The 121,912-nt window shown below is 33.4% G+C and overlaps 5 protein-coding genes across 14 annotated transcripts; 2 read left to right on the forward strand and 3 right to left on the reverse strand.

Annotated features, from left to right (window-relative positions):
• The first annotated feature begins 34,459 nt into the window (after positions 1 to 34,459).
• LOC101211892 (low affinity sulfate transporter 3) lies at positions 34,460 to 41,501 on the forward strand. The gene is made up of 12 exons (XM_004140324.3): positions 34,460 to 34,939; positions 35,030 to 35,078; positions 35,177 to 35,384; positions 35,463 to 35,637; positions 35,720 to 35,785; positions 35,919 to 36,149; positions 36,404 to 36,530; positions 36,630 to 36,916; positions 39,212 to 39,405; positions 39,533 to 39,618; positions 40,918 to 40,994; positions 41,167 to 41,501. Exons 1-12 carry the CDS (start codon positions 34,577 to 34,579, stop codon positions 41,311 to 41,313), a joined length of 2,010 nt encoding a protein of 669 aa, XP_004140372.1. The 5' UTR covers positions 34,460 to 34,576; the 3' UTR covers positions 41,314 to 41,501.
• A 9,518-nt stretch (positions 41,502 to 51,019) lies between these two features.
• LOC101217114 (zinc finger CCCH domain-containing protein 15 homolog) lies at positions 51,020 to 54,462 on the forward strand. Of its 3 annotated transcripts, none has more exons than XM_011656908.2 (3): positions 51,020 to 51,259; positions 53,682 to 53,817; positions 54,073 to 54,462. In XM_011656908.2, exons 1-2 carry the CDS (start codon positions 51,152 to 51,154, stop codon positions 53,814 to 53,816), a joined length of 243 nt encoding a protein of 80 aa, XP_011655210.1. In that variant the 5' UTR covers positions 51,020 to 51,151; the 3' UTR covers position 53,817; positions 54,073 to 54,462. The 3 variants fall into 3 exon arrangements, with proteins under 3 accessions (XP_011655210.1, XP_011655211.1, XP_011655212.1); XM_011656909.2 differs by having other exon boundaries at positions 54,138 to 54,445; XM_011656910.2 differs by having other exon boundaries at positions 54,141 to 54,445.
• Positions 54,463 to 56,697: 2,235 nt separating this feature from the next.
• Positions 56,698 to 57,989, reverse strand: LOC101216875 (heavy metal-associated isoprenylated plant protein 24). The gene is made up of 2 exons (XM_004140267.3): positions 57,434 to 57,989; positions 56,698 to 57,097 (listed from the first exon to the last, which is right to left on the reverse strand). The coding sequence occupies exons 1-2, from the start codon at positions 57,582 to 57,584 to the stop codon at positions 56,802 to 56,804; spliced, it is 447 nt and encodes a 148-aa protein (XP_004140315.1). The 5' UTR covers positions 57,585 to 57,989; the 3' UTR covers positions 56,698 to 56,801.
• Positions 57,990 to 61,832: 3,843 nt separating this feature from the next.
• Positions 61,833 to 65,821, reverse strand: LOC101216646 (aspartic proteinase-like protein 1). Its single transcript, XM_004140266.3, has 10 exons — positions 65,346 to 65,821; positions 65,022 to 65,160; positions 64,289 to 64,530; positions 63,946 to 64,173; positions 63,691 to 63,829; positions 63,542 to 63,618; positions 63,358 to 63,454; positions 62,949 to 63,009; positions 62,671 to 62,742; positions 61,833 to 62,286 (listed from the first exon to the last, which is right to left on the reverse strand). The coding sequence occupies exons 1-10, from the start codon at positions 65,645 to 65,647 to the stop codon at positions 62,072 to 62,074; spliced, it is 1,572 nt and encodes a 523-aa protein (XP_004140314.1). The 5' UTR covers positions 65,648 to 65,821; the 3' UTR covers positions 61,833 to 62,071.
• Positions 65,822 to 71,599: 5,778 nt separating this feature from the next.
• Positions 71,600 to 97,658, reverse strand: LOC101216402 (THO complex subunit 1). Of its 8 annotated transcripts, none has more exons than XR_004216698.1 (25): positions 97,470 to 97,658; positions 96,821 to 96,939; positions 95,835 to 95,930; positions 93,117 to 93,200; positions 92,227 to 92,301; positions 91,349 to 91,442; positions 90,578 to 90,723; positions 90,387 to 90,458; positions 89,412 to 89,484; positions 89,062 to 89,127; positions 88,883 to 88,929; positions 87,607 to 87,678; positions 87,325 to 87,450; positions 87,155 to 87,220; positions 87,014 to 87,055; positions 86,435 to 86,551; positions 86,261 to 86,343; positions 81,475 to 81,541; positions 80,798 to 80,869; positions 80,599 to 80,649; positions 73,226 to 73,285; positions 72,993 to 73,142; positions 72,496 to 72,751; positions 72,018 to 72,333; positions 71,600 to 71,931 (listed from the first exon to the last, which is right to left on the reverse strand). XR_004216698.1 is itself a non-coding variant. In XM_011656912.2 (24 exons), exons 3-24 carry the CDS (start codon positions 95,853 to 95,855, stop codon positions 72,197 to 72,199), a joined length of 1,977 nt encoding a protein of 658 aa, XP_011655214.1. In that variant the 5' UTR covers positions 95,856 to 95,930; positions 96,821 to 96,945; positions 97,470 to 97,658; the 3' UTR covers positions 71,600 to 72,196. The 8 variants fall into 8 exon arrangements, 1 of the variants encoding a protein (XP_011655214.1); XR_004216699.1 differs by having other exon boundaries at positions 96,821 to 96,942; XR_004216701.1 differs by having other exon boundaries at positions 91,370 to 91,442; positions 96,821 to 96,945.
• Between the last annotated feature and the right edge of the window lie 24,254 nt (positions 97,659 to 121,912).

Genomic DNA, 121,912 nt, shown 5'->3' on the forward strand with positions numbered 1-121,912 from the left:
ATGTACCTTTAAAAAATTTGTTTTTGTTTTTGAAATTTAGCTAAAAATTCAACCACGGTACTTAAAAAGATTCAAATCTTTATAAGAAATTAATAAAAAAATATGCTTAATTTTTAAAAACTAAAGTCTAAAAAATGAAATGGTTACTAAACGAGGTTTTGAATTTTAGTTCTTAATTTTATAAAGGTATTAAACCTATAAATTTGATTTCTACCTCTAAATTTATTGTTTTGTTATCTACCTTTTGATCAATATTTTAAAAAACTAAGATAAGTTTTGAAAACCATAAAAAAGAGGGGGTCTTTTAACAAAGCGGCAAAATAGTTGCACATTATATAACAATTTGGAAAACGAAAAAAAGCCCACAGGCCACAATGAGAAATACCAAAATTGCTTCATGATTAATTGTCATCCAACGCGTGTAATATATTTGAAAAATGATCTTTTAGATTTAACTATTCTTTCCTATACGATCATTTAGATTTGATCGTTCAGATTTGGACATTTTTTCAAGATTATTTGTTACATTGATCATTTAGATTGACCTATTATTTGGTACACAATTGTTTAAATTTGGTTAGCCAAATCTAAATGATTTTTTGAAAGATTTTTTGGTACACGATCGTTTAGATTTGACAGACGATCTTTTAGATTTGGCACATGATCATTTAGATTTGATCGTTAAATTTGGATAGCCAAATCTAAACAATTTTCTTTTAATTGGTACACGATCGTTTATATTTGGTACACGATCGTTTATATTTGGTACACTATCGTTTAGATTTGATATACGATCATTTATATTTGAACACAATCGTTTAGATTTTATCGTTTAATTTTGGCTACCGAAATCTAGACGATTTTTTAAAGATTTTTGGTACCCGATCGTTTATATTTGGTACACTATCGTTTAGATTTGATATACGATCATTTATATTTGAACACAATCGTTTAGATTTTATCGTTTAATTTTGGCTACCCAAATCTAGACGATTTTTTAAAGATTTTTGGTACACGATCGTTTAGATTTGGTTATTTTTTGTACTCGTTTAAATTTGGCAATCCATATCCCAACGATTTCTTTTTTTAGGATCTTTTATATTTGGCACAACCAAATAACAATTTCAAAAAAAAAAGTGGAAAAGAAGAGAAAAAGACGATGAAAAGGAAAATGAAAATTGCAGAAGAAGAAGAAGATGGAAAGGAAGGACAAACGAAAATATTTTTAAAAAAATTGCAGAAAAAAGATGATAAAAAGAAAAAAAAAATTGCAAAAGAAGAGAAAGAAAGATGATGAAAATGAGAGGCAAACGTGTAATATTTTAAAAAATTGATAAGTTTCATAGGCTTTTCCATTTTGTTACATATGTACTAAAATAAATGGTTTGTTATATTTTTTAAATTTAACAAAAAGAAAAAACTTGACTTTGTTTCTTTTAAGTTGGCCAACATTAATTTGAACTCTTTTACTTGGAAACATTAATTTGAACTCTTTTACTTGGAAAGATATATTTGTATTAGTTGGTGTCACAACAAGTCTTATAAGACTTTTTATATGAAATAGGCTTTACTTTAAAAAGCGAGAGGATTGTTGAGCAAAATAAAATAAGTTATATTAATTAACCACAATTTAAGTTATTGATTTTTTTAGTAAAAAAATATCCACTCACTATGAACTTGATGAAGTCTTATTTTTAAAAATTGTTCACACAACGAATGTCGTTTAATTGTGTTATGTCAAATCAAGATACACTAAAAAAACTTGGAAAGGGAGGACTCTGGGATTCTCTTCGGCACTTTTGATCCGACATTGAGTATTGAGAGAGAGATATTTGAGAATGATGAGAGAGTGAAGCACTATGACAGTAGCAAAAAGCTGAACTTCCAATTGGCATATAAGCTAATGCCAACCTCATGCTCACTACTTGCGTCTTGTTGCTTTCAATTAATAGAGACTCACCCAAAATTAAAAGCTTCTTTCAACTATACCTTTTACAATTTATTGATCTATACATATTTCATAACAATCCCATCTCTATCTAATTTGGGGACCAATATTCCACTGCCTCTTCCACACACATTTGTTCTTTAACTTCTCAATATGCCTCATTATTCCTTCATATCTTCTTATCCAATTACTGTTACTTTTTATTCTTTTGTTCTTCTTTACGTTGAATATACAAACCCACACATTTTGATATTTTGTTAAACCATACGTTAGTTGTATCATTATTGCAAATCATAATCGTCAACCTAGGAAGAGTTCTTTTTAACTAAGTGATTGAATTTTAAAATAATTTATTTTAAAAATATTCATGTGTTTGACAACTATCTAAAATGGATTTCGATAAAAAAAAAAAAAAAAGTCGGAACTCTAGCCACCATCGTTGGTAATCGCTGCCAACTAACTTCTAACCCACCGTCTCGACAATCATTTCAACCGACCTCCAACCACTATTTTTTTAAGCGGTCATCGTTGGCCAACCTCTGAGCATTGTTTTACGATGAGCTCTGTTGACTATTTTCCAACAACTGCCATGTCGACGAATCTTTGACCTCTATTTTTTCATGACCTCCACCGGCCAATCTCATACTACCATCATCAACCATTTGACCACCATTTTTCTTATGACCTCCACTAGCTAGTCTCATGCTACCATCGATAGCCACTGCCATCTACTTTCGACCCCATCTCCAACGGTAGGTTCTTTTATAATAATTTGAAATTAAAAACACTTTTAGAATATGAAAAACCAAACACTAGACTTTTAACTAAAAGTACTTTTGAAAAGAATTACTAAAACACACATGTTTTTTTTTTTATTATTATTATTTAAATGAGTTTCTTTTTCTTTTATAAAAATATTTATGTGAAAATGCAATTTTTAAAAAAGAAATTTCCTTAAGCAATTCTAAAAGACCTTAAAATTTATTAAGTTTGAAATATAAATATAAAAACATGAGCTAGGTTCGGTATTCCTAGTTAAAGATAAATGAAATAAACTATTGTAATTATACACTTAACTAAGTTGACTTTCTTAACTGTGTTCTACAAACTTAACGTAGAGTTAAATTAAAATTAGTTTAAGGCTTCAAACTTAGGTTGATAAATTAGTTAGGAACGTTTGCAAAAATAGCAATTTTTTTTTATGATAACAGAGTCTATGTCACTACATTTTCTAAATTATAAAAGTAGCAAATATAAAAGTGGATAATCTTTTGATAGCCATTTGGGATAGCCTTCTTATAGCTCTTTGATAGCCATATGATATGTCTACTTACTTGTCATATTTGTCATTTTTGCAATATGTAAAAAAGTGGGTTATGAGCTGTTTTTTTATTTAATTTGTTTTATCATCTAATGCAATTTCCTAATTAATTAAGTAAAGAAATATTGTGAGAGTGACAGTGTGAGTGTATTGGTAACAGTAAAATTTGTGATTAAATATCTTCTACTCTTAGTTATTTAGGAAAATAAAAGTGTGATTTTTGTTTTAATGATTGTTTTCTTTTTCTCTTGTCCCCTATTAAATAATTAGTTAGAGAAATTCATGACACATTGTAACAAATTATTTTCTTTTCTCTTCTCTCCTAGTATAAATATCTCTTATTGGTATTTGAATAAAGTGAGAAAGTCTTTTATTACTTTTCCTTTTTTTGATATGGTATCAAAGTGTTTCGCTTTCCTCTAACTCTTCCCCATCCTTGTTTTTCACAAAATATTAGCATTGATGAGTCTCAAATTCAGCAAACTATTGATCATGAAAACATGGCTGAAAACAGTAGCACCCTAAAATATTAGCATTGATGAGCATCAAAATCATCAAACTTTTGATAATAGAAATATTGCTGAAAATAGTAGCATCAGCAAAGCAAATGCACGCCAACCAAGCACCCATGTCCGAAGATCAACCCGAGCTACCTAACCACCTTCATACCTACAAGCCTACCACTAGTCTTCTCAATATGCGAACCCCTCTAGTCCAAAATTCCACCAAATATCCTATTAATCAATACATCTCCTACCAAGCCTTATCACCAAATCAAAAAACTTCTATCCTCCAAGTATCTACCCTAAAAGAACCCAACTTCTACCATGATGTAGTATTATATGAAGAATGGTGCAATGCTATGAAAATTGAGCCTAAAGCTATGAACACAAACCAAACATGGAGTATTGTCCCTCTACCCAAAGATAAAAACTTCATTGGTTCTCGATGGGCTTACAAGATTAAACATAAAGCAGACGAATCCATTAAAAGATATAAAAGCATGCCATGTTGCAAAATGCTACACCCAACAATAAGGACTTGATTATTTTGAAACCTTCTCCCCTGTTGCAAAAATGGTGACTGTCAAAACTTTACTAATAATGGTTATTTCAAAAGAATGACATCAAAGCTTCGAGATAATGGTTTGCCAAGTTTTTTACCTTCATAATTTCTTTGGGATTTCAACAGTTAGAAGTCGACTACTCCTTGTTTATTAAATGCAATGATGACTCCTTCAAAGCGCTCCTTGTATGTGTCGATTTTTTAGATTTATGTTTATCCCTTCATCGATGACATCATTATTACTGGTGTACATGCTACTTAGATACAGGAACTAAAGAAAACTTTAAATGAAAGGTTTCTCTTAAAAGACCTAAGGCATCTCAAATTCTTCCTTGGCCTTGAATTGATAAGGAACTCCACCAGTCTCTTCTTATCAAAAAGACAATATACTCTTCACCTCATTGAAGATGCGGGCCTTCTTGGTGCAAAACCTATTAGTGTCCCTATTGACCTTACACCGAAACCGACTGCTTCTTATCATGATACTCTCAATAATGCTACACCTTATCGATGCCTTTTTCATCATTTACTCTACCTAATCATATCACGATCTGACGTAACCTTTGTTGTACACAAATTAAGCCAATACATGACTCAACCTACTTTAACTCACATGAATGCAACAAACAATCTACTGAAGTATCTTAAAGGCTCTCCAGGTCAAGGCATCATGCTTCCTAAAGTTAAACATTTCTCCATTAAAGCCTTTGCTTATTCAGATTGGGGATCTTGCCCAGATACTCGTCGCTCCACCATTGGTTTATGTATCTTTCTTAGTAACTTCTTGAAATCTTGGAAGTAAAAGTAACAACAAATAGTATCAAGATCCTCGACAGAAGCCGAGTACGAGCCTTGGCTGTTACCACATGTGAAATCATATGGCTTTGAATCTTACTTAATGAACTCAAAGTTGTAGTATCATCTCCAACCATCCTTTAATGTGACAATCAAGCTGTCATTTGTATTACTAAAAAGTCTATGTTTCATGAAAGAACCAAACACATCGAACTAGACTGTCATTTTGTTCGAAGACAGAGTAATGATGGGACCATCAAGCTACTACCACAGTTCGATCATATAATCAACTAGCAGATGCTTTCACCAAACCCCTTCCAGCAGGTTGTCTATTTCGATTGATGAGCAGGATGGGTATTCAAGACATCATATCCCCATCTTGAGGGGAGTATTAAATTATTAGTTAGAGAAATTCACTCATTTTCAATTCAGCTTCTTTGTTATTTTGTTGAACTAATTGTAACAAATTATTTTCTTCTCTCCACTCTCCTTTGTATAAATTTCTCTCTATTTGAATAAAGTGAAAAAGTCTTTTATTATTTTTCCTTTTTTGATATCCCTATTTTTAGTTTTATTACTATTCTTTGTGATAAAGAAAGTTCTGGTTATTGTAGTATTTATTCTGTAATAACATGTGATTCGACATTTGATCAGATATATGCAAACATAGGAGAAATGCACAAAACATATTTCATATAAAAAAAATATGAGAACTTCAAACATGGCTCAAATTTATTTTATTTATTTGTTTTACTATGTATGTCAAATAATTGAACCACCTTTTTTAGTTTTAAATGAATGATGCTATATAAATATAGAGATAGAAACATAAATAAAATATCTTACATTAAAAGAAATTAAACAATAAAAAAATTTGTCATCCTTGAGGTTTATTAAAACAATTAATCAATATAATGCTTAATAAATCCAAACCTAATTAACTTCCTTCCCAACTTTCTGACTTTTAAATAACCAACCACCGAGCAAAATTGCGTAATACAGACATTATAATAATATTGCTACTTTGACGCTCAACCTCCTCCACACACTCTTTTTATAGATCCATGTGTATATGTGACATAATTAAAAACTTAATTTTCTCTTAAAGAAATTATAAACTGAATTAAATTATATAATGTTGACTTATGGTTATCGAGGTGTCAAAATTCAAATGAAAAATAGCACAATCATTTTCTAACTCCATCGAACATCAACAATGAAATTATTTCAAAAAATAAAAGCATTATCTATAAAAGAAAAAGAATCGTTACATCAATTGTTTGACATTGATCGCACACACTTCGATGTTACATCAATTGTTAACATTGATCGCACACACTTCGATGTTACATCAATTGTTAACATTGATCGCACACACTTCGATGTGTATGTTAGAAAATAAAATAGCGTGAAACTTAAAGTTTGGAGAGTCGAAACTCAAAGTTATGACAATATATTTATTGAAGGTTTAATATGAGTCTCTTCCTATTTCCTAATGAATCAAGTTAACAAGTCAATTGAACCAAACTTTGAAATTTGGGAGCATGTATATGACATGTTCCATTAGACAATGTTGGTGCAAATACTGGAAATGCAATGAAGTAGCTACTAAAAGCAACAATTAAGCGTTTGAAAATTTGGACACTTAGATTAGATGACGCTTGGAACTTGGTCGTCTGGTATGGATGTTTAGACTGAAGGCCTAGACAAGTGAACAACTAGTTGGTGGATGCTTAGACTAGTTGCCTAGATAGAATGTTTGGTGCTAAACGCCTAGACTGAACACGACTAAACTACAAAACAAAAAGTTGTTAAATGAAGATTCACTCGTGGATCACGCTCTCTTTCAGATGTCTTACGGCTTTGCTCGAAGTGCAACAGTTAGATATTGCCACATCTTTTACAGGATAAAACAGCCAGAAAATTTAATCAGAGCTCTAGTGAACTAATCGAAAAACAACCACACACTTTAAATGACTTTGCTCGAAAATAAAAATAGAGAAAAAAGTTTTGAGAGAGATTTGTAAGAAAAGAGTTTTTGGATGATACAAATGAGAAGAGTTGGGAGGACTATTTAAAGGGGTGAGTTTTGTAGGTCATAAGAGTGTTCATGCCCCAAATCTTTAATGTCTCAACGGTTATGTAAAAACAAAATGCCTTAACACTCAAGTCGAAGCGTAACGTGTAAAGCCCAAGTCGCAAAGTTACCTTATTCAATAAGACTACAAGCAACGAAGATGGCTTAAGCGATAAGAAGCACTGTGCGATAAAAAGATTACGGATCGAACCCTCACCGCCTTATGAACTAATTACTTAACCAGAAAGTAATGACATCATTGCCCACGTAAGAAAGTCCTGAGTGATTTGACTTTCTCATCCAATTTAAATCTAAGATAAGGAAATGGCAAAGACACGTGGAGTTCTTGAATTGGACCTCTTCTCGTTGCTGACAATAATAATCATTACAACATGGGGAACCTCCACCAGAAAAAGACTAAAAAGAAAAAATCGCAGTCATTTTTTTGGTTGATCTTACCATAAACTTTTGAAAGAGAAATATTAGAGAAGTTCAAGAGCCTTTGAAGATTCAAATTCAACTAAAATCCAAACAAGGGCCTACAAGCTAGTACGAAGGAAAACTTGAGTAAAGGACCAGACATACAAGCTAATCGTTGAGTTTGTGAGTGGTTATTTTTAGTAAAAATATTTCTAAACTTGGTTGAATGAATCCTCAAATGTTTTTCTCCTTAAATTTTTTAATTCCTAAATATAATGGTTTATGCATGAGTTAGAAGGAGATGATCATCCACACATTAGAGTTGACAGTAGCATGATTTAAAAGATGCATGTGGTGAGTTGCCTCATAAGTAAAAGAGCGTTTATAAATGATTTTGTTGAGAAATTTGTACTTGAAAATATTTCTTCTAAACTTTGTGGTTCTGCATGATATGTGTGTAAATCTAAGTATGTTATAGTGTCTTATTATTATTCGGAAAGAGTACATAAAACCTATTAAGAATTAAATTAAGATTACTCTTGTACCCTATGCGATATGACACTTCATTCCTACTAGATGATCTAGAATGGAATGCCCTATCCATGCTGTGTGATCTTAGATAGGATGCCTTATACTTGTTGTGTGAACTAGTATGAGATACTCTTTACTTGTTGTGTGATATGACATTGGAAGACTCGTTACAGGTAGTAAAATTGACGAAACTTGCTAATGGCGTTGAGTTTACTCTGTATGGTTGCAACTTGGCAAAAGAGTGTGGTAAACGTTTGAGCCAAGGTAAGGGTACAAATACTTAATTAATTTCACAAAAATATTTTACAAACTGATCTTGTGATATGTGGAAAGACACACGACGCGAGATGACTTGTAATAACATAGACAAAGTTGATTATGATTTAAATCACATGATTTTTACGCTGCCTCAATTTGAATATTGCCTATCTTGAATGATTTGTGTTTATTGCATAAAAGATCACACTCACTAGGAATTTTCATCTAACTCTTTTCTTTCACGACAATTTTATTCCCCCTAGGTAGCAAAGGACATCTAACGTTGAACTTGTTATCTTAATCACCTACCGTGCCTCCTTGAACGAATCATTTTAGTAGTGGCCACTATCATCTTGCATATAGTATAGAAGGTAGGCACAAAATGTTTAAATGTCATTAAGTTGTATTTTGTTCTCTTATGAGAAAGTTTGTACTAAATGCCAAATGTAGTCACTTGTTCTGAAAAACGACTGAAGTTGTCTTATTCCACTCATGTTCACATTTCGCGTTTAAAATTATTGGTTGTACTTATCTATGCTTACTAAACATTCAGCATGTATCTCATTGGAGCAACGCTAGAGGTTTAGATCGCATGCCAACTCTCCTTAGTTGCAAAGAGTGACTTTAGGGGTGGGATCATGACAAGTGGTATCAGATCATAAGCTCTTGGGAAAGATCTCAAGTAGAGTCATGCGCATGTTGTCATGTATTAACAAGAGTCTAACACATTAATTCGATATAGGAACTATGGCATCACAAGGAAGACAAGTTAGACAAGTAGCAACAGATGTTCCAGCTACTAGGAGCGCTAATAGAGTGCAAGCGTCAATGAGGTGTCTAGTAACCCACATTTTTTTGCAGGAAGGAGGACTGAGTAAAACATGTCCAATCAGTCCCCTTAGAAACTAGACAAAAAGTTAAGTATTGAAAGGCTGAAAGCACCGGGAGCAATGACCTCTACAAGCACCACTAATTTGGTTGACGTGAAGAAGTGAGTGAGTGTAATAGAAAAATGTTTTTGGGTAATGGATTGCCCCATAGAGAGAAAAGTGAATTAGCAACTTTCTTATTACGAGGTGACACAGAAGACTGGTAGATTTTCAACATGATTAGGACAGACGGAAAAGGCCTCATTGCATGAGAAGAATTCAAAAAAGTCTTCAAGAATAAGTTCTACCCTCGTTCTTTCTGTGACACAAGAGAAATAATTTTATGAGCCTGGTTCAGGGCGACATGACCGTTGTGGAATATGAAAAACTATTCACTAAATTCGCTAAGTATGCTTTAGCCTTTGTAATTAATGGTTCAGACAAATGCAAGCGATTTGAAGAAGGTTTGCAGAATGAAATCAGAGCACCAGTGATGGTCAGTATGTATTGGTCTGATTTTTTCGAACTGGGTGAAGCGACCATGCTTAGAGGATGACATGAAAAGAAAAACCCTGAAAAAGGACCCCTACGGTCAAAGTTTTGGCAGTACTAGAAGTGATGAGCGACATGGTGAGAATAGGCATTAAACAACATGGAAATTTTAAAACTAGTTTTCATAATCCCTTCGGTCCCAAGACTCACTATGGAGGGAGATACTAAAGGCTAAATCGAGACCAACATCTCATCCAAGAACACACAACATGGATGGGGCATTCCATTCCATATCACACAGCAAGAATGAAGTATCATAACATATAAGGTACAAAGTTATCTTCTTTAGTTTGTATATCCCTTAATGTTCAATCATTTCTCCCATTCAAGCAACCGTACAAGTATAAGGATTTATGCATGTACATATATTCATATACATAACTATGCAAGCAATGCTTTAGACATACATACATATTCAAAAGATATCGCTAGATAAGTTACATTTAGGAAGATTGTTGTAGGGTATCCCATTATATGCATCTTTAGATGTCTTAGTTATCATATCTCATGCATGATATAAGTATTTGATTCTTTTAACCAGTCAAGTTTAATTTGAGCATACGGTGGCATTATGACATTAGGAAAATTATAGGGAGAAGGCGTATATGATTCAAATCTCTTAAGAAATGCATTCACAAATTCATTCAAGAACTTTGAAATTCTTTTATGAAAGGTAACCACTTACAGTTACAACCAACTAGTTTCTGCTTCTGGCCTTCCACTTCAAGTTTCATCTTTTTAGCCCGCTTGCAGGTTCTTGCTGGATTCCGATTAATCTTGGTTCTAGAAGGTCTTAGGATTCTTTAAATCTTTCTCCTAAAGGGGCTTATACTTGGAAAAAACACCCTCAGAACGACTGAAATTCCACTATTTATAGCCTTTTACAAGTGAACTCTACCTATGTCGAAATGATTACTATGTCAATAGCGAAAAGAGGTCCAATACTAAAATGCCACGTGTCTTTGCCAAATTGGGCAGCGAAGTCAAATCATTTGTTGACTTTCATACACAGGCAATGATGTCATTATTTTATGGAGATCAAGTGAGCCTATCTCCCTGTAGGGGTTCTTTGCTTGGTTTTTTTATCGCTTAGTTTTTCTTCTCGTCTGGACCATCTTCGTCGCATGTAGCCTTATTACACAAGATACTCCACGATCTGGATCTCACAATTATTAGATGCATGTGGTATTTTTAAAAAATTGATATGTGGTTTTATTAAAGAAGGTTTTTAAAAAATATAACAAACTAGCAAAATATTTATACTATATAGACCAATTTTAAAAATGAAAAAAACTCACAATGTAAATTACCAAAATTACAACAATCAATACGCAATAAATTGACAACATGCGTGCAATACACGATCGTGTAGATTTTGATACTTGACCTCGGACATCCCATGCTCTAAAATTTTCTGGGATAAAAGAATTATGCCTTTAATTTATTCGATCTTGGACATAAAATGCACCGAGATGAACTCAACACATGGTGATCTGATCACTTCAATGTCTTTTCGTCAAAGCCTTTTTTTAAAAAAAATAATAAAGGATAACAACAAATATTTAACAAAAGTAATATTATTATTTTATTCCTCACCTCACCTCACGACTGCAACTGCGTGCATGTGGAGATATCAACAAATCTACATTTGTCTATCTCGTCACTTTCTGTAAAACATGGACACCCTAATCCCTTATCTTATATTCGATCAATTATCTTTGGTATTTCGAGTTTGTTTGTTTGTTTGTTTGTTTGTTTTTTTGAATTATAAGGGATTTATCAAGTGACATTTTTAAACATAGCAAAATAAATTAAAATATTTACAAGCTATATCAAAATTTTGGATTCGATCAATGATAGTCTTCTATCACTATAGTATATCAATGACTATTAGTGATAGAATTTGCTATATGTTGTAAATATTTTGTAAAATCTACTATTTTTAAAAATTCTTCATTTATCAACGTAGCGTTTTTCGGGGTCATTTTGTGTAAAGCCCCCAAAAATTAAGATAATCTTTGGAGAAAATTATCTAAATTTTATTTAATTATAATTAAATTATTGAGCATTATTTTGATTTCACATAAAGAGAATAATTAAATTTGGGGGACATTGGAATCAATTAGATATTTGTTGGATGAATATTTAATTAATTAGAAGATTTGAATTTGTGGTGTTTGTTATGTTCATTGAATGTTAAAATCAATTAGATCAGACTTTCTTTTTCTTTTTTTTCCTTTTGTTTCTAGTCTTGTTTTGATGCTTATTGTTTATTACTATGTTGCTATTTGGCTTGCGTTTTTTAATTTTTTTAGAATGTTGTAGATTTATTATGTGTTTAGTTTTCTTATTGAATGTTGGCTATAGCGCGATGTTTGTGGATTTGGAGTTGCGTTTTGTTGATGCCTGATAATTTCCCTTTCGATTGTTTGTTTTGAGGTTACATAAATTATTATTAGGTGTCGTTGGATCTCTATGGTTTAATGGTGCATCTAAGAGTTTAGATGTGGAAATGAATTGGTATGTTAGATAATTTTTTGTTAACCCAGTCTTTATAGTTCTTCACATTTAAGTCCTCATTGCTATAGGCCAGTTGGAGTTAGAAGTTAAAGTTCTTATTTTTAATGCTATTCTTATTTCATTTGTAGATTTCAAGGAGTTGAGGATAACAATCGGTGAGACTTTGATAAGTTTGTAGTTATCTAAGAGTGTTATGGTGTTTGGAGGAGGGTGATGTCTTTGTTTCTTATTATTCCATATATTTTGTGTTTTATGATTAAGAAACGATGTTCATAACTCGTTTTGTAATATGAATAGGAACGATATGTTTCTATGTTGTATATATATTGTAATGATCAACTATATGTATATGTTCAATGATATATATACAATTTGTTAGTTATTTGATTGAAGGTTTGAGTTGATTCAAGAAATGTAAATAGTTCAATTGATCATGTTGTATACCATTGTTGGACTTCAAAACATTTGCAATATAATTATATGGGTATTTCAAATTGTACACTTTTTCATTTGAAAAAAAGAAATCTTGACATGTAAAATGTGTCAAGAATAAACAAATTTTTAACATTTATAAACTGTCATGTATATATTAACTTGACGCGTAAAAACTGTCAAACAAAAAACTCCCTTATTCTTGATACTGGATTACTTGACGCGTAAAAAACGTTAAGTAATCTTATATACTTGACGTTTTTTACCTGTCAAGTACAATTAAAATCTGTCAAGTAAACCTCCCTTATTCTTGACATTGGATTACTTTATACATTGAAAAACGTCAAGTAAACAGATACTTGACAGTTTTTAAGCGTCAAGTATTGTCAGTTTTGTAGTAGTGCAAGTCCTTATGAAATTTGTTTTTCTTATGAATTTTATTATGTTGATTACATATGTACTTGAAATTTTATTTACTTATATATTTGCAGTAATAGTTACACCGTAACAATAAATCATAATGCTTCTGTGTGTTTACCATTATGTAATTTTAAGTAATAGCGGTTGTTTAAATGTAAACTATTTTATCAATCTTCTTTCTTCGTCCTTTTTGTTTTAGTGAGAACACACTAATTAATTTTTTCTCAATATTTTTTATTAAATTCAAATTAACTTATTCTGAAAATATAGGATTGTATAATTAGTTGAGTAACATTAATTCATACAATGGGTGGAAAGGAATTAAAATTATAAAAAAAATGTTGCATTAATTGTGTTTAGAAAGACTTTTAAACAAAAACATGAATAACATGAATTAAATTATGATTTCTATCAATATTGGGGTTTGTCGTCTATAATTGTATGTTCATCTAATAAAAGAGATAAAGTACCAACTAACATGATTTTCGGAGTGCTACATGTGCATGATATTTTATACAAAACCAAAGTACGTACCCACATTTGCGAACTATAATTATTTCAATATTTGCGTTCTTATCAAAAGTTTCTCCAATTTAATTAATTTTTGATATGCACTTATAAGTCTGTAATTAAATTCGATGTCTTAATAACATATCAAACCCTAACGTAACCCCATCCTAATATCTAGGGATTTAATAATTTTGTTGAAGATTTTAACAACTTTATTCATTTTTTTATTTCATACATTATTAAATTTGATGATCTCAAAGTTTGTTTTTATTTCAAAATAATTTTAGTTTCCTAAATCTCAATCCTTAATAATTTGGCAACTAAAATTAGTTTGGTATTAGATTTTAATTTTTTTTTTAATTTTGAATTTTTAACTCATAGTCAATCTCTAGGTTGATTTGTTTTTCCTCATTCTCTTCTGGATCATCTTCAGTTTCTTGTTCATCATTACAATATTTGAAATAATTGCTATTTTTAAGAAAAAGGAAATACATCTTCTTCTCTCTACTTAAAGTTTCGTTTGTTTCAGATTTTTTAATACATTTTCATGTCAACACCCATGTATCTCTCAATCGATTATTGTGTCTTGCATTTGTCATGGTCTTCTTCTCTTTCATCCATTTTAATTATAGAAAAAAATAGTTTTAAAAGGAGTTACTATTATGTTTTTTTCAACAAAATAGGTTAAGATATTGTGTTTTTTTAGATAAAATCTTCTAAAATCACGTATACATTTTATAGATTAAATAATATAAATAATTTTTAAGAAATCGACTAAAATTTCCCCTAAGATACAAAGAAGATGCAACTTTTGTACCTTTGTTCTTCCTGAGTGAAGGTTTTTGTTCTTCTACCCCAAGTGTTTGAGATTGTAGGTTGTAGACTTTGAAGATAAAAGATGGAATATGAAAAATGAAGATAGTGTTTGTGTGCTTCAGATGGAACCATATTTTGTTTATATTATTTTTCTTGAAAATGCATGATGAAGTTGAAGTTGAAATTGAAACTTCAAAGGAACGGTAACTTGTAAAAGGGAGGGTGGTGATTAGGGTTTGCATGTTTCAAGGTAGAAAGATTAGGGTTTGTCCGCTTGAAGAAGATGAAATCAACAAAGAAAAATGGAAAATAAAGACGAAGAAAAATGGAAGATGGAGAATCGAGAAACAAAAATAGAAAATGAAGAGATCACTGCAAACGAGTTTGAAAAAAATAGAGATGAAAGGTTCTGATTTTGATTGAAAAAGTATATATGTAATTATGTTTCAACATTTATTAAATTGTAATTATGTTTGATTTTAGTCTTTATATTATATGTATATAGAAAATTTTTGGGTTTTTGCAAATTCTTATTTATTGTACTCTTTTTTTGTTTTTCCATTTAATAAATACGATTTTGGTATTTTTCACAACTTTAAAATTACTATTTTTCTAGTTGACCATTGTTTTTTTTCTTGGCCCCACCATCCTACTTTCTTTTAAATTTATCCTTTTAGTTGAGAACTATCCATACCAAAAGTAAATAGTAAATGGTAGCATATATATATATATATACACACACGTAAAGATAAAGTGATAAAGAAAACAATCGTTATCAAATGTACAAATTATTCCTTTTTTATTGTGAAACTTTAACCTCCTCCATATACTGTGACCAACTATACATGGCCAGTGATTAAGAGAAATTATAAGCCCAAGCATTTAAATTCCCTCGCCTTTCATCTCTCTGGTGTACATAGAGAGATGGGAGGCTAAAATGTTTATATCCATCCATTTGTAAAACCATTAATTTTCTCTGCTTTTTGTTTACGCAACTGGATCGTCATTCACTCTTGGTGCAATATATATAACTCATCAATCATGATTTTTTTTTTTCTTCTTTTAGGTACCATTTTATATGTTTGAGGAGGGTGTTAACAGTGGAGAGATTTTACATATTGATTTTTTCTTGATATTTCTTGATATATTTTTATTTTGTTCATGCAACCTATTTGAATTGAGGTGGTTATATGAAACCATTCATATGAAATAGCAATGTTTAAGGGTGTGGTGGTAGATTTGAACCGACAACCACCTCTTTCATGTCTTGTTACAATTATTCTGGTTGAAGTAATTAGGCTGTGCACAGTAGTATATCATCTTGTTTGAGGATGAACACTCTTATAATTCAAAGATGAAATATCATGGTTAGAAAAGAAGAAGGTACGTAGAAAAATGATAAAGTTTTGCATTGTTATTTTTAATTTAAATTATCATGTGTTTATAACATTTAAAATATTAACGTTAAAAGAAACAGCCAAAATAATGAATGGTATGACCATTAGAAACCAACAAAGTTTGTAGGTCTTTTAAAACTTTGATACGGACAAGCTAAGATTAAGAAAGATGCAAATATATATAATTGGTATTAAACAATTGTATAAAGCCATGATAGGATGTATTTGACTTCCACTCAAATGATATCAACTATTTAATCATAGAGGATGGGGGCGGCAACCAAAAACTTCTATACAAAGCTTATCTTCATGATATCTATATCAAACCCTAATTTATTCCTAGAACATATACATTTTAAGAGAGACACGTCGTCAATGTCAAAATTAAAACAAAAATAATTAAAAGCCACAAATGGACATTATTTTTGTCATAACTCATAAAAGATTCGATTGAAATCATGTATTAAACTTGTTATCGACTACATTTTAATAATAATAATTTTTTAAAGTCAAACCTAATTTGTATTCCTTTATTTGCTATTAACAATTTTTTAATTTTAACCCTATTCACACTTTTGCAATTGATATTATTATATATTTATATTTCTCTCAAATAATAAACCAATCACACGTTATGTTTGGGAATGTAACAAATACATGATTAGTCTATATGATTATGTTCGGGAATGTAACAAATACATGATTAGTCTATATGTTGATTTCTTCATCGTTTACGTTTTCTTGCTTTGTTTTGATCGTCATTCCATAGCAAAATGATACTTGATAAAGTCAGGAATAACTTGTTTAGTTGTCCAAACAAGATGTAATTTTCTAAAAATTAAACTTATAAAGATTATTTTCACATACCCTACTCATTTTCTACTGATAATAATACACCAAACAAAAAAAATTCAAAATTGTGATTATTAGTTTTTTAAAAAAATATTTTAAAAAATTGAACAAGTATTCGGATGATTTCACAGCTACAAAATTTGGTTTACTTGACGCTTGCAATTTTTACATACTTGATGTTTTTGTTAAAGAAAATATCAAGTATTGACCATTTTAAAAAAAAACATCAAGTAACATGTATAAAAAGTGGAGTAGTATTTATGAAATTTTTCGTACTATTTTATGTTAGTTATTACTTGACGTTGCACACGTGTCAAGTACAGGTAATATTTACTTAACTAAAAAAATGTGAAAAGTAAGGTTGATTTTTATTTGACATTTTTTAAATGCAGTAAAGTCCTACTATTATTTCTAATTTTTCTAATTTTACTTTTCCTCCTAAAATGTTAAAAATAAGAAGAAAACAATTAACTTTTGTGTTACCCCTTTTTTTTCCCTTTTTTTTTTCTTTTCCCCATCCTTTTCCCCTAACTTTCCTTTCTCTTCCTCCCTTTCTCTACCCCATTCTTGAGCTTCCAACGGGTGGCCGCCACTGAATCTTTGTACTCTTTGTCGTTGCCACTCATTTCAACCCTGACGCCCACACTTCAACTGGCCAACTGACTCTTTGGCACCACCAACACCCAGGTCCGACGTCGCCAATACTTTTTCTTGGTGTTGCCACCAATCTATAATTCGACCACCTCGAAGGTTCCAACGCACACGCTTTCTCTTTGTTGATGTTGCCTTCAGTCTCTCTCCTAGTTCAATGATTTGGTTAACCTAATATTTTTTTTCTTTTGCATGCTTCTTAACAATTATTGTTATTTGAAGAAAAAAGTCAGATATAAAGTGAGAACATTTACCTTTCATATTGGGAATTTAGAATAATTTATTCTTTGTTTAGATGATTAAAAGTGTTAGTCATACTTATCCAGGGTGTGTTTGTATGTGGTCGATCGTATGCTTGAATACCCCCAACTTATCTTATCTCTTTATGTCTTATATTTAGTTTAGCTAGTTGTTTTCCATTTTAAGTCCTAAAGCTTAGGAGGGACGTTTCGACATTTTCATATGAGCATCTACCAAAGCTGAAAATGTTCAAAATGTACTATAGGAGAGGCATACTAGTTGAATCACCGTCCAAGCTTTGTCACACTCTTTGCAAGCAAACCTTTTTCCTTTCAATTGGCAGTCTTCAATGTATATTGTAACGCCGATTTCAATGAATTGCTTTCTCTCTCATGTTTTCTAAAACATTTTTTCAAGAATGTGACGAGAGGTTGATTCACACCGTGAGTTTGTCCATGACTTTTGGATTGTGATCGACTAACTTATTCATCGAGCTCGAACAAGTGTCACACAATCTCTATCTCAAGGTTGAAAGACTACGATTGTGACACAACGCATATGCTTCCTCTTTGTCGACGTTGCATCCAGTCACTGTAACTTCAACGATTTGGTTAACATAATAATTTTTTTGCATGCTTATTAATAATTATTATTATTTAAAGAAAAAAGTCAGATCTAAGGTGAGAACATTTACCTTTCATACTAGGAATTTAGAACAATGTATGTTTTGTTTAGATGATTGAATATTATGTAAGAGAGTTTGCAAGTTTAAAAGTGTTAGCCATTGCGTCTAAAGCTTTTAAGAAAATGATTATTGGAAGGTGGAAAGTTAAATTTTGTTGTGTGTGGCATTCCTCTTTGGCCGGTAGAGAGTTGGTTGGTTGTTGTATTATACTTAATTTGTTCTTGAAAGAAAAAGTTTGAAAGCATTACAAAATTAAATTGTGTATTGAGTATGAATTTATTCATTCCAACATTTTAGGTCTATAGATATTGTGTTTAACTTGATTAAAAACGAGTAAATGAATATGCATTTAAAAACAAGAAAAAAAAAACACATTTTTTTCCTTATATTGGTAGGTTTTAGAAGATTGGGTCAACCATTTGTCAAGAGGTTGTGTGATTTTTATACTAAGTATGCTTGCTTAGTGATAGAAACATAAAGTTTTACCAACCTCTCATAAAACACATACTAATGAGCTTCTTTAGCTAGGTTGGAACTATAGGGTTGTTTTGATAAAGAAAATTAAACATAGTTTTTATAAGCTTTTTATGTAACAACCCAACTTTTCTACTTAAGTCGAGGTCATTAACTTTTGACAAAAGATCTTGGTTGATACAAAATGAAATGTAAGACATTTAAAAAAAAACATACAATCGAGAAAAAACAACTTTAAGTCAGGCCTGATTTCAAATATTCAACACTTAAAAAGTACTGTTTACCAAAAAAAAATTTGTAAGTTAAGTTTCAACACAGCATTTTAAGCCTAAAAAAACATAAAGCGGAAGCAAAATAACATGTTCCCCCTAGCAATCACGCTTCCTTCTTGCCCCTCGCCGGTTTGCCACCTTTGTTACCTTTGCCTGAAAAATTAAACATAAAGGGGTGAGTATAAAAATACTTAGTAAGAGACCCACTACTGGTCCCATCAGGGGAAAATAAATTGTTAATGTCCTATTGGGATACCCTGCACAGTCACAGTCTTGTGATCCCGTAGGATACACGTATCAGTCTAACCCCCCGAGGGACATACAGTTCAGTCAAGTGTTCTGCAGAAACACATATCAGTCTAATGCTCCCGAAGGATGCCTAATAATTGGTGACCCCGTGGGACACCTACAAGGCACACATCCCAATAAAAGCTAACAATTCCCCCCTCAGTCCATTATAAACATCTTAACAGTCATTATAACCCCATTCCATTACTTCAACATATATAGTTTTCTCACTTAACATTCTAGCTGTCAACCATTCTCACTTTAGCCCAAGGACCGTTGGCAACGTTTTAATACACCAGTCGATCAAACTACGAAGTCCTAACACCCCTCAGTTACCAGTACAAGCCACAATTTAGCATAACCCACACCCAAACAAATTAAATTCTCAAGTCACATCCAAAATTTTATACAACAATCTACTAATATCGTCCTGTCTACATCCACACTTACATATTTAGTTCCAGACAACCTTCATATACATTCAACATCAAGTCTACGTCAATTTAAATATATACAATATTTTCAGTCACTCAACATCCATATGTGTATATATACATATTCAATCAGTCACAATCATGTACTCAATACCAAATCCACATCAATCCATACATAAATATATATGTCTTTCCTAGTTAAACACAACTTACACCAAACAATGAGTCCACACCCAAGTGTATATATCATAACCATCATCTCTGCTAAGTTCTGATTTAACCATACGGTCCAACATAACTCAAAACTACAGGTGAGTCCAGTAGAAAATTCCTTACCTTAAAGTTAGTTAAGCTCCTTAACCATGTTGAGGTCTACGAAGAAAGAACTTAAACATTAAGATAATTTCTCAATAAATCTCTTCAACGCATCAATCATTTAATTTTTTTTCTCTCTCCCTCGCCGCACGCCACACACCCCCCCCCCCCCCGTTCTTCTTTTTCTTTTTCTCCATTCTTCTTAAACCGCCGCGCCCAACTGCCCTAAATCTTTTTTTTTTCTTTTTTATATATAATAATAATAATAAACATTATCTATTATTATTACTCCTAATTTACAATACCCAATTTCTCGTTTCCTTCAATCCTATCATATAACAACACCCAACCTAAAAATTAAAAATCTCTAAATAAATAGAGCAACTTAATTAAAATAAAGTACCATAGGATCTTGGGTGTTACATTTTAGTTGTTTTTTAGATTTGAATGTGACTTTTAAGGACTTGTTACATTATGTTAAGTGTCAAAATGTCACTTAGACACTTTTCAAGTGAATTTTAGTTTGGGCTTCAATGTCAATTAGGAACTCTTGAAGTGTCAAAGTCTTACATAAATTTTTTTACATTTTTTAGCATGTTATGAGAGTGAAAGTAACACTTGGAAACTTTTTAGATTGTGTCTAGAGTGTAAGTGCAATTTAGACTATTTTTAGGAACTTCCTAGTTGGATTTAAGAATCAAAATGACTTTTTTTTTTAACTCTATAGAAACTATTAGAACGCTTTATGTCTCAAAGTTTCACATTGAAACTTTAACATTTTTTAGCATGTGTTTGAGAGTGTAAGTGACACTTGGGAACTTCTTAGGTTGTGTGGAGAGTAAAATGTGTCAATTAGATACTATGAAGGTAACTTTTTAGGTTATATTGAGAGAGACAAAATGTCACTGCTTAAGAAATTGTGTAGCTTTTTTTTTTATTAAAATAACACTTTCAAACATTTAGGAAATTTTCAAATATCACAAGACAGTTTGCTAGGCAACAAAGGCAAAAAGATGGACCGTCAGACAACTAAGTATATTTTAACAACTTTGAGTTATGGTTGGTGAATTTATGAACTTAATTTGGTTCTTGTATCGCTATCATGCAGCTATGGTAGCCAAATATGAATATTTTAGTGTACTTTGAAACTTAATTTGTTATTGTGTGGCGATCTTGCAGTTATAATAACCGCTTTAAATATGTATAGTTTACTCTTGAAAGAATTTTAGATCAATATAAGAGGGAGGGGTTCACTTTGTCAATTTATGCATTTTTGTTTCTACTTTCTAGTTTTAAAAGGCAATTAAGTAAGTGAAACCTGAGATATGTTCATAGTTGTTGGGGACGGGGGCGTACATGTGTTCTAGTGATTCTTTTTTAGCACTTGAAAGAAATTTTCTTCTTGTGTATTTGTAGGGGTTTTGCTTACTTTTAAATATAGTTTAGTTGGATTTCTGAGGGAGAGTTCATTTTGACACTTTATATGCATTTTTTTCATCTATGGATAAAACGAGCTGTTTTACTTTTGTGATAATTGTATGTATTAAAAGATTGTAGAAATACAATTGTAGTCTTTTATCTAAAATAATGTAGTCAAAATGTGAGATAAAAGGACAAAACGCATAGCTTTTAGTGCAAATTTATAATGTTAAAAGAATGAACCTTACATAAGTCAACAAACCTGATGAAATATGCTTTCAAGTATTTTTTTTTTTACATAGAATGGCAAAAAAACAAGTGAAGTGAATCGCAAGAAGATTCACATGCTAATAACTTGTAGAAATAACTTGTATTCTACAAGTTATTATGGTCTTTTAGGTAGAATAATGGGACCAAAATGCATAAAAAGTGTATCAAAATACGTTACTTATGTTGTAACATCATAAATATTCAAAAATACTTAACATAAGCATTATGTCTGCTTTATCCGATTTTTAGTGTCTAAACGTAGGATTATTAACAAAGAATACACTAGCAAATCGAAGAGAAACTCACAAGGAGACTAGGCAAGAAGACCACATCAGAACACGAGAATGAATTAGCTAGAAGACAAAAGTGGTAGATGGAGTTGATGTGACTTGACAACAAAGACAACTTTTGGTGCTGACATGATTAGAAGATTAGTGTTCCCTCCTAAATTAGCTGATATAAAGGACTTCATCCATACCAAGAAAAGAGACCTGAATAAGCTATTTACAGCCTAATGGGGCAGACCCTGGAGAGAGGTGGAAAGGATTAGCCTTTCCACCATCTGTGAAAAGTTATTCTTCTTCTTCTCCATTCAGATTGTAATGTGGAAGGTTGTAGTCTGAGTGAAGAAGATCTCATCTCTCATATCTCCGTAACTTGTAATGCCATTTCCATTCTTTTAAAAAACAAATTGTATTTCTTTACATTGTATTTGGCTTATATTGTATATTGGCCGAAGGCCTACATTCTTTAATCCAATGTATACTTATACCTTCTTCAATCCATCTATGTCTTTCTTGCTCATATGTCCTTATGTTATTTGTAGTTTATGTTTTTTATATGTTCTTAATAAGAAGTTTAGCTTATAACTCTTATCATGTTAGTTGAGTTATTTTCATCACTTGGCCAATGTATATCGCCAACTACCTGAAAGGGTAAGTAGTAAAAATACGGCTAACGCATGCAAGGAGGAGTTTGGAGATAAACTTCACCTTCATGAGATAACTTTTATCATTTGTATCCTGACAGGAGAACACATGTGGGTATCAAACGCTGAGAGGTTGCTTCCGTTAAACGTGAACTTTTATAAGTAGTATAATTAAATACTTCTAAATATACCTTGTTTGGCTAAAATTAGTCATTTGAATCCTGTCGGGTGACCATATGTGGCGTTTGAAGTATCTGAGAGGAGCTCGTCTTAATCATAAGTTAGTAAACAAGTTATATCACATCAAAGGTGTCCTATATCTTAATTGTCTTGTTGCATTAGACATTCCTTCAACCCCTTCTCCAACACAAGTTAGTTCATTCGCATCTCAATTTGCACAACTACCTTCATTAAATTAACTTTACAGAGTTCTCTAGGTGTACATAAGTAGTTATAGTTTATATTTGCATTCTTGTCTACACTGTATAGTTATTCTTTTATACCGTTTGATTAGTAAGTAGACTCTACAACTATGTTTTGATATCAATTCTCTGTGCTCGACTCTGGATTATCCAGAAAAACTTATTGTTTCGCTTATACTTCGATAAGCAATAGGAAAACTTGTATACAACGAGGACTTAAAATTATGTGATGAGGAGAAACAATGTAAGCATTTTGCATGCAATGATCTTGATTCAATGAATCATCATATATAAATAGATATATACCAACATAAGCAACAAAATTATTTCCTGATTTGCATTATCTTTGTTGCTAGAATTGAGTATATATGCACAACACTGCATTTTACCTTCTCAATAAGTCCATGAAGTCAACCAACCGAGTCAAGTTGAAGGCACGATTAAGTGCAATTGACTCCCAACAAGCGTTAACCCCACCAAAACCGGTTATGTTGACTACATATTCAAACCAAGCAAGTTTTTCAAAAACTCAGAGATAAGATGTTGTCTAACAAGTTGTAAGGCGATATGCCCGAACATCACATCTGCAAGACCCGTGTCTAGAATAGAAGGTTTAAGTTTTTTACTAAGTGTAATTAGGCATTTTGAGAAGAGCTTGCTTTTTGAAGATTGTGCTATGATGAGGTGAGATAAGAAGATGTTAGGTGTTAAGGATCTTTAGGCATTTTGGAAGCCATCAAAATGAAGCCAGGTGAGAAGGTGTCAAATCTGATTTGACATGAGCTTATTGTAAGGTTAAGGATTAAGCATGGTTAAGTAAAATGCTAAGGTTACACGTGCAAAACTATTAGCAAGAGTTAGCAAAGTTTGAAGAAGCTTAAGGATGACTAATCTGGTTTAAGATTAGTATAAATAGAACTGAAAAAGATTAAGAAATTTGTGAGTTTTCTAAGAATTTACTAAGTGTTGGAGCTGAAAAGGGAAACTCTAGGCGAGAAGGCAAAATGTTAATGTTACACATGCAAAACTATAAGCAAAAGTTAGCAAAGTTTGAAAAAGCTTACAGATGACTAATCTAGTTTAAGATTAGTATAAATAGAACTTAAAAAGATTAAGAAATTCGCGAGTTTTCTAAGAATTTACTAAGTGTTAGAGTTGTAAAGGGAAACTCTAGGCGAGAAGAAGAGTTGAAGCTAGGCTTTTGTGCTAAAGAAGGATTAAGTCTTTGTGAGTGACTTTTAAATGTGTTTTGTACGTTAAAGCTCTCTTTCCAATTTCATGTTGATTATAATGATGTATTATACGTGAATATTCCAAATGAAAGCTTATGTTTAAAGAAGTTTTATGTTGTTTAAATAATTATTAAATTGAGTTCAAATCATTAGTTTTATTCCTATAATTGGACTAACTGTTATGTGCACATAAGAGTATAGGCAGCCATGTAGAAAATGCATGCATGGTGGAGTAAAGGCAATCAATGCATAAAAGATGTGCATTGTCTTTAGTGGCCTAAGCAACGAGAACTAAGCCAGGAGATTCTCAGATGTTGTTGATGAAAAGGCCATCACAGTTGTCTAAACATAAGTCGATGAGTCTTGGTGTTGGGAACCGTTCATATTCTCGATGGTAAAGGAATGCAACTAATGTGTGTTATGTATATTCATTGTTTCTTGAAAGTTTAAGAACTTTAAGGCTTAACCAGACGATTCGTACTTCCTAAGAATCCTATGCTTTCTAATGAAACCTAACCCAACCAAATCTCTTCAAGAGGGTCAGAATACCCAATGCGTTTAACTCACGCCTTCTCATAGGTTAGTCTCTTTGCCTTTGCCTTATCTTGTCGGGTTATAAATTTGCGATCTACTGCACGATCCCCATTATAAGATTAAAGGTTATACAAAAATTGAATACAAAATTGATTTACAAGTATAAAAATTCTTACACAGGTAAGAATGTATAAGTAAGTATGTACACCAATATAAGGATGCAATTCTTAGTAACAAAAGAAAATTGGAAGAATTATACATTAGAGATGCATCCATGCATTCGGGTTCTTTGACGAAGAAGAATTGTGGTATCATTGCTTCTTCTATGCATAATTTTCCTGACTGCACCGTTCTTGAACTTCATAGATCATTTACATCGTGATTTCTCACTGCAATAAGTTTCTACTCACAATCATTCATCGCAATAACGGATATTTATACACGTTATCAGATAATAAAGATATTTTATTGGCTGTGGTTGTTACTATATTTTCTCTCAAGTTGTTTAATATTTATTAATAAATTGAAAGAGTTGGCTTTTTTTTTTCGTTACGATGTTTGACCTAAAAAAATATAAGCTCGTGGTCATGTGATATTGTTGTGGTTGAAGATAGAAGTGTGGCAAACGTGTTACAAAATTATGTGTTAAGAAAAGTTTTACAAAGTACTCATTTTGTGTGGTGTGTTGTGTTGAACACTTTTGTTTATGGCATTGTGAGTCACTGGTTGAGAAGATTCGTTCAAGTTAGGGGAGCCTAACATTGAAGATTATTTTGACGAGTCTGTCACAAAAGGAGCCTGCACATTGAGATGCAAAGGAGAAGCATGAAGCATATGATCTAGGGGGAGTCTAGATCAAAGCATGAAGCATATAATCTAGGGGGAGTCTAGATCAAGTTCCTTGTTCACACATAAAGTGGTTTTAAGTAGAGCTTAAACATTTATCTTGAAAAAGTCATATGATTCAAGATAGTTGATTCTTCATAAGTTGTGTACTTGTGATCCTCTTCAATATTTATAAATGATCTTTTCAATCAGGCTAAAGGCCCTCGAGATATAGATGTTATGTCATCGAATTGGGTTACCAAAGTTTGATATGTTCTTTGTGCTTTTTTGTGTTTCCATAGTTGTTCTTTCTGTAATTAACTCAACGTACAACAAACAGTACAAAAATAACTAAGTGCGTGTTTTCTCAGTTTATTTTGGGTCTGAAGAAATAAATGTGTCCGGATGATAACCCGATTGGGCAAGTTATTTTCAAGAACCCAATGCAGTAGGACATGAGGGAGGCATTAAAGACAATAGCATGGCCAATAACTAAGTGGGATGTAACGTCAACTAGGAAATATCAACTCTTCCTGCATAATTTGAAGAGCAAGCAAGTGTTTGGATTTTCTATGTGAAGAAGAAGTTTATGCCAACACGCCACGTCATCACGATCTCATTGGACAAAGTGATGTTACTCTATTGCATTATGTAGTTAAATCCCTATTAATGTGGGTGAAATATTTTGCAAGCACATCCACACATGGGTCAGACATACACATAGTGCAAGATCATTCCCTTATCTAATTGAGCAGTTATGCTTGAAGGCAGTTCCCGCATTGAAGAGTCTCCCTAAGATTGCGGTAAAAGACCAAATTTGTACAATGACAGGTTTAAATTGCATGATCAACCTCCACAAGAATAAAGCTGAACGCAAACGCCTCAAGTCCAAGAAAATGGAAACAATTGTTGAGAATAAGGAAATGGAAGTTGATAATGACGAGGAAGAAAGGGAGAAAGAAAAGCAAACCCCACTTGTTCATAAGAGGAAAGGTAAGGACGAGGGATCTGGGTCCAAGAAGCAAGAAAAGAAACCCAGAGCCAAGGAGTCTAAGGACCCTTTCCCTCTCGCCATATTTACTCCACATGTTGCCCAAACCACCAAGACGACCTACTCGCTTTCTAAATCACCCACCAGAACGCCCACAAAGACCACTCTACCTAGCCAAGAACACCAGTGTCCTCCCAAATTCAAACTCTAACACCCCAAAAATCAAAATAGTTAAACCCTCCCTACCAAATCCAAAACACTGCTACCTCCTCGCGACAAAAGGAAAATCCTCAATCTTTTGTGGCAAACTTACCTGATGCTGAGAAGGAAGAAATTAATGTTAAATTTATGTCCTAAACCTAGTAGATTGTAAATATAATCCATTATCGTTATTAATAAATTGTTATTATTATAATTTCAATAAATGTTATTGATTATATATTATTAGTTTTATCTTAATAACCCAAATCCAATGAACTAACTTTCCAAGTTGTTTGATGAATCTTGAACAATATGTAAAGACATACCGGGATCAATGTTCAAGATTGGCTTAAAAGGTCTATAGTAGTAGGGATAAGGTTGGGTACCTTATCTTGATAACATTATGAACACGACTCACTTTATAATTGATACAAACACAATGATCAAAAGCGCTCGTGTAGTTGACATGCGAGTGAGGGTATCCTATGCAATGAATTTGCATAAGACCGAACTACGAAATAGTAACCACTAGATGTAACTCTGTAGCTAGTTAGGTTTCTATTTCATTAGGATGACCTACGTAACTTAGTCTTAATTCTAAGTGTATTATGAACTCCTGTTCGCGAAAAATTGTCTTTTGATTTGTACAGGTAAGAGTGGCCAGATCACCAACTTAATAAACTTATAATTTTGGGGACAAGACTAAGGGTAGAGCTGGAAACATAATTACACAAGATAAAATTCACTCATTCCCTACTTTAGGGTAAGTAGATGAGTGTTCCCTTAAATGGTGTCTCAAAGATTTGAACAAAAGGTCTTACCCTCTCTATGACACAAGAAGGGTTTCTGTTTATTGTTAAGACCATAAACAAGTTGTTCATTAGAGGAGCACTAGTATTTAAGGAATAGAGGTAACCTAGGGGTAAAACGGTAATTTGACTCAGCTGGTGTTGCAAACACTCGTGAAGGACTAACTTACTGTTATTGGTCTATATCTGTGGACACAGAAATATATCTACAGTGAGAAGAGTTCAATTGTGAGTCTTTTTAGTGGAGTGTACACATAGTTAACGAATATTGGTTATTGTGATTAATGTGTTTAGCCAATTAATCCCATATCGTTGTAGCTTCTGATCTGTAGGTAAAGGGTAATGAGATTTATTTATATTGGTTATAATTTGAAATGTTCAAATTTACTTTGGAAATTAGTATAATGTATGGTGATACATTATAATATAAAATTTATATGTTAATCAAACTTTATTATATAAGTTTAATTTTGGATATGATTCAAAAATAATTTATGAGAGATAAAATATTTGAATGAGCTCAATTATTAATTTAATATGAATTTTATTCATATCAAAATTATTGGTTATGAGAGAAATTTATATATGAATATGATTCAAATTTAACTTAAATTAAATATAACATATTTAAGTTAATTATTAATTAATTGGAGAATTAATTAATAGTTTAGTTTAATATTATTTAATTAAATTAATATAAAACTATAAGATATTGGAGAGATGTTCAGAATAAGATTTAAATGAAATATTAATTAAATATGATTAATATCCCAATTGGTTCCCACAAACCAATCTCATCCTAGAGGATAAGAAGGTCTCCGACAGTTGGTGTCCCAATCTGGAGATTTACTTTGTAGATTCAGAGATATAAACAAGTAAGTTTTTCTTTCTCTAATCTATAATTAGAAAGCATGCTTAACCTTTAAGTCTTAACAAGAAAACTAGTTTTTGTCAATATACTCGTATTTTAGGATTCTTAAATTAAAATGAGGAATGGTTTTGTAAAATCCTCTGCTTCCATTCGCCTTTTATCCCTTCAGTTAAGGCTAAGTATCTTTTCTGAGTGACAAAATGAATTATATGTTTTGTTGTGATTGATACATTCTTTATACTATTTTAATTTACAAGTATTGTTTGAAAGAAAATAACGTGATTTATAAACGTTTCCAATGGTCGATTACCTTATCATAAGTAATCAAACACACCTTATAGGTTCTATTTCTCTAAGTCATACGATATGTTTTATAAATGAATAAATGTTTTCTATGATTGGATATGAACATTCTTTTAAATGTGATAAAACGAGATTTTTGAATAATTGTGAATGACAAATCGAATTTCGAATGTAATTTCTAAACTTTGATCCTCATTCTAGAAAGTGATGCTTTATAAACGTTATACGTTGAGTATTATTTCCTCTGTGGTTGTGTTTATAAGATGCTTTACTAATTTTTGATAATCTGTGTTAAGGGTTAGCAGTGAGTCATTGCTCTCTTATCGTATTCGTGTGGTTGTGTGAGTATGAAGGTGAGAAGATGCTAGTTGAGTGTGCTCTCAGATCTGAGAATGATTGAATGTGGCTAGACACTAGTGGAAATCTAAAAAAACTCGTGTGATACTGGTGAGAGCGAATCATAGGTCTAGGCGAGGGGAGAATGTCATGTCTTAGAATTCAACTTGTTGAGAAATAAATCGAGTGTATGGCATTATAGAGTTCGTTGTGCAAAGTTTGAGTAAGATGGTAATGAGACGTTGGTTGAGTGTGACTTTCAGGTCTGAGAATGATTGAATGTGGCGAGACATTGGTGGAAATCCCAGGAAACTTACTCAAGTGATACTGGTGAGAGCGAATCCCAGGTCTCATAGTTGAGATTGTTGCGAAATGATTTCAACGTATGGAGTAGTGATGCTCGTTGTGTGATTATTTGATTGTTGTGGATGATGTGATGTATGTTATTGGTTGTGTTTTGACACAATATACTTTATTTGTTGTGGTTTGATTTTATTAACATTTGTGAATTCTATGTGTTTTTCCCAAAAATGTTTTCTTAAAACTCACTAAGTGTTTCCCCTCTCCAGGTTGTCAAGCCTTGAGGCCATGAGAAGGTTGGTTCTGAGGCATTGTAGCCTAGTTAAGGAGGGAAGGAAAAGTTACTTTGCAGTCTTACATGATGTGCTAGCCATGACATCTCATCATACATTTAAGGAGTTGGTTGGTAAGGTTGTGGCTCTTCAACGCCCAAACCTCAGTTAAACAAGCAAGAGAGATGTAAAAGTTGAAGAACTTAGGCAGGGAAAGGAAGCCTTAAAGATTGCCTTTTAAAGTGAGGTTGTTAGGTGAATGAGGTAAATTAAGAGAAGGAGAAGCCTTACACCTCTAAGCATCATGCCTCAAAGAAGCAATTGAAGCGGCAAAGAAGGGAAATAAAGATCTCATAAGATTTCTTTGAGAGGGATTGTGGATGCCAAAGGGAAAGAAAACGAGATCAGAGTCTTATCCACCATGGCATAAAAATGCTACAACTTAGTGGGAAGTAGAAGAATGTGAAAAGATCAGAGTTGGTTAAGTTAATAAAAAGGAGTTTTAAGTTATTTCGTTGTGTTATTTCTTGAATTTTTTATGCTACAAAAGATGTGAAAGTCTCTAAAGGTTCAAATGGAAGAGCTTCGCGAAGAGACGAAAAGAAGAGTTGTTTCACTCACTAGGTATTCGACACGCTATCTCGCGTGAGGTATGAGTTGGATATCTAGGTGACACATCTGCCATTTGGTTGTGTGGTGTGACATTTGGGGCGGGGTGTGCCATTGGATCTATAATTCATACACCTAAATGTATAAAAACCATGAGATTTAAATAGGTATATTTGTGCATAAAAGAACCAACAATAATGAAGTTACTAGTTATAAAGAACAACTTGTTGCACAAGAATTTACTCAAAAAACCAAATATTGATCATAAGAATCCATATTCACGTTGTAACAACCAACTTTTCTAAACTAAGCTGACGATGTTTTTTAATTAAAAAAATATTTCAAGAAATTAAAACAATGCAAAGTCTACTAATTTTATTGAATAAAAGAAAAAAAAATTAAGACAACCTAAAGCCCAAATGTTTTGCTAACTAAAATAAGTGAAAACTACTAAAGAAATTCCTATTTTGGGCCCTAGCTAAATAATGAAAATAAAAATTTCATAGAATTTAAAATGAAAATCATCGACCAATCATAACAATTGAAATCATACAAACATGAAAATCGCAAAAGCATGAACACAATAGTCCCCATATGGCAAGTCACAAATTCTTCTTGTCACTTGCCAACTTGTCTTTGCTTTTACATTAGCCTGAAAAATTAAACATAGAAAAGATTAATATATAAAAATATTAAATAAGGGTCCACTACTAGTCCCACTAGATGAAATGTTAACTTCTCATTAGACTATACCCTAAGTTTTATCAATCTTGTGGTCTCGTATTAGCACATGATAATTTATAGAAATACAAGTTATTATGACCTTTAGATAGGATAATGAAATTTTAACGCAAAAAAAAAAAAAAAAAAAAAAGGAAGAAAACACGTAGCAAAATAGATAAAATAAGATGATGACGCGTTACAAGTATCAAAAGAATATTATGTCTTTTTATCACCGTTTTTATGTATAAATGTAGGATTTTTAGGAAAAAGAAATAATAGTAGCTAAGCAGAAAACATTAGGCGAGGAGATGGGTGACAACCAGGCGACAAGTGGAATGATGCTAGCCGTTCCACATCGCCTATAAAATAAGAATGATTGGCGCCAATGTCAGGAAAGGACGAAAGGGATGTTTGCATGAAGAAGAGGAAAAGTGGAAAAAGGAATTAACGGCGAAAACCACTAATGGAGAGGGAATTTATGCAGATCTCGCGAATAACTAACTTACTGTTATTGGTCTATATCTGTGGACACTGAAATATATTTACAGTGAGAAGAGTTCAGCAGTGAGTCTTTAATGAAGTGTACACACAGTTAACGAATATTGATTAATGTGGTTAATGAGTTTAGTTAATTAACCTCAGATCGTAGTAACTTTTGATTTGTAGGTTCATTAAGTCCTCTTATTAGCTCATAAAGGGTAATGATGTTTATTTATATTGATTGTAATTTGAAATGTTCAAAATTACTTTAGAAATTAGTTTAATGTATATTATAATATAAAGTTTATCAAACTTTATTATATAAATTTAATTTTGGTTATGTTTAAAATTAATTTATTAGATAAAATATTTGAATGAGTTCAAATATTAATTTAATGTGAATTGGATTTATATTAAATAAAATATTAATTAAATATGATTTAATTAATTATTAACTAATTGATTAATGATTAATTAATTAGTAGATTTGAAATTTCTATTAATTTAATATTTTTTAAATTAATAGAATCTCATGAGTCTCTCCTACTCATTTCCTACTCCAAGAAAGAAAAAGAGTTATAAATATCTAGAAGAAATAGTTTTCTTTAATTAATTAATTAAGAAAAAAAATTCAATGTTTTTTCTCTCTTAAAAAAAAAAAATAGTTTCTCACTAAACATTTTTTTCATCTCAATTGGTTCCCATGAACCAATCTCATCCTAGAGGATAGGAAGGTTTCTGACGAGTGGTGTCTCAATTTGGAGATTTACTTTGTAGATTCAGAGACATAAACAAGTTTTTCTTTCTCTTATCTATAATTAGAAAGTATGGTTAGCCTTTAAGTCTTAATAAGAAAACTGTTTAATTACTTTTGTCAATGTACTATTATTTTGGAATTTTCAAATTAATTTAAGGAATTGTTCTATAAAATCTTCCGCTGTCATGGGCTTTTATCCCTTCAACAAGGACCTCATCTAAGAAAATAAAGAAACACAACGCCACCCTAATAAGAGAAAGAAAAGGAAGGTTAGCATTTCCAATTTGAGGGAGGTCAATAGGGTGGCAAGCCATGTAAGGGAAGCATCGACGAGGAAGGAAAGGTCGAGAAGGGCCTTTTTCCTTTCAACGGGACTCTTCTAGAGTTTTTTAGCACCCCAATTCAGGCGTTTAGATGGTAGAATTTTTTCAAGAGGGCAACAAAGATTTGGTTGGAAGTTGTCAAAAAGTTCTATGTTGCAGATTACAACCTAGCCGAATACTACACGATAGAGAAAATAAAACACATATACTTCAACAACAAGACCATAAACAAATTGTATGACTTGCTTGAGGACCCAAAGGCACCAAGGCAAAAGCTAAACACAGATACCCTGGGTAGGCCAAGGAAGCGTCGAAGACTATATTGCATGACCTAGGATGGAATGGGATATCATGCCAACAAGAAAGTATCAACTGTACCCACACCAACTAAGCACTAAAGGCATGTGTGTCTCTCTTCTTCATAAACGCACAACACCATCCACTATGAGTTAACCTAGGCGCCATAATTAGAGACACCGTGCTCTTTCCCTCCACCATTGAAGCTCTTTATCTAAAATCAGTTTCGGAGGCGCATCTAGCTCACGTCCATGTGCACGTTCTTGGCGATGTATGTTTTAAGGTGACTCTACCATGATGCTCTAACAAAATTTAAAAAAAAAAAAAAACAAAGAAGAAAGACACCTAAAAACATTTATTAAGGGAGAAGAATAAAATAATCGCATAAAAGAAGATGAGGTTTTCCCAATGCCACCACCACTTAAGAAAATAAAGGTCCTTGATGGCGCATCTAGCTTGCAACAAAAAGAAAAGCGATGAAAGCTACATGTGACCATTAAAGCCCTAAACCGCTTACCTTCCTGCCTCCAGAAGAGCGCCTAAAATCAAAATCGCGTCCCTAAAATTCCAAACCCATTAGTCCTCCTCTTCGAAATATCAAAACTCAATCACCTCTCCACCTCGTTTTTTGAATTTAGTTAAAAATTCAACTATTATACTTAACAAAGATAAGTTTAATTTTGATAAAGCTAAAAAATTATTAGATGAGGTCTTAACTTTTGTTTGAAACTATGTTTGTTTCCGCTCAATTTTTTACAAAAAATTTCACCTTTTCATATAAAAGATTTGTATTCTAAACAAAATTATAACAAACAAACTTTTAGAAACTATTTTTTATAACATGATTTAATTTTTAAAAACATGAATATAAACAAGGTTTTATAAAATAAAAAAGTTTGTTAGACTTTAATTTTGAAAATTTTAATAAATTAAATATTAATTAAATGGGACTTTATGGCTAAGAAAAGAGCTAACCTTAGTACCTACATTCTATTTGGTCTAAATTCGTCCACAAATTCAAATGCTTTATTTTATATTTTTTCCTCAAAACATGTTCTATTCGTTAATTTCGTCTAACGCTTCGTTTTTAGGTTAAAAATGTACATTTTTATGATTCTTTAAAAATGAAAATAAAAAATATAGGTGTTTTAATTATTAACGAGAAGTATTTAAATGCATTTTAGAATGGATCCATCATTTTGTGTCATTCACACCAATCAAATAGTTTATAATTGAATTTGATAGAAAATTAAGTAGGTCTGAAATGTAAAGAAATACCTTTTAATACTAATTCACAAAATTTGACAAAGAAAAAAAGAACTTTGATTGAGAATTAAAATATATCCAAATTTCCTACTTAAGAAATAGGTGATGATTGGATGTACAAGTAAGTCAGAGTTTTAGTCCCAAACAGAGTTTCTGGAATGATAATATATAAACAACAAACCGAAGGTTCATAGACAAATAAAAAGCAAAAACAGAGCAACTCTCAGTGTTCTCCCAAACACTTCAAAATCAAAACACACTCCCTAATGGATTCCTTGCCTTCCCAAACTTTCTCTGTAGAAATCACCGACAACCATATTCATGCCGGCGCCGTTGCCGTTCCCGGAGCACAAACCTCTGAATGGCTACTCAATTCCCCCGACCCTCCAACTTTCTGGGAACAAATTGTCGGAGTCATCAACGAAACTGCCATTCCTCGAAGTTGCAGAAAGAACCCAAACAAAAAAGTTTCTTCTTCAAGCTCTGAAAAACAGAGCATTTTCAAAACTATAATTACCCTTTTGCAAAGAGTGTTCCCCATCCTTAAATTAGCTCGAAATTACAAAGCTTCCAAGTTCAAAAACGACCTCATGGCTGGTTTAACACTCGCCAGTCTCTGCATACCTCAAGTAATTTCAATAAAATAAAAAATCTCTGTTTTTCTTTCCTGTTTTGGTTTTTCTTTATTTCTAATTTGAAGTGTTTCGGTTTTGAAACAGAGTATTGGGTATGCTAATTTGGCGAAGCTTGATCCGCAGTTTGGTCTATGTAAGTGTTCGCTTTTTTTTTTTTTTTTTTTTATCATTTTTGTTGTTTTGATTGATGCCTCTTTTTTTTTTTTTCAACATTTTGTTTATTTTATTTAGATACAAGTGTTGTTCCTCCTTTGATTTATGCATTTATGGGGAGTTCAAGAGAGATCGCAATTGGACCAGTGGCTGTGGTTTCATTGCTTCTTTCATCTATGCTTCAAGAAATTCAAGATCCTGTTGCTGATCCTGTTGCTTATAGACGCCTTGTTTTCACTGTCACTTTGTTTGCTGGGATTTTCCAAGCTTCATTTGGCCTCTTGAGGTTTGGTTTTTCTCTTTTTGGATCAACTTTTTTAGCTAAAATTTTTAGTTTTTGTTTTGATTTTCTCTCTCTCTGCAGATTGGGTTTTCTTGTGGACTTTTTGTCTCATGCTGCCATTGTTGGGTTCATGGCTGGAGCTGCCATTCTCATTGGTCTTCAACAAATGAAAGGATTGCTTGCAATCAGCAATTTCACTACCAAAACTGATGTGGTTTCTGTATTGAAATCTGTTGTCAGATCTGTTCATCAAACAGTATGTTTTCTGTTTCAAGTCATGAGATCAGAAAGACAAAAAGCTTCAAAGTTTTGAACTTATTTTTTTCTTCTTTTTGCAGTGGTACCCTTTGAACATTGTAATTGGCTGCTCCTTCCTAATCTTTCTCCTTGTAGCCAGGTTCATAGTAAGTCACAGCACCAAATCCCACTTTGGCTAGGAAGATTAACTTTCTTTCTGAACGCTTCTATAAAAGTCAAAATTTTAAACTAAGAGAAAAAAAATGAGAATTTTGGTTTAATATTAAAGTTGGAATGCAGGGGAGAAGGAATAAGAAGCTGTTTTGGGTGTCAGCCATTGCTCCTCTCATATCAGTAATTCTTTCAACTTTGATAGTGTTTGTTTCAAGAGCTGACAAACATGGAGTCAAGATCGTGAAGGAAGTGAAAGAAGGACTGAACCCAATTTCCATTCATCAGCTTCAATTGAATAGCACAACTGTTGGGTTAGCTGCGAAATCTGGCCTTATTGCTGCCCTTATAGCTCTCACAGTTGAGTTTCCCAATTCACCTTAATTACTACATGAGAACAAATCTCCATTAAACATTTCCAAATATACATTAGAAACTACAATGGTGTTGAGTTAAGTTAGAAGTTTATAAAGTTAATACGAGAGTTGGGTTGTTTAGTATGAAGTTCGATCGTGTTAGAGGGAGGGAAAGAGAAAGAAAAAGAGAGAGAGAGGTGGAGTTGAGTTATTTAATAGTGACTCATAGTATATAATGTTGTGGTGTCTTTTTCAAAGGAAGCTATTGCGGTAGGCCGATCGTTTGCGTCGATTAAAGGGTACAACATTGATGGGAACAAGGAGATGATAGCCATTGGATTCATGAACATAATAGGCTCTTTAACGTCTTGTTACATAGCAACTGGTTAGTATTTAAATAAAAATAATTGTGTTATTATATTAAGGGGGGTTTTGATTAATAATTTGAAAATATGGTATAATATAATATTGTTATGAAATCTAGGGTCATTCTCAAGAACTGCAGTGAATTATAGTGCTGGATGTGAAAGTGTACTGTCAAATATAGTGATGGCAATAACAGTGATGGTGACACTCCAATTTTTTACTCGGTTTTTATACTTCACTCCAATGGCAATTTTGGCATCAATAATTCTATCAGCTCTTCCTGGTCTTGTTGATATAAATGAAGCTGTGCGTATATGGAAGGTTGACAAGCTTGACTTTCTTGCTTGTCTTGGAGCTTTCCTTGGTGTCTTGTTTCATTCGGTGGAATTTGGCCTTCTTGTGGCGGTAACCTCTTTTTCTCTCTTTCTCATGTAAATATTAAAACTAATTTATAACTTGTATATGTGGTTTGTTTTTTAAAATCAAAGACAACATGAAGGGTTATTAACTTTACTATAAAAAAAAAAAGATCAAGAATGAAAATAAGAAATAGAAACATTATCACATTGGATCTTAGAAATCGAATCCACCCAACAACCATTTTTAAAATGAGTTTCCACAACAAGTTGAGATTTGGTTTGGTTCATTGAATAATGAACTCAATAATTGTATACTTGACACAAATACTCAAATGGAATAATCTATTATCTCAATTTTAAAATCACTCAAAATGTTATTACTAATTTTAATGGAAACTTGTCAAAAAGAGAAAAAGTTATAATAATAAAGTCCACACCACACAAATTTATTGTTTGCAAAAGTGGCAAAAACAAAGTTCTACTCACATATACAAGATATAAAATGTAACAAATGTCTTTCTTATTGATATACATTTGATACATTTGATATAGTTGATGCAAACCTCATACACTTAATATCTTTTGATACACCTCATACTTTTTTATACACTTGACATACATTTGATATTTCTTGATAACTTTTGGACTTTGATACACTTGATGTGCATCATGATACTTTTTGATATACTCGATGTCATTTGATACACCTAATATACTTCTTGATACAGCTAATATTTCTTGTTACACTTGATTCTTTTTTATACACTTGATACTCTTTAGGTCTGGATACACTTAAAAGGTTTTGCTGATGAGTTTGATATACTTGATGAACTATTAAAGATCTTGTTATGCTTCATTTATACATTCAACAAATTTGATACTTGATGCACGTGATATGTTTGATACATCCAATGTTTTGCATATGCACTTAGCATTTTTCACTTATACACTTGATTGATTAAATACACGTGATATGCTTAAAGTTCTACTTATATACACTTGATACACTATTGATACTCTTGTAAACTTGATTTATCTACTTGATAATGATTCACTTTACTGATATGCTTTAATAATATATTGTTGATATACTTGATAAAGATATCCTGAGTTATATATTTATATTTAATGAACTACATAAAGTTTGAAAAAATGAAAATGACGTAGTATGTATATCAACCAATTAATATATATAATATAAGTACGTCACAACACCAATATACAAAAATGATACAAAGTAAAACCAAAATAAAACAAATGTAAAAAAATAAAACAAAATCATTTGAAATCAGATTCAACTCAAAATACACATCAAAGAAAGTTGATAAAAATAAAAAAACAAAGTTAAATTACTTCGATCAACAACTATTATATTTTATATTTTAATTAATGTAATATTGATATCCTAAAATCAAGATTAAGACCAGAAGAACAAATCGTTTTTTTTCTATAAAAAAGAATGATTAGCACCTTAAAAAATGGAAGAATAAATAATGGATGATTAGGACATCAAAAAGGGGCGGAGAAATGAATTATTGAAGAGTGGTTTGAGAATAATAACAAATTTAAAATGGAGAGTATTTTGAAAGTGAGAATTATGCCATATTTACAAATTTCTAAATAAATATACTATATTTATTATATCATATTTTCATAATGCTATCCATTATCATTTTTCAATTTTAATGAGTGGAATATATATATATATATATATATATATATATATATATATTTAAAAGTGTAAAGTTAAACGTTGTAATAAGTAAATGTGTATTTCAAAGTGATATTAAACATAGGAAAAATAAAATTAACAATTCCAAAATCACTAGGGATGTGATAAAAATAATATTGTTAATTTATGCAAGACTCAAATAAACAATCGATCATAAAATTTTAAAAGAGTAGAGAAAAAGCTCACTGAAAGTATACTAGTTCATGTCGAACTCGAGACTACGTGGAATCCTATTGTTAGGAATGAAGTAATTGTGGGGGATATAATTGAAAACAATTGTCTTTGGTATGCTAATATTTGAGGGTGAAACAAAAGCTTAAGTTGCGAGAAGGTATGCTATGTAGAGGTGCTGTTCTTATTAGATGTTTCAAAGTTGTGAGAGCAATAATACATACTTTGTGACGTGAGAACAAGTTGTTTAAGAACGACAAAATGGTTAGGTTTAGTTTATTTTTGCTATATGTTTTAGTCATTCGATGATGGTCTTCTTTGTCTCGTGAGTATTTGTCTGTTCCTTGTATTTCATTATTGTTATTTTTAACTATTTATTTATTTTGGTTTCACACATAGATTAACCCAAAGAAATTAATGATTAAATTTAAAGTTCAGGTTGGAATTTCATTTGCAAAGATATTGTTGATTTCAATAAGACCAGGGACTGAAGAGGTGGGAAGGCTTCCAAGGAGTGACATGTTTTGTAACAGGAAGCAATTTCCCATGGCCACCAAAACTCAAGGATTCTCCATTATCAGAATTAACTCTGCCTTGCTTTGTTTTGCCAATGCCAGTTTCATTAGGGACAGGTTTTGATATATAATTTATTAACTATATTATAATATGATATGCATCTTATTCAGTGTCTTCTTTTTTTCTTTCTTCTGTCCTTTCTTCTCAAAGGGCCTTTCTAATTTCAATATGGTTTATGAACAGGATAATGAGATTAGTAGAAGAAGATGAAGATGGTGATGATATTGCAATAAAAGATCAGCCTAAACAACTTGTTGTTGACATGTGCAGTAAGCTCTTTTATCTAATTTAACACACTAAGTTTCATATAATAAAATTTTCCTCTTCTGTTTCAATAATTAAACTCAGCACAAATAAATTGGTAAATCACTTGTTTACTGACTATTTGGTTTTTAATAATTATTTTGTTTTTAAGAATGAAGCATTTAAAAACTTGTTCCACTCTATATTTTCTTATTTTGTTATTTACTTTCTACTATTTTAAAAATTTGTTAAACCTTGTTTTTATTTTCTAAATTTAATTAAAAATTCAACTATAAGAAAAATTAAGAAAACCAAATATACGAGGCCTCCATAAATTTTTTAGTACTTAGTTAGGGTTTCTAATTTTTAGTGGGTTTGCGTGTATTTCCATAATCATGTTTTCAAGATTGACTAGTGTTAGTCTTTTTTTTTTTTTTAATAAATCCTAATTTGTTTTTTTTTTTATAAATTCTAAATTTAGTTCTTTAAATACTTCTTATCACAATTCTATGTTAATATAAGAAATTAAAGACATTACTTGAATATACTTTCACAATTTATATAAAACATTTTTTAAAATAGTAAAATAAATTAAAATATTTACAAATAAAAAACTTTATTCTATTAACGATAGTCCATGATATATATCTTCTATCGGTGACATCCTATTACTAGCTATCAATGTCACCGATGGAAAGATATTACTGGCTATCTTGAAATTTTGATATAACTTGTAAATATTTTGTCAAATTTTCTATTTTTAACGATTTTCTAAAAATGATTAATAAACTAACGTATTGTTTTCAAATATATAGTAAAACGTATAAAAATATTCATAATACAGTAAAATATCATGTTGATAGACATTGATAGATTACTATTAATTCACCAAATAACATAGGCTAATAGATGTTAATAGAAACAGATAGATCTATCATTTTGTACGCCATTAAAAATTTTTTGTAATATTTGTAGATGTTAGTATTTTTATCATTTATAGCATTTTTCCTAAACTGAACCAATTACAGAAAGTTTAATTTTGAAATTTACTAAAAAGTATATATGGATAAAAGTTAGACATTTTTAAAGTATTAATGACAAAATGAAATAACATAAATTTCTTTTACGTTTAATTTTTTTCTCATGTCTTCTGTTTTCACAAATGTGGTCTTCTTTATTTAAAAAAAAGTACAAAACCCAACAGAGTTATTCGTCAGTAAAATTATTTGACCTAAGGTTGTGAAAAAAAAGTTTTTCTTTTGTAATTAAAAGAATCTTTCAATTTCCCATAATGAAAGTTGACAAAAATATCTGTGTTGATATAGATGTCATGAGTATCGATACATCAGGAATCATTGTTTTAGAGGAACTTCACAAAAGGTTGTTGTTACATGGCATACAAGTAAGATAAATCTACTCTAGTTACATACTTCAATTTATTGCTTACTGAACTAAAAAGAAAAAAAAAATCCAAATGGGATTTGATTTAATTTAGCATGTAATCTCAATAAGATGATGAAGAAGAAGAAAGGTGATAGCTATAGATTTGAATTTTGTTGACTTGTTTTTTGCAGCTAACAATAGCAAGTCCAAAATGGGAAGTGATCCACAAACTAAAAAAAACAAAGTTTGTTGAAAGAATTGAAGGAAGGGTTTTCCTATCGGTAGGTGAAGCTGTGGATTCTTGCATTGGAAATGCATCCAAATTTCCTTCTCCCTAACCAAAGTCATTGTGAATTGATTTGCTGCATGGAAAGAGAATTAATATGTATATGTTTATAAGTTATTTTATATTACTATATATACTATGTAACAATATGTTTCAGTTCAGATATATTTAATTTATTGCAAATTTGAGTTTGGGCATGAGACATCCTGCAAATTTTAAGGTAATTTGGTATTTTAGTTATTTGAAATTGTTTAGCCACCATTTTGAATATTTGAGTTCAAAAAGCAAAATTGGTGTGATTAAGATAGTTCAATTTGGATGGTAAGTGGTGGAAGATTTGAAATATTGGACTAATTGATAAAATATTTGGATTTGCTATATGAATTAATGGATTTAGAATTAAAAGTGCATAAGGAATTGGGTTTAAATTTTATGATTTTTTGGAGTTTTAATTAAATAGATATGTATAGTTTTTATATACTACATAGTTAGGGTTAAAGGTTAAAAGGAAAAGAAAATAGAAAAAAACCTCTCTTTGCATCTCCTTCTTCACGAAGTAGCGTAACTAAAAAATTTTACATACTATATATTAAAGAGGTCCTTGCAAAAACAGTAAAAAAATTTATGATAATAAGGTCCACGTCACTGTATTTTTTAAATTGCAAAAGTAGCAAATTTAAATGTTGATAACTCTATTATTGTTGTCTGATAGCCCACCGATAGTTCTATGATTACCGTCTGGTAGTCGTCTGATATCACTAATTTTTTCATATTTGCAATATGCAAAAAAAATAGGTGTCATGAGAGTTGTTTTTTTTCTAAATGTTTTTATCATTTGATGCAATTTTCATATATTAAATAGATATGTGGCCTACCCTTTCTCTCTTTCTCTCCCGTGTGTTTCAACTCACGCCCGTCGTTGTCAATCACCTTCGTGATCGTACAATTGTCCTTCGTTTGTGAATCGAGTTCCACCGCATCGCTCTCTGATGCCCAGTTTGTGTCGATGATTTTTGTCCTCACACATTGTGGGTCAAGATCTGCCAATGTCGATAGGTTACTATCGCCAACACTTGTGGTCGCTATAAAATACCAGTTTTGGGTGAATTTTCCTTTAAGTTTTCATCTAGTTTCTTGTGATGTATATATCAAATGTGAGAATTTTATTAATGTTTAAAAATTGTGAATAAAAGAAGCCAAGTACTATATTTATAATTAAAAAGCAAACTAATCTTAATCATAATTAATAAAAGAAAATAATTATAATCTTAATAAATAAAAGAAACTAATCATAATCCTACAAGGAGTTATCTGGGGAGGAAAATGAAAGGAAGGAGTTAGTCCTTTCCATGTTTGGGGCAAAGATTAAGGGGGGAAAGGAATATGGTCTCCGTTTCCATCCTATCGACTAGAGTTTCGTTGACTGGATTCCCGATTCCTTGCATGGCTTGTCTTCTGGACTTGTCGCTTGGAGCTCACCTTCACGCTTGGTTTTCCCCTTGTCGCTCGGTTAACTACACTGTTGCTCCGACTTCTCTCTACTGATGAGTGATGGATACTACCTCGGTTGTGGCTTTGGTGGTTCCAAGCAAGGTATGGATTGAGGTAAATTTTCTTCGTTCTCTTCCATTGTAGATGATGAGCTTCCCCTTCCAATTTACATATATATGTTAATTCCTTCTTTTTTTTTCCATGTTCTGTTTCGTGGGTTTTTTTGGTGGATTAACGTGATCAAGTATTTTTCTTTTCTGGTCGTGATGTCCTTCTCCTATTTTGTGGGTTAATTTGTCAAATGAATGTGTTGATGTCTATTTTTCTCATTTGTGATTTCCTTGTTCTGTTTCGTGGGTTCATTTGCCTATCATGATATCCTTTTTCTTTTTTGGTCGAATGACTGTCTTTGTTTTTTTTCACGAAATATTGTGTTATGTTTTGTACCTATGTATGATGTTGTAGTGTTCAGGTTTAGATTTATGTATGTAGACTTTGCATTTGTGTGTATCTCTATGACCGTGGTGTTCCAGTTTTTTTTTTTTTTTTTTTTTGTCTCCAATATTAGAAAATTTTCATGTTTAGCTTTCTCTGTTATGTTCTATCTTTCTCTTTGATTGTCTCTCTCTAACATGTGTTGTCTGCCCATGAATAGTCGTTTGAGCATCTTCTCTTGTCTGTGTTGTCCACTCCACCTATCACATTGCATAGTGATATAATTTTTTTAGTTGGGGTCTTCAATGAATAAGTAATTTTTGCCTTCCCTTCCTATATATACATCGTCCCTTTTGCTTAATTATTGTGCTTCAATGCTATTGTTGATTGTTGTTCTTAATTGTTGTGCATTTGTTCGTTTTCCCTTCCATATTCGTACATATGTTTACTTTCGATATTCATTTTCTTCATGGAATGTTCTTGATTGTCATGTACCGATATGTATATGTGTACTTATTTTGCATTCATGCTATACTATCATTTGTTGCATTACGTGTTTTCCAAGCCTTTTAGATCACCATATTTGATAGGATTTCCATGTCCTTCATATCACCACATTTGATCAGATCTCCATGTCTTTCATATGATCACCACATTTGATGCATTGCATATGTGACGACACTTGTTTCTTCATATGAAGTTCGATTTCAAAATTTTGAACGAACTTCCTTTCTCTGAGGCAGAAAACAAAACTTTCCAACTTGTCACCTTTTCATTTCTATTTAAATGTTAACTGTTTCTTCCTATATCATTTGTACTTGTGGTTAGGTCCATATTAAAAGGTATGTTCTCACATCAATTTTTCTTTTCTTTTCTTGCCCACCATCAAAATCAAGAGTTCGTTGTCCGGATATATGTTTCTTCCTTGACTTATGCAGTGCGATCGAGTACATAGATCGACGTTTATATTTTCTACATATTTCACAAACGTAGGTTATTTTATGTTGCATTGTATGTCTTCTTTGTACCATGTATGAATAGTAGAATTATTACATTAATGTATTTGGACTTTCGCTTAACGCTGCTTAAATTTAATGCAGGTGGACATTTTATTTTTTTCCTTAATAAACGATGCTTTTGATATGATCCAATTTATGTTTACCCTTCTCTTCGCATTCACATGGTACATTTTTTTGCAGCAAATGCATAAATACGAGGACTAATTTCACTTTTGTAAATGAAGGATCACAATCCATATTTAGAATATCGTTTTGTAAAAATATTGGTCATCTATCTCACGATTGAAATTTTTTTCCACTCAAAACACTAAATGATACTCTTACTTATATTTTTCACATTTTTGTACATTTTTCAAATATGAACTTTTCATAATGGTCATATAAATAGAACAATCCAAGTCATCGAGATAAAAAATAAATCTTCTAATCGCACAAATAAATCAACCTTCTTGGGTTTTCCACGTAGTACCACTTATTAGATCATTTTAGGCAACCCATAATTAGGCTTTTACAATAGAAGGTCGCACACGCATTATGAATAGGTAAGTTTAGTCAGTTCATACATTATATAGTATGTACCATCGTCTATCGAACACACATGTTTTGAAATCTAGCTAATCAAAGTGTTCAACAGGTTCTCACTTAGCATAACTTGAAATGGATCTTCAACAACTGCTCGCAGTTTTGACTACCTTCACAGTCACCCAACGCAAAGATCCTACTGGCACTGGAGGCACCGTTGAATGACCACAAGATGCTACCTCAAGTATCATGTGACACTAGGCATAGGATTAGGCACCTAGCGTACTTTTGCATGATACACGTGTCTGACCTTGTATGTCAGGAAAGTACGCGGATGGATGAACAACGACCGGATTAGAATTGAAAAAAATTATAGACATGTTGATGAGATGATTGTTATTTTCCTCCATGTGCTTGCACACGATGTGAAGAACCGCGAGATGCAACGAAAGTTCGTATGGCCCAATGAGATAGTACCGAGTCTTGATGGTCGTGCTTCGTCTGCACGACAAGTTATTAGCAAAACCACAGCCTGTGACGAGTGCATGCGCATATGCTAGGTGGTGGTGTTTCGAGGTTAGGTTTGTTCTATTCATTTTTTTGATGCACAGCAACATTGTCGCAGTTCTTATAGGTCATTTCTTATGTGCTGCAAAATTGCTTTAGGGCCTTAGATGACATGTACATTAAAGTGAACGTGTCTACAAGTGATCGGCCTAGGTATCAAACCCAGAAGGGTAAAGTGGCCATGAGCGTCCTACATGTATGCGACACGAAAGAGGGTTTTTCTTCGTCTTATTAGGCTGGGAAGGATCCGTAGTTGACTCACGTATCCTACGAGATGCCATTTCAAGACCCAACATAATAAGAGTTCCAAGGGGTAACATTACTTGTTTCTAAACTACTTCGTTCCTATCTCTTTTCTAATACCCACAGAGTATGTATAACGAAATTAAAAATCATACAAGGGTACTACTACCTTTGCGATGTGGGGTACCCAAATGCAAAGTGATTTTTGGCTCTGTATAGAGGCCAATGATATCACCTGCAAGAGTGACGTGGAGCTGAAAACGCGACAACAACCCCGAAGGAGTTCTTCAACATGAAACATTCATCTGCATGGAATGTTATTAAACAAGCTTTTGGTCTGTTGAAGGGTCGTTAGGACTAACTTACTGTTATTGGTATATATCTATCGTCACATAAATATATCTACAGTGAGAAGAGTTCAACTGTGAGTCTTTAGTGGAGTGTACACACAGTTAACGAATATTGATTAATGTAGTTAATGAGTTTAGCCAATTAATCTCAGATTGTTGTAGCTTCAGATCTGTAGGACCATTAGGTCCCCTTCCTAGCTCATAAAGGGTAATGAGATTTATTTATATTAGTTGTAATTTGAAATGTTTAGATTTACTTTGAGAATTAGTATAATATATAATATAAAGTTTATCAAATTTTATTATATAAATTTAATTTTGGATATGATTCAAAATTAATTTATAAGAGAGAAATTCAAATATTAATTTAATGTGAATTGAATTCATATTAAAATTATTGGTTAGGAGAGAAATTTATATTTGAATATGATTCAAATTTAACTTAAGTTAAATATAAAATATTTAGTTTAGTTATTAATTAATTGCAGAATTAATTAATAGTTTAGTTTAATATTATTTAATTAAATTAATATAAAACTATAAGATATTGGAGAAATATTAATTAAATAATATTTAATTGAAATATTAATTAAATATGATTTAATTAATTATTAACTGATTGATTAATGGTTAATTAATTAGTAGGACAAATGACTGCGATGAACAACCTACTGCAATCTATGGACTTAACACAAGTTAATGTCGTAGACGGATTAGTTCACACAACAAAGCAATTGAAGTAAATAGGATGTATGGGATGCGATGGACCTCATACCACAGACGCATGCCAACAAAACATTGAGATTGTTGCATTCATCAAGAATGATCCACACTCGAACAACTACAATCCTTGTTGAAGAAATTGCCCTAATTTTGGATGAGGATGATTGAGTCAACAACAAGGTAGCCACTGTGGTGGAGTACGTTGTGAAGCATTTGGTTATCACCACGAACACCATAACGCTTTGTCACATAATCCTCTACCTCCACAGAACCAAGCCAACACCGCCTCTTTTTCATCATCAACCATGGAAAATCTCTTTAGGGAGTATATGTAGAAGAATGATGTCCTACAAAGCCAAGTTGATACTATTCACAATCTGAAAGTCCAGGTGGAGCAGATTGCAAGCAATATTATAGGAAGATCTAAAGGATCTCTCCCAAGCAACACTAAAACACCAAATCATGTTGGAGGATATATCATGAAACGATCAGTGTCAAGTTGTGAGACTAAGAAGTGGAAGGCTCTTAACCATCCGGGAATCGGACCAAGAATGTATTTCATCTACTTCTTCACCCAACACCATAAGTGACCCTCCCAAGAGTATTAATATTCCTTCTAGCACTTTATCTTACACTAATGATTTTCCTTTCTTGTAAAATAACATATAAAGAACCAAGAAAGTGGAGAAAAACATATGAGATTCAAAATGCAGAGAGGTGTCCAACCAGGCGTCATCATCTAACCCTTTGTTGCCTCCTCCATTTATTGGTTGTCTAAAGAAGAAAGACAACGAACTACAATTCAAGTGTTTTTTAAACGTGCTAAAGCAGCTTCAGATCAATATTTTGCTCGTGGAAGCGTTAGAGTAGATGCCTTTAAATGTCAAATTTCTGAAAAAGGTTGAATGAGTATGAAATGATGGTTCCTAATGCAAGAAACAAGTGATGTCTTCAAGAATTGTTTCAAGAGAAGATAAAAGACCTTGAAAGCTTCACTGTTTCCTATTCAATAGGCGGCATGAATTTTGGCCACACATTATATCACGCTGGTTTTATTTGTTCTTTTATATGGACATATATGTAATTTTGTTATCAAGTATCAAGCTCGTGATTGTAACATGCATGACTCCTAATTGGATGACTATTAGGCGACTCAATAGGATGATGCAATAAAAAAAGCATTCTTATTCATACATTGCTAGTTGATGGGATTAAACATTCTCGCACAAGTTTTTCTCTATATTACCCAAGTATAAGTGAAGTGAGGTTTCCTGGTAAGTCCAAGGTCGAACACAAGGAATTTAAGATCCTAGTTATCTTATTTGCGTACTAATTCATGTGATATACTTTGTTTAGTATTTTTATGGACAATATATCAATTAACCTAGTTATTTACACTACCGTGCTTGGCAGTGCAAGGTGAGCATGGCAAGGGGAGATTGTAGAATATGAACTCACTATAGATATGACGATGAAGAAAAGTTTAATTCTCTACTAGCGATAATTTGTGCTTCAATGCTTCAGGTTGATAAAGCATCTATTAGCTAAGTATTAGGGTGAGCAACCTCTCAGCATTTTGTCTCATACTTACTTGCCTCTCTGGATGCAAATACACATAGTTAAGCCATTATTTTATATCAAATCACCTAATATGTAGTATTAGAAACTTATCATTTATTAAGGCGAGCAACCTCTCAGTGCTTTCACTGCACACATAGTTTCGTTTTGGTGATGTATGCTAAGGATGAGTTTGACAACAAGATCACTTTGCTGCAATCCTTTCGCCACTCGCTTAGTTAAATTTGGTTCTCATTTGTTAGGTGATTCCCATTAATACCATTGATCTTCTATCGAATGAGCAATGTCAAGATATTTACATTTAACTTGGCAAAACTTATAATACAACCATTATGATTCTCTAAGCATTGAAATACAGTTTATCACTAGTTATCTAACCAAATAGATGAACATAGAAAAGGTAAGAAATATGGGAGAATGGAATAAAGAATGTATTGCTTTAATAATAATAACGTCGAACCTTTTGACCATGATGTTTATCTTACAAAACAACCCAATAAAATGACACAAATGGAGTACACAAAAAATGTTGCACCGCAGAGTATAATTTCGCATACTCTCTTTTGGCTCTGATTTTTTCCTATTGGTGATGGAAAAGATGGAGGGGATGAATCTCTCTCTCCTTTTGTTCTAAGCTCTCACCTAAAACTCAAGGAAATGGAGAAGACAGATGATATAGGAACTTGCTCTCTGGCCAAAATTATACACACCAGTTTTGAAGTGATAAACTCTATTTAAAGGCGAGAACAGATGTTGACATGATGCCACACGCCATTAAAGTCTTTGAAAAGCTGCAGTGGCTTCGCGCAAACGTCCTTTCGTCCTTTCTTTGAATTTCCAGCCAATCATTTTTGTCTGCTAGTCCTTTAATCTCCTATCTTGTTTTGCTTTTCGTTAACAAGGTTGAACACGTCTCCTTGCATAAAAATGGTATCACCAAGCTTTACTCCATTTCACTTAAAATCTTGCGATAAGAACACTAAAGAGCAATGAAACCGGATAAGGTTCTTTTATATCGTTTATTTCACGACATAGCTAAGTCACCTAATTTTTTTCTTTGTTTTTTTTCATTTCTTATGCGATAAGGCTTCATTATTTTACTTAAAAGACTACAATAACTTGTATTTTCACAAGTTGTCATTATTTAATCTATTTTACTACGTGTTTTCTTCTTCTTTTATGCGTTAAGGTTTCACTATTCTACATAAAAGGCTACAAGACCCCACTACACTATAGAGTTAGTAAACATTGAAAATTACCAATGTATTGGTATTTCTAATTTCTCAAATTAAAATTGAGAATCAATCTCTATAAAATATTTCGCTGCATAAGGGCTTTATTCCCTCCAATTGGTATCAAAACCATCTTAATTTTTAATTAGAAATTTTCAAAATTTGCATTTGTTCAGTGGGATTATTGTATTGTGAATGTTGGTTTGCAATTAAATGTTTATAGTAAAAATGACCATAGATTCACTGTTTTAATGTAAAGGGCCTATGTTTTTTGTCATTTTATTTTGTTGATCTTGTAATTTGGAATTTGAATTTAGAAATTTGGATTCAAGGCGTTTTTCTAAAAAAAAAAAAGAAAAGTGATACCAAATTTGCCTAAAACAGATCATCAAAAGGCCAAATATTCATCCATTTATGACACTCTGCATAGACTTTGAGGGGGAAAAAATTCACGATGTGTCTGAAGGTCGAAAAAGGGGTGGCGTTAGTGTAATAGGCATAACTATTGTGATCAGCTCACATCCTACTTAAAAATTATTTTGGTTCCCATCCCAATCGCCTTCATATTGAAAAAGGAGACACTTTTCTGTCATTTGCAAATCTCATGATAGCATTTGTCGTTACCTAGTACAAGAAATTGAACATAAATCCAATACAAAATATGTCGTTATGTATCACTATGAACATTTGTCTCTCGTAGTGTATCGCTAGGTATCTCCATCGCTAAATATCGCTCTCACTAAGTATTGTTTCTTATCACTCTCGCTATATCATGCTCTCTCTTGTCTCGATGTGTCTATGTTTCATGATTGGTTTCGATCTCACTTCATGATCTCTCTCACTCTCACATTTCCCTTACATATAGTTTCTTTCGTTTTAGGCCTTTTTTCAGACACCACAACTATTACACAACCGTTAAAAAACGAAAGACCCTTGTGAAAGGTTGTGCTGTAAAAGCTCGTTCCATTCGAAAAAACACCGTCAACAAAGTATTCATCGTTCAAATGAAGTTCAATTTCGAAGAAAACACAACTGAATTGTTTGTTTAGGGTTTATGTTATTATTTATTTTCATTTAAGAGAGATTGTCAAATTGTTTGTAATCTGACAAATAATCACATCGGTTGTGCATTGTGAATGAGAGCAACACTAAACGCATAGCGAGAGCAACACTTATAATGAGGGAAAATTTTGTAATCTTCTATGCATATGACGTCAGGAGAGGCTCAATTGACGTTTAAAAAAAAAAGGATCATTTGACATTTTGGGTTAGATACAAACAACTTTACGATTAAAAGTACGAAAATTAAAATTAAAACAAGAGTTAGATGCCTAAACTATAAAATTAAGACAAGAGTTAAATATCTAAACTATAAAATTAAAACTTTAAAATGAAGTTTTAACCTATTAAATAAATAAATAGTCATTTAATAACAAAATGAACCAAAATATTTACAAAATATAGCAAAATTTTAAATTTTATCTATAATAAATATTGATAGACATTATAGACATTTGTAAAATGTACGGTTAGATTTTCCAATGTTTCGTAAATATTTCAAACATTTTCTAATTTTTTTTGAAATAAATAAACCTAAATTGCCTTTGGATATTTTTTTCAACTTGTTTTCGCTATTTTTTATCTATACTCTCTCGAATTCCCATTCGAATAGAACAACGATTTGTATAGGTTTTCTCTCAAATTCAAGAATTTGATATACGGTCAACAAAATGGGGGCAGAAGAAGCAGCTATGGAACAAGAGAAGAATCTCTCATCTCATAATCCAAGGACGGTTCCCATCACAGAGGCTCAATTCCTATCCTGGAAGCGCCGGAAGGTATTTTCCCTTCTTCTTCTTGTTCTTCATCAATCTCTCTCAGGCTCTAAATTTATTGTTTCTTTTGATTGCTGCTCTTTAATGTGTCATTACTCCGCTTGAATTCTTTAAGGTGCCGATCAATCGTATTTCCATGCCATAACCTGAAAAATTAGAGAATCTAGGGTTTCGTTGAATCACTTTTGGGAATTTGGAAACCTCTAGGATTCATTCAATTTTGAGAGGTAATTAGGAATAAATTCCTCTGTTCTTTGCAGAATAATGGGTCTAAATTTTGTCTAACCTCAATTCGGCTTAAGTTTTGGAAAGGAGAAAAACAAATTTAGAATAAACAACCAAACAGGCAACAAACTCGAAGAAACTACGATATCACATTACTAGACACAAACAAGGTACACCTCCAAACTTTATGCACTTAAAGGGTGCGCTAGTGTATTTTTGGTTGTGGCAAATATCTGATGAGAAAGAGACAATTCTCAATTCACTATCATTACAAGCTTATGCCTTATCAATAAAAAAGAGACTTCTGAAATGTCGACCACATCATCATTTTGGAGCTTAACAATCTCAAAACAGTGAGATTCAGCTAGGATATATTAGGTGAGGAAAAGGAATTAGGCGATGAGAAACTATCGTGTGGGTTGGTTTGACCTAGTGGTAAAAATGGAAATAGTCTCAATAACTCTCAATAACTAACTAAAAGGACATGAGTTCAATCCATGATAGCCACCTACCTAAATTAATTTCTTATGAATTTTGTTGACACCCAAATGTTGTAGGGTAAGGTGAATTGTCGGTGAGATTACTCGAAGTGCATGTAAGCTGACTCAACAGTTACAAATATCAGAAAAAGAAAAGAAATGTTTGAATGTATAAAATTACAGAGATAATCCTAGCCTTCTGTCCTTCTGTGAGGGACTAGGATTATTTTGTTTTGTTTTCATTTATTTTTATTAAGAAACCAGCTTTAGGGCCCATAAAAAAAGATAACAACTATTAACGGAGCAAAGTAGAAGTGAAGAAAAAATTTATAATAGAACAAGATTACTAGAGATTGGGTCTACAGTCTCAACTATTAAGAATAAAAAAATGAGGATAGTTATATTGAAATTTGCTGCATTCTAAATCTCTTCCCAAGATTCTTTTTGACTGCTGAAAGGTTCTCTTGATTCTCTCAAGCCATAAATTTCACAATGTAATGAAGAATCTCGCATCCCACGGCCAGATAATAAATATTTTTCGTACTGAAAGGAGGAATTTACCAATACCCCTACAACATCTGGGAGGAACAGTGACTCCAAACTTATTCAAGAAATTTCTCCATAGTGTCAAATATCAATCAATGCAAAGCAGCAACTTCAAAACAGATGAATAATTTCCTCTGTAGATCTTTTTCACACATCATATCCCACACGCCACTCTCAATGGGACATAAAACCATGGATGTAGATCTTTGAATGAAGTTACAATGTTTAACCTTCCCAAAGAAACCGATAAAGCAAAGAACCTAACCTTTGGATTTTTCCAAATTATGGTGAAGAAAGAGGAGACAAGGATTGGATTCAGACACCTAATGGGCAACAAGAGAATTCCTAGAGAACACTCTGTTAGATATCTGGATTTAGATAGGGCTAAGGGTAGTTAGTTATATAGGCAGTTAGATGGTTATAAATAGAAAGTTGGGGAGGGAAGAAAGGCACGAAGAATTTGGTGAAGATAATGGACTGCAACATTCCTTGAAAGGAAGGAAGGGTAGAGGGTTAGAGTTCTTTTACTTGTTTGTTCTTTTATATTGTAATTTATGTTTGAGATATCAATAAAATGGAAACACTATATCAGCGTTTTATCACACTCCTGAAGGATCAAGAGTCCATTTGAAGTTTGACATAGGCACATCCCTTGTAGCAGAAAGGAGATTGGCCTAATATGAGATTCATGATCATTAGTAGTCTTCCAAAATGAAAAGTCATGATCTAGGATGGTCGATGTAGAAGAACTGTAATTGAGAGGATTAAGACAGAACTGACAAGCACCTCATTTCCAAGTCAAAATAAAGAGTTAGGTAAGAATAACTTGGGAAGAACTATTAGCGTTCCTAAAGTCCACCGAGAATCAAACATGAGTTCCATTTTCCATGGAAATTTTAATGAAATTGTTAAAGAAGATCAGTGAAATTCTACTAGAAAATACCTACTATATGTAAGTGGCTATCTTTGAATTTGGTGGCTATTAACGTTCTAAATCACATGTTTCAACAATTGATAGACCACATGAACTGCAGGTTCATTTTTGTTCGAGTTAACTAACCACTAAAACAAACCTAAGCCATTCCACCAGTCTTTTAAGAGTGATTTGTGTCAGTAGAGTTAATGAGTAGTTGATGTTTGACATCCTATTCCTAACCATTTTCTCTTATTTGCAGGATGCTGAGGCATCTGCTAAAAGAGAGGAAACAGCAAGGAAACGTGCGGAAGATATTGCCTTAGGAGCGGTGCAAATGAATGGGCGAGAGCTTTTCTTGCACCAACCATGGGTGTTTGATAATTCTCAATATTGAGGTTGGTGTGGTTTAAGATTGAAAAATTGTAGTGCTACTTTTTGTTCTCTAGAGAAATTGGCTTTGTACTTTAAAATGCTACCTTGCATTGTCATCGTTCATATAAATTAGTTCATCCGTTCAAAATCATCTTCTCATTGCTATGGTAATACACGAGTCTATTTAGGTTTCATGGCATGGTAAAAACTGTACAAAATGATGAATCCAATTTAAGTGCTGATTTGTTCTTTGCTGTTGACCTAAAATGTCTTTACAGGATTCATTTGTGTTGTACCGTCTATAACCCTCATGTAAACAAAATGGTATGTTTTCTTTCTAAAGTAGGTCCTACAGGGCATCAAAATCAAGTTGTATCCATGGTTTTAGCAGCTACGATATTTATCGCCATGTAAATTCAGTCCCCAATCCCAAATTATCTTATGAAGTTATGATGCATGGTTAATGGAATCAAATATTAAGAGACCTCTGTGGATTGGTGCCACTGACTCTAAGGTCCTTGCAAAGAATAAAGGACTTGGAGGAAATTGACAAAAATTAAATTGTAGTGGCCATCAATCTATTGTTGGGATTGCGTTTGTAAATTGAAACAAACTATTCAATAATTTAGGTGTTATTTATTTTCTAATAAATAAAGTGTTATTATTTACGTAACTCAAATTCAATCAACAAAGATCCTTCAATCAACAAAGATCCAATTCCAATTATTTAACGTCTTTTGAACAATAACATAAAAGTGAATTGTGTTTAAGGAAATAACATATATGTAGATAAGGTTGAGTGACTTATTTTAATAACATTATGGATGTGACTTGCTTTGTAATTGTTACAAACACTGTAATTCAAATCGTTCATGATGTAAACATGCGAGTGGGGATGTGATAAAGTGAGATTGTATAAGAGTGAATCATGAAATATATAATCTTTTGTTGTAACATCGTTGGCTGAAGTGATTAATATTTGAAACAATGACGCTATGTAACTCGATTCAAATCTTAAGTAGTTATGAACTCTTACTCATGATGATCGTTCTTTAATTTGTATGAGTAAAATGACACAAGGTGTCGGCAAAAGCAACGTCGGAACAAAGGTCAATCTCTGACACATAAAAATACGCATTGGTTGAGACAAGTATTTCCGACGCCGTAGTTCAAGATGTCGGGAGAAGATAAATAAATATTTAATTATCTCATTTTTTCGAACGCATCTTTGCCCGGCATCGGGAAAAGTTTAATCATTCCCTATGTCATAAGTAAAATGTCTGAACGCAGCTTGTCCCTCCTTTATCCTTAAAAAAAACGTCTGTTTTGACCTTCAAATTGGGTTACACAATGTTTTTCATCAAAGTTTCAGTTTTTTGAATTTTGAAACTAACACCTTAAAGTTCTATAGTTCTAATTTTTGTATATTCTTTCTTCTATATGTATAGGAACAATACAAGAACATACATAATTAGGTGTAGCGGTACCCATTAATCAACAATGATGAATTTCTTTATTTCTAGCATAGTTTATGGAGTAGAAATTGCCCCCTTAAAGTAGTTGCCCCCAGACTTTTTGCTGTTTCTCAAATTCAAAATACTACCATCAAAGAAAAGCTTGGAATGAGACCAATGATGATTAGAACTTCAAACCGAGAAGGCCCCATTTCCCAGAGAGAACAAAATCTATGGAACTTCATAAAAGACTCTCTCCCTACTCCTAATGATAACAGAGGTTCTGATACTCCTATTTGGAAGAACAATAGAAACAATATTTTTTCAGTTGCCTTTGTCAAAGAAATGTTGAAGACTTCCAACAATGAAAATATTGATATGGTGCTTACCCAAAAAATGAAAAGTATTTACGTGGACTTTATCTCAACATGGCATCTTCACTGTGATAAGCCGCAAAGACTACTGAAAAATCACTGCCTTAGTCCTAGCTAGTGTATCCTCTATCAAAAGGATAATGAAAATGCTGATCACCTCTTCATTCATTGTAACTTTATAAAATATTTTTGGAAGAAAATTGAAGAATATGTTGGTTGGAAGAACACAAATTTAAGTTTCCATAGTCTTTGCAAGAACCTTTCCTCTGTCAACACAAAAAACAAGAAAGGTATTATCTTTTTCAACATGGGTGTGGCTACTATTTGGACTATATGGTTGCAGAGAAATTAAATAACAGATTATTCAACAACAAATTTGCGAGCACTACAAATATTTGAGAAAACATATGCAGCTTCACCAGCTCATGGTCATCTATAAACAAAATGTTCTCGGATTACTCTCCCACTGTCATTACTCTAAATTGTAATGCTTTCACATAACTTGTTTTTTCTCTCATTGTGTTTTCGGCTTGCCTCCCACCCTTCTTTTTTCTTATTATCACGTAACTTTCGCTTCAACGAATGAATCTTGTGAGGAACGATGAGGATGCTAAAAGAATGCTCACCTAATATGACTTCTGGATCTATCCTTCTCAAAAAAATAATTTATGTATGAAACTCATGTAACTTTAACATTAACCCACTTAACTCACGTTATCTTTTAATTTTTTACAACCCTCGTGAATATAATCAATTCCTAATTAAAGCATGTTGAATATTCAACATAGCAATGAACATTATTTCATTCCGTATCATCTATCATAAGGGATAAGGTTTGAGGTTTGGTTTAAATACATTGGTTCCTGTAATTGCTCATTTAAAGAGTCATTTTTGTCCCTTCAATTTTTATTTTATTTCCATTAATTTGAAGGAGACTCACTAGTTCTAGAGGTACAAAATCTAAAATAAACAAATATGGAAAAATACAAAAACCTAGAATGAACTAAAGATAAAAATTCAGGGACTAAATGAACATTTTGTACCATGACCAAAATGAACAAAAAAAAACTAAAAGTAATGAACAAAATACCAAAGACATATTATAGGTTAGGGCAGTATATGTAAAAGTGTAGAGTATTAGTTTTTAGAATGAAGGGAAAACAAATAGGTAGTTATGAATTACATGATAGAACAAGCGTAGGGATTATCATCACTAAACATTCGAACATAGTTTTCATTGACAAGAGTCTCAGTAATGGTGGCTGTGTTTGGAACACTCCTAACCATATTTGGAGGAGCCTTCTTGTCATAAGAGGCTGATATATATGGATATGGCTCCAATGAAACTGGAACATAAGGCCACATCTCCACCTTTTTCTTTGTTGCTTGTGCTGCCTTCAACACCTTCTTTGGCTCTATGTAACCTGTTACTGTCACCTTCATTTGCTTCACATCCACATCCACTTTCTTCGCGCCTGCAAAACCAAGCCATCGTCATTTTGAACTATATGATTTGTACTGTGTCAATAAATTAAGGAGCGCGCTTTTTCCAAAGAAGAGCTCTCGTCCGCAATTCAACTACTTTTGTAATAACGGAAAGATTGTATCGGGATAATTGCAGCTTAAGATGCACTTACTCATCAATCTACAAGGAGTTGTATGTGGATTATGACGCACAAAAACAAGTACAAGTAACAATCAAAAAGCCAAGCAAAAAATGAAACAAAAGAGAATTTGAGAGAGTAGGAGAGTAGTAACTTTTATTTAGTTTATAATTTGAAATTACTACCAAACTCAAAAGTTTTACGTACCCTTAACACGAGACATGATTTGCTTCATCTTGCGGCCGCAGCCCTCGCAGTCCATACGAACCTTTAAGGATACTGTTTGCATCTGCTTCTTCTTCTTCCTGTGTTTGTTAACCAAATTGGAGAAGTACTCCCAAGTGCCTTCAACTCCCATTTTGATTAACTTCCCTTTTTCTATAAGTTTCTAAATGAGTACTTTCACAAGATGTGCTCTACCTGGCCGGAAGTGTTGTTATAAGATTATATAAATGGGATATTGGGAAGATTGCCGATGGAAAAAAAATGGAAAAACCAATGGCTTTCTTGAACAAATTCAAGATTTCTGTAATTCTTTAGAACCTGAACTCCTTATAAACACTTAATATGGAGGGACTCAGTTGAAAAGATAATGAGAGTTTGACTCCAAAGTTGTACTTTTCTTTCTATGGAAAATTGGTTTTTTCACAAAATGGCTGAATACTTCATGTATAAGAAAAGGTGAAAGTGAAGAACAAAGTTAAAACTAAAAAGCTTGAGAGGCAATGCCCTCACTGATGGTGACAATTTCAAAGCCTTATAGAACATTTTGATGATTCATATTCATATCTATCCATATATCTCTGCAAGAATATGCATATGTATATGTATGGTTATTGGAGTGATATGGATAAAAAATTGATCAAGTTTCAATGATTAACATCCACGTGGATAATTTTTCAATCCAACGGTAGATGCGGAGCCACATGGCAATCAAAATATTCAAAAGGAACTGGTGAAGGTAGTTGCCTGGTTATGAATGTTGAATGAATTGTTTGTTATTTTGTCCTATACATATATCTCTATCGTGTAGCTAAATATTAATGCTATCTCCATAACGAAAAAATACATTTATCTAAATTACTAATGCAATCTGTAATTCCAAATAGGTTAAGTTACAAGTTCAGTATATAAACTTTTTAAGTTTATGTCGAACTACCTTGGTTATTTTAAATCTCCTAATTGTTACCATATTTACTGTTTTCTAATCATCCACTCTTTCCTTATTTGTTGAAGTATTTAATATCCACTACTATAATTTATAGTAATTAAAATACATTGCATGCATAGACAATTATAATATAATCTACAAACTATTGCATTAATAACTCGATGCTCCAAGCAGGGATCTAATGGTTTGAAATTAAACATGGTACATGTTTTCAAATTTCAAACTAAATTTACAACTACCATATGAGAGTTTCCTGTCTTTGGTTTTATGTTAACAGACAGTTATCCAGTTGTAGAATTAATGCATAGAAGATAGAGCAGTGATTTGGGCGGTGGGAATTTAGGAAAGGGATTGTAGAAAAGATAATTTAAAAGAAAAAAGAAGTATATATATGAAAAGGAATATACAAAAGTATACCCAAATAAATGACTAGTTGTAGTTGTAGCTACTTTGCAAGGTGGCAACAATTTGGAATATTGGTTCCAAAACTTTCGTTATCATTATTCTTCCCTTGATTTCTGGTATTAGATTTTCTCTGTTGCTGCTGATCTTAATTAATGTGATAACAAAGGTTTTTCCTTTTTCATACCTTGTCTTTGCATAATAATAAATTTTTGAATGGTTTAGATCAATTACCAATGTGGTGGTATATATGTATATTAATTAGATATATGCATATGGATGGCCAACATAATAGTCCCCACATACATTGTTTCATTACTAAAAATTATTGAGCATCCGGAGGCTTCTTCTATAATCTATAGCCCTAATATATATATATATATATATGTTGGTGGTTTCAAATATCACTCATATACTCTTTAGATTAAGTTCTATTTCCTTTTTTAGATAATCTTGAGCCTCAACCTCACATCAAATATTTGTACCTTTTAACATATAGGTCCAAAGAGAGATTCTAGAGACAAATCGACATGAAAACCCTAAAATCTTGGGGGAAAGTTGAAACATACCCTTCCATAAGTATTAAATAGATTTTGTTTTAATTCAATAACTCACAAGTGAGAGTGAAAGATAATCGATTTCTTTTGTATTGAGTTATAGTTGAATTGATAATACTAAATAAAACTTATAAACTTTTAAAGAGTTACATTCAAATATAGCAAAGTGAACAAAAATATGTACAAAATATTGTATAATATCTAAGATGTCTTTATCTTGATCATAATAGTTGATCATAATAGTCTATCTAGATCTACCATAGTTCATAATAGATAAATTATACTATTTTGCTATATTTATAAATATAGTTCTATCACTTAAAATAATCTTGAGAGCGTGATTAAGAAGAGGGGGACTTCAATTTCATGAACTCATTAGTAACTACCAAAAGTTCTACAATTGAATAGAAGTTGTTACTCTTATTAAATATGTGTGGTACACTCGTTAAATATAAGACAAAAATAATAAATTTTGAGATTGAAATATTTCAAAATATATAGGGTTATTCACTTGTAAATCCTTTCTTCCATATAAATTAGAGATGTATATGTTTACATGAATAGTCATCGCAACGTTCCTATCCTTTCGTTGTAGAAAAATAGCATCCGATCATGTTTGTATTGCATCATATCCACATTATGTGTAGTATAGTTTATTGCCTAACAAACCAACACTTTAGAATATCCAAGATTTGAAATATTGATCTTGATAAGGTAATAATTAGAGGTTACAGACATAAAGACAAAGACAAAATTAAGAAGGAATAAGGAATGGGACAAAGCCAATCACAGTATATAATTAGGAGGGAAAAAACACCGACTCTAAATAATTAAATTAGGCTTAATTAATATGATTAGACATGACCAAAGAGAAATAAGAAAAAAAGAAAAACTAAAAACTATGTGTGAATCAAAATGCATTTGTAGACACTGCCAAATGTTCCCAAACACAAATCCAAGGCTTATGAAATGACTTATTCAGAACAGAACCACTCAACTTTTTAGCACTTTGAATTGTTGAGGGACACACACTATTGTTTTGAAGAGTAATTGTTCAAGTGACACTCAGCCTCATCTCACCTTCATCCATCACTATCTCATAATAAAACTTGGAGTTTCAATTCCTTTTGAGGAAAAAGAAGAAAAGAAAGTGAAATAAATCAATATATTTCTCTTTCAAATTAAATTCACCCAATATTCAGAGTGCCTTTCTCACAATTTGTTGGATTCTCTCTATGGGTAAAAGGTTAACCTTTTTTTTATTCTAAAGGGTGCTCCACTTTATCAAAATTCGAGTAAGAATTTTTCATACTATTTTCTTATTTTTCATATTGATCACCATTATTCTATTTTGTGATCACAATGAAAAAAGAGAATAGAATATATCGATACAAATGGCGTGTATAGAACAAAACCACGAGATGACTAAAATATCAAAGACTAATTCTGAAAGATTCAAGCCTCTTCCCTCTAAATCTCCAATACCAACTACAAATTTAAATACCGAGTAGGATTGGTCCGTTACAAGTAAACAACTGTTTTATTGGTATAAAGTCCAAAATCTATGCCAAATCATGATAATATTATATCAATTTGGAGAGCAATTGAGCTTGTTATTCTCGATATCAACTCATGCCTCAACACTGGCAATGAGATAATAAACTATAAAACTTCGTATGACAAGCAGTGTACTTTATTGAGAAATTTGTTGAAACTGAGGGGAGCTCGGTGGTTTTACAATCCAGAGACAATAGTCCATATATGAGCTTTAAACAAGTGATTTGGTCCAAGAAAGATTAGTTGAATTAGATAAATAAAAGAAACTCTCAGATGTGGTTGAAAGTGTGAAAATTTTATGGTTGAAGTGATAAGATTACTTGAAATGATGAAACTAAAAGTTCATGTCCAGCAAAAAAAAAAAAATGAAAGGTATCTAAAATTGGAAGGACAATATTTTCTCTGTGCAAGGTATTATACAGTAGTTTTTCTCTTTACGAACTCATTTGAATGTTTGAAAAGGTCTTTACCATGCGGCCATTCTGCATGAGCCATTCGGCCAGGGTAATAGGCTCCTACGGGGATAATAAAAAATCAAATCATATTTTCCGAAAATCCATCTCCCATTGCTGTTAACCTGTCAGATGTTTCCATCACTTTCAGCAACTACAGTGAAAGGTCAGCTACAATTACCATAATTACAACTCATACTCTTCGTAAGATAGATGGATTACTTCTCTCATTGTCAATTGATTTTAAAATGCAATCTTATACTATCAAATACATGCCTAGACAATATTGGAACTTAGCAATTAGTAGGTGAGGTACTAGACATAGTCAGTCACAACCCAAGTTCTGTTTCCTTGCTTGTGCTGAAATTCTTGATCTGCGTACAACCTAAATCTTCCAATATAGTTTTGTAGATCTTCGTTAATTTGTTGGCATGTTTGGACATGCCACTTCAAAAAGAGAAAAAAAATGAACAATAACAAACTTTTAAGGGTCAATGTAGTAGTTCAGATACAGTAGCACGTTGAACTGGCAGTTGCAAAAGATGCGTGAATTGCAAAAGGCGTCTATAAAACATTTGTGGGTAAGTAAATACCGAGAAAAACTGCAATTTATTTTTCCCTATATGTTAGGGCAACTTACAGCAAGGGATAAGAGGTTTAAGTAATTGAACTGCATATCAGAAAAGCCAACATTTACATTATGAACTCAACAAATCCAACAAGCGACCAGAAAAGCTGCAAGCAACAGTAGCAACAAAGGAGAAAAATGGGATGCAGATAGGGAAGATTTCGAAGACGTTCTTGCAGCAGTCGGTGCAATTGCTTGCCTATTTGTTGGTGGTAATGCAATTGGCGATTTCGCATTTCCATTATTTGAAGGTGGTTTGGCATGCTCTGTCGTACTACTGTTGATATCTAGGCCTGCAGTTTTACAAACACTTATAAATCTCGAATGAAGACGGGAATTTAATCATTGATCAATTATAAGTTCATTTTCCATCCTCATCAAACAAAGAGAGCCAGAAAACTATACAAAAGGCTTCACAAAACTTAAATCTCGACCCACGAAGAATTGAAAATGAAAATCTTAATATGTAAGTTAAAGATGCTTCACAATGCCTAGGTGGTCATTAGTGAGAAAATCATTGATACAATAAGCTGGATAGAGAATTCAAAAGGCAAGATATAGTTATTGCCCAATATCCAAAATCTTTCTCCTAAATAATCTAAGAGATGGACGAGCAGCTACCATACTGTTGAGAAAAAAATATATATATAAAATGTTAATAATGAAAACATGCTTACATTTGGACTTGGACCAACCCAATTTAAGATTTTCTCGGTCAAAAACCATCCGGTAACCCACCATCAAGTTTTCTGCAGCACAAAAGGAAGATGTCACAAGATTTAACGCAAATGCTTTTATGCATCCAAGCTACAATATGTAATTGCATGATAGTTGCAAAAAAGGAACTATACTAGAGAGAAAGCATTGAAAAAGATCAATGAAATTGTTTCTTCTTCATGAAAAAGAAAACCGTTGAAAAAGTGGCATATGCGACAGAGTCAAAAGCCATACTTACGTCCAATTACACCATAATCTTCATCTGTCTCTTCTAAAGTTAAGCAAAACACTTTATACCCCTGCATCATGAAATTGATACTTCAACCGAAACAGATCAATCATAGCCATTGTGGCAAAAGAATATGGAAGATCTTTTGGATTGAATTTGTTATTGTTATTCAAGACAAAGGAGCATTTTGAATGCAACAGCCCCCATCCATAACAAAAGAGGAGCAAGTTAAGGCATTAAACTTTTGTTCAGAAAACTTTTTAGTTTTCCCAATCCCAAACCAAAAAACAAAGAGAAAAAAAGAAACAAAATTGAGGAAATACACCAACAAATATTCATGACTCTTAAGGGCCCTTCAACTGAGAATAATCGTTTGTGTAAAATCACTCAAGAAACAAAAGTAAAATGGTTAACTTACTTGGTTTGCAGGGAGGACATAAACAGGATCGTGTATAAAGATTTGATTCAATGGAAACACGAGTTGCATGCTAGGAATATTAAAGGACACCAGCGTACTGTTTCACAATAATAAAACAGCCTGTCAACCCTCAAGTAATGAGGAAAATATCATCCAGTACTTATTTTCTTGATCGGGCACCTACCTAATATTATAGCAGTAATTCCAGGGAAGTTCCCGGAGAACTATCCTGGTAGCATTAACTTTTACTTGTTTATCAAACTGCATCAAGTAATGTGAGACTTTAAGCCACTCTCAATTGGAATAGCATACAGCTTTATGTTGCAATATCACCTCAAAGACAATCTTTTTATAGACTTCTGCGGGAAGATATGTAAAAGATGAGCCACTGTCAACCAACGCCTGGAATCCACTTCTCTGCAGACAGGAACTCCCAACACAAAAAGACTCCACCCCAATAAAATAGGCAGCACTGAGGCAAGGAATGGATGGTTTATTAATGATGGTAATAATGGTAACATAGATAATTTCAAGAGAATAATAGAAGTAGAATTGTCTTAGCTAATAATTAGTTGTTGAATCGCTTACAATTCACCAAATAAGGGCAAAAATTGTGTTGTTTGCTGGGTGGCAGGACCATCGTCCCCAAAGAGGATTCTCCCAGAACCATTATTATCAAAACAAAGCGAAAATGTGTTTCTAACCAATCCTTCTTGTGCCAATAAGGTTGGCACTGAAATATTTCCAGGACCCAACCCCATGACACCATCAGGAGCAGCCCCATCCAAATAGCTGCCACTCTGTTTCCTACCACAACTGCATCAAGAGAGGGAGATCACAGGCAAAGATTCAGGTCTCATTACAATATTTTAAGTTCAACGTCATTAAAGAGGTAGAAAACATCAAAATATGTGATGCGGTAAGAGCCTACCCAAATACAACCGAGGCTTGCAATAGGCTATGTGTTCCATGTTTACTGAAAGATGTCAACTGCAATTTATCTTCAATCATAAATCCAGAAGTTGATGTATTATCTGAGTAATAATCTCGCTTATAAGTGCAGGGATCATTGGCACTTTTGCAAGTTGTGCTCCAGGCACATAATTGATGACCGCAGAAAAGGTGCTTGCTGGTGCTTGATAAAGCTGGATTGTACTCACTCAGATCCCTATCCTGCATCATAGACAGCCCCAAACAGTATAGAACACCTGCCAACCAATTGGTGAAATTAACTGAAAAACCTGTTTCAGTTCTTAGTGAACCACTGACAAGTACGGTAGCATACTAACATAAACGTAACAGGACTTAGATATTTAGTTGATTAGAAAACCATACATATATGTCGTGTTTATTCAAACTCTAGACTTAGGTAAGTGGTTCTTAATTTTGCTGTACATTGTTTTCCCTTTCCTGATCGTTCTTTTTTTTCTTTCCATCAATAAAATGACTGCATGGAAGAAGTTTGAATACAGCTCTTCTCTTGTTAAATGTGGCAAGTGAATAAGGAATATGGGTGGTACAAAGATTAATTGTCTGTGCGTAAAAGATTATTGATAATGAACAACTTAGTTTAGCTGCTCATCCGAAAGTAAGACTTGGAAAATGTAAAAAAAAAACATTAAAGAAACGACGAAATCAGTGTTGGTGATAGTTTGCGACTATACCAGAACGCTATAATAATTTGCAGACAAGGGAGCACATTGAATGCAATCACACGGAACCCAGAGCAGGTCACTTCCAACATCCAAAGCAACGAGAAACGGAACACTGGGTGTTCCTAAATCAATCCATGTGTAATGTAACCTGAACAACTAGACCCATTGAATTCATTAATAGCTCTAAAGAACAAGTTCAAACCTACATTCTTCAAATTTTTAATGGTGAAGAAAAAATATGTATTTAAACAAAATAGTTGTTGTGGAAGTAGAGAAAACTACAAAAATGGGAGTAAGTTAAACGTTAGAGTGATCAAGTTCAAGCAAACTAACCAATTAAACTCGTTTCCGAAGAATATAACCTGGCTTCCTTCAGAAGGAAAAAGCACGTCGTACTTGGATCCGATGTTCAGCCGTCGCCTCTTCAAGTCATAGTCCATAAGCATTTGAAAATACTTCAAGCTATTCGTCGGCGGCCAGAACTTCGCAGAGACATTGCCAGTCCTCCTGGACTCCCAAAGTGATTTAGCCTCGTCGGAGAATCGATGTACTAGGTTCAAGGAGAGCGTAAGAGCAAGAGAGCAGTTCACGAAAAGAGAAGCAATGAAGAGCAAAAGAAGGGCGCAATTTGCCATGGAAACTGCAAGTGAAGACAAGATTTCTGAACAATGAACTTGTGTAAAAGCGAGATGAAGTGTTGGGGGCAAGTGAGTTGTTGATATTCAAAGAAGGAAAAAAGGAGAGGTGGGTGGGTGGGTGAATCATGAAACTTTTCACACTAAAACCAAAGACTTCTCTTTCCTTGTGAATTTCACCAGAGTGTTTCTTATGCATCACTAAAGTTACACCAAAACATTTATTCTCAACAACATTTAATTGTTGAATTGTATGAATAATCATATAAAGAAAACTTACTCTAACACATTTAATTCCATTCTCATTCTCTACTATTCATGTTCATCTTCAATTGATCTCTCTCATAGTTTTAGGTGAAACTTTTTTAATGGCACTTTTGATCTTTTTTTTATATATTTTTTTTCTAACATCACTTTTACCAATCATGTACTAAAAATCTATATGATCATGTAAGAAAATCCTTATGATCATTCAATATTAGCTAAGCGATTGATGATAAAGCCAAAAGTTGGGTTCTTGGACACTTGATAAAGTCCAAATAAGAGCAAGTGGGTCGAACATACCGTTTGAGTATAAGTTATGGAAGAACTTATCCCGTAAGGGAAAAGCTTACCGTGTCTAAATTGTTTGATCGTTTAGATTGATCAGTTGATCGTTTATGTTTGTTGCACAATCATTTAGGTTTGTTGCATAATCGTTTATACTTGTATATTGATTTTATTTATGTTTGTTTGTTAATTAGTATATATCATAGAGTATATATTTAAACAAATGAGCAGTACAAACACAAAGTTTACTAAAAAATTTATTGGCCCAAAACTTGGCCACATATTATTGTCTAAACAATTCCGTGATCTCTTGCTTAAGGTTATCCCAATTTGTATATGTTACAAGACATTCTACAAAATCTGCACAAAAAATTCCACAATTTATAGACTTTCCATACTGTAATGCTCATTTGATCACTTTAGTGGCTATTTGAATAGAGGTATGTCCTCGTTAACCCCAATTGCTGTAAAAAATGAGGGAATGCATGGCGACACTGCAGTTTGGAGAATTTCATCCACTATGTTGCTCTCGATATAATTTGGCCTAGAGTAAAAAACAAGTATCTTGCAATTTTATATGAGTTGGAACCATTAGCTAATGTTGCTTAATATTGCCCAGTCCAAACACATAGTCAACCTCTAACCACCCAGACTTGTACTCCATGATTGCCAAGCACATACTCGAGAAAATATGGATGTTCATCCCACAATGTCATGTGGGCAATTTGATTACTCCAAACGACCAAGTTGTTATATTTCATCGCAACAATCGCATCCTTTAGCATTGAATTGACTCCTTTGGATTTTGGATGACATCCTACAAATTTAATCAAATTAGTGGATGATCGTATGTTATGTACAACAGAACAAGGGCTTACCTAGATCATCCTCTCAACCATTCGCTTGATTTCAGACAACTCGTTTTGTTGCCGATTAATAGCATTAGCCATCTGATAGACAATATCAATTAATCTAGACAAATCCATTCGAGCTTCAAACATTTCATCTTTAAGATGCCTATAAGATCATGAATGTCTATGTCTTCCTAAGGATTTGGTAACTTTGTCTGAAGTGTCACCCCCTATTGGATTCCTTCTCATGAGTAGTTGGAAACGATGCTCGTTGCTTATATTCAACATGTGGCATATGAGGGGGTGTGATGAACAAGAGCTTCATTACGTTGAAGTGGTGCATGTGATGATTGCACGAATTCAAATGCATGCACCCTGGATCATCATACATTTCATTATGATGAGTATCAGCTTGTGCATCCATGGAATGTTAATCAATTATGTTTTTATTCGATCTTATATGATCATCAATGGGCATAAGATCGTCCCCTCCTACTCAAGCTTCCTAATAAACTATCTCATTAAATGATAGCTTAAGCTTTGATACAACAATAGTCTACATTAAAATGATGTTGAGAAATTAGAAAACATGAAATAATCAAGTACATTAAATAAATAAAAAAATTGAACGATCATTCAAAACAGCTAAATAATTCTTTAACTTATGCTTACACAATCGTATACGTTGAGTCAAATGATCATTCAGATTATGTCAAACGAATGCTTAGTAAAACTAGAGGATCGTTTAGTATACTGGATGATCGTTTATTTTGTCAGTTTTTTACTTACTTTCTTTGGCTGGAATATCGCTTTGTTTGTATGTGTTCAACGTGTTTTGAGCTAGTGTGGATGTGAAATTCTGGTTCTAAGTATGTGATTAAACTAGGTGATTAAGCTAGGGTCATGTTATAAAAGAAGTTGACATCTACTTATATGTTGCTTTATGTCTAATGTGATATGTCCATTGCATAAAAGCTAAGGAGGCTAAGTTGATGAAAGGAAAATTTTGGCGAAGTCCATAAGTTTGGCGTTTTGGAGCTTGGTAGGAGGCCAAAAAGAAGAGGTTATTTGAGCAAGTTGGCATGAGATAGGTGGTCAAAGACAAGTATAAGTTTGTGGTCGAGAAGAGTTGAGAGTCCTAAATAACCTCTAACTCTGTTAGGTGAGAGGACCATGGCTAGGCATTTAAGGCATGCTTATAGAGGTTAGTGAGGCTGAAGGGTTAGGTGGGATGGTGATGGGCAATGCTTGCATGCGAGATAATGCTTGCGGCCAAGGCTAGAGAGATTAGCAAGGCATTGAAGTTTTAAGGAGTTTTATGTAGGTATTGTGATTGAAGTTGGGCGAGATGGCAAGTTGGTTAAGTGGAACCTACATATACTTTGCATGCTTAAGTTAAATATCGACAAGTTGGAGGTGTCAAAACAGAATTTCTCTCATTTTACTTGTGCACTTTGGCCCAAATTACTTTCAAAAGTTTTATGACTGTATGCATTGACTACCAGCTTGTCATGTTATGTTTATGAGTAGTCCGACGAGACCACTATACCCGACATCATAGGTGTTCCTTCAAGTTTACCAATAAATGAGAGTGTTTCTTCGGGATCACTAGGTTACATGTGTTCCATCGGACACATGATAGTTTTGGGTACCTCATCACAGGATCCTAATGAGAAGTTAATAGAAACCTAGCGGGACTAGTAGTGGATCTTTTACTGAGTATATGTTTATAACTCACCATTTTTTATGTTTAATATTTCACGTAAAGGTACAGGTAGAGAAAAGCTAGTGAGCAACAAAAAAGGCTCGTAACATGTCATATGGAGACTTAATTTTGCTTTAGCTTTTCAATGTTTGTTTTCGGTGTTTTGATCCTAAATATTTTTATTTGTAAAACCAGCTGCAACATGTTTTCATGATATTTTTAATGAAAATTTAGTTTTTCTCTTTTCAAGAAATGGTCAAAATTGTTATTTATTTTTAAGGTAATGACCTCAGCTTAGTACAAAAAGTTAGGTCGTTACATGAAGTGAACATCATTGTAGCTCAATCATAAGATACTAGTGAGAGTGATTACAGTAGACTTGGCGGGGGAAAGGATTCATGATCTTGGTGGAAAGGAATAAGAGAAGTTAATGTGGAATTTTTGTGATTTATGAAACAAGGTGTTGGAAGACGCGTTTGAGAAAGGAAAATAAATAATTTTGTACTTGACTTGTATTCCAAAAATATTTTCTAAAATACTCACTCACTAAGTATTTGGCTTATGGGTTTAAGTTTTCCTTCCCCAATTAATCAGGCGTTGAGGCCAAGTAAAGAAAGGTGAGATGGCTTGCTAGGCAACCGAGGAAAAGGATAAGAAATGAGTTATTATACTTCTAAACACCTTGACGCGAAGAGTAGCATCCCATTGGATAAAGGAAGCTAGCATAAAGCTTAAAGCTTAAGTTTTTATTTTTTATGCTTTGCAAGAAAAGAAATGTAAATTGTAAAATACTAGATTAAGTAATAAAATCAAAGTTATGTTCTCTATCTTTCCGTTGTGTTGTGTTGTGTATCCATGTAGTTCTTATCGCTTACTAGCTAATAAGTAGTTAAGTATTGAAGGCTAAGCGATTAAGCTAAGTTGGTTGTTTTAGTGTTTTTTTGCTGCGTTGAGTTGTAAAGATCTCCTTAGTTCAAAGTTGGAACTATAAGATAGAGATTGGTTTGAGAAGTTTCACTTACCAGACGTTCAATTTGTATCTCGCGGAGAAGTACATGTTGGATGTCTAGGCGACCCGCCTCTTCCTGGTCGCATGAACTGGCTAGCAGGACATGGTGTGACAAGATTAAGAGAGCAATGATCTAAGCCTAGAATGAACTAGTGCATAAATTTTCATAAGGTGGAGAAGTGTGTTGAAATTTTTGTTTGACCTTAAAAAAGTTTGGCATGGACTCAACGCCCCCTAAAAGTTCGAGATAATTATCATGACACGAAGCAAGGTGATAGAAAGGAAGATTGTACTCTCAAGTTAATTTCTCAAAAGATTAACCCTTAAAAACACAGTCGACCACAAACTCCAACTTAGAAGTGAAGGTTAATGCATGTTGGGGTGAATTTTAGCCCAACAAAATAAAATAAAAAATCAAGAAATAAAGTAAGGGGACTTTTAAAAAATATAATAAAACGGTAAAATATTTACACAATATAGAATAATTTTGATAACGAAAAAAACTCATAGGCCCACAATAAAAAATACCAAAACTGTCTCGCGATTAATTGGCATCCCGCGCGTAATATATTTGAAAAACGATTGTTTAGATTTGACTATTTTTTCCTATACAATCGTTTATGATCCTTTATATTTGGATAGCTAAATTTAAATTATTTTTTTTTTACACAATTGTTTAAATTTAGGTAGCCAAATTTAAACGATTTTCTTTTCAAGATTTTTTTGTACACAATTATTTATATTTGAAATACGATAATTTAAATTTGGCTATTTTTTGTACATGATCATTTATATTTGACAATTCAATATTCCAATAATTTTTTTCACAATCTTTTATATTTGACACACGATCTTAAAAATCCAAATAACAGTTTGAAAAAAAATAGCATGATCTTGAACTAAATAACCGTTTGAAAAAAAATTACAGAAGAATAGAAAAAGACGATAGGAAGGAAAAGAAAAATTGCAAAAGAAAGAATGTGAAAAAGAAAGGACAAAGAAAAATATTTATAAAATTTATAAAAGAGAAAAAGACGATAGAAAGAAAAAAAATCGCAAAAGATGAAAAGAAAAGATGGCAGAAGAGAAGAAAGACAATGATAAGGAATGACAAACCTAAAATTTTAAAAAAAATATTAATTTCACGGACTTAACTTTTTCATTTTGTTACCCAGGCTATAAATATTTTTTTCGTTTGTTTTATTTATGAAAATTAACCCTAAATTTTTTTCGTTTGTTTTATTTATGAAAATTAACCCTAAAATAATTATAGAATAAAAGTTGATCCCAACTCATCTAAACTTAGGAATCTCATTTCTAAATACTAGTAGAACTAAGATAAACTCTAAGGTCAAATCCATGTAAATAGCTTGTTACTCTCTGTTAAATAGTTCTCTTAACAACCTATAAATAGTTCTCTTAATAACCTGTGTATTTAAGCCATTTTTCTTTATTTTGTGTAGGCCATGCTTTCTCATTTTTCTTTATTTTGTAGGCCATGTCTTCTCTTCTCCAAATTTCCAAATTACAAATATTTGACATCAACAATTAATTTTTAATTCTTTCTTTCTTATATCATAGTATCATAGATAAAATTGAAGGATTTTTTCAAAAATATAACAAACTTGACTGACGATTCAATACCTAGTTTAGTTGCAGTTCTAATGATTCTGGCCTGTTTTAGCTTGGTTCCCAGATTTAGGGCCCAGATCAAAAGAAATTTTAGGATAAATTTAGCAAAGCTGACGTAATTTTATACTTTTATTTACCAAATTTACTGTTCATTATTTAAATGCTTTGCAAAGGTCATTTAGATAAAATTCATATAACATATGATATTAATGCCGTAAAATGCCTCATCTTCATTCAATTTGCTGAAAATGAGGCGTCAACTTTCCATTAGTTGAAAATGTGCTTAATATCGTTAAAAACTATTTTTCAAAAGAGTTCCATAAAATTTTAAGAATCAAACAGAAGCTTCAAATCAAGGACAAATTTATCTGGAATGATTCAAAGCATTCAGTGAGCCTTTCAAACATCCTATATGATTTTATATTGAAAACATACTTCTTTCAGAAATAGTGTCTTCCCTTTGCTTGGCCCTTTTGTAGCACTGATTTCTCATAATTGATCATATGGAGCCGAGTGACCAATCTCCCATATCGGCTTCCTGTGCAACATGCAATTATGTTCAAAACACATTCATCTGCACAAATTTAGCTACTAAAAAGATCATGAAAATCCTGAAATTCCTACCAATTGGTCATGGCTGACTTAGGACGGAAAACTACAGCAAGAGAACGAGCTCCTAATCAAGTGTTTTCTACATAGGCCCATCAGACTCGTCACCATATTTCCAATAGATCCATGAAATATTAATTTGTCACACAACATTCTGAACCCTCAATGCATTAAAAGAAATCGTCGGATCGATTTCATTTTGCTGAGAAACATATGTAAAAATGGGTACAGCAGTGGGGTAATGAAAACTTCAAACTGTAATAGATTATGTTGCCTTGTGCAAAAAGCCTGAAATCTCCCCTCATATTGTTTGGCTCAAGAACAAAGAAACCTGCAACCGATTATGGTTATAATAATCCTGAAATTAGTTGATATGCAATTGTTAGACATTAAGAGACAGGACTAGAATTTCAACCTGCAGTATCCAATTCTGGGCAGGCTGCCAGAGATGAACCTTGCATGATATTATCGAAGGGTTTCTGCACAAATCAACCTGCAGTATCCAAATCAACCTCTGCATCTGTCTCGCCATCAATCATGCCCGGCTCCACCTCAGCATCGGCTTCCAACTGGCCTGCCTCTTGACCAATATCCGTGTCAGAGCTTAGTTTATTTTCTTCTGGAGTTGAAATACCACCTTGAGATACATTGCCCGTGGCAATAGCTGTATCGACATCCATCCCTGCTGATGGCCCATCGGGATCACTTCTGGTTCCTTCGCCATCGTTCTCACTGGCTGGAGTTGCCATCTTGTGCCAAAATCCATTGATAGAAAATATTAGAACAATCTTAGAAAATAGAAAACATGAATGCTAAAAATTAAAATGAAAATTAAAGTCCTCAAGGCCCCCATAATCATTGTCTTACCATTTGAAAGAAATTTTTACATGTTATTTCAAATCTACATTCTTCACACAGACCAGTTTACCCAGTAAAACATTGACATTACACTAAAGTGCCTATGTATGACTAATCTAAATTGAAGTCTACCTGATTTTCATCAACTTGCTGGACTGCCCCTTTTGCTTCTTCCTTTTTAGCACGTTTAGATCTCTCATTTGGTTTGGCTTGGTATTTGGCTCGTACATCAGGTGGCAGGAGTTCCAACGGCACAACACCTTCAATGCCATGGTCGGTGAACTGCAAATTCCACGTTAAAACAACAGTATCAGATTTTCTTCATCAAATAAAAATGCTAAAAAAAAAATATTTTTGAACCATACCCGAGAAAATCCTTCTAAATCCTGCCGAGCTGAAAACCGAAGGCCTTTCCAGCAATAAACCTGAATAAGAAAGAAATCTGCTAAATAATTGATGACGTACGTTGTCAAGTTCTTAATGGTAGTACATTAAACATTACAATATCCATTAAAATAGGAATAAAACAGAAAAGTAAGATACATTATCATTTTACTTCAAAATGCAGCGAATGACTGGTGGAGATTGCTGAGAAGTTGGTGATTGGAATTTGAAATAATTGCTTGGAGTGAGTTTAGAAGGCTTCTTATAAAGAAGAAAATTGTTGGGCCCCCGATCATTCATACATATAAATGTAAGGGTAAGATGGGCATTGCACAGAAGACAGATCCTGGAGGGATTATTGGAGAGGTAGAAAACGGTTGAAGGGCCCACCTGGAGGAATGTTTTGGGGATTGCCAAAAGTAGGTTTTATTTTGTGAAAGGCTGCTGAGAGCTTTTGAAGGAGAAGAGGCCAGCCTTTCAAAGGAGGTGGAATTTCAATACCATTTCCATTGTTCTTTCGTTGTTTGTCTTTGTTTGTGTTGTTCTTTGGTTGCTTAATAGCTTGTGAGACTCTTGAGATTTCCATTCAATACACCATATCAGAGTGTTATTTCTGTTTGTTTGTCTTTGTTAGGATTCTTTTGAGTTTCAGGTGGAAGAATCTTAACAAATTGGTATTAGAACATCTAATTCCTAGGGAGAACACGTTCAATGGTAGAAAAACAGTTGGAAGAGAGGATGGAGTCGAGTGAGAAAGATTTTCTGGGACTGAAAGAAAGGATCCTTAGACTAAAGAAAAGTGTGTAGAAGCTTGCCAAGGATGTGAAGGAAAACAGCACAATTCAACGTGAGGAATCATGCAATTCAGAAGGATCGAGACTTAAATTGAAAGGGAATGCGGAGGAGACACATACATCGACGAGGTTGGGAATTTGAAGATCTGACAAAAGTACAAGAAAGTTGAAATGTTGATCTTGGCCGGAGAGAACCCTGAGTCGTGGGTATTCTAGGTCGAGCATTATTTTGAGATTAACGAGCTCGACGATGCAAAAAAGGTGAAGGTTGCAGTTATTAGCTTCGTTCAAGATGAGGTTAACTAGTTTCAATGGAGCAGTAATCGAAAGAAGATTACCATGTGGGAAGATTTGAAGAGCCGAATGTTTGAGCAATTTCGTGAAACTGCGAAAGGAAGGCTGGGTGCAAGAGTCATTCACATCAAACAAGAGGGATCATACACCGTTTATGTGAAGAAATTCTTGATTAACTTGCCACCCTTACTGGAGATGGCCGAAAGTGTGTTGATGGATGCTTTCTTGATAGGGTTGGAACCAGTAGCGGATCCAAAAAATTTACTGACAGGGGACTTCGAGTTGTAACTTAGAGAAAAAATAAAAATCTGGAAAAGAAAACTACACAAGCAAGACTTGAACAATGGTTGGAAGGAAGACTGACAAGCATAGTTACCACTAAACTGCCTATAAATATTAAGCATTAATTGGTTTTGTTTATACATGTTATATAAAGATAATAAAGTTGAGGGGGGCTCGAGTCCCCCCTGGACCAATACTAAATCCGCTGGTGGTTGGAACTGACTCTACAAGTTGAGGTTGTTAGTGTCCCTAAGACATGGGAGGAATGTATGAGGGAAGCCCAATTGATGAATGATAGAAATGTGGCCCTAATATTAGCCCTAAGTGAATCGGTGAATCGGGTGCTAAGTGAATGGGGAAGTCATGGGCCTAGCAAAGCAAAAGCCTAACCCACTATGCCTGGAAAAACAAACGCCGAAAAAGGAGGCCCAAAGAAAATCGAAACCATGCATTAGATATCAATTCCAATTAGGAGAAATTACACGAAGAGGGAGCTACCGATGAAGCGATCGTCCAATTCTAAGTTCAAGGCGCATCTTGAAAAGGGTCTTTGCTTTCCTTGTAACGAAAAGTACTCTCATGGGCATCATTGCAAGGTGAAGGAGAACAACGGATGTTTACAATGAATGAAGATGAGGAACTCGAAGAAGAGGTTGTTGCAGGCGCCTTAGAACAAGAAACCATGGAGCTGAAGACTTTAGAGGTGACAGGGGATATGAAATAACATAGTGAACTATTCTGGGTTTTTCGGCAAAAGGAACATTGTAGCTAAAGGAACGATGTAGGGAAAAGAGATAATCATACTAATTGATAGTAGGGCAACTCACAATTTTATCCATTAGAGGCTTGTGGATGAGCTGAGATTGTCAATTACAAAGAAGACGAAATCCGATGTCACTATTGGGGATGCATCAGCTCTTGAACGTCGAGGAATATGTAAAAGAGTGGAGGTCAAACTACTGAAATTGACCATTGTAGTTGATTTTTTAGCAGCCGAACTGGGAAAAATGGATGTCATCCTTGGGATGCAGTGGCTGTGCACCACCAGGTTTATGAGAGTTCATTGGCCATCTATGATCATGGCTTTCATGGCAAATAATACACCAATTATCCTTAGGGGAGATCCTTCACTAACAAAAGCCATATGCTCGCTGAAAACACTAACAAAAACATGGGATGAGGAGGATCAAGGTGATAGACCACCTATCATATTACAACATAGCAGAAGAGGAAAGAAAGGTTCAGCACGTGTCGAAGGGGAAGGCAACACAGAAGTCTTGGGTAATTAGTAGAGTCTGTTTTTAGTTGCAAGGTTCAGCACAGAAGTCTTGGATATGGTACAGGGGCTATGCTGATTCAGGCTAAATGAACCATTGCCTATTAGTCATATTTTGGCTTTGTGAGATAGGGCAAAACCTGTGTACGAGAGAGCTAACGGCAGTGGTATTAGTGGTCCAGAGATGGAGACCCTATTTACTTGGAAGAAAATTTGTAGTGAAGATGTAGAGAATCCATAAGTATAACACTAAAATACCCACATAAATGGCAAAACAAAGGCAGCACGCTGATATACTTTATTTATATATAAGCCAAAAAGAGTGATTACAGCAGTCACAATATGCAAATAACAAAGAAAAGACACCAGAAAACATACCCAGCCTCCTTAAAGCAAGCTGAATATTCTCTCAGGCCACAGCAGCCTCCCCTATCAAAAGATGATCAAAATAAAACCTAGCTACCCATTCCCCAAAAAGACATTTATATCATTGCCTCTCATTCATCCCATGGGCCCCACCTGCACGATCTTTCTCTATCATTCTCTCATCATTAAATGCTTGCACATTTACCTTTCTGCCCCTTCTTTTGTATGTATGGACAATTGGGGGCCTTACAGAAGACTGATCAAGGCATGCTGAAATTTCTATTAGAGCAGAGGGTAATTCAGCCTCGGCATCAGAAATGGATAGCTAAATTACTTGGCTATTCTTTTGAAGTGGTGTACAAACCAGGATTATAAAACAAAGCTACTGATGCATTATCCAGAATGCAACCAACTGTTAATCGCTATAACTTGACTGTCCCAACCTTATGGTTCATCAAAGGAATAAATCATTGACTTTGTCCTCGACGAGCTTACTAATACCCCTTGAATTTTTTTTTGAAACAGAGACAAACTTCTTTATTAATAATAAGAACTCAATGTACAATAGAATTATACAAAGAGCTAAATATTGGAGGGAATTATTAATACCCCTTGAAATTCCGAACAGTGTATGGAACGATATCTCAATGGACTTCCTTAAGGGATTACCAAAGGCCAATGGGTTTGAAGTAATACTAGTCATGGTGGATCAATTCAGTAAATATGGTCATTTCTTGGCATTGAAGCATCCTTATACAGCTAAGACTGTAGCTGATTTATTTGTGAAAGAAGTGGTAAGACTCCATGGCTATCCTCATTCAATAGTTTCTGATAGAGAGAGTTTTCTTGAGCAACTTTTGGAGAAAATTATTCAGATTGGCAGTACAAGGTTGAATCGAACCTCTGCATATCATCCTGATAGAATACCTCTGCCCTTCCTCTCTTTCAAGGAATGTTGCAGCCCTAATTCTTCATACCCTGCTTCCCTCCTCAACTTCCTATTATAACCAACTAACTACTAACAAATCTAATTACCCTTTTACCCTTATCCTATACTAATCTAGGTATCTAACACATCCACAATTGGATGGTCAGACTGAAGTAGTTAATCGAGGAGTAGAAAACTATTTACATTACATTGGGCAGAATATTGGTACAATACAACGTACCAAAGATTATTAGGAGTATAAACCATTCCAAGTGATTTATGGCCGACTACCCCCACCTTTAATATACTACGGGGACAGAGAAACTCCAAACTCAACACTTGATGAGCTTCTGAAGGAGAGAGATGTAGCATTAGGGGAGTTGAAGGAGCACCTCAGAATTGCACAGGAAAGAATGAAGAAATATGCAGATCAGAAGAGAAGAGAGGTGGACCAAGTAGAGGACATGGTGTTTCTGAAGATAAGACCCTACAGACAAGTGTCTTTGAGAAAAAAAAGAAATGAGAAACTCTCAAGTTTTTTTGTCCCTATAAAGTCATTAAACGAATCTGAACCAGTGGCATACCAAGACATGCTAGAAGGGGCTGCCAAGACATGAAGCTACGTGAGAGGCCTATGATGAAATTCACAACTATTTCCAGAGTTTGACCCTGAGGAAAAGGTGAATTTGGAAGGAATGTAATGATAGACCCCCTATCATACTACAGTATAGCAGAAGAGGAAAGAAAGGTTCAGCATGTGTGAAAGGGGATGGCAGCACGGAAGTCTTGGATAATTAGTAGTCTGTTTTAGTTGCAAGTATAAATAGTCTTAATTTCGGAGGGAGAGTTAGTTAGGCTTTTCTGAGTTAGTTTGTACTCTGTTTCATCCTTGAGAGATAGGATAACAGAAGGTGAGTGCCCTAGTTTCCGAGTTGAGATTCTCTCAATTCGTTTCTCTACTTTCTTAATCGTGTACTGTGATTTCATTCTATTAATACTATCAATAAACTTCTATACTTGATAATCAAATTCCGGATCCCATCATAATGCTTCCTAATTGAGTTCCATAATGTGGAGATTGAGGAAGAAATTGAGTTCACAGATGAGATCGAAGAAAAAGGAGATGAAAGAAGAGCTGCCAATGATCAAATTTCTATTGGAACAATATGAAGAAATTTGCACTGGAAATAGACGTGGATCACTACATTCTTACTATGGATGGACAGAAACCCATTAACGTTAGACCTTAAAAATATGGCTACGTTCAAAAGGAAGAGATTGAAAACTAGTCACTTAAATGTTACAACAGGCATTATTCGTCCAAAGTCGCAGCCCATACTCGAGTCTGGTGCTATTAATAAAGAAAAAAGACGGGGGGGTGGTGGTGGTTTTGTGTGCAATACCACAAGCTAAATCAAGGGACTATAGTTAACAAGTTCCAATCCTAGTGATTGAAGAGTTACACGATGAGTTACATGCAGTGGTGGTTTTTTCTAAATTAGATTTGCGGTCCAGGTATCATCAAATTAGAATGAGGGAGTGACATCAAGAAATTGCATTTCGCACTCACGAAGGGCATGAATGATGAATTCCTTGTTATGTTGTTTGGTCTGACCAATGCCCAAGGCATCTTCCAGTCACTCATGAACCAAGTGTTTCAGCTTTTCCTAACGTTTTTTTTTACATATCCTCATGTAAAGCACAGACATCACTGAACATGGAGGCATCTGAGAGTTACGTTTAGTATCCTCAAAAATAATAAGTTGTTTGCTAACCAAAAGAAGTGTGTGATAGGGCACTCGAGGTACAATATTTGGGTTATTGGATCTCTAGTAAAGGAGTGGCAGCAGATGGGGAATAGGTCAAAGGTATGGTCCAACGGCCTCAACTAAAGGATATTTCAGAGCTTCGAAGATTCTTAAGCCTAACCAGATGTTACAAATGTTGGTTAAAAGGGTATGGGACATTGCAGCGCCACTCACTAAACTCTTATAAAAAATGCATTTAGATGGAGTGAGGAAGCTACAGAGTCCTTTGAACAATTGAAGCAAGCCATGGTACCTGTCCTAGTGCTAGCTCTTCCAGACTTCTCTTTATCGTTCACTATTGAAACTGATGCGTCGAGTGTGGGGTTGGAGGCAGTGTTGACTCGTAATTCATTCAGTTAGGCGAAACAAGTTGCTACCCCAACATGCAGATGATCTGGTATATGTTTCTAGTAATTTGCATCTTTTGTCAAGAAGAAATCTAGAATATTCATAAGGGGAGACGAAATTATGAGATGTCCTACTTTTCTAGAAATTAGGCTTCGCTGTGTCGTGTCATATCCGTGCTTCCTAGCCAGTGATTGTGATGCAATTATAAACAGTACAGTCATTAAATTACTATTGGCTGTTATTTCTGTTTTAACCATTCTTTGTTAGTAGTTGTTTTTGTCTGTTAGTAGCTGTTATTCCTGTTTTCAACTGTTGTTGTTAATAGCTGTTTTTCTTCTGTTAATAAGCTGTTGGCAACTGTTATTGCCAAGCTAATCAGTTACAACAACTGATTAGCTATAAATCACCATTCTCCTATTGAGAATGAGAAAATAGATTCTTGAATAAAAGAGAGAAATTAATCCCAGCTTTGAATTACATCAGATTGTATAGCCTAAAGCAAGCAGAAGAAGAAGACTCACAATAGTATCAATCTTTAGGGGCATGTCTTCTTTCTGTTCTCCACTTCTTATCCCACTCAAAATTGTTTCGAATATTTTATCCTTAGCTTACGTATATTCTACTCAAATCACTATTCAATCTCTTTACAAAGTTTTAGCATCTTCATGATCACCATCCAAAGTTCAACTTCTTCTTCATTTTACCCTACTCCCTAGTCTCTACCTCTCGAAATAAATTTGAATATGTTAAGATCCCCAACCTTGAAACTCAGAAAAATCTCAACAATAGCACAAAACAGAGGTAGCACTCTGGAAATATATTGATATCACAGTGTTCAACAATCAACCAATAGAGCAACTATAAGCAAGGAAATAACAAAATACTATAAAGGAAATAACCCCGCTCCTTTGAGAAGGCTGGAAACTTCTCCCTATACATCAGCTTTTAACCCAATCAATACCTAAAAACCCAATTCCCAAAACATTTTCTATTTATACCCCCTTCACAGTGTGGGCCTTCAGGTGCTATTCTCTCCTTGGCATTAGGAATTCCCTGTTTTACCCCTTCTTTTATATGTGTGCAGATATGGGGGTCTCACGGAATATTCTCAGTCCTATGATTCTGCATATTCTTCTCATATAATTAACACAATCTGATGTCCTTTTATTCCCTTAACACCACCCACCCAAGAAATTCTAAGCAATTTAATGAGCTGCACGGCGTGATAATGAATTCAATACAATGAATGAAAACTTACTCGGTTATTTCTATGATGATATTCAGCTTCAATCCCAGCAGACTCATCCATCTGTAACAGAGAAAGAACAAGGTTCATCCTACTACGTGCAATGTATATAGTTTTTTCCAACAAGATAAATAGGCTGATATAGATGAGAAATGGTTAATGTTGTGATTATTCAACTCTAGGAGAAAAACAATGTGCTTAATATGCTTACATCTTCTGCCAAGGGTTTCCAATAATCAGAGATTGCAGGACTACGAACACGTTGAGGATCAGTCAAAGCATTCTGATGAAATAAAAAATTATGTCAGTTTTTATAGTCAATAGATACCTGAAGTGAATTATTTACCAGCAGAATATAAGCCTTTAGACCTAACATTCATTTAAGTGTCATATCATGGACAACACCAGGCAATGATGACTAATTTATGTTCCTTTGTAACTAAATTATAAAATGAATTTTGTGCTCATTTATAGATTAATTTATATAATTTCAAAATTAATGCTTAACATTTAGATAGTACAGTAGAATGTTTTACTTTAACGATTTGAAGTACCTCAACCTTTGGATTACTATCTGACCATACAAAATACAATGTCTAGTAGTTGAAACACTTGATAAATGTTTGGCACTAACATCATGTGCATAGAGATTTTACAGAGGATAATTTAATTAAATCCACGGCAAAAGAAAAATGTTCAGAAGACCAGATAGTTTTTAGATAGAGAGAATAAAAATCTAGTAATTTCAAGACACATACTCTCAAGAAGTAGCTACATATGTTAAATTATGGAAAATATAAGCAATGAACAAAAGCTTGGACTTGGCAAGATCATTTGAACAAATATTAATTCCTAGTAAAAATAATCTTGTATGGGATAGCTGCACACCGGATTCTGATCAGACCATTTCCACAATTGAGAAAGTTCTTTATTCCCCAGTCTCCATCTTGGCCTACTGAGAAAAGTTTTAAGGAAAAATGATTAATAACAGTGACAAGCATGAAAATCATTTTTAAAAATAGAAAATCATTTTTAAAAATAGAAAATCAGTTTTCACTAAGCCAAATAAAAATAAAAGAAGACAAAAAAAAGGCCAAGTCAAAAGTGGGAAGAATATAGTTAGTCCAATCAAACATTCAATCTTATAACTTAAGTAATATGGAGTGACAAAGAAACATTTCATCAAAGTCAACCACGAACAATTTTTTTTGTCTGTTGAAAATAAAACAAGACTTTTTATTGATTAAATGAAAAGAGACTAAAGTGCAATGAAACAAAATAAGCAAATAACGAATCATAACTAGACATTGTCCAAAAAGTAGAAGGGCTAAAAGATTTACAGCCTGAAACAAAAAGCAATGGCTCTTGATAGAAAACCACTAAATCTGAAACTAAGAAAACCAGCAAGAACAACCATGTGATGAGGCCAAAATAGGACACTGGACACAATAGAGCAAAGGAACTTGGAGAAGTGAGAAACCATCCAACAACATTGACCTCGAACAATATAAGCTATTAATTAAATCAGCGGGTTGCAAATGTAAATGTAGTAAAAAGTATCCAACTTTACAGGCATAAATTGTAAAACCTTGACCTTAGGATACTTAAGTCTTTTAAGAACTTGAAAGGATAGGTTTGGGTTGGAGTTTAAGAGTGAGAAAGTAACTCAAAGAGAATCGTTATAGGTGTGTCATGGTTGGTAGGAGAAGGAAAGACATGTTAAGTTGTTCTAAGTATTTAAAGTTGCATGCTTAAAGGAAACCATGTGGCGGAAGTTTAAGGGAAAGGAAGTTGCCGGCCATGTGGTTGTGTCAAGGGTTGTCGTAAGGAAAATTTTGCCTAAGTCCATGGATAGGCGAGATTGGCATGGTAGGCGGCCAAAGGAAAGGTTGAGAACCTCTAAGGAGGTAGTTAGGCGGCCAAGGCATGAGTTGTGTGGCATTGGGCAAGAAAACCTCTAAGGAAGTATCATAGGTGGCCAAATGCACTTAGGCGAGAAGAGGCTTGGCATGAGGAGCTGGTGAGGCTAAGTGTTGCGGAAAGAAGGCATAAGCATTGAAGCTAAGCGACCATGAGGATTGGCGAGGAGGCCATGTGCACGAGGAAGGCTACGACCAAGCAAGGGAGGTTAGCTTGACGTTTTGGTTGAAGGTTTTGGGAGTGGAACCTTAAGTTAGGCGAGGTGTTGAGGTGTGTAAGCGTTCAAGGCAGGTCGGTCAAGTGTCTTACAAATGTCCATAACATACAAAGGTTAAATTGCGGCAAGTAGGAGGTGTCAAAGGGCTGACATTCAAGGTTCGCTATAAATAGGTGCCTTCAGAAGAGGAAAGCTCACAGAACACTAATGCGTTTCACTTCAAACCACTTGCAAAGCTTCAGAAATTGAGTCTAGTTTTTAGAGTAAGGCTGTTGAACAAAAGTGAGACGAGGAGGAATGAGTTTGAACTCAAGAAAGAGAGAAAGATCATTTCTTGGAGCAAACTGAGCAGGGTTCACTTTTAAAGATCTAAAGGAAGCATCTCTTGGAGTTTTATAATGAAATTTTATGGTAAGCAAGATAAGACATTTCTAAGCAACTTTGTAGAAGAAAGTTTTCTCATTCAAGTTACGGATTTTTTAGTTATAAATTTTCAAAGTTGAGTTAAAGTTCTAGATGAAAAATCAATTCAGGGTTGGCCGAGTGTCGAGAAAGGTAAGGCGAGCTGGGTGCAAGCTTTGAGCAAAAGAGGTTAGTGAAGCTTGCATTAGGGCCAGTGCTGGGGCGCGCAACACGACCTGCGTATAAGGACAGAGAACGCGCAAGGCACATGTGGCCAACGAGGCACGCGATAACCTCTGCGCACAAGGACGCACACGGCCAAGTGAAGCGCACGACACACCCTGTGAGTAAGGTTATCATGCGGCAAGGCTGGGCAGAGCCCAGCACATGTCCCAGCCTCACTCCCATCCATGCTTGCACGCCAGCCTATGTCTAAAGGCATTGTTAGGCCATTTTGGTGATTTTTAGCATTTCTATGTTAGTTTTGGTATTTGATCAAGGGGAATTAATTGGAATTAACTACCATTATTTCAGGTCAAGAAGAAATTGGGCAAATCTATAGGCCAAGGACCTAAGCTTGTATATGTGAGTGAAAAATGAATTTCTTAAGTGGTTTCTAACCATGTTTCACAAGATATTAATTTAGAGATTGTTTTAAGTAAAATGTTTGAGTTATCTAATTTATGAACGACTTCCAAAGCATATGATTTCTTTAAAGTATTTGATAAAGCATGTGTAGAAGTTCTCTACTGATATAATACTAAAATACTCAACAGATTGGCAAAACAGAGGCAGCACTCTGATATACTTCATTTATACACATATGCCAAAAGATTACAACAGTAGAAATAAGGAAATAACAAGCAACGATAATAACAAACATACCCAGCCTTCTTAGGTTAAGCTGGCCCCTTCCCCAGGCTGTAGCAACCTCTCCTATCAAAATGATGACAAAAAGTAACCTAGCTACCAATCCCAATAAGGCCCTATTTATATCTCACCTCTCATTCCTCCCCGTGGGCCCCACTCTCACGTTCTTTTCCTAACACTCCCCGATCTTTTACTGCATGAGCTTTTACGTTTTTGCTCCTCCTTTTGTACGTATGGACAATAGGGGGCCTTAAAGCATGATTGTTGAAGAATGTTAAACATGGTTACATTTAAGGTTTGCTTAATGCAAAAAGATTCTTTAAACGTATCGAAACATTGTTTACAAGTTCATGATTCTATACATGTTTTGTCTAAACTAAGTTATCTCAAAATAACACTACGGGGTAGATCATGGGGCACCGAGAAAATTGAGGTAAGACACTTATCTCTGAGAAGCAAAGTTAGGGACACCTAATTCTGAGGAACGGAATTGGGGATGCCCATCTCTGAGATTTGGATTTGGTATCAATTAGCTTTGCCATCTACTGAGTAGATTCTTGGGTTCTAGACGAAGAAAAACCAGTATTGGAGTTACTAATTTCTAAATGTTTGTCAAGCTAATGTGTTTATGATATTGTCATAGTGATTGCTAAAATGTTTATAAAATGTTGTTTTAAAACCTACACACTCACTGATATCGTTTAGCTTATACTTTCCAAAATGTTTTCCACTTTCCAGGTAGAGGTTGTGTTCTTAGAGCCTAATACACTGTTGTCTGTCGGCTGAAGGATTTTGTTTTCCTTTCGTATGTTATCTTATTGTTTTGACCTTGGTACTTACAGTCATGTAATGTTAAAGTCTAAAGTTAGAGTCAGGTTGTGAATGAATCTTGTAATTAAGTTAAGCAGGATTGTGTTAAAAGTCTTAATGATACTCCTTTTGGGTATTTGTTAATAGATGGGCCGAACTGCAGTTTAGTTTTGTTTATAAGTTGTGTTATTTGCTTTTGCATGTGTTTCATGTCAGTGGTTAAGGGTCAACTGGTATAGTTTCGGAGGAACAATATTGGTTGACTTCATGCCGTCTCTCGAGCCGAGAGTGGAGGGGTGTGACATACATGGTTAAAATGTATTTTCCTGGATGCAAACTCATGATATCTTGCACCGATACCATGTAAATCACCAATCAACCTAAAAACTTAAAGGCCTATTTGGTAAACCATTTGTTTTCTGGTTTTTGTTTCTTAAAATTAATTTTTGAAAAACAGGTGTGTTTGGTACTTAATTCACTTTCGGTTTTTTAAACAAAAACTTGTTTTTAAAATTATGATGGAAAATTGAAAATGAAAAGAGGAAGCATTCAAAAACATACATTTTGCTTTTTATAAAAAAATAAATTAACTAATATATGGTTTTGGTTTCTTAATAAACAAAAAATTTAAATAAGAATTTAAAACACAGAAGAAACAAAAACAAAAAATTGAAATGGTTACCAAACGGGAGCTATGTTATTGGGTCATGATAAATTTAATTTTATATTAACTCTTAACATTAAATAAGTAACCTAAACTCCCGCAAATTCTGTACAAAAAAATGCAAGCCCGTGACTTGCTCTAATAAAAATAAATAAAAAGCCCATGTATCTACAAATTACAATACCTTACTTCATTAAAAGAAAACCAACATTGTCCTTAATTTAAAAATATATTATTTTATTTTACATTAATTTACATATACAAAACAAAATTGAAAATATTTACGGCTCGTATAACAAAATAAATAAATAAAAAGTCCACGAATCCCATAACTTGAGTTAATTTTTCTCATAAATTCCAGAATTTCTTTATCACTCTTCCAGAATTTATTCCTTCTTCGTCTTCTCTCATATTCGGTGTCATTTTTTTCATAAAGACTATTTTCTTCCTTATTCTTTTTTCATTATCAAGTATTGTACCAAAATCGTTTAAATTGAAACAAGAATATTTTTTCAAGCGTGTCTGGGATTAATCACGGGCAGTTTTGTTAATTCACATCGTGGGCTTTTTCCTTTTTCAAAATTGTTCTATACGGTGTAAATATTTTCGCAGTTTGTTCTATTTGAAAAAGAAAACCTTTATTTTATTTTTAAAAAAGTAAAGAATAACAAATAGAATAAAAAAGGCTATTCACCAAAGTTTTGTAGAAAGATGAATAAATAATTAATTTTGAACAAAACTAATACTTGATTCCGCTACTCCCCACAAAGTCCATTGACAAGAAGCCATACCGTTTTTTAGTTACATCATTGATGGTTTTCTTTTCAATTGGTTGCTTTTCAAAAGGAGCGCAACCATCACGTTTCCACCATACCTACAAGCACATTCAAGAGATATTTAAGCTGAAAAATGGTTATGGAAACAAACAAGAATATAATAAGCAATAGAGTGAAAACAATTCTCACCCAATTATTTTCCCGTTGTAATATATGCTCAATCTTCTGAAGGAAGTCTTTCCCTCTGGGCGGTGTCACCTCAAGCAACTTCTTCACACGCTCTTCACAAGATTTAATTTCCTCTCTCTGGATTTCAATTTTCAAATATCTTTTTTTAAAAAAAGGAAAGGGCATACAATAATGCAAGAATAAAAAATAAACATATAATAAAAGTAAAAATGAATCGAAAATGGTAAAGAAAAGTATCTGTCAATTTTATGCTAGTTAAAGGAATTGATAGGCAGAACTTATTTTTTAAGAAAATGTATTTTCCTTTAACCAACTCTGTACCAGTAACAATTAATAATAAATAAATAATATTAATATTCTTCAATGCCTCAAACATTGATGTTGAGAAGTTCTCGTGGCAAAACACATTTCAGCAGAGGCTTTGTTGTAGGTTGCAAAAAAGGATTTAACTTGGAAAACTGTTTTCAATTTAACCTCTCGTAACTAATTTCAAGGCTAAAAACAAGAAGAGAAATGTGAATTAGGATTCAAGTAAGGGCTGCACATTACAACAGCTCAAATATGCAATACATTACTAACCATGGTTTCAGATGGAATATCTTTCTCATTTTTTCCTGGGGCCTATAACAAGACAAGAAAATAACTAATTAGGACTACTTCAATCTTATAGAAAACCAAATCCGCCTAAAAATTTTAAACCAAACAAACATTGTACCCTACCTTTAGATAATCAAACAATATAAGGCACTGCATAAGAACGTGACGCCGAAAACTTGGGTCCTTCAACTGCCACAGAAAGAAGAAATAGCAAAACGAGACATACCCAAGTTAGTTTGAGTGATAACTTAAAATTTTACAACTTCAGGAGATACAAACTAGATCAAACTTACTTCTAAACCCATCAGTTTACTACTAGTAAGATATTTTATGCTGAAGGTTGCTGACTCTTCCTCCAAGATGTTAGCATCTCCCTCTTCATCAGACAAAGGTTGTGCATCAAAGGTATTCAATACGACCTTTAAATTTCAAAATCCAAACTAAATGTACTTCATTACATATATATTTATAAATGTGAAAACTAAAAGATATTACAAGGTATAACTTGAAAGAAAAGATACACGAGCTATTTCTATGTAATCAGAAAATAAAAAGACAATGACAAAAAGGCATACCATTAAACTAGATGTGAACTTTTGCCACTTCGTCGAAGCTAGTGCAAGGGAGGCAGGATTACAAAAGAATTCCTGGATAATAATACACATTGAATTTTTGATGTCATTAGACTCATTACCCAAGTGAGACACTTCAATTTCACAAAAGTAATTTCATTAGCACTTGATATATTGTAGCAAGATGAAACTATGAGATAGTTACATTACTATACCTAAAACCAAAAAAATTCCTGGATAAGAATACACATCGAACATTTATTATATTTTTAAATGTTATATTTTGATAAGTGCAACGAAGGTCTTCTTACAAAAATGCTAGGTTTGGAAAACCAGTCTTTTCTGTTTTTGGTTCATTGCCTGTATTGTTTTTTTTCTTCAGATTTATTTTTAACTATTTTGGTTGTTTTGCACTATTGTAACTGTTGTTCTTGGACATTTTATGGTCTTTGGATTTTCATATGGTAGCGCTATGGGGCAGTCTTCTCTCTTTATTTGAAGTAAGCTGAGAGTTTGACGGAACATTCAGCTCCAACGTGAGAAATTATTTTGGGCCCAGTCATAAAAAAGGGGCCACGGCTACTTTGGATTAACTAAAATATGGTTTGAACAAAATCAAAGAGTATTCCATGATAAGTTAGGTTGGTTAGATCGAATGGACATTGCAAAAAGAGTGCACTTTACACAAGGAGTTTAGCACATTCTCTATTCAAGATTTGTGTTTGAATTGGCTGACTTTTACCTGTTAAGATATTTGGCTTTTGTGTATCTATCCTATATATTACCCTGAAGTACTTCTTCATTACTTTCAATTTTATATTCTACTAGTTTTGTATGGACATGATGAAGACACCCCCTAGTTGAGATGTCCAGGTGCACCCCCTGATCCCTAGGTCTGTTTATTGTACTTTAGTATATATCTCTTGTACTTGAGTTTCATATTTCATGAAATAACAATAAAGAGACAGTCTCCTTTTCAGAAAACAAATGATAAAATCTTGCTTCCGTTTAAAAAATAAGTTAGTTGTTTAAACTTCAAAACTACAACCACCAATTTCTAATATAGGACAAATGAACTAAAATGCCAAGCTTGATCCTCATTATTGTACTTACCTAGAAGATTTTGAAAGACTATCGAAAAATGATTTAAACAAATGGTGGAAAGAAATTCTGTATGGATTGAACTTTCAGAATAAACTTGAAAGACGTGAGTAAATTTTCAAACCAATTAGCCAAAAACAACCACTGACCACCCCACCACTTTATGTTGCAACATTACCTGTAAACTCCAAAAGGTCTTGTAAAAGTTGAAATCAATAGAAAAGCCTGAAAACAAAGAAGAAAAATATCAATTATATCACAAATATGAAAGTAGCAAAAGGAACTCCAATACGTCAGTTTTCTAGAATGGAAAGAATACTGGCATCAAAGAAAATATTAAACACTGCAATAGCATACCATCAGGGGGTTGTTTCTCATATTTTGTTTCATTGGAGGTGTTAAACACTCCTTTTATATTCACAGCTGCAACAATTGATCAAAAGAACAAAATTATATGAAACAATATAAAAATAGCATTTGTGTACTTCGCTTTCATGGTGTAAATTACTACTTTCTTTTGTGATTACAACGTTACATCTCTCATTTCACAATGGGTTAGCATTAATTGCCCATTTATAATTCATAATCTCAATTCTTTTATGGAAATATGTTTCTCATAAAAAAATAAAAAATAAATGAAAATAGACAGAGAGGAAGAACAAGAACAAGAAAAAAAAGAAAAAAAACTGGAAATCCAAAACACATACCGGAGCGTTCAGATAGAGGGAAAAAATGTGCTAGAAACATCAGAATGCGTCCACAAAACACCACATCACTTGCCTAAATTCAGATCCAGAAATTAGTAATTAATTCTTTCATAAGAGGGGGAACGCTCAGCCATACTAAAATAATATTCAGATAAGAAGCGGGGATCATAAATTGAGGAGAACGGACATCTTTTTTACACATAAATAACAAAAGGATAAGCTCGATCGCCAATAGTCTTTTTGTTTTTTGGGGGGGGGCGGAAGATGTTGGTTTCAATGAAAAAATGAGTGAATAAAGAGGAAAATCTGGTGAGAATGGACTCTGTTTGCCTGTAAATGAAAATTTTGTATTTAAATATGTTCCATTTTTTTGGCCATATCAGCATCCTGTTTGCTCATTCTGGTGACAACCAATTGTGATTTCAAATTTCTTCTCAAGGAAATTATAGTTAATATCTGATAGCTGTGCTTTACCGTTTCATTATATCAATGCTGCCAAATCTACTCGGACGAGGATTTGGTTGGAAAGGAATAGCAGAACTTTTAACAAATGGACAAAATATTGGTGGGATGTGTTCGAATTAGCAAAGTTTCATGCCTCTTGTTCAGTGTGTGTGTGTGCTTTCTGTATAGGAAACAATTTTGTTGATGATATGAAACTATACAAAAAGGAGAGACCCACCTAATGAAGTTACAAAAAAACATATCCAATTATAAGAGAATTCAATCAATAAATTACAAAAAGAGGAACCTTTTACATCATGTAAAGTCAAGAAACATACGAGAACACTCACAGCTTCAAGGGTCTACCATTACGCTCAATCCATAAGACCCAAACATAGGTTTGGTTGACATACCTCCGTAACGCTCTCTTCTCATGCTTAAAGGGACAGTCCTTTAGCAAGTGAAGCACTAGAAGATTTTCCAATTGAGACTTAAAGATTAAAAGAATGCAATTGCAGTACATTATAGTACCTTTGATAGACGACGGAGCAATTGATTGCACGTTCTCAACATGACAAGTTTTCCGCGAGCAAAAAGCTCTTGCTGTGTACAAAATAGCCATTTTGTTTCAAAGCAAATAAAGCTACAGAGAACTAATAGGAGGGGAAAATAAGTACTTAAAAGAAAAATGGAAATAATGAATTTCAGTAAAAGGAGGAAACCTTTCCCAATATGTCTTGTTTACTCTCAATGTAACCAAAAATATCTTTGCAGTTCCTCAATGTTGACATTTCAGTCAGGTCCTCCAACAGTTGGAATATCATGCCTCCTTCAACATGCTCTTTCTCACAAAGATATAGGACAATGTCTAAGGCAAGAACAAAGGCACTAAATGATCAAAAAGTGCCCAAATGTTGAAGAAAGTAAATATAAACATTTTCATCCTTAGTGCAGTTTCAATGCAGCAAAATCTTCAGACTAAAACTAAATTCGAGGCCAAGACTAGATCCTCATTGACAATTACAAAAAAAAAAAAAGAACATTCATTAATATTTAAAAAACATCTCAGTCCAGCAACGATCTTGAAAATTAAGGAAAGAGATGGAGAAAGAGGATCCAAGATTTTAATTAAAAAATTGAGTACAGATGCTGAGCATATAAGATTTTCATTAAATGTGGAGCATGTCAAAACTGTGGTGCATGTTGGGTTAGTTGTCAAGACACATGACAATCCTTGGTAGGTATCTATTGAAAAAAAAACTAGAAACACGACATTACTTGGTAGGTATCAATTGTTCTAAAATAGAAATAAATCAATAATCAAAATCTGCTACTTCTTTTAAATACACAACTACCACAATAATTAGTAAACCATACAACAAAAAGTTAAAATCAGTTGAACACCTATAAATTTTCTTTCCTATTCAAAAATTTATAAAAATGAGACCATTAGGTTTCAACAAAAAAATTGTCTATGAAATAATGCAAAATACCAAGAAGACGTGGAATATGACCCTGTGAAGTTTCCTTTTCATCAATAGACATCCCATACTGCATTACTGGCTCTGTTGATTGAACGGCAGATGACTGCACCAATTCCAATTGAAGATCAGCTTATTTGCAAAAATACTAGAAAAAAATGTGAGGCTGAAGAATGGTACCACATTTGATTTTTTTTTTTTCAAGAACAAACTTAGTCAAAAGATAGATATAAAAGAGGAGGAGATGGGATATCCACACACCTACACACCAACCCGTTAACAAAAAATAAAGCCAGACTAATGTAAATAGAGTAATTGAATCCCTGCTTAATTCTTGACCTCAAATTTCTTGGCACATCCTAATGGAAAATTTTCCTCTGTTTTTTCTTCTTATCAATTCCAATTTGTCCCATTTAAAAAATATACTTTTTATTTCAGGAGAAACAGCTAAAGATTCTATTTAATATGAAAATGTAGACATTGAAGACATGTGGATAATGAACAAAAATTATTCCCTAAGTTAGAACTTGAAGAGAAGTAAAGGAGTTCGTCTTCCATTTCATCGTGTTAATGTCCAAATCTTACAAAAAACCTAGAATGATAAATCAACTCTTCTTTTTTGAACAGGATAATTTGTTATAAAACTATACAATCACAGACACACAAATAGAGTTTCCTTTCAATATGTAGATTTCTAAAAGAATATCCAATTTCTTCATTCCATCAACAGCTCCCAAAGGCGTTGCATTAATCTACCATGACAAAATGTTTAATTTTAAAGAATTACAGATACAGAGAAAAAATGGTAAAATCAGTTTCTCTACCATATCCATGGACCATGATTAATGAAATCTAAAACTCAATTAAACAAGCTCCACTGTTTAGCTTACCACTAATTCTTGAAGTAGTCGCCGTAGAATATTTTCCAGCAACTGATTTTCATCTTGTGCCAATTTTGTGTGCTTCTGGAGAGTGAAAAGTAAAAAATTAAAATTAATAATAAAGAACTGCCCAATCAAAAAATTAAAATGAACGGACAAAAAATCATTATACATTTAGGAATTGAAGTTCTGATTCTTTTGTAATATAAAATAAACCAAAGCTTTAATAAATTAATGCTATCAAGGAACCTACATGAAAGACTTAAAACTAGTACAAAAACAGCCCCAAATTGATAAGAATAGACCATGAAGGATTAAGGATATCAACATTACTCCTTACAAACGGACACCAAAAAATGGGGCTTTGAACCAAGCCAAGGACCAAACAACATCTGGAGACGCTATCTTAAGACAAAAACTTTGTTCTCAGTATTCAGGAAATACAATGAATTTGAAGTCTCCACTTTTAGGAATACTAATCAATCAAAATAATGGTGATCAAGGTCATTAGTTCATTCATATAATTATACAAAAGGAAGGGAACTTCAGGCATCCAAGGGTCAACTAACTCTAACCCAAGAACTTTTTTTTTGAAACGGAGACAAACTTCTTTATTAATAATAGGAACTTAAGCATGAGAAAAAGAGAATTATTGAAGGAAAACTACACGGCGGGAGAAAGCTACCAGCCTTTTCGTGTGTGTGCGCGCTCAAGTACTCTTGTTGTAAGCCAGAACAAAACACTGACCTCAACAAAAAAAAAAATCGTAACTTTATATCTATTGGTCAACTTTGCATTTTCCATATGACTTTAAAACTTACAATACACTATTAACTTGTGATGTATTATTTATTATCATGTATGACATTGCATGTACTCCAATGTTTCAGTGTAGCTACCTGAGGTCTAATAACATCTTGAACTATCTGCAGAGCAAAATTTTCTGGTGGCCCCATTTGCAGTATGGCCTTTCGGAACTCTTCCTGTAATAAAAAAGAATTGAGAAAGATACGAAGAAGAAGAACACGGCTGCATGACTTTTTCTATAAAAACAACTTCAACTTAAGAAAAAATGAAGGAATACGGCCCATTCAAAAAAACAAGCCCACAAAAGATGGAAGCACCCTTTAAAGGAACTCCAACTATGCACAATAGCGCCAATAGAGTTACAAAAGGATTTCCAAATCGAAGCTCACAAAGTGGCATGAAAGCAAACTAGGGACCAAATCTCCATAGGATCCATTTCCAAACACCCTACTATTCTGCTCCCCTCACAAGACCTATAAAATCACAACCCCCCACCCCCCACCATAAGAAACAACCCTTCTCCCTAGAAGACGGATTGAGGAAGAACTCCTAAATCATAGCACTAACATGACTATGACGAGCATACATCATCCCAAACGTCTAAAGGAAGGTCTCCCAGATACTACGCCAGAGAATATGATCCAAATCCTCTGCCTACCAACAACGAATACAACAAAAAGGCCTAACCAGCAAAGGCATCTTCCTCACAAGTCGATCCATCCTGTTAGCATGACTATGAAGAACTTATCAAGTAAAGAACCTCACCTTCTTAAGGATCTTAATCCTCCAAAGCATTGTAAAAACCAAAAACCAACACACCTATAGAAGAAGGATCAACAAGATACTTTTTTTTATAAAAGCAACCACTTTCATTCAGAAAAAATTAAAGCATACTACGGGCATACAAAAAACTGAGCAAAAGAATGTCTATTGAGTAGTTATAAAAGATTTGTCTATGAAGCAGTTATAAAAGATCTTTGAAATCGAAACCTCCAAAGAAACATAATGGCAAAAAGAAGAAAGTCTCACTAGGGTCCCTTTCCCTGCCTCTAAAAATCCTATTGTTCTGCTCACCCCACAAAGACAATAAAATAGTGTACATCCCAGCAAGCCATAAAACCCAACCCTTCTCCCCCTTGAGGCAAATTGAGGAGGAACTCCTCGATCATACTCCTAGTACCCCTCTAGAGAGCCATAAAGAAACAAAACATCTGGAAGAGCAACACCCAAACAGAACTAGCATACTCACAGTATCAAATGATCCTTCTCCGCAATTTCGAATTCATGCAATTTTTACAAGAATTACACGAAAAAAAGTCTGTATACAATAAAATAGAGTTAGGCTTCAATTTACGATTTTGTCTTTTTCTCGTTCGTAGTTTGTTTTCTTGTTTGGTTTTCTCGTTTCCACTACATATTTCTCATTTCTCTTTCTCGTGTCTAGGTCCTATTTCTTATTTGGGTTTTTCATTTCCTAATCTGATGAGTTTCACTTAAATCTTTTTCTTATTTCAGTTTCTATTTCTCATATCTAATCATCTTGTTCGTGAATCGATAGGTACTCCGATTTCTTGTTCGTTCAGTGTTTGTGTTCTAATGTCACATGCAAGCCCTAACGCCAAAACCTAAATAGTACACATGCACTGGAAATTAGAAGTGTAAAGTGGGAAACATGTTATCTTCACTAATAGCTTCAATAGATGCTTGTGGAAGGTATGTTTATGAGACAAATGGACGATTGGAACTCTAATGAACGAGAAAGAATGGGAGGAATGAACGAGAAAACGAACAAGGGCAAAATGAGACAAAAAAGAAATAGACGGGAAATTTGTTTCAACTTAAACTTTTCAAATGGGCAAAATTAGGTTGAGGGAGAACGCGTAACACCAAATGAGGACGAGAACAAGAAAGAGAAGTGAGAATATTGTCAAAGCGGACCAACTTCACGTGCATGTGAGTTTTTTTTTTTTTGTAAACTCGCAGGTGGCTGACGTCATCAAAGGCCACCTTCATTAGAATTTGATAGACGAGCCAAATTTCATTTGGGCCTCCAAAAGAAGCAAGTTTCCCATGAAAATCGGACGTTTTAGAAAAGGGATAGTTGCGAATATAGAAATTAGATTCAAAATATTAGCATACATATAGCAACATTTAAAAAAATTGCAAATATAACAAAATCTGTCAAAGTCTACCAAAGATAGAGGTCTATCACTGATATGGACTATGTTGAAAATATTGGTCTATCTGATAGACCATCAACGATAGAAATCTATCACCAATAGATTCTGCTATATTTATAATTTTCTAAAAAAGTTGCTATACACTTAATTAATATTTCTAAAATTGCTATCCGTTATGATTACCCAAACTTTTTTAATATGTGAAGGGAATGTTAGTCATTTCATATACCTAAGAATCCTAAAGCACTCTTAACTCCTATGTTTTTGGACTATTTTTCGCCATTTTCGATATTGATAAAGTACCCTCTCATCATGTTCCCTTCGTTTACAGGACTTTGAACTCGAAGCTATGCTGAGGCTGATAGTTACTCATGCTTTGGCCTCCAGAACGCATAAGAATTACTCAGTAGTGCCAAATTCTAAACCATCGTCATGGTAAACTCACACTCTACATCTACAGTTTTGATCACCATTAACATTTATATATATGAACATTTTCATGAACGTACATATTTATAATAAGCAACAACTTCTTCATTACATCATATATATATATACAATAAAGCAATTTATATAGAAAAAAAAAGTAAAGCAACTTATAAAGAAAAAGAAAATAAAGCAACAACTAACCAAGTAAAGTGATAGATCCATTCAACTTATTTCTATTTAGCAACAACTTCTTCAACAAAGTCTCTAATTTGTTGAAACTTGGAAAGTTGTTGAATCCTGTGAGAGGAGAAAAACAATATTTATTAGTTACTTATTTAGAGAGAGAATGAGCAAATATTAGGGACAATTCTAGAACACTAAAATTTAATCCAAGAAGAATTTAGAACAACATGATAGTCTAAATCTTAACCAAAAGAACATCCAGTGTTTAAATTATAAAACTTTGCAAGGTAATGATGTAATTAGAAATTTATATGATATTTATTCACATGTATGCCAAAAACCAAAACTTTTTCACTAGCAATGATCAAACTAACTCCCATGATCAACCTACCATTCCATAACAACCCAACAAACTCACTCAAACATCAACCTACCCCATAAGAACCCAATGAAACAACTTTGTCTCTTTGTACAAATGTAACACTAACAACAATAGAATACCTTTACTGCTTACAAAAAAACTAATTGCGGCGTGCGGCGTGCCCACCCAAGGTAACATTGACATTGAGACCTTAAAAAGGATGTTTAAGCCCCCCTCAAACCCGCTCCATGATAAAACTATCCCATAACAACCCAACCTCTATACTTCACTTTCCACAAATGTAACAACAACATAATCGCTAAACCTTGACTCCTTACACAAAAACTCACTTTGGCGTGCCACCCAACGTAACAATTACATTGAGACCTTCAAAGTGACGTTTAAGCTCCCCTCAAACTCACTCCATGATCAAACTACCCCATAACAACCCAACCTCTAAGGATGCAAAAACTAAGTTCAACTGAAGGCTACCATAACTACATGGTAGCCAGAACCAATCATCAAAATGCAAAATCTAGGTTTAACTAAAGCTACTATAACTACAAGATAGCCAGAACGAATAATTTGAAATAAATCTATCTATTCTCAATAAAAAACAATTAGAAATTTTAAAAAAACGTACCTTTAAGTTCAAGGTCCAACTCAATGTTTCTGGAGTGGTCATGTATCTTGCGAGTGGGTTCAGAGCCATCTAAGAATGAACTTGCATATCCAACATCTCATCTAAACGCTTCAATCTCTCTACTCCTTCACTCAACAAAATTTCTAAGTGTTCGAACAAAGCTAGGGATGGTGTAAAGCTTTACAGATATACCAAAGAATATTTAATTGCATCTTTTCATTAGGAAATCATTATATCGAACAAAGTATGAGGATTCGAGCAAGATTTCTAAGTGTCCATGCAAAAAGGGCCCTTTCTATACACATAAATTTATGCAAGCAAGATTTGAAACTACTTCAAAAGTTTGGTTCATACAACTTTCGAATGTTAACTTCTTCTTGTTTCTTATTCTTCTTCTTCTTCAATTTCTCTTAAAAAAGAACCAATACAACAACAACAACAAAAAAAAAAAAACATCAATCGATGTACTAACTAGGTCTCAATCAAATAGAACAAAAACCCTCAATCCCATTGTCAAAATTTTGAAATTCAAAGTAGTACAAACTTTGTAAGAAAAGAAAACCAAAACCCACTTAATCCCATCTATGAAAAATCACCTCACTTACCAGAATCACAAGAGGAAACCATAAAAAGGATAATGGAGACTAACCAACAAGAGGAATCTGCCGACAAGTTGCTGAGTTGACGGTGGCAGCTAGGTGTGACGACTGCGGCGACGACAGGTGGGTTCGGGAGCTAGCTGGGTCGGAAGATTGTGCGTGGGGTGGGAAAAAAAATGGTTGAAAAGAAACGAGGAGGAGGGAAGGAAAAGGGAATACGGGCTGTTTGGCCAAAGTTTATTATAAACTAGGATCAGGACTATTCACTCGTTCCCGTTTCTTCTAAGTTTATTATATATTTTACAAATTTTAATTATAACAAAACAAAAATGATATGGTTCATATAAATCTTTTAAGATTTAGTTTAATTTAAAAAAAAATGATAAAAATTTGTGTAACATTAAAGATTAAAAAAATTTAATATTATTTAAGAAAATTAACATGACAATCAATATTTAATTTCATCCCATCTTTTAATTTGAAACTAGTTTAAAGTTAAATGATATTTTTCTAGGACAAATTCAAAAGTTCTAAAAGTGAAATAACAATTTCTGAAAGTTTTAAAAAATGTTAATAATCTTTCTTTGTATTAGAATCAAAATTGTTAAAATTTAAATGAACAAACCCTGTAGTCTAACTAAAATATATAAAATTTTAAACAGAAATTTTGAAAACCTAAAAAGTATAAATAAATATGTAAATATGATTAATTAAAATAGCATTTAAACATTCTTATTTATGTTTTTTTATCTTTATAAAATTCTCAAATATGATTCCGGGCCCACTAAAGGCTCGTTTGGTAACATTCTCATTCCATGTTTCTTGTTCATTGTTTTCTGTTCTCGGTTTCGTGTTCATTTCTTTTTTAGAACAAGAAACAGAAATGTGTTTGATAATTGTTTTCTTGAAAAAAAAACAGAAACAGAAAAATGTGTTTGATTACTGTTTCTTGTTTCCTGATTTTCTTTGAAATTTATTTTTTATTTTATTCACATTTAATTCAATTAAACATCAAACAAAAATATATGTCCTCCATTAAACATAAAAAAAATGATCAAACCTAGATAGGAAGGTCTTCTTGTAATCTTATGGAGAACGAGATGAAGATTGAGATTTGAAAAATAGAACCGACGAGAGGAAGACGAAAACCTACGACGAAGAGGAGGATCGAACCCACGACAAAGAGGAAGACAAAAACTCATGACTAAAACGCATATCTAACAAAAATCCATAAAATCGATGAAAACCACAGCGAAAACACAATTCATGCAAAGTGGGATATGAGGAAAACTCAGATCTAGTGAAGAGGAAGACGTCGTGTAGAGGAAGATGATGAGAGTCGAAGAGGAAGACAACAAAAACGATGAGAGAAATATTTAGGAAATACGATGGAGATAAGAGGAAGAAAAAGAAAACCACGTGGATAGTGGTTATTTGGGGAAGAAGATGGAAACTAGAGGAAGAAAAAGGAAATAACAAGAGAAAAATGAAATTGAAAAGGAATGAAAAGGAAACAAATAAAAAAAATGGGGAAAAAGAAAAGGAAATCAAAAAAAAAAATTGAGAAAAAAGAAAACAAAACGATTAGAAACAATTGAGAAAGAGAAAAAAACTAGTAGAAACAATTGAGAAAAAGAAAAAAGAAATCAATAGAAATAATTGAGAAACGAAAACGGAAGAAACTATTTTTTTTCTTAATAATTTTTTATAAAATGAGAAACGTTTTTACTTTTTTTAGAACGAGAAACAAGAAACATTACCAAACATCTCAGTTTCTTAGAAAATAAAAACAGAAACAGAAAATGGAAACGTTACCCAATGAGGCTTAAGCGATCATAAATTGCTATTAACCCATCATGACATGTCATAAATAAAATTTATTAACTGATGTAACAGCAATTTTTTTATCACTAATTATTGTTTTCCATAAATAACTATGTGAGTTTAATTAATTAAAATAGTTTTTAACCATTCTTAATTCAATTTTCACTTTTTATTGTTACGAGATTCTCAATAGGTCATAAATTGTCATATTATGACATATCATAAATAAAATTTGACTTATCTAACAACAATTTTTTTATTGTTAATTATTTTTTTATTAAAAATATATTATTATTTAATTTAAATTTTTTTAGCATTTATGTTTGTTGACTCTTACTCTTTGTCCAATTCATTGGAGTGGCACCCATTAGCGGCTCATGGTAGTGAAAATCTCAATTTGAAGCTAAATTTATTAAATATACATCTTAATTAACTAGATTTTATAAAATCAATCGAAGAAAAATGTGCATTTCATGTACACTATATATGTATGTAAAAAAGAAGTAATTAAAACCCCAAATTATAATAGCTTATATCCAAAAACAGATTATAATAATACAAATTATAATAATCTGCACCCCAAACACAAATTATAATAGTATGCACCTCAAACGCAGATTATATAATCCATATACTATTATAAGTCACTACTTTTCCCAAATGCTCCCTTGGTTCTTTTTTATTTTTAAGTACAAAAGGGTGTAGGGAGGAAAAGGGAAGAAAAGAGGAAAGAAAATAGGACAAAAATGAAAGCTTTTGAATTTCAAGGCTATCCCGACCCATTTCCATATCGTCTGGTCGGTTCTCCCAATGGTTTTCTAAAGTCCTCATACACGCCTTGAAAAAAAATTACCAGTTTTTCTGACCTTAACACTACAAGTAGAAAGGTCAGGTTAAACATGTTCTCCCTATGCTTTAACAATAGCGTTAGAACAGGCTGATAACATCTTTTTTTTTACGATTTTGATGCCAACAATATAAAAAGCAACTTTGACAATATCTGGTTGGAATTTATGTTCTAACACTCGTGGTTTATAAATTACATTCAATAATGTGATTAGTGAATTATTTATTAGTGAAATATACACTACTACATAAATTGGTTTACTTGACGTTAATACAATGTCAAGTAAGCGTATACTTGACGTTTTTAAAAGCGTCAAGTAATCGACTGTCAAGTATAGTCATATTACTTGACACTAAAAAACCGTCAAGTATGCGTTTACTTGACACAAAAAACAGTCAAGTATGCGTTTACTTGACACAAAAAACCCGTCAAATATACGTTTACTTGACACAAAAAATCTGTCAAATATACGTTTACATGACACTAAAAAATCGTCAGGTATATGTTTACTTGACATTGTATTAACATCAAGTAATCTATCGTACTTGACGTTTATTACGTGTCAAGTAAGATCGTATACATGACACTTTTGACGTGTCAAGTAAAGTCATATACTTGACGATTTTTGCACGTCAAGTAAGATCGTATACTTAACACTATTTACACGTCAAGTAAAATTGTATACTTGACACTTTTTACATTTCTCATTTCCTATATAACAATAATTCAAATAAAGATAGATTCATCAACAAAATAAATCTTCCAATCAACAACTATTTCATTCTTCAACAATAGGTGACGTAATTTACAATAATATCCATAATTTACAATAATATTATACTAGTATGACTATTCATTCCACAAACTAATCTTAATTTACAAAGATAAACAAAATTACTAACTATAAGACTCTAAAACATCAAATTATGTTATAACCCTCAATAATTACATATTTTGGAGTGTTAATACTTCATGAAGCCTCATAGTAAGTTTCACCAAATAATTCTTGAAGCAACAACCTACAATAAAACTTAGCAAGTTTTAGCCAAAAAGAAAAACAATTCATCTTTAAAAGTTTGTAATCTGATCTTCTCAACACATACACATATAAAACAATAATATGAAAAGGTTGCACATTGAGAATATACATGTTGTACTAACCTTCATACTATGAGGAATCCTTGAGTCAACCATTAGAATAATCATCTCTCAAGTATTTAACAACGACAATATTAGGAAGTACCTAAGAATTAGATTTATGTCCTAAAACTTGTAGATAGTAAATATAATTTATTGATCATTATTAATTAATAAAGTGTTATTATTATTACTTCAATAAACATTATTGATTATATTATTAGCTTTGTCTTAATAACCAAAATCTAATAACCTGACGTCCTAAGTTGTTTGATAAGTTTTGAACAGTATGTAGATACATACAAGGATCAATGTTCGAGATCAACTTAAAGAGTTTATAGTATAGAGATAAGACTGAGTACCTTATCCTGGTAATACTATGGATACAACTCACTTTCTATTTGATGCACAATGATCCAACGCATTCATGTAAATGACATGCAAGTGAAGGTATCATATGCAATGAGTTTGCATAAGACTGAACCACTAAATAGTAACCACTGGATATAACTCCATTAACTAGTTAGGTTTCTATTTCATCATAAGGATGACCTAAGTAATTTTGTCTTAATCTTGAGTGTATTATGAACTCATATTCACAAGGGATTGTCCTTTGATTCGTACGGGTGAGAGTGGTCAAATTACCGACTCAATATGTTTATCATTTTGGAGACAAGATCGAGTGGAGAGCTGGAAACATAATTATACAAGATGAAATTCACTTATTTTCGACTTTAAGGGTAAGTAATTGAGTGTTCCCTTAAATTGTGTCTCTAGGACTTAAATAAACGGTCTTACCCTCTCTATGGCACGATAAGGGATTTCTGTTTATTGGTTGGATTTTAAAGGAGTACTGGTATTTAAGGACTAACAGTAATCTAGGGATAAAACGGTAATTTGATCAAGCTGGTGTTACAAACACTCATAAATGACCAACTTACTGTTATTGATCTATATTTGTGGATACAAATATATCTATAGTGAGAAGAGTTCAGTTGTAAGTTTTTAGTGGAGTGTACACACAGTTAAGGAATATTGATTAATGTGGTTAATGAGTTTAGTCAATTAATCACATACCGTTGTAGCTCATGATCTGTAGGTTCATTAGACCCCTTTCTAGCTTGTAAAGGTAATGAGATTTATTATATAGAGGATTTTCCTTGATGACAATTCCAGCTTTAGGAGATTCCATCAATTGCTACAGGATGGTCTGCGGATGGCGGAACCTTGATCTTGCTCTTGGATGATCCCCTTATAATGACTACAGGTGACAGGTCCTGTGTAGGTGTCGCTTGCAGCTGAAGATTTGGATGCACTTTCCTTGATGCCATTAATTTACTTGTAGATTTAGATGACGAGAGAGAGATGAGAGGTAGAGATTGTTCCACTGGGCGTGCCAATTTGTTCGCACGAGATTTTCGGAGAAATTTAATTCATGGATTTGAACTTGGAGTTGATGTTGTATCTTTGTTGATTTTGTTGCGATGCGGTTCAATCTCTAGAATTTGATCCTCTGATTCTCTCTCGATTGAATGTCTACGCTTGATTTGGAGGAAGCGAAGCACGTGATGTTCTTGAAATTTGTTGAACGTTTACGCTTGATTTGGAGAAGCGGAGCACGTGATGTTCTTCAAGTTGGTTGAATGCTTACGCTTGATTTGAGGAAGCGAAGCATGTGATGTTCTTGAAGTTGGAGAGCTCAATCTTCGAGAGTGGTCAACTTCATAAGTTAAGGAGTCTTCTAGTTTTTGGGAGAATTCTCTCTAGACCTTCTAGAGTCAAAAATTTCCAACCCCTGCGAATGAGGAGAATTCCTCTATTTATAAAGTTCACTTGTGGGCTTTATGGACTTAAATCTGGTTGGTCCATGAACCAAATCCATGGGCTTAACCATATGGATTTATGTTATATTTAGTCTTTGGGCTCAATTAAGCTTATTTTTTGGCTTAATTGAACATAGTCCAAGTAAATAATATATAATTGAACAAAAATGATTAACTTAATCCAACGATTAAGATGAAAATATGTGGCATTATTAGAATGATCAATTTATGTTTTTTTCAATTATTTAATTTGGGGCACATGTCAATTTTAATTAGTCCCAAATTTAATTATTTGTATTTTTCATCATTAACTTAATAAATGATGAGACAATTTGTGATTGGTCTTAAAATTTCTTATTCAACAAATGCCCTCTTTTCGAGATTTATGCATGTATATGAGTGAATGAATCTCGAAAAAAATAAATTTGAAGTCAAAGTACGAGTTTTTTTTTTTTTTTTTTTGCTCAATTCAATATATCAAATTAATCAAACTATAAATTTTGAACTCAAATTTTAATTTTTAAAATTGAGAATATTTATTTATATAATTTTTAAAATGTTGAATTTTTTAAATATTTTAAATATCTCAATAAAAATTAAACTTGAGATTTATCCCAAAAATGAAATAATTTAAAATAAAATAAGATAATTGGTTTATCTTTTCTTTATATATATATATATATATATATATATATATATATATATATATATATATATATATTTAAAAAATCATTCATATTCCTTTTAGGAATTGGATTTGTTTTAAAAAATGATTAAATATCATTTATAATCCTTTTAGGAATTGGATTTGTTGGCCTTATAAATAGACTCATGCCTTCCTCACTTATTTCTTATTCAACACCTATTCCTCATCCAATCAGCAGAAATGTATAGAAAACTTTTCTTCTCCCTTTCTCTTTTTTTCTCCTTTTCTTTTCTTTTTTTTGTTTTTGTATTTTGTTTTTGTATTTTTTGTTTGTTTTTGTTTGCAGGAATGACTTTGTTGAGCTTCTTTTAGGGACGATCGGGCTTTTGTCGTCAGATCTACTGCCTTCGTAGGAGAGATCGGACTCTGTCATCGTCGGACTTTAATCTTCATTTGTAGGAATGACTTTGTCGAGCTTCTTCTAGGGACGATCAGGCTTTTGCCGTCAGATCTACCGGCCTAGTAGAAGAGATCGGACTTTGTCATCGTCGGACTTCAATCTTCATTTGCAGAAATGACTTTGTCGAGCTTCTTCTAGGAACGATCGGGCTTTTGCCGTTAGATCTACCGCCCTAGTAGGAGAGATCGGACTCTGTCATCGTCGGACTTCAATCTTCATTTGCAGAAATGACTTTGTCGAGCTTCTTCTAGGAACGATCGAGCTTTTGTCGTTAGATCTATTGCCCTAGTAGGAGAGATCGGACTCTGTCATCGTCGGACTTCAATCTTCGTTTGGAGAAATGACTTTGTCGAGCTTCTTCAAGGAACGATCGAGCTTTTTCCGTCAGATCTACCGTCCCAGTTTGAAAGATCGGACTTCAATCTTCGTTTGCAGAAATGACTTTGTCGAGCTTCTTGTAGGAACGATCGGGCTTTTGCCATCAGATTTACTGCCCTAGTAGGAGAGATCGGACTCTATCATCGTCGGACTTCAATCTTCATTTGCAGGAATGACTTTGTCGAGCTTCTTTTAGGGACGATCGGGCTTTTACCGTCAGATCTACCGCCCTAGTAGGAGAGATCAGACTCTGCCATCGTCGGACTTCAATCTTCATTTGCAGAAATGACTTTGTCGAGCTTCTTCTAGGAACGATCGGGCTTTTGTCATTAGATCTATTGCCCTAGTAGGAGAGATCGAACTTTGTCATCGTCGGACTTTAATCTTCGTTTGGAGAAATGACTTTGTCGAGCTTCTTCTAGGAACGATCGAGCTTTTGCCGTCAGATCTACCGTCCTAGTTTGAGAGATCGAACTTCAATCTTCGTTTGCAGAAATGACTTTGTCGAGCTTCTTCTAGGAACGATCGGGCTTTTGCCATCAGATCTACCGCCCTAGTAGAAGAGATCGGACTCTGTCATCGTCGGACTTTAATCTTCATTTGCAGGAATGAATTTGTCGAGTCTCTTCTAGGAAGGATCGAGCTTTTGCCGTCAGATCTACCGTCCTAGTAAGAGAGATCAGACTCTGTCATCATCGGACTTTAATCTTCATTTGCAAGAATGACTTTGTCGAGCTTCTTCTAGGAACGATCGGGCTTTTGTCGTCAGATCTACCGTCCTAGTAGGAGAGAACGGACTCTGTCTTTGTCGGACTTCAATCTTCGTCATCAGCAATTGAGCTTCTTCGTTTTTTCTTCTTCTTCTTCTTGTTCTTCTTTCTTTTTGTTTTTCTTCTTTTGCTTCTTTCTTTTTTGTTTTCTTCTTCTTCTTCTTTCTTTTTGTTTTTTTTTCTTCTTTTTGTTTTTTTGTTTTTCTTTCTTTTTGTTTTTGTTTTTCTTCTTTTTCTTCTTTTTCTTCTTTCTTTTTTCTTTTTTTCTTTTCTTTCTTCTTCATCATTTTCTTCTTTCTTCTTCTTGCTTCTCCTTTTTTTTCGTTCTTTCTTGGTTGTGGTACCAGGGAGAAGATGAAGATGAATCATCTAGCTTTCGACACCTTAGAGCTGATGAAAATGAATTCCATCAGTCGGGTTGCGACACCTGTTAGATGATAAAGATGAATACTCTCAGCTACGACATATAGGAGAAGATAAAAATGAATCCTCTCGGCTATGACATGGGAGGAGATGAAGATGAATTCTCTTCAGTTGCAGCACTTGGAAGAAGATGAAGATGAATCCTCTCAGCTATGACATATGAGAGAAGATGAAGATGAATCCTCTCGGCTATGACATATGGAAGGAGATGAATCCTCTCGATTATGACATATGGGAGGAGATGAAGATGAATCCTATTCAATTGCAGCACCTGGGAGAAGATGAAGAGAAATCCTCTCGGCTTTGACATATGGGAGAAGATGAAGATGAATCCTCTCGGCTATGACATATGAGAGAAGATAAATCATTTTCGATTGCAGCACCCGGGAGAAGATGAAGATGAATCTTCTCAGCTATGACATATGAGAGAAGATGAAGATGAATCCTCTTTGATTGTAGCACCTAGAAGAAGATGAAGGTGAATCCTTCCGGCTATGACATATGAAAGAAGATGAAGATGAATCCTCTTTGGTTGCAACTCCTGAAAAAAGATGAAGATGAATCTTCTTTGGTTGCGACACCTGAAAGAAGATGAAGACGAATCTTCTCGGTTGCGACTCTTAGGAGAAGATGAAGATGAATCTTCTCAGTTGCAATTTCTAGGAGAAGATGAAGATGAATCCTCTCGGTTGTAGCACCTAGAAGAAGATGAAAGTGAATCCTTCCAGCTACGACATATGGAAGAAGATGAAAGTGAATCCTTCCGGCTACGACATATGAAAGAAGATGAAGATGAATCCTTTTTGGTTGCAGCACCTGGAAGAAGATAAAGATGAATCTTCTTTGGTTGCGACACCTGAAAGAAGATGAAGGTGAATCTTCTCGGTTGCGACTCTTAGGAGAAGATGACGATGAATCTTCTCAGTTGCAATTCTTAGGAGAACATGAAGATGAATCCTCTCGATTGCAACACATGGGAGAAGACAAAGATGAATCCTCTCACTTGCGACACCTTAGAGCAGATGAAGATGAATCATCTTCGATTGTTACACCTGGGAGAAGATGAAAATGAATATTCTCGATTGCGACTCCTAGGTGAAGATGAAGATGAATCATCTCGGTTGTAACACATGGAGGAAGACAAAGATGAATCCTCTCACTTGCGACACCTTAGAGCAGATGAAGATGAATCATCTTCGATTGCAACACTTAGAAGAAGATGAAGATGAATCCTCTTCGGTTGCAACACCTAAGAGAAGATGAAGATGAATCCTCTCGATTACAACACATGTGAGAAGAAAAAGATGAATCATCTCACTTGCCACACCTTATAGAAAATGAAGATGAATCCTCTTCGGTTGTAGCACTTGGGAGAAGATGAAGATGAATCCTCTTCAGTTGCTACACCTGAGAGAAGATAAAAATGAATCTTCTCGGTTGCGGTTCCTAGGAGAAGATGAAGATGAATCCTCTCGGTTGCAATAAATTGAAGATGAAGCAGAGGTTGAAGCTTTAGCATTGTATGCATCTTCTTGAAGAGGCAGAAACGATGTTACACTGTCGTTTTCATCTTGGAAAGGCGAAGGCAGAGCTGCCCGATCGTCGTCCTATCGAAGTTGTACCATCGTTATCCTCTCAAAGAGCTGGAGCTGCAGCATCGATGAAGCCTTCAAACTTGAATATAAGGAATCATCAATGAAACCTTTATGCTTGAATATGAGGGATCATTAATGACGCCTTTGAGCTTGATTTTGAGATTCTTTTTTTTCTTTTTACATGCACTCAACTTGTACATCTTCAATTTATTTCATCTCATTGTTACTAGAGATGAACATCTTGAATTTAGGGATTTGCCCCCAATTTGTTATGATTCCTTAATAGAGATGAACACCCTTTGAAGAAAAGAATTAACTGACGACGTAGTTCAAGGTTTTTTTTTTTTTTTTTTTATAATGGTGGACTGAACTTAAAGTTTTCTTTAAGTTGCCTACGTACCTTTTATAATGTAGGGATCAAGTCATAACGTAGTTCAACTTTTATTTTTATTTTCATTTTTTTTATTGTTTTTGCTGGACTGGGCTTAAGGTTTTCCTTAAGCTGCCTACATACCCTTTATAATATAGGGATCAAGTCATGATGTAGTTCAATTTTTTTTTTTTTTTTGCCATTCACCTTTTAAGCTCTCGTGGGCTAGGAGCACCATACAGTTTAGGCTCTTGCGATAAGGAGTTTCGAATATTTAGCTACTCGTATTTTCATCAAGGATTAGTTCACCTTCTTTGTTTGTAGAATTGATGAATATAATAATTCTTGGCTTCGCAGTCAAGGAACCTTTTGTATTTATGTCAACAGACAACCTCCTCTTCATGCGTAATGGGACATGGCTGTGAATCTTCTCGTTATTGTTTTCTTCATGAAGTGATTTTACCTTCAAAGTTTTCATCTCTTTTTCATGTTGATCGCTTGCCATCTTTAGTCGATCAGAAACAGGTGTTGAAGGTTGATCTTTCTTCGATGTGGAGAAACTTAGTCTTTTGAAAGTTGAAGTTCGAGTGGAAGTAGACTTTGGACATTGATTTTCTTCTTCTTTCGTGGCCATACTCAATCTTTGAAATACTGAAGATCGAGTAGTTGAAGGTTTGATACGATCAAAGACAGAAGTCATTTGCTTAATTTCTTTTGAATTGTCGGTTTCTTCAAAAGATACATAATTGTTGTCGACTTCTTCTATGCTGACAACATGACATGTAGCGACTTCTAATACTTCCTTTGGATGATCATCAAGGAAACTTCTTGGGAGGAATTCTGTAAAAGTTATCGACCGCCGAGGTCGGAAGAAGTTCTCGTCTTTTCCTTTGATAAGCTTAGGCTTCCACATCTTCTTGTTTCTTTTCTCCTTTTTATGAGAGCTGCTTCCTTTTCCATGCTTCTGATGGAAGTGCGACTTCGTTGGAATGGAATTTGGTTGTCTCCCTCTTTTACGAGTCACGACTATCCATCCTTCACAATCATCTTCAACAGACTTTTCTTTGTTTTGAGAGTCTGTCGTCACGATCTTTTGTTGGAATCGAACAAGTATAGGTTCAAGAGTCCCAAACTGAATCAAGTTTTTCCATTGATCATAAGCCAACGTTGATAGCAGAGCACTTGAAGTCGTCTCAACTGCAACATGATTTGTCTGAGCTACTTCATCCATATCTAACTCGATTTTCTTTTCACGAGCCAACTTTAGAATAAGCTCCTTCAACACGAAACATTTCCAACAAGGTGACTAAAGACCCAATGGTACTTACAGTAGTAAGGATCATCTACTTTTTCTGCTTGTTTTGGTTGTTTGCATTCTGGCAGCTGAATAAGTTGTTTGTCTAGCAGCTGCTCTAACATGTCTACAACATCAGAGTCGGGAAATGGATAAACTTTTTCCTGCCTTTTTTTAAGTGTTGGCCAATGCTTCTCTTCACCATCATGCTTTCTTTCGATTTTTGTTTCTTTTCTTTTGGAGAAAGATTTCAATGGAGACTCATGAACAACCATAGACTCATTAATGACACTATTTATGATCTTTGTAGTGTAGTTGATTTCATTATTCCTCTTTTTTACTTTAGAGATTAAGAAATCTTTAGTTCCCCTATTAGTGATGCTTAATTCCATGCCGTGGGTGCGAGTTGCTAATTCTTCAAATGTACGAGGTTTTATTCCATGCAAAATATAGAGAAGTTTCCAGTGGATGCCTTGGGTGCACATCTCCACAGCAGACTGTTCTGTGAGCTTATCTTTGCAATCCAAGCTTAGAGCTCTCCATCGGTTTATGTAGTCAATGACTGGCTCTCCCTTTCGTTGTCTCGTGTTCGTAAGCTTCATCATGCTTACAGTGCGTCTGGTGCTGTAGAAACGGTTGAGGAATTCCTTTTCCAGTTGTTCCCAACTGTCAATGACTTCTGGCTCCAGATCAGTATACCACTCGAAAGCATTTCCTTTTAAGCTTTGAACGAACTGCCTGACTTGTTGGTCTTCTCTTGATCCTGTGTTCTCACATGTTTCAACAAAGTGAGCAATGTGTTGCTTTGGATTGCCCTTTCCGTTAAATTGCTGGAACTTTGGAGGCTGGTATCCAAGCGACATTCTCAAGTTGTCAATTCTTTTGGTGTACGGCTTAGAGTACATGAAAGATGTTTGAGATGGGCCTCCATACTGAGCTCTGATGGAGTTTGTGAACATATCTTGTAATTGTTGAACTGAGAGAGAAGCCACAGAAATTGATTGTTGTTGTGGTTGATTTTCTTGCACCATGTTCTTCCCTTTGTTACTAGCTTTAACGACACGAGTTTGACTCGATTCAACAGTTTCACGAGTCTACATCTACTCTTTTAAAGCTGCGATTTCATGGTCTCGTTCGTCAACAACCTTTATCAGAAGATTGATTTTTCTCTCCATCTCCGCCATGGCATCCTCAACTGTTACATCAGCCATCATGACAGACATCACATCAGGGTATGCTTCTTATGACCTGTTAGAGGCAGAATCAGAATCATTATATAGAGGATTTTCCTTGATGACAATTCCAGCTTTAGGAGATTCCATCAATTGCTTCAGAATGCTCTGCGCGATGGCGGAACCTTGATCTTGCTCTTGGATGATCCCCTTAGAACGACTACAGGTGATAGGTCCCGTGTAGGTGTCGCTTGCAGCTGAAGATTTGGATGCACTTTCCTTGATGCCATTGATTTACTTGTAGATCTAGATGACGAGAGAGAGATGAGAGGTAGAGATGGTCCCAATGGGCGTGTCAATTTGTTCGCACGAGATTTCCGGAGAAATTTAATTCGTGGATTTGAACTTGGAGTTGATGTTGTATCTTTGTTGATTTTGTTGCGATGCGGTTCAATCTCTAGAATTTGATCCTCTGATTCTCTCTCGATTGAATGTCTACGCTTGATTTGGAGGAAGCGGTACACGTGATGTTCTTGAAGTTTGTTGAACGTCTACGCTTGATTTAGAGAAGTGGAGCACGTGATGTTCTTCAAGTTGGTTGAATGCTTACGCTTGATTTGAGGAAGCGGACCACGTGATGTTCTTGAAGTTGGAGTCATGGAAGAAAGTTTGTATCTTCAGAAGTTAAGGAGTCTTCTAGTTTTTGGGAGAATTCTCTCTAGACTTTCTAGAGTCAAAAATTTCCAACCCCCGCAAATGATGAGAATTCATCTATTTATAGAGTTCACTTGTGGGCTTTATGGGCTTAAACCTAGTTGGTCCATGGACCAGGTCCATGGGCTCAACCATATAGATTTATGTTATATTTAGTCTTTGGGCTCAATTAAGCTTATTTTTGGGCTTAATTGAACTTAGTTCAAGTAAATAATATCTAATTGAACCAAAATGATTAACTTAATCCAACGATTAAGATGAAAACATGTGGCATTATTAGAATGGTCAATTTATGTTTTTTTCAATTCTTTAATTTGTGGCACATGTCAATTTTAATTATTAGTATTTTTCATCAACTTAATAAATGATGTGGCAATTTGTGATTGGTCTCAAAATTTCTTATTCAACAAATGCCCCCTTTTCGAGATTTATGCATGTATATGGGTGAATGAATTTTGAAAAAAATAAATTTGAAGTCAAAGTACGAGTTTGTTTTTTCTCAATTCAACATATCAAATTAATCAAACTATGAATTCAGTACATGAGTTTGATTTAAATTTAAAATAAGGGTTGGAATATGGCCAAACCTTAACAAGTTCAAAGTTTTATCCGCAATTTAATTTTATTTGAGGATAAAAAATTTTAATATGATGATTTTTTTTAGTAGAATTTGAAATATAACCAAAATTTTAATTTTGAAAAAAGGATAAGGTTTCTACCGTACCTTAATTTATCTTTGGGATGCATAAGAATTTGGAATGACCAATTTTAATTTGAGATAAAAAATCAGGTCCTCAATCTTGAGGTAAAGTTGGATTTATGGCTCCGATTTAAATTCATGATAAAAATGAGGTTATATATATGCAAGTTAATTTAACTTGAATTTTGAACCCAAATTTTAATTTTTACAATTGAGAATATTTATTTATATATTTTTTTAAATGTTGAAATTTTTAAATATTTTAAACATCTCAATAAAAATTAAACTTGAGATTTAACCCAAAAATGAAATAATTTAAAATAAAATAAGATAATTGGATTATCTTTTCTTTATATATATATATTTTTTAAAAATCATTCCTATTCCTTTTAGGAATTGGATCTGTTTTAAAAATGATTAAATATCATTTCTAATCGTTTTAGAAATTGGATTTGTTGGCCTTATAAATAGACTCATACCTTCCTCACTTATTCCTTATACAACACTTATTCTTCATCCAATCAGCATAAAGGTAGAGAAAACTTTTCTTCTCCCTTTCTCTTTTTTTCTCTTTTTTTTTTTGTTTTTTTTTTGTTTTTGTATTTTGTTTTTGTATTTTGTTTTTGTTTGCAGGAATGACTTTGTCAAGCTTCTTCTAGGGACGATCAGACTTTTGCCATCAGATCTACCGCCCTAGTAGGAGAGATCAGACTCTGTCATCGTCGGACATCAATCTTCGTTTGCAGAAATGACTTTGTCGAGCTTCTTCTAGGAATGATCGGGCTTTTGCCGTTAGATCTATTGCCCTAGTAGGAGAGATCGGACTCTGTCATCGTCGGACTTCAATCTTCGTTTGGAGAAATGACTTTGTCGAGCTTCTTCTAGGAACGATCGAGCTTTTACCGTCAGATCTATCGTCCTAGTTTGAGAGATCGGACTTCAATCTTCGTTTGCAAAAATGACTTTGTCGAGCTTCTTGTAGGAACGATCGGGCTTTTGCCATCAGATCTACCGCCCTAGTAGGAGAGATCGGACTCTGTCATCATCAGACTTTAATCTTCACTTGCAGGAATGACTTTGTCGGGCTTCTTCTAAGGACGATCGGGCTTTTGCCGTCAAATCTACCGTCCTAGTAGTAGAGATCGGACTCTGTCATCGTCGGACTTCAATCTTCGTCGTCAACAATTGAGCTTCTTCGTTTTTTTTTTTTGTTGTTGTTGTTGTTGTTCTTCTTCTTCTTTCTTTTTGGTTTTTTTTCTTCTTCTTCTACTTCTTCTTTCTTTTTGTTGTTGTTGTTCTTCTTTCTTTTTGTTTTTGTTTTTCTTCTTCTTCCTTTTTTATTTTTTTTCTTTCTTCTTCCTCTTCATCTTCTTTCTCCTTCTTCTTCTCTCTTTTCTTTTTTCTTCCTTCTTTCTTTTTCATCATTTTCTTGTTTCTTCTTCTTGCTTCTCCTTTTTTTTTCTTCTTTCTTGGTTGTGGTACCAGGGAGAAGATGAAGATGAATCATCTAGCTTGCGACACTTTAGAGCTGATGAAGATAAATCGCATCGGCCGGGTTGCGACACATGTTAGATGATAAAGATGAATACTCTCAGCGACGGCATATAGGAGAAGATGAAGATGAATCCTCTCGGCTATGACATATGGGAGAAGATGAAGATGAATTCTCTTTAGTTGCAGCACCTGGAAGAAGATGAAGATGATAACATGAGAAGTAGAAGAGAGCAAGGAAGAGTAGAAGAAGGATCAGATAGGAATGCTATGGTAGATTTACAAGGCCAAGTTACTGAAATGAACAAACTTTTACAATCCATGTCTCTATCACAAGTTAATGTTGCAAAGAGTTCTTTTCAAATAGTACAACAGGTAGCTAAATTGGGTTGTGTAGGCTGGAGAGAATCTCATGATGTTGGTGCATGCCCTATGAATACAGAAACCATCACATATGTGAAAAATGACCCCTGTTTCAATACATACAATGCCAGATGGAGAGATCATCCTAATTTTAGTTGGGGAGGTCAGGAACAAAACGTGTAACATCGACAAAATGGTCACTTGAGTTACAAAGGTGAAGCATCTGGCCATCGACAAAGACAATATCTTGAGAGACCACAACAACCAGCTCAACGCCATGGCCACTGCAACATTTCCAACCAAGCTTTATCATCATCATCAATGGAAGCCCTTGTTTGCGAGTATATGCAAAGGAATAATGCTATTCTGCAACACCAAGTTGTATCCATTAAAAATATAGAATTGCTAATGGGGTAAATAGCCAGAGATATCTACGCGCGATAGAAAGGAACCCTTCCCAGCAACATAGAAATACCAATTCAGGGAGGGAGCTCAGAAAAAGAAAAGTGTCAGGCAGTGACACTACGAAGTGGAAGGAATATTTCCATCCACGAACTAGAGTCCAAACGTAAAATCCTATTTCCACCACTGCTGTCGAGATTGGCAGCTCAAGAAATAATTCTCATCCATTAAACTTCACTTTAACTAATAATAATTCTTCCTTGTAGAATAAAAACGTGTCAAACGAGGAAGTTGAGCATACGAGGCGAGAAGAACAATGTGACGAAGCGTCTAACCAGGCGACGAGCTCCAATCCTTTACCTCCCCCTCCATTTTCTAGTTGCCTAAGAAAGAAAGGCAACGTACAAGAATTCACCAAGTTCCTGGATGTTTTGAAGTAGTTGCACATCAATATCTCGTTTGTTGACGCGTTAGAGCAGATGCCAACCTTTGTCAGGTTTCTAAAGGATATCTTGGCAAAGAAGCGAAAGACTAATGATCTAGAAACAATGGCTCTAATGCAAGAAACAAGCGATATCTTGAAAAAATTAAAAGGGTGCTAGTGAAGATGACAAAACCTGGAAGCTTCATTGTTTCATGCTCACTAAGCGGGGTGGATTTAGGCTGCGCATTATGCGACCTCGGGGCAAATATCAATTTGATGCCTCTTTCTATCTTCAAGAAATTAGAGACAGAAGAGGTACAACCAACACATGCGGATAGATACATTACCAAGCTTGAGGGTAAAATTGAAAATATTTTGGTAAAAGTGGATAAATTTTTGTTCCCCTCAGATTTTGTTATTTTGAACTATGAAGTTGATCAGGAGGTTCCAATCATTTTGGGGCGGCAATTCCTTTCAATTGGTTGCACCCTCAAAGATGTCCACCAAGGGGAATTGACCATGCGTTTGAACAATGAGAAAATAAACTTTAATGTCATCAATGGGATGAAACTCCCAACCGATGTTGAGAGCTGTAGCGCAATAGAGGTCCTTGATTGAGAGTATTGTGAGAAAGAAATACATCGAGAGCTGTTTAGCACTAAAGAATTCTTTGAGGACGAGCTAAGTTTGCTTGAGGGAGTAATGTTGTAACTAGCGAAAAGAAGTGTGAACCTTTGGACCTGCAAAACAAAGGCAACAAGGAAACAAAGACATCAATTGAAGAACCACCAGATCTAGAGCTCAAGTCGTTGCCTCATCACCTTAAATATGCATTTTTATGAGAGAATGACACTCTACCTATCATTATCTCTGCACAGTTGGGTGGTACTGAAGAATGAGCACTATTGAACATGTTAAAATGCTACAAGAAGGCGATAGGATGGATCCTTACTAATATTCAAGGCATAAATCTATCTTATTGCATACATAAGAACAAGTTGGAAGAAGTACAAGCAGACACCATTCAATTCCAGAAAAGGTTAAACCCTGTGATTAAGGAGGTTGTCAAAAAAGAAATTGTTAAATGGCTTGATGCAAGAGTTATTTATCCTATCGCAAACAATGAATGGGTCAATCCAGTCCAATGTGTCCTTAAGAAATGAAATGTGTGATGACTATTGTGAAGAATGATCAAAACGAATTAATCCCAACACGAACAGTCACAGGGTAGAGAATATGCATGGATTACCACAAGTTGAATGCAATCGTTAAGAAGTACCACTTTCCCTTACCTTTCATTGACCAAATGTTGGATAAGCTTGCAAGAAGATAATATTATTGCTTTCTGGATGGTTATTCTGGTTATAACCAGATCACAATAGCACCTGAGGACCTCACAGTAGTAGAGTCTCTTACTTGAGAGCTTAGCCAAACAAAATACTCTCTACCTGACAGTAAAAATACTCAAAATAACTTGATATAAAAAATGAGTTTGAAACCAATTCAACCTTGATAAAAAAATTCATCATTTAAATTTTTTAGATTTGCCTAAGGAACCTTCCAAAGGCAATCAACAAAAATTAATCCTAATAATAACTTGGTTTAGAGTCTCAATTAAATAACTTTTAATGAGTATTAAAATTCTCCAATAAAAATTCAAAACACTCACCGAAGTCACCAATCTTAACCAAAATTGGTGAGTCAACATTAGAGGGTTCTCTTAGCAAAGAGGAGGAAGAAACTTTTCTTTTCAATTTAAGTATTCAATGCTATTTATAAACCTAAGTAATAATAATAATATTTATCATTGTTATTTTCTTTTTCTTTTAGGATATATATATAATATCAATATATGCATATATTTTTATTTCCATTATATTTTTTCGTCAATAAATTCCTTAAATGGGCAAAATCTTAGACATTTATAATCATTTATAATAATAATAATAATTCTTTATTTTTGTTATTATTTTCTCACCAAAATATATAATAAACATATATATTTATTTAAATATTATTCTCTCTTAATTGAATATATCATCTTTTCTCGTCGAGAAAATTAACTATCTCTATCCTCATGGATTATTTTATTTTATAAACAATTATAATTATATTTCATCATACGATTAACTTTACTTTTTCATATCAATTATTTATACAAAATCAAATAGTTGATATCATATTCCACAAAAAAATCCAAATTCTTAAATATACACGTCCATATATATATATACTCAATTAAATTCAGTTCCACCAAAACCAATTTTTTCCTTCAAGATTCCAAATTAACTTAAATCCCCCATTCTTTTAACTAATCAAATCTTTTTCATTAAGTCCGTTTATTTAAAATATCATAAATTCCAACATGAATTATCTTAACCTAACAATTAAATTTTAGCACCAATCGTTAATATAACATCCAAATAATTTAAGATAATAAAATCGTTACATTTCCTTTTCCAATAATTATATTCCAATATATAATTATCAATTTTATATCCCTTTTCTTTTCTTATTTACCCAATCATAAGAACTTCTGTCCACGATCAATATTTAGCTTTTTTCAAATAATTAATTATCTTCCATAATAATTAGTTTTTCACAAATATAATTATTTTTACTATTTTCCATAATAATTATATATATATAACACGTATACATATAACTATCAAATCTCTAACAAATATTTCACTCTTCAATTTAATTAAATAAACACTCAAATTATTTAATTAAATATTCAACCAAAAAATATTTAATAACTATAATTTCACAAAACCATCCCTTCTAAATCAATTATTTCAAATTAACGTCCAATAATTGCAACATAATTAATGTATTCAAGCTTCAACCCAGTTCTTGAATCTTAAGACTTTGTAGGTTGTGTTGGTTTCTTGTAGTAGCTTTAGTAGTTTTTTACTTTTTCCTAAGGTTTTTAAGACTACGTAGGTTATGGTGCAACTTTAATAGATTTTAAGTTTTATGGTTGTATCTTATTTCAATGAATGTAGGTGCTAAGAGCATTGAGTTCAATTTGTACACTAATCTTGTGGAGGTGAGAAAGATTTTGCTAGGAAGAGGGAGTGTTGGTTTTAGTTTTAGAAATATGTTTTTTTTTTTTTTTTTCAAAGGTATAGTAATAAATGTTGGGATGAGGATTTGAACTCGGGACCTCTTGTCCACAGAAACATACATGTGTCAGTTGAGCTAAGCTCATGTTTACATGTGTGTTAATAGTTAGACATACTTTTGAAATTGTCCATATGAGGTTGACGATAATGGTAGAATTGTTTATTGTATTTCTTGTTCATATAGGATGCACGTATTATTCAAAAGCTTGTAAGTTGTATATTGACAATGTTGAAGAAGTAACCCTTTTTGAAAAATATTGACAATCCTCAAATAAAATACTAAATTAAAAAAAAAATGCTTCAAATATTTATTCATAAAATATAAGTAAAGTATGTAAAGAAAAATAATAAATAAAATGTTAGTTCAAACCCTATTTAAAATAAAAAGAAATATCTAAAAGTACTATTGAGTTCTAAAATAAAATTATATAAATCAAATACTGAAAACATTAAATGCGGAAGAAAACATAAATTGTCCTCTATGGCAAACTACGGTCATTTCTTATCATTCGTCAACTTGTCTCTACCTCTACCTTTGTTTGAAAAATTAAACATAGAGAATAGTGAGTGTGAATTTATACTCAGTAAGGGACCCACAACTAGTCCCGCTATGTGTCTGTTAACTTTCGTTAGAGTTCTGTAAAAAAGTATCGCATAATTATTATGCTCCGGAATGCACGCTATCCTGTAATCCCATAGGGACACATCGGGGCTCTCGGTGAACCCAAAGGAAACATCTTAAAAGAGAGTCGGGCTGTAGGTGATCCCGTTGAATCACACATGAAAGTTGGCCACACATGCATAAATAGGTTGTGATTTCGAGAGACGCCCGTATGGTACGACTCTAATAGACAAAGCTAACAGAACACCATAGCCTATACATATAGCATAACATAAATATCATATATCTCAATCATAATGTATCACAACCATAATATATCTCATTCATACATATCTCACATAACATATCATGATCATCACATATCTCAGTCATATATAACGGTTGTCTAGGTAGCTATCAATATCAATTATTCCTAACAGTCGCATAATGTATCATAGCTACGTTAATGCATAATCAGGAAAAACATAATGTCAAAGAGTCTAATAGTAGAATCTTTTACCTAGAGATTAGCAATATAGTCCTGTTCTCACAGTTAATTCTCAATCAATTCTCAATTAACTCAGTCATAAACATAAACAAAATTAAAATTAATAATTTTGTCAACCTATCATTCAAATATTTACTTAAGCATCCAAACTTACTCCAAGACTAAGGTTGAAACCAAACAACATTGAATGGAAAAATTCACAACTCAAATCCTCCAATAAATCTAGTCCAACCTTCGAGTAAAATAATTCCAACTTAAATTCATAACTTAACTTATTTAACTTATTTGGGGTAAAATAGATATGTGATTGGAGCACCAAACCCAAACAAGGACTTACCAAAATTCTCCTAAAATTGGTTGAACTAGCTTAAGGGAGACTGGCTTGGCTTAAAGGGAAACTCAGCTTAGACGACTCAGATGGCTTCGCAGGGATGGCTCGGGCGCACGTGCAAGGGGAGAAGACTGGCTAACTTGGACTGAAGACGAGACTAGCGATGGACAACTCGAAGGACGCCAATGAATCGTGAATTAGAGGACTGGCTCCGGTGAAGAAACGTGGCTTTCGCGAACGTCAACAGCTCGACGGAGGACTCGTTTGGATGGAGTATGCTCGAACGACAACGTGCTGTAGCGTTTGGTGCTACAGCAGTGAGGACTCGACAAGGAATATCAAACGGAGACAAGATGGAACTTCACACACAACTTTGATTGGCGAAGACGAGATGCTCGACTTCAAAGCGGAGGGATGCAGTCGTCTTCGTCTGCACCCACGGTGGCTGAACTGAGTTCGTGAACGACAAAGATGAGGTGACGACTACGATTAGCTTGGATGAAGAAGATGAATAGTGAATTTCTTTGACTTCACACAAAACGAGAGATCTATTTAATAATAATAATTAATAATAATACTAATATTATTATTATTATTATTACTATTTTTTTTCCTTTTTCAAAATAAAAAACATTCTCTCCCTTCCATAAATATCCATCAAACCAAACTTTTTTATATCTATACACGTATATATAATTACTCAAAATCCTTAATTCTCAACGAATTAATTTACTAATAAAAAATTGTCTTTTAACAAATACTTAAAATAACACCCAAATAATTTCAATAAAATTAAATAAATCTAAAATAAATAAAATTAGAATTACCTTAATTTTTGGGTGTAGATCCAAAATTGTTTCCACTAGATGGTTTGTTAAATTTTCGTTAGGAACATAATCATAACGTCATGTGTCTAATGGAGCACATTTGGGTGAGTGAGATCGTACGAACAATCATAAATCGTGCTACTGATTTTGTGGAAACACCCCTAGTCGTGTGAGGGATCACATGTACACACTTCATAAACATATATGTGATACGTAGGTACACCCCTAATCATGTGAGTGGTATCGTCGGAACACCCTTAGTTGTGCGAGTGACCCCGAATATACAATATAACTATCTCATAACCGTGCATGTGATCTGTAGATACACCTCTAAATCGTGCAAGTGATTTTGTAGAAACACCCTCAGTCGTGTGAGTGACCCCATAGATAGGATCACAATACATGTGGGGTAAAAAGCTTAACATACAAAGTTAAGCGACACACAACAGTCCAAAAGCAACAATCAACATAACATGGCATGAATCAACATTTATAACAGTCCATAAAGCATAAAATCCATAAATCATGCTTAATCATCATGTAACATAAGTAGACAACCACATTATTTCATTATGCATTCTCAGCTACTATCAATGCATAATCACAAAATACATACAAAACTCTTAAATTCAATTCAAAGGTCTAGTAGTAGAGTCTCTTATCTTAAAAAATTAGCTAAAATAATTAATTGTTAGTTAACCGTCAAAGATTTTCTAACAAACCAATCTTAGGAAAAATTCAACAACTTAATTGGCTAATGTTCCAAAAATTCTAATTCACTTACTCAACTCAAAACCAATTTGGAGAAACTCCACGGCTTAATTCCTCAAATTAAAATTGAACATTCAACCAAAAGTTTTCAAATTTTCAATTTAGAAAAATGAAAATAACTCAACTTAATCCAAAACTAATTTATTTTAGACGAAAAAAGGATAAGGTTTGATGGGTATACTAAAACCCAATAAAAACTCACCAATAACTTACTAAAAATAGCTCAAATATACCAACCATGAAACTTGGCTTGGGAAAGGAACGCGGCTCTCTGCCTTATTTGAATGATCGAAATAATTTGATAACATAAGGAACCAGAGATGACAATCCTTCCTCTAGTGAACCTAACACACAAAAACGCCCAACGCCTTGCATTGCTATACAACCTAGCACACAAACTAAAACTAAAACTTCAAGTTGCTAATGGTAATATACAATCTAACAAGAACTTGAATCTAAATATACATACACAAACATAACCGTGTTAAAATCAAATTTCACAAACATTTCTTCTTCCCCCACTTCTTAAACCATGCCATTCTCCTCTAATCATTTTCACAACCAAGATCTCATGAATCTCACCTATCATTTAACTAATGCGGACTTAAAAAGCAAATACGCCGCCTCAACCCTTGTCCCTCTTAGGAAATGAATCTATTGCTTCTTTCAAATGGATAAAATAAAATTTTGAATTTGAATTATTCACTAATAAGAAATACAAATTTATAGATATAGTTTTGAGTTCTGACTTAGCTAGGGGGTAGGAGGGATGCAAGATGATTTTAAATATGACAATTAGTAAAGAATTTTTGAACTAGGATGTAGGTGAAAGAATAGGCAAAAAGAAAAGTACCTGGAAGAAAAGCAGCATTTAGATGCTTATGTGACCAAGACAGTCTGCATAGAAGAAGACTGTTATCTAAAATAGCCATCACACTAGATGCAATCATTATTAGCAGTTTAATGTATCAGAATATACCAATATATTATTTCCATTTGCACTAAAAATGCATCAACACAATTTAAGGTTTCATCAAAACATCCACATCTACACTTTCTTCAATGTTTACATAGAACCAAAGAGATCATTAGCATTTCCATGAAATTTATGATATCAACTTTTTAAACCACTAACTGAAGCTTGAGCACCAAAAACTAACAAAACAAGCTTAAACATTATTTATGTGACGTATTTTGGCAACTTCAAACTTACCAATCTAAAATATACTTTAACAATACTAAGGAACACTTAGTGTTGAAATATTCAAGAAATTCATTAAAAAGAAGAAATAATCCAGAAAAACTAGAAACTAAAAAAAATAATTTGATCATCAAACAAAATGCACCTCAACCTTCTTCCAACCCTATTAAGAATAATGAGATGAATCTAATATATATACTTTAACAATTTTCCAGTGCATATATGCATCTCAATTGATCATAACAAGGCAAGATGAACTATCCGTGAGCAATATACCTTTTTAATGGTGCATT

Source organism: Cucumis sativus, chromosome 5 (assembly GCF_000004075.3).
Source record: "Cucumis sativus cultivar 9930 chromosome 5, Cucumber_9930_V3, whole genome shotgun sequence".
Taxonomy (NCBI): Eukaryota; Viridiplantae; Streptophyta; class Magnoliopsida; order Cucurbitales; family Cucurbitaceae; genus Cucumis; species Cucumis sativus.

Coding starts and splice junctions, on each gene's coding strand:
- LOC101217114 (XM_011656908.2), top strand. CDS start 51,152: ATGGGGGCAGAAGAAGCAGCTATGGAACAAGAGAAGAATCTCTCATCT. Junction 51,260..53,681: donor TATCCTGGAAGCGCCGGAAG/GTATTTTCCCTT, acceptor TCTTATTTGCAG/GATGCTGAGGCATCTGCTAA.
- LOC101216646 (XM_004140266.3), bottom strand. CDS start 65,647: ATGGCAAATTGCGCCCTTCTTTTGCTCTTCATTGCTTCTCTTTTCGTG. Junction 63,010..63,357: donor ATGTCCTCCCTGCAAACCAA/GTAAGTTAACCA, acceptor TTCATGATGCAG/GGGTATAAAGTGTTTTGCTT. Junction 62,287..62,670: donor GGGTTGGTCCAAGTCCAAAT/GTAAGCATGTTT, acceptor GTAAAACTGCAG/GCCTAGATATCAACAGTAGT.
- LOC101216402 (XM_011656912.2), bottom strand. CDS start 95,855: ATGGATCTATCACTTTACTTG. Junction 90,724..91,348: donor TCATATTCCACGTCTTCTTG/GTATTTTGCATT, acceptor TTCTTGCCTTAG/ACATTGTCCTATATCTTTGT. Junction 80,650..80,797: donor GGAAACCCTTGGCAGAAGAT/GTAAGCATATTA, acceptor TCTCTGTTACAG/ATGGATGAGTCTGCTGGGAT.
- LOC101216875 (XM_004140267.3), bottom strand. CDS start 57,584: ATGGGAGTTGAAGGCACTTGGGAGTACTTCTCCAATTTGGTTAACAAA. Junction 57,098..57,433: donor AATCATGTCTCGTGTTAAGG/GTACGTAAAACT, acceptor TTGGTTTTGCAG/GCGCGAAGAAAGTGGATGTG.
- LOC101211892 (XM_004140324.3), top strand. CDS start 34,577: ATGGATTCCTTGCCTTCCCAAACTTTCTCTGTAGAAATCACCGACAAC. Junction 35,786..35,918: donor TCCTTGTAGCCAGGTTCATA/GTAAGTCACAGC, acceptor GTTGGAATGCAG/GGGAGAAGGAATAAGAAGCT. Junction 39,619..40,917: donor ACTTGTTGTTGACATGTGCA/GTAAGCTCTTTT, acceptor GTGTTGATATAG/ATGTCATGAGTATCGATACA.